At 35.1% G+C, this 144,179-nt stretch overlaps 9 protein-coding genes and 1 long non-coding RNA gene across 21 annotated transcripts; 2 read left to right on the top strand and 8 right to left on the bottom strand.

Annotated features, from left to right (window-relative positions):
* Nucleotides 1–538: 538 nt before the first annotated feature.
* LOC147501381 (arabinosyltransferase RRA3-like) lies at nucleotides 539–2,305 on the bottom strand. Of its 2 annotated transcripts, none has more exons than XM_086606429.1 (2): nucleotides 2,006–2,305; nucleotides 539–1,913 (listed from the first exon to the last, which is right to left on the bottom strand). In XM_086606429.1, exons 1-2 carry the CDS (start codon nucleotides 2,051–2,053, stop codon nucleotides 810–812), a joined length of 1,152 nt encoding a protein of 383 aa, XP_086462555.1. In that variant the 5' UTR covers nucleotides 2,054–2,305; the 3' UTR covers nucleotides 539–809. The 2 variants fall into 2 exon arrangements, with proteins under 2 accessions (XP_086462555.1, XP_086462554.1); XM_086606428.1 differs by having other exon boundaries at nucleotides 539–1,918; nucleotides 2,006–2,248.
* Nucleotides 2,306–2,376: 71 nt separating this feature from the next.
* Nucleotides 2,377–8,272, bottom strand: HVA22K (HVA22-like protein K). Its single transcript, XM_086606430.1, has 8 exons — nucleotides 7,924–8,272; nucleotides 7,788–7,846; nucleotides 7,616–7,713; nucleotides 6,604–6,655; nucleotides 5,898–5,961; nucleotides 4,802–4,897; nucleotides 2,955–3,027; nucleotides 2,377–2,856 (listed from the first exon to the last, which is right to left on the bottom strand). Exons 1-8 carry the CDS (start codon nucleotides 7,954–7,956, stop codon nucleotides 2,756–2,758), a joined length of 576 nt encoding a protein of 191 aa, XP_086462556.1. The 5' UTR covers nucleotides 7,957–8,272; the 3' UTR covers nucleotides 2,377–2,755.
* Nucleotides 8,273–43,017: 34,745 nt separating this feature from the next.
* On the bottom strand, nucleotides 43,018–45,149 carry HAM4 (GRAS family transcription factor). The gene has a single exon (XM_086606427.1). The coding sequence runs from the start codon at nucleotides 44,884–44,886 to the stop codon at nucleotides 43,327–43,329; it is 1,560 nt and encodes a 519-aa protein (XP_086462553.1). The 5' UTR covers nucleotides 44,887–45,149; the 3' UTR covers nucleotides 43,018–43,326.
* Nucleotides 45,150–61,404: 16,255 nt separating this feature from the next.
* Nucleotides 61,405–68,852, bottom strand: LOC147501378 (putative protein phosphatase 2C 55). Of its 2 annotated transcripts, XM_086606425.1 has the most exons (5): nucleotides 68,706–68,852; nucleotides 67,774–68,608; nucleotides 63,504–63,828; nucleotides 62,802–62,951; nucleotides 61,405–61,873 (listed from the first exon to the last, which is right to left on the bottom strand). In XM_086606425.1, the coding sequence occupies exons 2-5, from the start codon at nucleotides 68,496–68,498 to the stop codon at nucleotides 61,577–61,579; spliced, it is 1,497 nt and encodes a 498-aa protein (XP_086462551.1). In that variant the 5' UTR covers nucleotides 68,499–68,608; nucleotides 68,706–68,852; the 3' UTR covers nucleotides 61,405–61,576. The 2 variants fall into 2 exon arrangements, with proteins under 2 accessions (XP_086462551.1, XP_086462552.1); XM_086606426.1 differs by lacking the exon at nucleotides 68,706–68,852 and having other exon boundaries at nucleotides 67,774–68,693.
* Nucleotides 68,853–81,105: 12,253 nt separating this feature from the next.
* On the top strand, nucleotides 81,106–83,578 carry LOC147501377 (ankyrin repeat-containing protein BDA1-like). Its single transcript, XM_086606423.1, has 2 exons — nucleotides 81,106–81,801; nucleotides 82,856–83,578. Exons 1-2 carry the CDS (start codon nucleotides 81,223–81,225, stop codon nucleotides 83,567–83,569), a joined length of 1,293 nt encoding a protein of 430 aa, XP_086462549.1. The 5' UTR covers nucleotides 81,106–81,222; the 3' UTR covers nucleotides 83,570–83,578.
* A 4,676-nt stretch (nucleotides 83,579–88,254) lies between these two features.
* On the bottom strand, nucleotides 88,255–91,814 carry LOC147501376 (zinc finger protein GAI-ASSOCIATED FACTOR 1-like). 2 transcript variants are annotated; one of them, XR_015221373.1, is made up of 5 exons: nucleotides 91,387–91,814; nucleotides 90,912–91,308; nucleotides 90,611–90,834; nucleotides 89,235–90,031; nucleotides 88,255–88,878 (listed from the first exon to the last, which is right to left on the bottom strand). XR_015221373.1 is itself a non-coding variant. In XM_086606422.1 (4 exons), the coding sequence occupies exons 1-4, from the start codon at nucleotides 91,529–91,531 to the stop codon at nucleotides 89,298–89,300; spliced, it is 1,500 nt and encodes a 499-aa protein (XP_086462548.1). In that variant the 5' UTR covers nucleotides 91,532–91,808; the 3' UTR covers nucleotides 89,064–89,297. The 2 variants fall into 2 exon arrangements, 1 of the variants encoding a protein (XP_086462548.1); XM_086606422.1 differs by lacking the exon at nucleotides 88,255–88,878 and having other exon boundaries at nucleotides 89,064–90,031; nucleotides 91,387–91,808.
* An 8,250-nt stretch (nucleotides 91,815–100,064) lies between these two features.
* LOC147501375 (alpha-1,6-mannosyl-glycoprotein 2-beta-N-acetylglucosaminyltransferase) lies at nucleotides 100,065–110,044 on the bottom strand. 2 transcript variants are annotated; one of them, XM_086606420.1, is made up of 16 exons: nucleotides 109,886–110,044; nucleotides 109,590–109,807; nucleotides 109,378–109,514; nucleotides 109,170–109,280; nucleotides 108,972–109,073; nucleotides 108,682–108,790; nucleotides 108,367–108,567; nucleotides 107,415–107,583; nucleotides 107,176–107,257; nucleotides 106,994–107,087; nucleotides 106,583–106,679; nucleotides 105,682–105,775; nucleotides 104,385–104,457; nucleotides 101,881–102,054; nucleotides 101,647–101,766; nucleotides 100,065–100,416 (listed from the first exon to the last, which is right to left on the bottom strand). In XM_086606420.1, exons 1-16 carry the CDS (start codon nucleotides 109,896–109,898, stop codon nucleotides 100,255–100,257), a joined length of 1,956 nt encoding a protein of 651 aa, XP_086462546.1. In that variant the 5' UTR covers nucleotides 109,899–110,044; the 3' UTR covers nucleotides 100,065–100,254. The 2 variants fall into 2 exon arrangements, with proteins under 2 accessions (XP_086462546.1, XP_086462547.1); XM_086606421.1 differs by having other exon boundaries at nucleotides 109,590–109,804; nucleotides 109,886–110,021.
* A 245-nt stretch (nucleotides 110,045–110,289) lies between these two features.
* On the bottom strand, nucleotides 110,290–112,167 carry LOC147501374 (uncharacterized). Its single transcript, XR_015221372.1, has 3 exons — nucleotides 112,099–112,167; nucleotides 111,700–111,772; nucleotides 110,290–110,446 (listed from the first exon to the last, which is right to left on the bottom strand). It is a non-coding gene; the product is annotated as an uncharacterized LOC147501374 (long non-coding RNA).
* A 3,299-nt stretch (nucleotides 112,168–115,466) lies between these two features.
* Nucleotides 115,467–120,229, top strand: ATU2AF65A (U2 snRNP auxilliary factor, large subunit, splicing factor). Of its 3 annotated transcripts, none has more exons than XM_086606418.1 (12): nucleotides 115,467–115,795; nucleotides 115,929–116,131; nucleotides 116,216–116,332; nucleotides 117,378–117,457; nucleotides 118,037–118,107; nucleotides 118,193–118,234; nucleotides 118,328–118,387; nucleotides 118,485–118,545; nucleotides 118,647–118,759; nucleotides 118,931–119,377; nucleotides 119,471–119,621; nucleotides 119,749–120,229. In XM_086606418.1, exons 1-12 carry the CDS (start codon nucleotides 115,667–115,669, stop codon nucleotides 119,952–119,954), a joined length of 1,680 nt encoding a protein of 559 aa, XP_086462544.1. In that variant the 5' UTR covers nucleotides 115,467–115,666; the 3' UTR covers nucleotides 119,955–120,229. The 3 variants fall into 3 exon arrangements, with proteins under 3 accessions (XP_086462544.1, XP_086462543.1, XP_086462545.1); XM_086606417.1 differs by having other exon boundaries at nucleotides 115,528–115,795; nucleotides 118,190–118,234; XM_086606419.1 differs by lacking the exon at nucleotides 118,193–118,234 and having other exon boundaries at nucleotides 115,611–115,795.
* Nucleotides 120,230–121,354: 1,125 nt separating this feature from the next.
* Nucleotides 121,355–139,631, bottom strand: LOC147501372 (SIN-like family protein). 6 transcript variants are annotated; one of them, XR_015221368.1, is made up of 14 exons: nucleotides 139,133–139,631; nucleotides 138,876–139,049; nucleotides 138,711–138,776; nucleotides 134,600–134,716; nucleotides 134,268–134,315; nucleotides 131,740–131,855; nucleotides 131,596–131,664; nucleotides 128,929–128,980; nucleotides 126,452–127,020; nucleotides 124,135–124,269; nucleotides 123,922–124,042; nucleotides 122,626–122,733; nucleotides 121,753–121,947; nucleotides 121,355–121,646 (listed from the first exon to the last, which is right to left on the bottom strand). XR_015221368.1 is itself a non-coding variant. In XM_086606414.1 (14 exons), exons 1-13 carry the CDS (start codon nucleotides 139,457–139,459, stop codon nucleotides 121,792–121,794), a joined length of 1,920 nt encoding a protein of 639 aa, XP_086462540.1. In that variant the 5' UTR covers nucleotides 139,460–139,629; the 3' UTR covers nucleotides 121,355–121,646; nucleotides 121,753–121,791. The 6 variants fall into 6 exon arrangements, 3 of the variants coding, with proteins under 3 accessions (XP_086462540.1, XP_086462541.1, XP_086462542.1); XR_015221369.1 differs by having other exon boundaries at nucleotides 121,355–121,677; nucleotides 139,133–139,629; XM_086606414.1 differs by having other exon boundaries at nucleotides 121,753–121,809; nucleotides 139,133–139,629.
* Between the last annotated feature and the right edge of the window lie 4,548 nt (nucleotides 139,632–144,179).

The raw sequence follows: 144,179 nt of genomic DNA, 5'->3' as shown, positions 1-144,179 counted from the left end.
CTTTAATTATAGATCCACACAGAGGAGGTACAAGAACAAAAAAAATAGCTTCCATGTGTTGTTTTACATTAGCTATTTAGCTTCTAATGACAAAACAAGCTATGAAGATCAATAGATGATCCCTTCGGGTATTTCACTTACTGAAGAAAACACAACACGAGCATGAATCATTCGTAATATATAATAGACTAGTTCATCCTTAATAAATGTGGCCTCAACTAGATTGAATTTCTCTAGCAAATACCATTACATACACAGAAGACCAGAATCCAGAATCTCCTTTCCTTCCCCTCTAGATCAGTACATTACTAGAAACACCATAATAAGGATAAGGTTTCCATCGCAGAAGGTGCCATTTGAACATGCTTTCTCTTAAACAGAATGGACATGTTCGTGAGGCAACTTATATATAACACTATATAAACTGCTCAAGACACTATATAACATATCCGTTAACGAACAGTCCATTTAAGAGAAAGCTTGGCCATTTCAATGTCGACGTTCTTATAAAGTTGGATTCAACAAGAAGTAAATTGTACACCAGGAAAGTATATTTAAACTTGCACACGGAGAAAAGCATAACTTTTTGTATCAGAATACATAATTATCAGTAGGTATCTTTATACCTAAACACAAAAAACTCGTACATGTGTTGGTAAAAAAAGCAAAAAATTCCATAAGGGAACTCAATCAGGGTAGCAATGTACTTAATTTGTAAAGCTCCCAAAGGTAAATTCAAATGTATAATGTGCCCATGCCTCTATCGTCCACGGTAGAGTCCCTTAATAAATGTCAGCAAATACATGCCACTACCATTTAGAACCATCTGGAAAGGGTTTCAATGCATCTTGTTTGCCGTGAACATAGAACTCGACAACTGCTTTCATCCTAGGAAGTTTATCAGGATGGTAATTCACATGAATGATGACTGGCTTTAACTTGCTCAACTTAGCATCTTTCCGCACAGTCTTAAAGAGCACTTTGCTGTTCATAAAATTAAACATATCCATAGTTCGTTTGGAAGCATGAAGCCCATCGTAGCCAGGATGTGAAGGATAAAAGAGTTCCTCATTAAAGACTGCTTGGTCCCATGAGTTTGGCTCCCGAGAAAGCCTTCCAGCGACACGATCCAAAAGCTCAATTGCAGGAAGTGTGGGTCTAATGTAAAAGAAACCAGAATTATAAACCCATATCCGCATCGTATGTGCATATCTAGACCAACCCATTGCGGGCTCATCAAACACATCGTTATATCCATAAGCTGTCGAGTTATCATGCCCATCACTCATGGACTCCACATCTGAATCCCGATAAATATGATTAAACGGGTTTTGCAAATACACAATATCCACATCCGACAAAAGAACACTATACCCAAGCTGCAAGAACTCTCTCAGCACCCTAAACTTCAACCCCGACACAGCATGACTATCACCCATCCTAGCAATAGAGTCAATACCCTCATCAGGATCCCTTTTATAAACAGGAACACCTTTCGATTTACAAAAATTCTCAATCTCATCATCCAACGCAACAACAATATAATTCAATATACCCACATTCTTAATATTCGTAAACCAAACCTCCAACATTTCCTTCACACTAGCAGTAGCTAATCCAACTATAAGCTCTTTCCTAACAGCTACTTTCTCAAGTATCTTAGCTAGCCTAGGGTTTACCGACTCGTCAGGAAGAACAGTCGGGTTCGTCCTCAATCCCTTAACCGTACCAAATGGCCCCGCCTTATGATTCTCACCTAAGACTAAAAACTGCTTCTGTGCTTGGTCTCTCCCTTGGTCAGCTAATCTAAGCTTCTCATTTAATTCCCTGACTTGTTTTTTCAACTCTGAATTTTTCTCTGATACTGAAACTAACTCTGATTTTAACATGTTCACTCGTTCTGACGGTTCACACTGTGCTGAACGAATCTAGAAAGTCAAAATTAACGTAAAACATGTATAAAATAAAGTCAAAATTATAATGAAATTCATATCTAATTACAAACCTGGAGATTGGCTTTTGCGATTTGAATCGGAGCCGATGAAGAATCCATGTGGATAGAAAAAAGCGAAGACACAACCGAGGAAAACTCCAATACCAATCGCGATTGCAATTCTGGATCCACCTAATGATGAGTTTCCAATACCAATACCAATACCACTATCACTACTGTTTCTTCCAACCGTCATTTTTTTGAGTTTGAGACTTGAGAGAGAGAGAGAGAGAGTGGGAGATGAGAAATGAGGAAAGTGAAACTGAAATCGGTAATTATATTTTTCTTTTCTTTTATACACACGTATACCATATTTGACTTTGTATGTATCATTAACAGAGACAATCAGAGGAGATAAGCAACTGAATATATTCAACCTGTGATGGTGACAAAAAAAATTTGTATTCAAATTGTGCCCTGTTTAGAATGAATGGAGCTAATCAGAAGGAGAAAAGTAACTGAATCCCGCAATCCTTATTTTAACAAGAGGATTCCCCAACAAAAGTCAATTACAAACGAGACAGTGGACAGTGGTGAGATACAGCTTCCACCCCACAAGCCTGTCCACTCGAAGCCCTTTCTAACCTCTGAACTTGATCTAGACTGAGATATCTAATACTGATTGACGAAAAAACAAGAGCATCTTGCACCCAGTTTGCCAATACATATTCTAAACTATAGCCAATCTAGGAATGGGGATATTTACAGACTTGGTGGTACAGAACTAACTACTCTGGTGAAACACACAAGGAACTGCAGGTATCAGTCATCGTGGTCTGACTCAGAACTATGGATTTGCGTTGTCGGTGGAGCTTCAATGGCATTGTGACCTCGTGATGCCACTGGATGAATGATGTGGTTTGCTGATTTACATAAAAAGATAACAGATTTAGCCCAGAGATGCGATAACTAGCAGAATGAATTAGAACAGGTAGCAAATACACAACAAATAGATCACTACCTGAGGAGTAGATCTTCATGAACAATGCTTGCACAAACTGAATTTCTGTTTGGTGTGCATTTAAGAACTTCGCCTGAAACCAGAAATTGAATGAACATTTATCAGTTATTTCAGCACCAATAAGTTTGAAATACCAGCCGGAGTTTCATATGGACTCCCCCACTCCCATTTGAAAACACACAACAGGCTAAGAATAACTATCACCACTGTGTTAGGAAAAACAATAAGATAATGTTCAAATCCCCTTTGTCAATTTCATAGGGATAACCTCAATTCCATTGGAAAACACACATGCATAGACGGATTAGGAAATTCAATTTATTTCCAATTCAAACATGTATCACCGAAATTATTTTACTAAAGTAGGCTAAGAATAACTATCACAGTTGCATTACATTCTATACAAAATCCTATTAATATTTGTTCAACAGATCCTAAAAAGCAAAATTAATGGAAAGTCGGCCTCATCATAACACCACACGATAAACCAATACTGAAGTATGACAAACATATTTAAGTTTCTCGATGCTTCACAAACACCAGCATAGGAAGAACTTATCAAAGAATATCTTTTTCGATAGTCAGAACTTTATTCCCTAATCCGCTTTACTCCACGATCCCCCGGTGGTGGAAAATCAAACCTAAGATCTTGGACGCAACCTCCCAAATCTTAACCAGTAGGCTACTGGACAATTTCACAAGTTATCACGGGTTTACAAAGTGAATGTAGCTTCGCCTGGTAGCTCAATGTTGTGCAAGTGTCAATACACTAATACTGGTCTATACATTTGCTACTACTAGAATACTAATGTAATAGGCATCTCTAGTGGGCCTTTTCTTTATTTACTTAATTTTATTAGCCATGTCGGCCCAATGAATAAAACCCAGCTATAGTATTTTGTTAAGGAGGCAAGGTTATAATTAGGAGTGTGCACGGGTCGGGTTTGGGACTAAACCGACAACCTAACCGACCCTATCGGTTTATACATTACAGTAACTGAACCAATGTCCAGTCTAACCAATACCCAAACCGAACCGACTGGGTTATTAACCGACCCGAACAAACCAGTTTTCACATATTCTTATATTAAATCAAATTAAATATGTATATCCTAATAAATATTATGTATAGCAGGTCGGTTCGGTTCAGGTTTGGAATTAAACCGACCCTATCGATTTTCATATATTCATAACCAAACCGAACCGACTAATAAACATAACCGACCCAAACCGGCTAGTTCGGTTCTGTCAGTTTCGCTGGTTCTGTCGTGGACTCTTTGGTTTGTTCTTCTTTCTTTTCATTTTTTTTTTGGAGAAAGAATTTTCCAATGATTTACTTTTGATCATTGGATTATTGATAAACTTCAAGATTAGCATTTGATAGAAGACCACTAGATTGTGTACCCATGGGTAATTAATGATCTCCAAAATCTAGTGCATGGAGTGAAAAAAGATTTAGTTAGTTTCCATAAATGACATTTATATCTTTTGTTATTACTTGATTTAACACTTTGAAAAGAAACTTTGAGGCCTTCCCTAATTTGTGGCCTTATGCAACCGCCTAACTCACCTTATGGACGAGCCGGCACTATTTGGGTTGAAACCCTAGTTATTAATTGATTGTTTTATTATTCTGCTGCGTAATTCACATCAAATACTCTAGGCTTACAAATTATCATAGCCTCTGTATAAAGATAAAACTTCAAAGGATGATGCTCAAACATCACAGATGCCTTGTTTGATTAGTCGCTCATACTCGAGACTAATATTCTTTTTAATCAAGAATCATATAAAAATACAAACATTGGATTTTGTGCACCTTAAACAACAGTGACCATAGGAGTTACCGTTTCACTGTATGCGAAGCCTGCTATTTGGTCAAGCCTAGCTTGATGCCTCAAAAGGAAAGGACGAATATGCCTCATGTACAAATGCTTAGCCCCCTGATAAACAGCAACCAGAAGAACAACATCAAAATGAAACACCTACTAATCAAATACTACGCTATAAAGTATAAACCATTGATTCTGAAAATCATCTGCGGCTACAAGTAAAGGAAAATACTGGCAATAAGAAGCACAAAAAAATTGCCTATCAAAAAAAAAGAAGCACAAAATACTACGCTATAAAGTATAAACCATTGATTCTGAAAATCTTCTGCGGCTACAAGTAAAGGAAACAAGATATTTTTCTCCTTTCTGCAAAGCAGTTGCAAAAGTAGTATTTCAAAACAGCCACAAAAGTTGATATTAGCAAGCTCCCTGTATGTTCATTCTCATTCCAATGTCCCCAAACACAAGGACATCAATATCATCCAAAATCTTTGGTTTTTCTTTTTTGCACGATGGTTACAAGGGGGGCAAAGGTATCAATGTCCATATAGCATCATTAAGAAACATCATGTATCTGAAATAAAATTATTAGCTAAAAAATGACTACAGAGTGAAGAATGAGAGGCTTAAGAGTTAGTTTATGAACAGGTTCTGCTTTCCTATGCTATTATTCTCCCTACAATAGAGTTAATGTACTGACAACCTTATTAGCTATTTTAAAATGTGTTGAATGCTTTATCAATGTGCATCTTAACATGTCCGGCTTGAGGCTTTGAGGAAGGCTCTTTTCGAGTCAATAGTCAACTTTTTATTTTTATTTACTTCTTTCATATTTCTTTTGCTTTTGAGTGACTACTACTGGTTAAGAAACATCAGTTATCCATCTGAAGCTTGCAAATACAGAATTAAAGTACAATGAAAACATCCAGCTTAGAAAATATTACATCCCATGACTTGTCTTCAATGTCATTCACCTCTGTATTTTCTTTTCCCTTTTACTTAAGCCCTACATTTTGTGGACTTTTTCAAACCCCGCCAACCATTTATTTCTGAATACTATTAAAGTTTTGAGACCATGCTTTCGAAGTAAAGGGCTTTAATATAAGCTTACATCGGCTGATGGAAGTTGGAGCCAAACAAGAAATGCAAACTTCATGTGATAATAGAATGGAAACCTGCAACCAAACACACAAATTAGATAGGAGTAGTACCAGGGGCATCAATGCACCGAGTACATGCACAAACATACTCATTCAACCTATGGGTCGGAAAAGCAAGTATGAGATTTGTGCGTATCAACCTATGTATGAAAAGAAAGTAAAAATTGCTTAAACGCAGTAATCCGGAAAAACAAAATGGGGAAAAAAGGACAGATATCCAAATACACACACACGCACTCATTCAACCTATGGGTCGACAAAGTGATCATCAGATTTGCAAACAAGATACAATTCAAAACTTGAAAGAGAAGGTTAGAACAAGAATGTGTTTGGTCGTGTAAATAAAAAGAAAGACACTTACGGCAAATATTAGGAAGTTGGATCTCAAATAGGAGGGGAATTGTCGAGGAGAAAATCTACCAAGTGATAGAAATTTGTAAATAACAACCAATCTTTCTATACTATCACTACTTTCACAGATATGAAATTCTGATTGTTTGTTCTATTTTATATTTTTGATCGGGAACTCTGATTATTTTATGACAACACTTTGAAACAGCTATCTTATTTAACAAAACTCGTTGATTTTTTTATTTTTTTTTTTATTTTATTTTTTTGTAACAAAACTCGTTGATATTAAAGCCAAGAATTGTTTACCAATATAGTATTTTGTCTGTAAACACTTCCGCAATGCTGAAAGAACCATATGCTGCAAATATTGGAGGAAATAACATGTTTAATCAATAAGCAATGCTGGAAATTTAAGAAAAACATAAATAAGAGATAGTAAAACACAATAGGGTGCAGAGGAGTTCACTGATACAAAAGGCAGTATAAAATTTTCATTAGCTGTTTTGGTCAATTTTAACACATAAAAATTAAAAAACTTAAGCATGGTAGAGATTTATGGAAGCCTTAGTCCATATCCAATTTACACACTAAAAATGATGGAGACACAGTAAATGTGTTTCATAACTACAGATTATGGAAGCCTTAGTCCATATCCAAGGCTTCTGTTTACATATACTTGTTTAACATGCTGGTCAATACGTAAAACATCATTTGACCTCACTTGTCCCATATTGTCCCATATTGTCTCACACCTGATGGACCTAACCAGGAAACATGATGTTGTACACAGTATACACTTGATATGTCCAATGAAGAACATATGTTTCAATCTTTGGACGGATTTAGACTGCTAGATGGTTCTCAATATTTAGGAACATAAACTACTTAACTACTTTTATGGACAGATAACCAGGCAACATAAACTCTCAAAAATGATAAATTAATAACAATAGGAATCAGAAAGTTTCAAAGAGTTTTACAGAATGTAGCATGTAAGAATATCAATGTCTAAAGAGAGACTATTGAAGCTTCAGTTGCAAGCGTCAAGATCATGTATTAGAAGGGATCATTCACATTCCTTGCCCTTTTCTATTGCAACTAAAAACCTATCAAAACCTCTAAAAGCATTCAATATTCCAACGTTAAAACAATGCTCTCAGTGAATTGTAAACTCTGAAATCTCCATCCATCGTAGTTAGTAACCTCTCTAAGAGATACCAACCCGTTATTGGATACATAAACTCCTACACACTCTTCCACTTTCTTAAAGCCATTAAACACATAATACAAATAACGCGCTTAAAAGTGTGATACTAACCTGCCCAATACAAGAGCCATTTTTTTTGGTCGTCCTGATTGTTATTCTCAATTGCTTTGAAAGTATTGTAGACAGGAAAAACAATCCCCACGGAACAACTAATACAAAAAACATGTATTAACTAAGTTTGAGCAACCAAAAAATTGAAATACAATAAATAAACTTGGCTTACCAAGCCGTTCGAAGAACAACATTTGATCCTAACGGACAGAGTAGCAACCGCAACCCAACCTAAAACAAAAACTTGTCAATATTATAAAATAATGTTTTAATTCATATATATAGAGAGAGAGAGAGAGATCGGTTACCTCGCTTGAGACAGCGGGCCCCAGAAGAGCCATAGTACGAAACCCTGACTTAGAGTACGTGTGTGTGAGTGTTTCGGAGTGATTGAGGATTTAGAGGAGAGGAGAGAGAGAGAGAGAAGTAAAAATTTTACTTCGTCAACGCAAACAGAACACAACACCCTGAATCTCTCTCTTGTTCTAACTTTCAGGCGTGTGTTATGGTGCCCCTCAAGTAATGTTGTTTTCGTGCTTCGGTAAAACACGATGAAATGGAATTTTGTATATATAAGGGAAACTGGGAAAGTATCACCTGATCCTTAAGGACCATTTTTTCGTTTCGCTCAAGTCCTTGAGACCTTTGTTTTTTGTTTGGGTCTTTTTTTTAACACTTTAGTTTATGAATATTAAGTACCAAGTATTTTCATTTTCTTTTCTAAATAATACTTGTACTTTATTTCTCACCTATTAGTACAACAAACTCTTAATTTAGTTCAATTTAGTACCTCCGTCTATTTTACATTTCAATCCGTCAAATTTGTATAATGGGGACCTCACGTGTTTAACCACGTGACCTGAGTTTCTCTAATTAGCGCCAATAACCCAATTAGTTAGTTATGAACAGACCCAAAAAAAATCCAAAAAAAAATCCAAAAAAAACCCCAAAAAAATCGAAAAAAACAGAGATCAAAGAGAGTAAAGTGTTGAACAAAAAACAGAGAGTAAAGAGTTTCATCCCTCTTTTGTCTCAGTTAGTGTTTTTAGAATCAAAATTATTCCATTATCTTTTGTTTAGTTTATTTAGGTCGAAAATTTTGGAGATTCGTATTGTATATTGATTGTATATTGAAATTGTAATTGTATATTGGGTTAGATAGACTTACCCCATTTTCAAAAAATATTAGTGATACCCCCCATTTGTAAGATCCAACGGCCGATTTTCTTCATCCTAAAAAAAAATCATCTCAGAGCCGTTGGATCTTGCAATTGGGGTGTAAGTCTAACTAACCCTTGTATATTTAGGTCGAAAGTTATTGAAATTGTATATTGCGACCCAAGAATAGGAGAATGCCAGGCAGGCCAAAGAAGCTACGGATGAAGGACTTTCATGAATCACTAAGTAAGAAAGCAGATGTTGTTAGTAGAAAAGGTAGAAAAATGATTTGTCAAAAATGTAAGAAGGTTGGCCACAACAGGAAAGGATGTAAGAGACATTAAATGCACCTGTAAGTTACTTAATTGAATTAAATTTTAGTTACTTAATTACTTTGAGTACTCACTAACTTTCATTATAGGAAAACCAAGTGAATGATGACACTCCTATGAATGAAGAAATGATTGGTAATTACATAAATGTGGAAATGAATGATGTCATACATGAAATGGGTTTGGATGATCGGATTCGGTCAAAACCCCGTATATTCCCAAAGGAAAGCCAAAGCCAAAGATAATGCTGTTAAAGAAATACCCCTAAAACCTGTAAGTATTTATTTTTAAAATTTATTTTATGTTGTTTGAAGGTCTCTTAGGAAAACCAAAACATGTAAGCTATTTAATTTATTCATTTTAATAGGTGAGAAAGTACAAAGAATCCAATTGTACCAAGAGGTGTTTTAAACTTAGTTGGTCCAAATGGTGCCATATTCACAAAGGTAATTGTTTGTGTATGTTCTTTTGTGTCCATTTATATTCATAGCTAAGTTAACTTCTTCTTTATTTATCTTCATAGCTTCCTAATCAGAAAAGAGGTAGATGGAGTGCTCTACTTGATCCAGCTGCTTCAACAGATGTTGAGCAATCAACTCCTAGTAACACTGCATCTATGCCAATCCCAGTTGAAGAATCAGTTCTTAGTAACACTGCATCCATGCCAACAGTAGTTGATCCAATGCTTGAAGTGGATACCCGAACTAATGCATCATCAACAAGTTCTGTCAGAGTAACATCATCAACAAGTTCTATCAGAGGAGCATCATTAGCCCAACCTATAACTCATACAAGGTCAATGGCTAGACATACCAGAAATACCACAACTGCAAAGAAAATAACTCCAAAGAAGATGGGTGGTAGACCTGCAACTCAGACAAGGTCAATGGCTGGTGGGCCTGCAACTCAGACAAGAGGAAAGGCACCTAGTGGTAAAGGGAATGCCAAAAGATGGCGTATCTAGTTGAGTACTCGTATGTAGTTGTGTTAGTACTCAACTAGATCGATTAATTGAAGCAAGCAACTCAATTGTTTTTTGTGTATGAATTTTTGTGTTTTTTTTTTTGTCTTTAGAGAATATGGATTATGGATTCAGTTTATATAGATAATAAGGATTATGTAGAGTTTTTGGATTCAGTTTGGATTCATTTTAATAGTTTTTGGATTCAGTTTATGGATTCCATTTAATAGTTTTTGGATTTAGTTTAATAGTTTTTGCGTGGAGTCGAGTTTTGGTTTTGGTTTTGTCAGAGTCAAGTTATGTTTGATCAAGTTTGTGGTGAAACAAGTTATGTCAGAGTCGAGTTTTGGTTTGAGTTTTTGGTTATGTCAGAGTCGAGTTTTGGTTTGAGTTTTTGGTTTTGTCAGAGTCGAGTTTTGGTTTTGGATTCAATTTTTGGTTTTGGTTCTGTTAGAGTCTAGTTTTGGTTTGCATTTTTGGTTCTGTCAGAGTCGAGTTTTGGTTTTGGATGTACACACCAAAAAACTATGTGAATGTACGCACCAAAAAAACTCTCTACAAGTTAAAACTCTGTTGAGCCCCATTATCACTTGGTTCTCACCATTCTTACTGGAAGTTTTGGTCTGCCAAAGTAAGGATGATACATACTATGTGGCATACCGTTGTCTGGATGATACATACTATATATCATCCTGTTGAGCCCCATTATCACTTGGTTCTCACCATTCTTACTGGAAGTTTTGGTCTGCCAAAGTAAGGATGGTACATACTATGTGGCATACCGTTGTCTGGATGATACATACTATATAGCATCCTGTTGATCCCCATTATCACTTGATTCTCACCATTCTTACTGGAAGTTTTGGTCTGCCAAAGTAAGGATGATACATACTATGTAGCATACCGTTGTCTGGATGATACATACTATATAGCATCCTGTTGAGCCCCATTATCACTTGGTTCTCACCATTCTTACTGGAAGTTTTGGTCTGCCAAAGTAAGGATGATACATATTATGTAGCATACCGTTGTCTGGATGATACATACTATATATCATCCTGTTGATCCCCATTATCACTTGGTTCTCACCATTCTTACTGGAAGTTTTGGTCTGCCAAAGTAAAGATGATATATACTATGTAGCATACCGTTGCCTGGATGATAGTTCATCGTGTTTTTTATTTTGGTTATTTGAATTTTGGTTTTGGTTTTTGACCAGGCAATGTTAGTTACCACTGATAACAAACTTATGAATGGCTATGCTATGAAAGCATTGAAACCCACTGCAAGGGTCTTCATTTTTTTTGGTTTATGAGAGTGATAATTTATCATATCGTCCATACAAGATCCTCATGAAACCAATTATGAGTTATGACGGAATGACAATCAGTTGGAGTCACTACATTAATGTATGGAAGTTCAAAGAAGGTGACAATCTTCAACAAATTGGAAAAAATAGTAATTTGGAATTTGGTTTTCTTTGTTTTTTTGTTAGAGATTTTGATGTTTAGAAGGTAGGAAGGTGAGTTGGTTGATGGGTACGTTTGAGTGTGTTTTCATGTGTTTGGATGTTTAGAAGGTAGGAATATGAGTTTGGTTGATGGAAATGGGTGGAAGAGGAGAATAAATGGGTTTGTCTGTTCGTAACTAACTAATTTGGTTATTTGCGCTAATTAGAGAAACCCAAGTCACGTAGTTAAATACGTGAGGTCCCTGTTAGACAAATTGGACGGATTGGGATGAAAAATAGACGGAGGTACTAAATTGAACTAAATTAAGAGTTTGTGGTACTAATAGGCGAGAAACAAAGTACGTGGTACTAAATAGTCATAAACTCTTTTACACTTTAGGTTGACCTATTTAGTAGGGGTGTGCACAGGTCGGTTCGGGTCGGGTTTGAGTCTAAACTAACAACCAAACAGACCCTATCGGTTTATATTTTTTTGGAACCGAACCGAACTAATTTCCAGCTAAATCGATACCCGAACCGAACCGATTGGATTACGATTTAACCAATATTAACCAACCTAAACCGACCGGTTTTTATATATTTTTAAATTAAATCAATTAAATATATATATTCTAATATATATTATATATATCAGGTCGATTCGGGTCAGATTTGAGACTAACCAGATGACCGAATTGATCCTATCGGTTTTCAAATATACTTAACTGAACCAAACTGACTCATAAACATAACCAACCCAAAACCGACTGGTTCAGTTCGTTTCAGTCGGTTTTCTCGGTTCAACCGGTTTTATCCCTACTATTTACTACATTAGTTCAAAGACATGTCGTGGTAGTAAAAAACCCTCTTCTATAAACTACTTGAGTAAACAACAACAACTTCACAAATTTGACATCTGTTTTGTCATGGAAACCAAAACGAACATGCATGCAAGTAGGATCCGAACTTCTAGTCTTCCATTTAACGACAAATTTTTGATTCCTGCTAATGGGCTTAGTAGTGGAGTATGGCTCTTATGGACCTCTAATATTAACATGCAAATCATTTTTTCATCTCAAAACATCATCCATGCAGAAATCTCTTTCGAAAATAGGCAAAACCATATGTTACTCTCCTTTATTTATGCGCCCCCTCAACCAAATGATAGGTGGTTTTTCTGGAACCATCTCAAAAGACAATGGCCTCACATGATTAATGATGACTGGGTTATCATAGGTGATTTTAATGAAGTTCAAAACCCTTGGGAGAAATTTGGAAAACCCTTCCAACATAGCAAATCTTCAAAAGAGCTTTCTTTTTTTTATCAATGCCGCCAAATTAAATGATATAGGTCTTGCTGGTGTTACCTATACGTGGACTAATAACCAAAAACTTTTTTAACTCACAAAAGAACGTCTGGATAAGGCTCTCATAAACACTTCTGCCCTCACTAACTACCCCAATGCAACTCTTTTTACTATACCTATTGTTTCGGCAGTAAACTGCTTCAACACAACGAGAGCAATGGTAAATAACACACTAAGAAACAGAGGAATTTGATGTTGGGGAGATGAAACCGAACCAAATAATGGCTGCCCTACATTACCCAAGATCCGTTCTCTAGGGATCAAGTTTCCAATTTCCTTATGAAAAATGGTTTGGTATTTATATAGATAGAGTATAGAGTTTCAGTAGCTTAAGTAATCTTGTTGCTTGAGTAATTGTGATAGAATACAACCGTCAACCGATAATAAATGAATCGGACATAAATCAATGTACATTAGTGGCAAATAATGTGGCTAAGGTTCACCTTTAGACATATGAGTTAATGAGCCCATTACATTGATCCATAGTATTGTAAATTGGGCTTTAGCCCCGTTGATTAAATGAATAAAATAGAGACCCTACTAATGGGCGTTTGCCGTAGGTGGGGTTCATCGCCCTTTTGTCATGCGAACAAAGTTCACATGGCAAAGAAGAGAAGAAAAATTCAAGGAAAACGTGGAAGAAGAAAAAAGTAAGTGGAATGATAACAATGTTTCGTGTGAACGTAAACGATAGGAAAATGGACACTCGGAAAAAATGCGTGAATTAGCGGAAATGAAAAAATGTCAAATTAACATATACAGGACGCAATGACGTAGTTTAAATAAAAAATGGCTGAAAATGCACAGAGAAAATAAAAGATGCACATAAATAAAATTTCAAAAGAAATTGAGTGTCGAACATCAAGCAACGATTTAACAATGCGAAAAGTGATGTCGACGACGTTAAAGCGGAATTGCGAGACGAGGATTAGACCGTTGAAAACTGTTTGAAAAAATTGCGAATTATTGTGAACGAAATTCATATGGCAAGGAAGGTAAAAGAAAATCAATGAAAAAAGAATAAGCGAAATGAATGTCTTTAAACGAATAATTATATGGGAAAATGTAATATCGATAAATATGCGTGAATCAGTTGAATTATTGCCTCCATAGGATAATGATAAAAGAAAGTGTACTGGTATATAGAAATGAAAAAGAAAATGACGTAGAACCATGTATCTACACTAAATTAAGAGGTAATAGAAATTTAAAATGAATTGTACTTGCTTGGGAATAATGGGAGTTGGAAATAACCGAGGACTCTAGAAGAATTTGATGGTATTTGTGTGTTGACTTCGGTGTTATTATGACGCGCCTATTGATAAGGGAGCTGCTATTGCTAACAAGCAAATAGTGTAATAAAAGGACTTGGATATAATTGGTGAAAGAAAAGTCAACAAGGATAAAAAGGACTGAAAGTAGGAATTGAAATCGAACTTTAACAGTATCGTATCGGTGAGCACATGCACCTCAACTAAAAGTCTAAAACAAGTACACCTCTAGAACAAGGTTTGACTTGGACTACTAATAGGACTTCGATAGGCAGAATAGGAATTCGTTATGAATAAGTTCCAAAATGCATCCTGAACCACAAAAAACAAGAGCGAAAAAATAAATAAAAACAATTAGGAAGGAAGTTTCGAGAAAGTGACTGAACGATACACGAAGTACTGAAAAGAAACAAGTGAATGGGATGACAATCCTGGAATTTGTGAGACGGAAAGAAAGGGGCAGAAATAAGGAAAAACAACAGCATGGCATGATGTCGCTAAGAACGAGAAGTTTCAAATCGTTTTTTGAGAGGAACGAAAAATATGCTACGAGACAACGAGATGCAAGGTACGTTAACCACTATAAGATTCGTTGGGAATTAGCCTGATTAATTATATGGTACTGTTTGGATTTAGTATGGAGAAGTGCTATGAAATTTGAGGAAGTGATAGAAAGCAAGCAAAGTAAAGGTGTTGGTGGGATCAATCAGTTTCAAGTTGGATCTGTTAGGATATTAAGTTCAAATTGTTGGGTTTCGATTAAAATTGAATTTGAGTTGCCGAAGACTACGAAAAAGACGGAGAAAAGTGCGGAGAATATGACAAAGTGGTGTCGGAAACAGATATGTTAGTATTTTTTTATCAGTTATCGTAAAATTTTGGTTAAGTCTGAAAGACTAACGAAAAGATTTGTATCGCAGGTTGAAACGGCAGAATTACGAGCAAAAGATATTGACGAAGAGTTTCGAACGGAAAGATCACAATGCCGTAAGAAAAATAATAATAATAATAATAATAATAAAGCTGAATAAAGTTTTCACTTAGAAAGTTAACGTAATGTGAATTTTTGCCGCGACGGAGAAAGCGACAGGTTTATGCGAGCCCCCGGAAAGTTTCGTTCAGAAAGTTCGGCTTAATGCCTTAGAAAAAAAATAAATAAAATAAAGCTGTCAAAAAATTTCACTTGGTAAATTTCTCGTAGAAAGATCGGCAGAATGCCTTAAAAAAAATAAATAAATAATGATGCTGACGAAAATTTTCGCTCTTCGGAAAAATTTTCGAGAAAGATTGGCACAATGCCATAGAAAAATAATAATGACGCCGATGAAAATTTTCGCCGGAAATTTTTCAGAGAAAAGATCGGCACAATGCCTTAGAAAAATAATGAAGCTAAAAAAAAATTTCGGAAATTTTTTGGAGAAAGATCGCATAATGCCTTAGAAAAATAATGATATGAAAATTTTTCGCCGGAAAATTTTTCAGAGAAAAGATCGCAAAATGCCTTAGAAAAAAAATAACGACGTGAAAAAAATTTTCGGTTTTTTCGAGAAAAGATCGACACAATGCCTTAGAAAAATAATGAAATTTTGTAAAAATTTTCGCCGGAAAAATTTTCGAGAAAGATCGCACAATGCCTTAGAAAAATAATGAAGTTTGACGTTTTTTCGCCGGAAAATTTTTCGCAAAAGATCGGCACAATAGCTTAGATAAAATAACGACGCGTTACGAAAATTTTCGCTCGGAAAATTTTTCGTAGAAAGATCGGCACAATGCTTTAGAAAAAATAACGACGTTAACGAAAATTTTCGCTCGGAAAATTTTCAGGAAAGATCGACAAAATGCCTTAGAAAAAATAACGATTTTAAAAATTTTCGCCGGAAAATTTTTCAGAGAAAGATCGACAAAATGCCTTAGAAAAATAACGACCGAAAAAATTTTCGCTCGGAAAATTTTTCGGAGAAAGATCGACACAATGCCTTAGAAAAAATAATGAAGCTGACGAAAATTTTCACTCGGAAAAATTTTCGGAGAAAGATCGGCAAAATGCCTTAGGAAAAATAACGACGGCCGACGAAAATTTTAAACCGGAAATTTTTCGAGAAAGATCGACACAATGCCTTAGAAAAATAATGAAGGGAAAATTTTCGCCGGAAAAATTTTCGGAGAAAGATCGCACAATGCCTTAGAAAAATAATGAAATTTGACAAAATTTTTCGCCGGAAAATTTTTCGCAAAAGATCGAACGTTGAAAATTTTAAACGGAAAATTTTTCGTGAAAAGATCGGCACAATGCTTTAGAAAAATAACGACGTTGAATGCGAAAATTTTCGCCGGAAATTTTTCAGAAAAAGATCGGCACAATGCTTTAGAAAAAAATCGGAAGATAGTTAACCGAAAGCTAAGCGAAACAAATGCAGATTTCAAGAAGAAAAACGAAGATTTAATAGAACGACCGTAAGACAATTGACGAGACAATTGATTAGGTAATTGTGTGAATGTAATACCATAGAGCTAAAACTTCTTTTGATGAAAAATAAAAATAAAGATGGGTTTGCTATTGAATATTCTTTGTTGTGTTAACATACCCGGAAAACCGACAATGTTGTAGATTTATGTAATTGAAATGAAATAGAACGAGGCGCCCCATGTAAGAAAAACACCCCCCAATCGCGTACTTAACTTTGTAAAATTAGGTTAAAGCGAGCATAAAAGCGTTCGAACTTAGGTTTTTTAAAACGTGGTAACCTCGTTAGATTTTGTCCGAACGATAGTAATGGACTAAGCGGCGTAAAAGCGTTCAAACTTAGACCGACAAAGTTAAATCGATAACCGTCAGATTTTGTCGTAGCGATATTAACGAACTAAAAGCGGCGTAAAACGCGTTCAAACTTAGACTAGCGAAGTTAAACGTAGTAACCGTCCGGATTTTGTCGTAGCGATAGTAATGAGTAAGCGAGCGTAAAAGCGTTCAAACTTAGACTGACAAAGCTAAATGTGGTAACTTTGTCAGATTTTTTTCGTAATGATAGTAATGAATTAAGCGAGTGTAAAAACGTTCAAACTTAGACTGACGAAAAGATGACTGCAAAAGTGATGTGTCAAGCCCTTCGCTTCTAACGGCGGCGGGGAGATAAACCAATGAATCTGCATGACGTAAGTCATTTCGGGGTCTTTGAGTGATAGAGATGCAATCAAATTGTCGAGCAAGACTATGTATCAAACTAAGATAAGCCGCCATACGCTCATCTCTTGCTTCAAAAGACCCACCAAACTGATTGGCAACAAGGCGAGAATCCGTGTATAATTGGAGCTTTCGCGCCCCTATTGTCAAAACTGTTCTCAAGGCACAAATGGCAGCCTCATACTCGGCTTTGTTATTTGAAGCGACGAAGCCAAGTCGCACAGATTTTCCAATCTTTTCTCCACCGGGTTTGACAAAAACGCATTCAATTCCATACCCAGATTTACTATGGGAGCCATCTGAGTAAACAATCCATAGGTCAATGGGATTAGGAATTGCGTTTTCATGTTGGTCTTCGTCGCCCCCAATTAGTGGCGGCAGAATGTCTTCCATAGATTCTTCCTAGCGTAAAAAATCGTCAATAGGAGAATCATTAATCGGAAAATCAGCTACCAAAGAAGCCAGAGCATGTCTTTTTTCAGTAGTACGACTTTCAAAGACAATGTTATATGCATTAAGATAACTTTCCCATTCGCTAATCTGCTTGATTCTTGTGCATTCTAAAGATCTTGCGTAAGGGATACTCGATTTAACCTCCCCTGAAGTATGGTTTTAACCGACGAAGCGGCATGAACCAATGCAAGTGCAATTTTTTCCATCTTTGAATAACGAGACTCATTTCACGGTTAACGGCTTATCGATAAAAAGACGGGTCTACCATCATCGACGAAAAGAACAAAGACTAACAAAGTTGTTGTAGCTGCTAGGTATATGCCAATAGGTTGACCCGTTGAAGAACTTGTCAATATAGGAGGATGACCAAGTATTTCTTCGGTTGTTGCAATGCCATCTCACAATCAACGTTCCAAGTTGCATTTTTTAAAGTCCGGAAGAAGGGATGACAACGATCGGAATATTTAGAGATAAATCTATGAAGAAGCGGCAAGCCGACCCGTAAAATCGTTGAATTTCCTTCTTATTTTTAGGTGATGGCATATCAATAACGGCGCGTATCTGATCAAGATTAGCCTCAATACCTCTACGAGTCATGAGGTATCCCATAAATTTTCCAGAAGAGAGGCCCAAAAGAACATTTGGCGGGATTGAGTCTTATGTTATACTTGTTAAGCCTATCAAAAACAAGTTAAAGATCGGAAAGATGATCACCCGTATCCTTCGATTTAACGACTATATCATCGATATAAGCCTCCATTATTTTTCCCAGCAGATCGGAAAAAATTGTATTGAAGAGTGAAATTCATTTCACCCGGAAAGATTTAAAATGACGGACACCCCCGAGCTTATGTGGAAAATGACACCGCCATTACCTCTTACAAAGAGTTAGAGATTTTAAAAGCGGTACACACGTTCGGGTCCGACTGGAGATTGTCTTTTTCTTTGCGTGTAACCAACCTATCTAGGTCGGTAGTTTGTCTGGGATTGTGGTCTTCCCTCTAGTTGCTTCTGTAACACCTTCCTTCCCTATCTGGTCGGACCTATCTAGGATGGCGATTTTCCTCAAATTTGCGAGGTCGGCCTTCCCCTGTCCGTCGGTCGATGCGGGATGAAGGTTTTCCTTATACTTTCTTCAAACCCTGCCTGGTCGGACCTATCTAGGATGGCGATTTTCCTCAAATTTATGGTCGGCCTTCCTGTTAGGGTCGGTCGGTCACGGGATGAAGGTTTTTCTTATACTTTCTTCCGGCGCCTTCTTCGAGACCTTTGTACCACCGTTTGCGGTAGCGGCGGCGGGGTCTTCGCGGCCTCCTAACATAATAGTAAAAAAGTACATAACTTTTTATCACGTTGTTGCTTGATGTTCAAAAGTGAGTCGACATCCTTTGGCGTCTTGCAATTGTGGCGAAAACGATTAACAAACTGATTTTCTAGTTCATTGAATTGGTGAATTGATCTTGAAGGCAACTCACTAAACCAGCGTAATCTTTCTCCCTTTAGAGTTGATGGAAAGAGCTTACATATGAGCGGATCATCTCCACCCCATAACACCAACTTATTTTTGAACGATAGAACATGCAAGCCAGGATCTCCTTCCGACTCATCATAAAGTTCAAAATCATAAAGTTCTTTTGCAATCAACTCTTTCAACTGTTGTTCTGTTAGAGTTAAAGTATTGGCTCGAACAACTGGACGCCCCCGGTCATGCCCATGTGGAGAAGGATACCTTCCATTATCTCTTATTGGAGTTAGAGATCTTTGGCGGTATGCACGCGATCGGCTCCGACCGGTGATTGTCTTTGTCTATCCCCCTAACGAACTAAGCGGTAGTCACCCTTGGCTGGGTGGTCGGTATAATTATACCCACTTCTCCATGTTTGGTTGCTCTTGTGCAGGATGCCCGCCTTCCCATCATGTCGAACATATCTCGGACGGCAGTCTTCCCCGAAATTGCTTCTCAGAGGTAAATCTTCCCTTTGAGATCGGACATGACTAGGGTAGTAGTTATCCCTTCCAATCTGATTCTCCCCATAAGTATGGGTAATAGGGTCATTACTCTTAGAGCACGCACTGGTTGATTGTGCTTGAGAAATAACACATTGTTAAGGACGATGAAGTGGATCATCAAGACGGTCTCATACAACGGAATGGCTGCGTCCCCTCATGGTAAGCCTTTAATGTTGTTGAATTTGCGGCATCGTCCACCGGCCTTTGCCTCTTTGCCAACTTCCTCCTCAAGTTCCTATTTAAATTTTTGACTCGTCGTAACTCACGCTCAACCGTATTAGGGGTGAATTGGCTGTTACTATCACCTTTTCCGTTAGTTGGTGTGAGAGTAGTGTCCACGTCCATATCTATGTCAACTGAAGGATCGGCATAGACAGACGGCGGACCACAGGGAGGATTACTGACTTGTCGATTTTCTTGTTGCAAGGTTATTAGGGTTGGTGCCGGGCGGTTGTCCGGCCTTTTAATGGCGGAGGCGGTGGCGGTTCTTATTTCTACTGATCGGATGTTGAGAATTGATCTTACCACTAGGATCAACTTGATTGTTCAATGGTTCTTGCATTGGCCGATTTGAATTTCGAGGGTTGCGAGTATTATTAGCAGGAGGAATATGTCAACTATTTGGTCTGCTTCTTGTGCTTACCGTCTAGATTGTTTCACGTGATAATGAATTCTAAATTCCCCACAGGCGCCAATTATGTTTCGGCAATGAACCGCTTCACACAACGAGAGCAATGGTAAAGAACACACTAAGAAACAGAGGAATTTGATGTTGGGGGAGATGAAACTGAACCAAATAATGGCTGCCTACGTACCCAAGATCTGTTCTCTAGGGATCAAGTTTCCACGTAGTTCCTTATGAAAAATGGTTTGGTATTTATATAGATAGAGTATAGAGTCTCTGTAGCTTAAGTAATCTTGTTGCTTGAGTAATTGTGATAGAATACAACTGTCAACTGATAATAAATGAATCTGGACATAAATCAATGTACATTAGTGGCAAGCCATGTGGCTAAGGTTCAGCCTTAGACATATGAGTTAATGGGCCTGTACATTGATCCATAGTATTGTAAATTGGGCTTTAGCCCTGTTGATTAAATGAATAAAATAGAGACCCCTACTAATGGACGTTTGCCACGTAGGTGGGGGTCGAAACACCTATTATCCACTTTGATCATAGTCTTATTTACCTTGATTTAAATCCCCCTCAAATAAAAACATAAAAACCCTTTTTCTTCCAATCATCTTGGAATACTGGTCACACTTATAAGGATGTTATTGAATTGAACTGGAATAAGCATGACTCTAACATTTCCTCTTTCGTCACAAATATGTCAGCAGTTCAAAAAGGCCTTTATATTTGGAACAAAAACCATTTTCAAAAACTTGACTTTGAAGTTCAAGAGCTTCTTCAAACTCTCAGTAAAATACAAATTGCTAATCTTTCTTACAACACTATTGCTCTAGAAAATGAAATCAAAGATAAAATACATGATATTGATTTACGTCAAGAGGCATTCTGGAGAGACAAGTCTCGTTTTTTAAAATTATACTTAGGTGATAATAACACTAAATTTTTTCATAAAACCACTAATATCAGAAGACAACACAATAAAATTCTTTGTTTGAAAAATGATTGTGATAACTGGTTTTACTCTAGACATGACATTGGTAATCATATTATTGAATTGATTTTTATAGTTCTTTGTTTACTACTAGTTCCCATACTATACCTTCTGCTATTCCTTACATATCTCCTATTGTTAGTGATACACTCTTACTAGATCTGTCACCCTTGATGAGATTCATGATGCTCTTTTTTCCATGGAGCCTTGTAAGGCTCTTGGCCCTGATGGGTTTACCTCCTTATTCTACCAAGATAACTGGCCTTTTTCTCAAAGATGATTTATTTAAGGTTATATCTGATTTTTTTGAAAACAACTCTCTTTTCCAACCTTTTAATCATACTAATATTACTTTAATCCCTAAAGTTCCTCATCCTAATCAGGTTAAGAACTCTGGATCTATTAGTTTATATAATATTATTTATAAGCTTTGTGAGGGACTGATATACACAACCAACGTATATTATACACGTGTCTAGCACAACTCGTCCTTATATCAAGACCTGCCAGGTCGCTCATACCAAGACCTGCCAGGACGCTCATATCATGACCGCAACCAGGTCTCTTATACCAAGACCACAACTAGGTCTTGTAACGCTCAAAGGTGGAAAGGCAGACATTACAACAATTATGTAACAACAACCATGCACTTTATTGCAACCTCATTAAGGCTCATTCAAGACCACATTAGGTAGAGGGGCTATAAAATCGGGAGGGGAGATCATCTAAGGGGGACCTTCTCCACTCTAGAAGGGGATGGCTTCTTCTCCACAATCAATCCATTTTCCTGTTCAAAGGACCAATCAATAGGAACTACGTTAGACTTGATTCCAATTCACTGGAGAACTGGATACGTAGGCAGCTCACATCTATCGCGAGCTCAGTCAAATCCACAACTCAATCCCATTATCCTAAGTTATAAGACTAATTACGAAATCTAGTCTTTACATTGGATCCGTCTATGAGTCGAAATTCTTGAGAAAACTACACTTTTCACTTGTTATTCTCAAGCCCACGAAGCATGGTGTTGGTTGTTCTCAAACAATCAACCAAAGAGGATTGCTTGCCATGGAGTTAATATGTACATGAAAGATAAGTTTTTCCTTATTGATCTGCTTAATATTTCATAGTTTCATACTACATAGCCTTTTGAGTGGGTTTTGTTACAGTTCATGGGAAAGGCCAAAAGTTCAATTCATTTTTGAACAATCTTGTTTATGTTCAATTATTATATTCAGCATAGTCATGAATTTATACAATTATCGCCTATGTCGCATGAACAATAGTTTGAATATCATTTGCTTACCAGTACCTTTATTTTGCTTTCGAAGTCTTGCATGGTGGCATTCAAGAAAGATTAAATATTCCTGTGGTTATGGCAATGAGTCCATAACCTCGTTTGGAACTTACCAAATTTCGGGAGTCATGCATCAAAAATTTCGAACTGATGCTATTAGGTCGCTGGTGAATATCCAGATAGGATTCATTTAATTTCTTCTCATCAGTTACAGAAATCAGCACGACTCAACTCCTTAAATCACTAGGCCATTTGATTAGCTAAGCTGGCTTCCCGACTAAATAGCGACGACCTAAGAGATGCAATTTCTAATCATGTTCGAAGGTTACATTACATAGTTGGAGGCTTTCATTATTTTTGTTGGATCCTAGGTATTAAGGCTTATAATGACGCTTGGTTACCAACTCTTGTACGCACCAATGTACTCTTTTGGTATTGCATATAATTGATTTGTCTAATTATAACAATAACAGTTACAGAAATCAATGTGACTCAACTCATTTAATATGCCACTAGCCTAGGGGCTTAAACTCACTACCCTTGCGAATGGGTATTCATCTCCATGATTGCTCTAGATAGAAAGGTCACTAATTAACCATGACCAGCTACAAACAACAAATGATATTGCTCGACCTTATCAGGAGATCGCCTATACCACTGACAATCTTCTTGGTATAGCTAGAGCTATTGCAGGTACTATCATTGAATTGCTATGTCTGTTCGGCCGGCATGCGGCTTAATGGTGGCAAACTAAACAGAGACTTAACACGCTCGCTTCTTAAATTAAAGGAGCACTCCAGGACCTTCAAGGGAGAAACCTTTGAACTACTTGCAGCATTCTCCACTCAAAGTTGAAGTAACTTGGTTTATTTGGCTATTACCAGTCCTTCATTATTTGAACTAATTTTTTGTAGTGCAATTTTCTATATATACCTATAGATTGCAAAGACGAAGAAATCAATCATTTGTTCCCAGTTACATTTCTCGATACAAATAGTACGTCAGGTTGCTAGATAAAGAGTCAACTCAAGTTGAATATTGTCACCCAGAATAGCAAAGAATCAAGTTATTGCTGGACCACAAATGGATACAGATCCACACACTTGCATTTTTGAAAGTGTATCACTGCTGACCGATATGCTGGAGGTCGAACAAACTCTCAATCTGTTGGAGGTCGCTCAGATTGTAAAGTGGAGGCTCGTTCTCGCTCCCTGGCAGATTGATTTATTGTAGGATAATACAGCTATAACAGGTCATTGACTCTGGACGGGAGCTTGATCTATCATAGGTTGATTGCACTCTGAACGGGAGCTCGCAACAACCATATGCGCAATTCGATCTAGTGCAGGTCAATCAAGCTCCAAACTGGGGGCTAGTCACAGCCATCTCCGAATTGGGGCTAGTCAATTACCATATAAATATGTTCAATTCAGTTAGGGTTAGTTAGACTTACCCCTATTAATAGTTGCAATTAGTGTTACCCCCCATTTTCAAAATATTAGTGATACCCCCAATTGCAAGATCCAACGGCTATGAGATGATTTTTTTTTCGTGATGAAGAAATCGACCGTTGGATCTTACAAATGGGGGTATCACTAATATTTTTTGAAAATGGAAAATAACACTAATTGGTAACTAGTAATGGGGGGGTAAGTCTATCTAACCCATTCAGTTATTATACTCTATGCATCTCAAGAATTACTCCTGCATCTATGGTATTAGCTCACATTTTTTACAGGTCAATCAAGCTCCAAAACTGGGGCTAGCTATAGTCACGCCAATTCAAGACTAGCTATCAACTGCGACCTCCAAAATTAAAATGCTCACTCGAGCTCAAACGCTCACTAGAGCCACCCGATCACTCGAACTAAAACACTCTACAGAGCTTAAACGTTCTCCACATTAAAACGCTCACTCGAGCTCAAGGCTACATAGCTCATGCTACTTAGCCTTAACACTTCTCGCTAGTTGAAGACCTATATTTGTAAGGTTAACTAAGTACAGAACGTTCTCTAAGAGCAAAACATTCAAACGAACTCAAACGCTCTCTAAAGCTCAAACGTTCTGAATGACTAAATGCTCACTCGAGCTCAAACGCTACATAACGTCACCACTTCTCACTAGTTGGGGATCTATACTTCTAGGACCGACTCAGTGCAGAACGCTCTCTAAGAGCACCAGGCTCCCATGGGCCACATCACTCACTTGAGCAAAACACTCACTAGAGCTTGAATGCTACATAGCACTAACACTTCTCACCAATTGGGAACCTATACGTCAAGGGCCAGCCCAGCGCAGAATGCTCAATAAAGCAATAAGCTCACTCGAGCTCAAATGCTCCCTAGAGCAGAACGATCACATGAGCACTCCTCGTCCCTTGACCTATGCTCACTCGAGTAGAACGCTTACTTAAGCATTAAGGGTCCCTTGACCTACGCTTACTCGAGCATAATGCTTACATAAGTGCTAAAAGGGTCATTGACCTACTGGAGCAGAACACTTACTTAAGCACTAAAAGGTCCCTTGACCTATGCTCACTCGAGCAGAATACTTACTTAAGCACTAAGGGTCCCTCGACCTACGCTCACTTGAGCAGAACGCTTACTTAAGCACTAAGGGTCCCTAGACTTACGTTCACACGAACTCCAACACGCCTTAGAGTAGAACGCTCACTTGAGCTCCAATGCTCTCTTGAGCTACAATCATCTACTAATTAATGACCTAAACCTCTAAGATCAATTAAGTGCAGAAATCAGAACGCTCTCTTGAGCTACAATCTTCTTACTAATTGAGGGTCTACACTTCTAGGATTAATCTAGTACTTGTCAAAGCAGCATCATTCTCATATTCAATTATTACATAACCCATGTGCTTCCCTCGTGTGGAGTTAATTTCTCATTAGATCATCCTACGAAATAGGAACGGCCTAATGAGAGGGGGCTATGTGAGGGACTAATATACACAACCAATGTATATTATACACGTGTCCAGCATAACTCGTCACTATACCAAAACCTACTATGTCACTCATACCAAGACTTGCCAGGATGCTCATATCATGACCGCAACCTGGTCACTTATACCAAGACCATAACCAGGTCTTGTAATGCTCAAAGATGGAAAGGCAGACGTTACAACAATTATGTAACAACAACCATGCACTTTATTGCATCCTCATTAAAGCTCATTCAATACCACATTAAGTAGAGGGGCTATAAAATCAGGAGGGGAGATCATCTAAGGGGGACCTTCTCCACTCTGGAAGGGGATGACTTCTTCTCCACAATCAATCCATTTTCCTGTTCAAAGGACCAATTAATAGGAACTATGTCAGACTTGATTCTAGCTCACCAGAGAATTGGATACATAGGCAGCTCGCGTCTATCGCGAGCTCAGTCAAATCCATAATTCAATCCCATTATTCTAAGTTGTAAGACTAATTATGAAATCTAGTCTTTACAGGCTTATATCTAAAATCTTAGCTAATAAACGTAAACCTTTAATGCCCATTCTTATCTCCCCTTTTCAATAAGCTTTTGTTAAGAATCGACAAATTTCTGATAACACTATTATTCTTCAAGAGATTTTTCACAAACTCAAGACGAAATCTAGTGTGCAAGGTTGCATGGCTATTAAATTAGACATGAATAAAGCCTTTGATCAAATTGAATGGCCTTTCCTTTTCAAGATGTTACAACAATTTGGCTTTTGTCAAAAATGGATTGATTGGATTACTACTTGTAGAAAACAACAACCAATTAAAGAGACAAAACACAAGATTTATAGTGGTTTGGTGCCATTGCGGCAACCTATGTCCACTAGAGAAGAAAGAGGTTTATTGCTTGATTAATTTTTAGGGTTCTGTTACAAGGATTTATTTAGGCATAACACAAGTACACTATCGTCTGTGATGTTTCTAAAAGAGTTGAGTCTTCCCTTTACAGAAACACACAAATCTATCGAACTGACTAGGGGCGCTCACGTGCCTTCATCATGTGCAACTGAAAGGCGCACGCGCTTGTCTCTTTCTTCTCCCACACTCCCCCTCAAGTTGGTGCGAAGATATCCAGCGAGCCCAACTTAGAGAGTATATCATGGAACTTGGAAGCTGGAAGTCCCTTGGTAAAAATATCTGCAAGCTATTGATCACTGCGATGAAAGGAGGTAGCAACGATGTTGAACTGTACTTTTTCACGCACAAAATGACAACCAACTTCAATATGTTTTGTTCTCTCATGGAACACCGGATTTGCAGCAATGTGCATTGTAGTTTGATTATGCAAACCAAAAGTGTAGTTGGCATATGCAAACCAAACATAAATCCTTCAGAAGGGCTCATAGCCATATAATTTCACTGGTGGTGGAAGCCATAGCCCTATACTCAGCTTCAGCACTAGAACAAGCCACCACATTCTGTTTCTTGCTCTTCCAAGTGACCAAATTACCTCCCACAAAGGTACAATAACTAGAAGTAGACCACCGATCAACTAGACATCCTGCCCAATCAACATCTGTATAGGCAGTAATATATGTATGCCCATTTTTCTGCATCTAAATACCTCTACCTAGCGACCCTTTAAGATATTGCAGTATTCTAGAAACTGCATTCATATATTGAGTCCTTGGAGCGTGCATAAAGTGACTAACCAAGCTTACTGCATAAGAAATATTTGGTCGGGTAATAGTTAAATATATTAGTTTACCAACTAATCGCTGATACTGACCAATGTCAGTAAGAAGATCACCGGTGTTGTCCAACTTGGCTCCATTGTCAGTTGGAGAATCAGATGATTTTACCTCCAGCTTTCCTGCTTCACACAAAAGATCAAACACATACTTTCTTTGATTAAGAAATATACCCCTTTTTGAATAGGCAATTTCGATCCCAAGAAAGGACTTCATAATACCCAGATCCTTGATGGCAAATTTCTTGTGCAGTAGATCCTTGAGCTTAGAGATTTTGATATGGTTATTACCTGTGATAACTATGTCATCAACATAAATAAGAACAACAACTAAGCCTGATCTGCTAGATTTAACAAATAATGAAGGATCAGCATCACTCGGCTTAAGACCGGTTATGAGTAGAACAGAACTGAGCTTTGCATACCATGCTCGTGGAGATTGTTTAAGTCCATAGATAGCCTTTTTTAACTTGCATACTAATCCAACCATAGCCTCCTTTGGATGTCTAGGTGGGATGCTCATATACACTTCTTCTTTAAGATCTCCATGTAAGAATACATTTTTAACATTCATCTAAAATAATTTACAGTCTTAATTTATAGTTAGAGATACAAGAACTCTAAATGTGTTCATCTCTGCAACTTATGCAAAAGTCTCCTTGTAGTCCTGACCATATATTTGGGTGAATCCCCTTGCAACGAGTCGAGCTTTAGGCCTCTCTAAATAACCATCACTGTTAAACTTGTTTCTGAACACCCAACGACAATCAGCTGTCTTCTTTCCGTAAGGTAGCATAACAATCTCTCAAGTTTCATTCTCGTCTAGAGCACGAAGTTCTTCTTGCATTGCCTTTCTCCATACTGGACGAGAATTAGCTTCTCTAAAGTTCTTTTGTTTTTGCACATTATCGATTGTACTTAAGAAAGTATGATGAGATTAATTGATATTGGCATACGTTATATACTCATATATAGGATATGAAACGTCAAGCAATGAATAAAAATTTTGATGAGTCACTGGAGGATGCCGTTCTCTATCAGATTTATAGTAATCCTTGAGAGTTACTAGAGGTCGTCTCTCTCGTTCAGATTGTTGAGGAAATGGAGGGGCTTAAGAATCAGGTTGAACACACACACGCCTTAGTTCTTCAGTGGGTGAGGGCGCACACGCCTCTGTCTGAATAGGTCCAACTGTAATAGGCCCAACACGATAATCAGAATCACGAACTTCTGCAGTGAGGGGGCGCACGCGCCTCTTTCTGTGCAATGTATTCTTCAGTATAGGTGCCAATAAATTTTGCAGTAGGTTCAATAACTTCTGCGGCAGGAACCATACCTTCACCAACTACTGGGAGAGGTGCCAAATCTGCCAAATACTCTCCCTAAGACCGATTCCCAGGCACAGCTAAAGCTTGAAAGAAAGCTTCAGATTCTACAAATTGTACATCATGAGAGACAACCAGTTTTCTTGTCGCCGGATTGTAACATATGTAGCCTTTCTGTGTGGTAGAATAACAAAAAAAAATACATCGAGTAGCTCGAGCATCAAATTTATCTCGATGAATAGCTTGTTGATGTACATAACAAACACACCCGAAAACTTGCAGATGAGAGAGATCCAACGGCCTAGATTTGAGCACTTCCAATGGTGACTTAAAACCAAGAACCCGACTGGGAAGACGATTAATCAGATAGGCAGCAGTTAAGATGCCATAAGACTAGTATTGGTTAGGAACATTCATGCCTAACATAAGAGCACGAGTAGTCTCAAGAAGATGTCTATTTTTTCTTTCAACCACACCATTTTGCTGAGGTGTGCCAACACATCTAGTTTGATGAATTATCCCCTGGCTACGAAGGTACTCAGGTAACAGACCTTTGCAAAACTCAGTGCCATTGTCAGATTTAAACATCTTGAGTTTAGCACCAAATTGATTAGTAACTATATTATGAAAATCTATCGTCTGTGGTGTTTCTAAAAGAGTGGAGTCTTCCTTTTATAGAAACACACAAATCTATCGAACTGTCACGAACCAACTAGGGGCGCGCACGCACATTCATCATGTGCAACTGACAAGCACACACGCATGTCTCTTTCTTCTCCCACACTACTTGTATTACTACTACTTCCTTCTCTATTAACCTAAATGGCTCTCCTTATGGTAAATTTAATGCATCTAGGGGTCTTCGCCAAGGCGACCCCTTATCTCTTTTTCTTTTTATATTATGTTCTGAATTCTTTTCTCGGCACATTACTGAGCTATAGTCTACTAATCTAGTGTTAGAAAAATAGATTTGCACAAATCCATTGAGATATGAATGAGTAATTTGTCTTCCAAGTTACCCCACTTGAGATGAAATGGGTTTCTCTTGAAATAATACGTAAAGTGAGAAAAACATTTTCGAAAGGGTGCACTGGTTCGAAACAGTGCATTATGCCGAAAAGGGGCGACCTTTCAAAATGTGCACTGGTTCGAAACAGTGCATCATGTCGAAAAGGTGTGACCTTTCAAAACAGTGCATTATGCCGAAATGGTGTGTATTTTCGAAACATGTGACTTTTCAATGAGTTGCTTAGTTTTTCCCAAGAGTCACTGTGTTGTTTCGAAGAGGCACCACTCACCTATAAATAGTGGATGAATTTGGAGAGAAAGACACACCAGATCACACAGAGTTTTGATCTTTCTCTTCTCCCTCTATTCTTAGTCAAATACTATGTTGTATTCATTGATTCTATAGAATTAAAGTGCTAGCTTTCTATAGAAGGAAATCCGTTCTATCTTAAGAGTCAATTTCCCATCAACCTTCAAGCACCGTGAGGGGGAAAATCTGTCTTAAGGACATAGTGTATCTTAGTGTAGTCAAGGCGCGCGCCTAGGCACGCTTAAAGCGCAAGGCGCACTTTTAGTGCCTTGCCTTGACCAAAGCGCGAGAGGTAATATAAGGCATGCGTTTTTTTTGCTTTTGTCGTCGAGGCGCTTAAAAAAGCCTTATCAACTTTACAGTTTTTTTCATTTTTTTACAATTTTGCTATAATGTGACACATTTACACTCGATCCAATTGTTGTATGATATAAGAAATTGTACAAATTTAGTAAGTTTCATTGTGGAGTACACTTTAAACTTAATTTTGACTAGTTTTTGTTAAGTTGTATGGATTGAGAGAAGACACAAAGATGAATTAAATTTTAAATGAAGTTTTACGGGATTCTAAAATTGAATCACGTGTTCTATTTTATGAAGAACTCATTTGACTCAATTCTATCGGTTCATTATTTTAGTTTATTGAAGTTGAGCTAGATTGTATTGAGAGATATGAGTTTTATTTTGCTCTTTACTTATTGCTTAAGATTTTTCTTTTAAATGACTACAATGGTTTTATGTTTACAATCACATAAAATTAATTTTAAAGTTTGGCTAAGCAAATCAGTGATAATTCATGTCATATTTAATATTTATTTTATTTTTTATTTGATATATCTATTTTTTTTTATTACTACGTGCCTCACTTCAATCAGGCACGCGCCACACCTCGCGCCTTGCGCCTAAAGTCACAAGAGGGTGTTGCACCTTAGGTGCGCTTTAACGCCTTTACTACACTGGTGTCTACACACTAGGCTTGGATTTAACTAAGGAGTACAAGACACTTACAAAACAAAAGGTTTGTATAGTTTGGTAATTGGTAAAGAGTAAGTACAATTAAGTTGTATATTCTTAACAACTTAAGACATATATCTTTCCCTTCTTCTTCTTTACCGAACAGAATTTGTTTCTGTTTTCTTTTCTATTTTGGTTTAAAGGAATAACAAAGTGTAGTTGTATTTCAGAATATGACAACACCACCAGTTACTCCTGATGTTACTGTTCCTACTGTTGTTCCCCATTCTGTTCCTCATGGGGAGAAGCTTGAAAAGTTCAATGGAACTAATTTCAAGCACTGGTAACAGAAGATGCTCTTCTATCTAACCACCCTTAACTTTGCAAGGTTTCTGTGGGATAACGCTCCTGATGTAAGCCCTGATACAAGGAGAAGGTTTTGGCTAAGGATGCTTGGTTTCATGCTGATTTCTTGTGTATAAATTATGTTCTTAGCGGGTTGGCTGACTCATTATACAATGTGTATAGTGTGTTCAAGACTGCTAAGGAACTTAGGGATTTGTTGGACAAGAAATACAAGAGTGAAGATGTTGGCATGAAGAAATTCATAGTTGGCAGATTTCTTGATTTCAAAATGATGTATAGTAAGACCGTCATAAGCCAAGTTTAAGAACTTCAAGTAATCCTCCATGATGTCATTGCTGAAGGAATGACCCTAGGAGAATCTTTCCAAGTGGCTGCTGTGATTGAGAAATTAATTACCACCATCTTGGAAGGATTTTAAGAACTATCTTAAGCATAAATGCAAAGATATGAATCTTGAAGAACTGATTGTCCGTCTAAGGATAGAGGAAAATAACCGTCTATATGAGAAGAAGGGCAAGGATCCCATGGTGGCAAAGGCCAATGTTGTGGAAGGATTAAGTGCTAAGGGAAAGAGGAAGCACCAAGACAAAGCTCAAGGCGAAGATAGTAGTACGCCTACTAAGTTCAAGAGCAAGTGCTACAACTGTGGGAAAGCTGGACATAAGGCAAGTGAATGTCACAAGCCAAAGAAGTACAAGAAGCAAAAGACTGAAGCAAATGTGACAATGGACAAGCTTTCTGACAATGTTAATGACATGAACCTATCTACTGTGGTTTCTGAATGTCTCATGATTGGAAATGAAAGGGAATGGTGGGTGGATACTGGTGCTACTCGCCAAATATGCTCCAACAAGTTGATGTTCACCACTTATCATGTTGTGGAAAAGGAAGAACAACTCTTTATGGGAAACTCTTCTACGTCCAAAGTTGAAGGCAAAGGAAAGGTGGTGATGAGGTTGACTTCTGGGAAGGAACTATCTCTGAATGAGGTGCTCTATGTGCTTGACATTCGTAAGAACTTAGTTTCTGGGTCGCTGCTGAGCAGGAATGGCATTAAGTTAGTTTTTGTTTCTGATAAATTTGTACTAACTAAGAATGATGTATTCGTGGGTAAGAGCTATCTTTAGGATGGGCTCTTTAGGATGTCTTGTTTTACTATTGCGCCAAAGAGCGCCAATAAAGTTGAATCTTCTGTTTACTTGATTGAGTCTTCACATGTATGGCATGGTAGATTAGGACATGTTTATTATGATACTTTACATAAATTAGTTAATTTGGACTATATACCAAAGATAAAAATAGACCCACACCATAAATGTGAAACTTGTGTAGAATCCAAGTTAACCAGATCATCCTTTCATTCCATTGAAATAAGTACTGAATCTTTAGACTTAATACACACAGATATATGTGATCTTAAGTACGTGCAAACTAGAGGTGGTAAAAAGTATTTCATTACTTTTACTGACGATAACACTAGATATAGTTATGTTTACTTGTTGAGAAGTAAAGATGAGGCAATTGAAGTGTTCAAACACTATAAAAATGAAGTTGAAAATCAACTAAGCAAAAAGATTAAGGCTATAAGGAGTGATAGAGGAGGTGAATATGAATCACCTTTTGAAGGTTTCTGTTCTGAACATGGAATCATTCATCAAACTACGGCTCCTTATTCACCTCAATCAAACAGTATTACGGAACACAAAAACCGAACTCTAAAAGAGATGATGAATGCTATGTTGTTAAGTTATGGTTTACCCCAGAATTTGTAGGGGGAAGCTTTGCTTTCCGCCAATTGCATTCTCAACAAGATTCCTAATAAGAAGACGCTTAAAACACCATACGAATGGTGGAAAGGTCATCAGACTTCCTATAAATTCTTAAAAGTGTTTGGGTGTCTTGCTAAAGTGGAAGTCCCTAAACCTAAGAAGGTGAAGATATGACCCAAGACTATTGATTGTGTATTAATTGGATATGCAAACAATAGTAGTGCATATCGTTTTCTGGTTCATAAATCAGAGATTCAAGATATACATGTTAATACGATTATTAATTCAAGGAATGCTTCATTCTTTGAAAATACGTTTTCGTATAACATGTGTATAGAGCCAAGTTGAACAAAGAGAACTTTAGATGCTACAACTAGTAACCATCCTACACAAAGCGAAATTGAAGAGGGACCTAGACGTAGCGAAAGGTCAAGAACGTCAACGTCTTTTGGACCTGATTTTCTAACATACTTGTTAGAAAATAACCCTCAAACGTTCAAGGAAGCAATGTCATCTCCAGAAGCTACTTATTGGAAAGAAGCAATAAATAGCGAGATTGAATCCATAATGAAAAATCATACATGGGAATTGATAGATTTACCACCAAGTTCTAAGACTTCGGAATATAAGTGGATATTCACAAAGAAATTTAAGACTGATGGATCAATCAACAAGTATAAAGCTAGACTTGTGGTCAAAGACCTTAGACAAAAGGAAGAATTGGATTATTTTGACACTTATTCTCTAGTTACAAGACTAACTTCCATAAGGATGCTAATAGCAATAGCATCAATACATGGATTTGAAATACATCAAATTGATGTAAAGACGGCATTCTTGAATGGTGAGTTAGATGAATAAATATATATGGAACAACCCGAAGGGTTTATTGCTCCTGGACAAGAAAAGAAAGTTTGAAAGCTTGTTAAATTTTTATATGGATTGAAGCAAGCACCTAAGCAATGACATGAGAAATTTGACAATGCAATGTTGTCAAACGGTTTCAAAATAAACGAGTGTGACAAGTGTGTCTATGTCAAAGGTACTCAAAAGGGATGTGTCATTGTATGTCTCTATGTAGACGATATACTAATTTTGGATAGTAATATGGATGTCATAAAATCTACCAAACAAATGTTGTCTAGTAAGTTTGACATGAAAGATTTAGGTGTCGCTGATGTTATCCTAGGAATTAATATTTCTAGGACAGATGATGGACTTGTTCTATCCAATCTCATTACATTGAGACGATTCTTGAAAAGTTCAAGAAATATAACATCACACCAAAAAGGTCACCAGTTGACGTAAATCTTCATTTAGCAAAAAATACTAGAGATAGCATATCTCAACTAGAGTACTCTCGTATACTTGGTAGTTTAATGTATGTCATGAACTATACAAGGCCTGACATAGTATACTCTGTGAGCAAGCTAAGTCGATATACGAGTAATCCTGGCAGAGATCATTAGACTGTCATACTGAGAGTTTTGGGATACTTGAAGTATACTTAGAATTTTGGTCTGCACTCTACAAGATATCCTGCCATTCCAGAAAAGTACTGTGATGCTAATTGGATATCTGACACTAAAGACTCAAAGCCCACAAGTGGATATGTCTTTACACTTGGAGGTACAACTATTTCTTGGAAATCCTCAAAACAAACGTGCATAGCGAGGTCCACTATGGAATCATAATTCATAGCATTGGACAAGGCTGGAAAAGAAGCAAAGTGGCTTCAAAATTTCTTAAAGGATATTCCAAACTGGGCTAAACCTGTGCCAGCAGTGTGTATACAATGTGATAGCTAATCTGTTATTGGTAGAGCACAGAGTAGCATGTATAACAAGAAGTCTTGACACATACGTCGTAGACATAACACCATTAGACAATTGCTTTAAAATAGAGTTATCTCAATCGACTATGTAAGGTCAAAAGATAACATTGCGGATCTGCTTACAAAAGGTTTAACAAGAGAGCAAGTGGAAAGATCATCAAGGGGAATGAGCTTAAAGCCTTTGAGATAATCAACCAAGAGTTCTCATAATGGAAAAACCAACCTAGTTGACTGGAGATCCCAATATCTAGGTTCAAAGGGCCAACTGAATTATGTTTGTGACTCAGTTAGCATTGGAAAGTAATAATATACTCTAACCGATTCCTATATAAGACAGTGCATATCTGCCACGAGACCCAGGATAAGTCAAGCTTTTAATGATTTACTATATCTTGGAAAGTTATGTTTTCCAAATGGAGTATTACAGGATACTCTTTATATAAATCACCTAGGTGAGTGTGAAGTGGGGCTGCTTCTATGAGAATTTTAAGGCAAATGTCTCAAAAGCACTCTCTGAAATCAAGAAGTATTCAAGGCCAAAATGAACACAATCGTAAGAACCAACAGTATTCGATAAGGTACTGCGTGAAGATGATTGTCTAGGTTTATACAAACGGCTGACAGTTCAAGGACATTAATTGAAATCTACTGATCGTCCAATTAAATCCGAACATCTTTCACTAAGGCAAGTTCAAGCCCTCCCATACTACTTGACCTGATGCGATATCTTTTCATTTGTAAAAGAACATAAATCTGATGTTTATGATAGAAGAAGCCAAATTTTCATTCATGTGGGGGATTGTTAGAAAAATAGATTTGCACAAATCCATTAAGATATGAATGAGTAATTTGTCTCTCAAGTTACCCCACTTGAGATGAAATGGGTTTCTCTTGAAACAGTACGTAAAGTGAGAAAAACCTTTTCGAAATGGTGCACTTCAAAACAGTGCATTATGCCGAAAAGGTGCGACCTTTTGAAATGTGCACTGGTTCAAAACAGTGTATCATGCCAAAAAGGTGTGACCTTTCGAAATAGGCATTGGTTCGAAACAGTGTTTTATGCCGAAATGGTGTGTCCTTTTGAAACATGTGACTTTTCAAAGAGTTGCTTATTTTTTCTCAAGAGTCACTGTGTTATTTCGAAGAGGCACCACTCACCTATAAATAGTAGATGAATTTGGAGAGAAAAACACACCAGATCATACAGAGTTTTGATATTTCTCTTCTCCCTCTGTTCTTAGTCAAATACTATGTTGTGTTTGTTGATTCTATAGAATTGACATACTAGCTTTCTATAGAAGAAAATCCATTCTATCTTGGGAGACAGTTTCTCATCAACCTTCAAGCATCGTGAGGGGGAAAATCTGTCTTAAGGACATATTGTATCTACACTAGGCTCGGATTTAACTAAGAAGTACAAGATACTTACAAGACAAAAGGTTTGTATAGTTTAGTAATTGGTAAAGAGTAAGTACAATTAAGTTGTATATTCATAACATCTAGTTCATGGTATACGCATTGCTAGGAATTCTGCTCCCATTACTCATCTTATGTTTGCAGATGATTGTTTCATTTTTACTAGAGCTAATATCTCTGAAGCTCATAATATTCTTACTTGCATGAGTAAGTATTGTATGCTATATGGTCAACAAATTAATTTTAACAAAACTTCTCTTCTCTTCAGTCAAAATGTTCATCATATACACAAGAAATGCCTTTCCCGAATTCTTAAAATCCATTTGTCTAACTCCAACAATAGATACCTTGGTATTGAGTTCAACCCTGGTAAACCTAACTATGTTAGCACTAACAAGATTCTTAAGAGTGTCTCGTCTAAGATTATCTCTTGAAAAAAATAAGCTCATCTCTTTTGCGGGAAGATGTACTTTAATTAAAAGTGTTGATGCTTGCTATGCCGATATACACCATGCAAACTAACTTATTGTTTAAAGCTTTTTGTAATGATCTTGACATGCTTTGTGCTAATTATTGGTGGGGTGAGGATGATCAAAATAAGATCCATATGTTAAACTGGAAATAGTGTTGTGTTAAAAAAAGTTTTGGTGGTTATGGCTTTAAATACTCTTACTATGCCGATATACACCATGCAAACTAACTTATTGTTTAAAGCTTTTTGTAATGATCTTGACATGCTTTGTGCTAATTATTGGTGGGGTATTAACAAGGATGATCAAAATAAGATCCATATGTTAAACTGGAAACAGTGTTGTGTTAAAAAAAGTTTTTGTGGTTATGGCTTTAAACACTCTTACTTTTAAAATCAGGCTCTCATCTCGAAGGTTTGCTAGAAAATCCTCACTGAACCTAACCTTTTTTGAGTTCAACTACTTAAAACCAAGTATTTTAATGATGTACCTTTCCTCAAAGCAACAGCTAAAAAATCTGCTTCCAAATGGTGGAAGAATGTGATTAAAATTAAAAATGGTATAGCTCTTATTCCTTGTTGGTCTTGATAGGGTTATATACTAAAAGCATTACTTTTGTATTAACTCTAATTCTTTATATTTTGAATGAGAATCATATGGGCAAATGTTATGCATATTATATATGTTATTAGTTATATGCATGTGTTTAATACTTTATGTTGTAGATGATATGGTGTGAACACACAGAAGATCATATCATTAGTACCTTATAAAGTATAAGTAATCGTTCACAACCTAGATGGATTTGGACAAACCATTGGTACGGTTGTAGTATAATCTGGTATTAGTCTATCTTGACTATAGAATTACACTAGTACACTTTGTGTGTATTGAACAGGACCAAGTGAGGTTGTTTCTTCTTATATTGACTATATAAGCGAACAAACACCTCTGTTATTATGGATGTTTGTCCTTCTAATCCGGATATAATAACGGGCACTTATGTGCATTGTACATTACTTTAAATCATCAATGAGTGAGATTCATTTGTGAATCAACAAACTCGATGGATTGGGTAATGACATTGTATGTAAGGTGTGATGTTGATTATAGAAGGAATCCGTGTCCCGCAATAAGTCGGGTTGATGATGTCCCCTTGAGGAGCTCAAAAAGATTGTCATGTAAACCCTGCATGTGGATTTATTCCGACATGACAATGAGGTTGAGTGGTACTACTCTCAAGGACATAAGAATTTGATTAATGTAGTTGTCAATAACTTGACTTAATCAATGGACATTCGATATCTTAAACACGGGGAGATCAACAAGCATATAATATGGAGCCCATAAACGCTGACACGTAATTTGGGATTAGGGCGGTAGTGCAACAATGGCCTTTAGTGGAATAAGCCATTTGTTGACTTGGACTTTTGTGTGTTTCGGGCGAACATGGGAAGCCTAAGCCCGTCAGGAGGCCCAACCATAATTTCTCCTCATGGTCCCTGTTGTAGCCTATAAATAGAATACTCTTTCTCTCTGGCCAAAATTCACTATTCATTGTTCTGAAAAAGAGACAAGAAAAGTAGATCTGAATTCGTTTCTGATCTTGAGAGAAAGAAGGGGATTAGTAGATCGTTGCCCACACAACGTCCAATCTGTTCTAAAGGAATACAACAGAAGATCAAGAGATTGATTGTTGATTCGGATTCATAAAGCTTGGATTCTCAGAGTTATCAAAATCGGATTCAAATGTATGTTTTCCAATCACAAATCGTGGACACCCATTAATTCCGCTGCGCGTGGTGTTTGCGGTTTGAAGAAATATTGCATTCTAAATAACGGTTCCTACAGGTCTATCTCTAGTGGCCTCAATGTTAATATCTGGAAAGACAATTGGATTCCTACTCTTCATTATAAAAAACTTGTTGGGCCTCGACCTGCCCATGATAACATCTCATATGCATGGACCAAAATATCGCTGATATATCCGATATATCACCGATATATATCGGTATTTTGGTACACCGACATCGATATTTCCGATATATATCCACCGAATATAGAACCCTTTTTTCGCGATATATATTAATTTCCGATATAAAACTTTATATCGCCGAGATAATCGATATTTACGATATATATCGTTTGACTTTTTGACCATTTTTTAATATAAATCCGATATTTTCAATATATTTCCGATATTTTCGATATATCTGATATTTTAAATAGTTTGGACTGGTCACAAAAAAATGGATATATCCGATATATATATCGGTTTTTGGGTACACCGATATATTAACCGATATCGATATTTTGGTCCTTGCTCCTATGTGTATGAGCTTATTGACCACGACTGTCTTTCTTGGAATGTTGCTAAACTTTATTTGCTTTTTCTACTTGAAATTAAAGCTGAGATCTTAAAGATTAAGATCCATGGTAACTCTGCTCAACAACCTTTTTGGTCTCTTGAAAAGAATGGTATTTTTAGTGTGAAGTTTGCATATAAATGGTTCTTTCGAATGCTATCTCATCTGTCAATCCTATTGGTAATCCTCTTGGTTATTTGAAACGTGCTTGAACCTTAATTTGGCATATTCATTCACCTCTACGTATTAAAACTTTTTTGTGGAAAACTATGCGACATATTTTACCTACTAGGAAAATACTTTTTGATAGACATAGTTGTCCGTCTGATGCATGCCCTAGGTGTAATCTTTGTGTGGAAACTATTGAGCATGCTTTATTTACTTGTCCTCATATTATTAAAGTTTGGTTTGCTTCCCCTTTATCCATATGCTTTAATTCTTGGAATGCTCATATGTGTGTAAAAGATATTATTCATATGATTATTAGTAACTGTGTGACTAAGGATGATAGATACTCTTGCTTCCCTCACCATGTTTGCCAATGTTGCATATTTCATTTGGCTTGATCGGACCAATCTCACTTTTGATTTGACTTTTCACAGATTCTACAACAAGCTCTGAAATCCATAATCCCTGCTAAGCCTCCTCCTCCCATCAAATACTTAATACCTCAATCACTTGTGAAGGATCTCTTCTTGTTATGCACTGATGGTGGCTACGACCATACTAGTGCTACTACTGGTCTTGGCTTTACTATTAATCCTTGGCACAATAAAATCATTTTTGCAGGAAGTAGGCCCTTCAATGCTAGTTCAGCCGAAGAAGCCGAACTGCTCGCCCTAAAGCAAGGGCTTGATCAAGTTCTGCTCATGGGTGTTTCAAAGTTGATCGTTTGTTCAGACTGTCGTAACCTGGTGAATGATGTCAATGGTGTCAACTTTGATCTTCCCTGGTGTCTTCAGAGTCTTTTGCAAGAGACTATATCTCTTAAACAATCCTTAGAGTTTGTAAAGGTTGTCTTTTGTCTTAGGCAGCTTCTCCAACCGGCACATCTCTTGGCTGAAGAAGCAAACGTTAATCTGCAATCGGGTTGTAATAACTTAGTGCCTTCTTTTGTCCAAGTTTGTTTTAATCGAGGACTGAGTTGTATTCTCTATTTGCTTTATATTAATGAAAGTCCCTATGTTTCTTTTTTTTTTTAAATAGTATTGATATCAAAAGACGTAGAGTGATTCTAGGAAAGTAATATGTATATAACCACAATCACTTGGTTTGTCATACTGGAGTGGATTATTCTAGTTTACTTTGGCATCATTTTGGATCCTTATTAGGCTTTTACCTAATATAGATTATAGTCGGACCAGGGAGGTTTTGGGCCCAATACAATATGGGGGTAAATTGATTGTTTAGATGGGTATTTGGACTTGAAGGATTGAGGACATTCACTAAAGTTAAAATGGGTTATCTGGCGGGATAGACTTATAGGAGTAATCTGACCAGCTTGGATGGGGCCATATTTTGGGCAAAACGTTTGGAGGGGGGACGGCCGGCTGTGGACTGTCTCCAGGGCTGGCATTGAGAACTTATTAAGGAGAATGAAAAAGAGTTTGGGTGAAGAAGATAAGAGTATGAAAGAAGAAAAAGTGAGACAGATAGACCAAGGGGCCAAGTGACATTCTAGAACCCCACCCCCCCCCCCTAAACCCAAAATTGTTCACTCTGCTCACTCGATTAGATATTAGTTTGATTGTCTGAGCAATTCCCATATCAATAAAGTTGATTAAGTACAATTAGTTGCATATTCTTTCGTGTAATTTTTTTTTTCTCCTTTTTAATAATTAGGCAAAGAGATTTTTTTTTTTCGAAACAATTTGTGGATATAAACCACATCCATTTTGACAAAATATAGGATGAAATCATGAAAAATGAAATTTGTTAGGAGTGATAAAGTTTGCGTTGAGAGTATAAGAGTAATAACAGTGTTTCCTCGGGGAATCCCAACTAAAATCCCAATCTTTTTTCGCTGAATAGTTTGAGGGCATGAATTTTATCCTTCAGAAGTTCACAATCTACCAGCGCTCTAAAAACTCACACTTCATAAACCAATGTCCTAAAAAAAATATGGTAGTTCAAAACTCAAACGTCTGTTTACGTGTTCCCGAGTCGGTGAGTAATTCGCCACAAACAAACGGTTGCTTACTTCCTTATACAAGCGTCCACATACAGGTTTAAAAATTGGTCTCGTTGACTACTTCAGGAAATATATAATATTTGACTAACGGTCTAGAAATAATTTTAAGTTTTACAAGGCTAGAAATATTGGATTGAGCTAATTTTTTGTAGAGATATAATCCATGAAGAGTAGATTATATCTACAAAAAATCATACAATAATTCATTGTTAAAATGCATTTTTTGATAAGATGTACAATAAGAATGTCACCCGATTAGGATGTCACTACTTAAAACCGATATATATATGCGTCTTTAAAAGTGGCATTCTTATAATAACATCCTTATTAGTACATCCTATCAAAAAATACATTTCAACAATGAATTAGTAAATTGATTTTTGTAGATATATTATACCCACCACGATTATATCTCTACAAAAAATTAAAAATCCAATATAATGGAACTTTGTCAAAAATAGTATTTTAAGTTTGCAATTTTATCTAACGGTCTAGAAATAATTTTAAGTTTGACAAGGCTAGAAATATTGGATTGAGCTAATTTTTTGTAGAGATATAATCTATGAAGAGTAGATTATATCTACAAAAAATCATACAATAATTCATTGTTAAAATGCATTTTTTGATAAGATGTACAATAAGGATGTCACAGTTAGGATGTCACCCTAGCCAAACCGATATATACGTCTTGGCTAGAGTGACATTCTTATAATGACATCCTTATTGTACATCCTATCAAAAAGTACATTTCAACAATGAATTAGTAGCTGATTTTTTGTAGATATATTATACCCACTATGGATTATATCTCTACAAAAAATTAGCTCAATCCAATATGTGGAACTTTGTCAAAAATAGTGTTTTTAAATTTGCAATTTTATCTAACGGTCTAGAAATAATTTTAAGTTTAACAAAATTTTAGAAATATTGGATTGAGCTTTAATTTTTTGTAGAGATATAATCCATGAAGAGTAGATTATATCTACAAAAAATCATACAATAATTCATTGTTAAAATGCATTTTTTGATAAGATGTACAATAAGGATGGCACAGTTAGGATGTCACCCTAGCCAAACCGATTATAATATATATATATATATATATATATATATATATATATATATATATATATATATATATATATATATATATATATATATATATATATTATTTTATTATTATTTTTTCAAATATTGCAAATATTGCATACAAAATTTGAAATACAATATATATCTAGAGTACTCACATATCTATATCATTGGATATTATTCATTTTGCTGGATTCTGCGGTTCTGCCTAACCAGTCACTCTCTTAAGACTTACGTACAAAAAGTAGTACTACTTTAACTTCTAAACAATTGCAGTGTATGAAGTTAAATACCAATGACATTAGCAAAGAAAGTTAAATACTAATGAAAACGAAAGCTAGAAAGCCAAAAAACAAGTTGCATTCTTCGGAAATAAACAGGACATCCTATTCCGTTTAACTGTTTAAGAGAAACTGAGCAATTTCAAAGAAGTTCACCACATCTCATGTTTGTAATCACCTACATGCTCCAAAAATTCAAAATGAAACTAAAAGTACTAACAACGAACAGAAGATTAAGATCCACAGTTCCACACACCCCTTCATTTCTTGTTAGATTGAAAGGATAACTACATGCACTGGTGCACATGAGAATTGAGATTCCACAACACGTTAGGTATTTAGTTGCTCAAACATGTTGGTTGGAAACAAGACAAACTAATCTAAACCACCATTAAAAAAACGACATCTACTAAACAAAAACACCAATATAGCACCCCCCACAATTTTTTTTCCCCTTTTTTCTTAATTAGAAAATCCCCGAAATACAAAGCACCAAACATAAAAGAGATTGGAGAGAAAGCAAAGTTTAACAACTCTCTTCCTCAACACCTCCAAGCTGACGTGGAGACCAATTCTCTCTCATGCCAACAAAGCAACATCGAGCCATGTCGTTTCTCCACGTGGAAGCCTCTAACTTGAGCTCTTCTAACCAGCCACTCAGCCTGTGAATCAGTAAACTCACTGAATTGAACCGGGATCATTCCAACACTTGAAAACAGCTCTCTCCATGGCAAAATACAATTTCCGGCTGAAGAAACATTAGCAAAAATCTTTGGTTTTAGAAGAAACCTCTCAATTCTTCTAACCAATTCAACATCCCCATTGTTTGCAGCATCAAGCGCTTCAAACAAAGTCGAATAGAATTCAAGTCCATTAATGAAATTCTTCCTAAACGAAGTACCTCTGCTTTCCCTACACCCTTCACCATCAATAAAAACAGTTATCCTAGGCGAAATTCTTCGTAGAAAACGAAGAAACCCCGCGATAGATTCCGATGTTTTAAGACACCGGAAGATCGCAGGCGACAGATTTACAGCTATACTCTCACCATTAACAAACCTAATCGAGTTAAACATCAGATCATCAAACGAGTTAAACATAATAAACTCAAGCTGAAACTGAATTCCAACTTCTTGCGCAAATTGTTGAAGATTCTCTCTAATCAACCCAGCTTCCATACTCGATTCTTCAGGCACTACCGCAGTAATACGAAGAGACGACGCAAGAACGTTTCTTGATTTCGCTTTATTCGCAATCTCTTGCATGAAAGAAGCCCACTGTCCACCAATACCAATCTCAAAATCCACTACATGAATATATAAAGTCCCATCTAAAGCTTCAAGAAGGGCTTGATTTGCCGTGAAACTCGCGAACATAGTTATTGGAGAGATTTCAGAAAAGGATTTATATGATTTGATCTTTTGGACTACTTGTAAAGGCGAAAGGTGGTGGTGGTGATAATTATTGTCCCTGCTTTCATGAGTAAGGAAAAATTGAAGAGCTTCTTTGAAGTAAAAACAAGCACGTTGAAGTGGTTTACCAAATGGGCAATGTAAGTGTTGATTGAGCCGCGACAATATCACCTGCGCGGAATGTAAATCATTGGATTCGACAAACGTTGCAGCTCGGATTAATTGGTCTAGTTGTGAACAATCGAATTCCAGTTCCAGATTTTGGAAAGTTTCGGTACTGAAATTGTTGAAATTTTCGTTTAAGAGAAAAGGTGGTGGCAGTGGTGGTGGTGGATTGAAATGAAGAGGGGTAGAATCGTCTTTTTCTGATAAATTTAACATCATGGAGTCCCAATCTTCGGAGAGGAAGTTTTGAGGATGGAGATGATGAGGTGGTTGTGGAAGTGCCACGTGGTCGTCCCAAGGAAGAGAAGTGTCGTCTGATATGCCGGAAATTGCAGTGAAATTATTGACGGAGTCTGAATTGTTGTTACCGAGAACTGGGCTTGGACTTCGACGAAGGTCCAGAACTGAAGTGGGTTCGTACAGAAACTGAGCGGTGTGGTTATTGGTGTTTTGGAAAAGGGTGTTTGTTGGTTTTGGGTGTGGTAATTGATTTTGGCCTTGGGGTGTAGTGAAAGGAGATCTCATAGTGAAGAGAGAAGAGAAGCTGTTTGTTTCTGTTCTTCTCTTTTGAGTTTTTTAGCTTCTTCCTCTTTTTTGCTCGATCTCTTTGGGAAATGGAGTGAGGAGGAGGGACTTTTCGTCGTTATCATTGCCTGCTTTTTATCTTTGCGTGCATGAATGGTGGGTCGATGTATGCGTTTCAGAGTCATACATGCATCATGCATGAAAGACACGAGTCAGAAGCCTTCTTTGTCTTTTTAGAAACTTGTACTTGAATACTTATTTGCATCAAGGTTTCACTGTGCTTACTTTTCTTTTGGCTTTTAGCGTGTCGCTGGGTTTCAGCTTGTGAACGGCGTTTTAATTTAACTTTGACTTATTGCTCTTGGGCTAAAATCAGATAGGGGACACCCTCTTTGGTAAACTGTTCACCCCGTTAGGCCCATAAGTTGTCATGCTGTTCCGCTAACAATAAACTGAGTTTTGCTGTTCCAAAACAGTTACAACCGTTGATATTGTGCTTCGAGATTCAAATCGAGACAATAAAACGGGACTCGAAATGTTGGCTTCTGGTAGGTCAGGAACTTGGGCGGGGCGGATTAGATCTCTTAGGCACGAGGAGTTGGTCGGGCTCATATAACACCTCATCTTTTCTTTTATTTTTCTTAGTATAATACAAATACTAATAATAAGGGATAATAGATAATAAATAAAATAAAATAGTATAAGTATTAGTAGAAATAAGAGACGAAGGTTTATTCTTTTCTATTTTGGGGGTTTTTAAAAACAGAAAAACCCTTTTCGAAAAATCATTTAGAGTTTGTAAAACACAAATCACTTTTGGGCTGAGAAATATTTAAGAGAGTTTCACATATAGTAGGAAAAGAGAAGTTTCTTCCTTTAAAATGATAATATAATTATTTGCTCTTGTTGACAAAATATCTGGAAAACAAATAAGTTCTCAGTTTCTCGGTGAGTAGATATTTTACCTTTTACTAAACTATTGGATTTTAGATAAAATAAAATAGGTAAGGTGTACAACCTATTACACTATACTAGATTTTGTAAAACACAAAGTTTTAAAAAATACAAGTTTTATACTCTTGTCTTGTTTTGTTATTCTCAAACCATCTTTGCATATTGTTATCTTTTATACTCTGTCTTGAAAACCATATAAAAACTTTAGTGATAAAAGATTTCGAATCTGATTAATTAAACTAACCATTGTAGTATTAGTATATATTGTCAAGGTCCTCAGTATCAGTAGAATTGTTGATTCTTTGTTGGAGTGTTGGCGTGTTAGCAAATTTTGTCTTGACCGAACTGCGTTGTTTTGTTTTTGGGTTATGGTTGAACTGTGCATGGTGAACGTCGAGGTGATTGTTTGAGAGTGGTAGTGCTGTGAAGCTTTGAACAGCCATTAATGGTGTTCAAACATAAATCAAACCGTCCTGAGTTTGGGGTGGATTGAACCTTTGTTTGGTTAGATTTTGTTGTATTATTGGGTTTGGGTTTTGCTAGGGAGCGAAACCGAACTGTTGGGAGGTCAGTGGTGGTCTGGTGAGCTCTGCAGTGGAGGAAGATCGGTGGAAGAGATGACCTAGCAAGTTTTAGAAATCGCGATTTGTTGGTATGGTTATTTAGGGGTTTTCGCAAGTAACCAAACCGCTGGAGTGAGGGTGGCGGACTAGTGGTTGATTAGTGGAGGCTGGTGGTGGTTGACTGGTGGGAGAGGCGCTGTGAGGAGGAAGATGAACAGTGCAATTTTAGTTTTGGTTTGGGCTTGGGCCGAACTAAAAACGTGGGCTTGAATGTTTTATTTTTTGAAATTTCAATTTGGATTTTAGTTTTAGACTTTGGGCTTTTGGGTTAGAAGAGTTTGGGACTGGTTGACTTGGCTAGTTGACTGTTGTTGACCCTTGGCAGGTTGACTTTGACTTTGACTAGGGTTAACTTTGACCAGTTGATCCAATTTGACTTTTGACTTGACTAACATTAGGTCTATTAGGATAGGTCTAGGGCTATTAGCATACTTGTCTTTAGGCTAAGACCTTATATATAATGCGTAATGCGTTAACTATTATGTGATATTTCAGCTTTTATGATATATGACGCTATGACACTTAGACATCAATCTAATTAATAACGCATAAACAATAATACGATAAACAAATTACTCGTCCGTTTTCTGAAATAATATATGCAATAAAATTCAATAATGCGTAAACAAATTTACCGCACCCTTTTTGAACTCTCCACGCCTCAAGTTTTGGAAATGAGTTTTATGACTGATGATGTCATATGTTAAGTGGGCATTTATTGAATGTGTCATAAATGGCCCGTTAGCATTATAACTGGATATTCATTGAATGTGGCGGAAATGACTTAAGGTACGTATATACTAAAAGGTAGGTGTATAATAAAAGAAATTAATTAATGGATAAGAGAACTGTTGATGTGATTATGCGAGTGTGTTTGGGCTTACATTTGAATATCTATAAGATATCTACATGTGTTATATAAAATTTCTAACTTTCTTTTGCAGGAGGGTAGGACTTAATAATATTTTGTGTATGAATGCGGTCCTACCCTTATCCAGAAGTGGATATCAGTAAGTTTTAATTCAGCTATCTAGTTATTAAAACGAGTTATGATAATGAGTTAATAGAATGGAAGTCTTGCTTGGGAAGAAACTATGTCGGTTGAAATGACAGAACTACTTGTTTTCCAAGCTGAAAATAATTAAGTTATGGGAAAATATAAAGTGATTGTTTGGATAATTAAAGTATGATATTGTTTTATGTGATTAGTCTACTCATACCAGCAAATTTCATTTTACTGACCCATGTTTGTTTTGTTTTGCCAACGTGGGTGTAATCTTGGGAACATAGGTAGAAGGCAGTGGAACTTCGACGTTTGATTTGGATTTGTGTCTGGAGCAGTCCAGGAGGTTATTTTATTAGGTCTGATCTTTTTGGAAGTATGTAATAACGTAGTTTATATCCATATGACATGAGAATACGATGTTGAAGACCTATTATTTTTAGAGTTTTATATTGATGATTTTTGGATGGAAGATAGTCTTTTAATAAAGTGAAAGGGAGAGAAATTTTGGAGATTATTGTTGTTAAGTTAGTTCTTTATTATGTGGGTTTTCAGTTTTGGTATGTGTTGTATCCACCCCGTCATAGTCTAGGTTTTTAGACAATTGAACATAGCGATGTTTGATATATTTATATTTCAAATATTTACTTTGTAATTGTTTAAAAATTCAGGTTGTGAAATATCATGTCCTGATCACAATTTCCAAGATGATATAGCCATAAGCCAGTATACGGCATCCAATTTTTCTTCTGAGTTGGACATACCCATTATTTGATTAAACTGAAGAAATAAATTCATGTACAGTTGTCGAAGATTTATATTAACTTTTCCAGACAAGTATGTGATTGATTTGAACTTGTCCTTGATAGTTGTCTCAATCCCAACAGCTTCAGAATTCCCTCTCAAAATCTTCATGAAGGTTGTTCCAATAGTGCTATATGAGCCCAAAGAAGACGCCATGTCTGAATTGTGGCGGTTATTTAAACACATAATAATGAGAATAAAAATAGTGGAAGTGGTCCTAAATCCTAATTATTAAAGTGAGGTAGTGAATCAAGCAGGGAAAACGTACATAATAGGAAAATTCCACAAATATACCACTTGAATCCGCTTGCATGCAAAATCAAGGACCCTACAAACGTTTTCTTCCAAGATTGATACTGAACTTTAAACATGACGAAATGACCTCCACTACTCCAACCATGACTTTTGGGAGTGGGTGACTATGGTGATTTTCCTTTTATTGAAGATAGAAAATAGAATCTCTCATCCTTCTTTTGTGTATAAGAAGCTCTCTTTCTCCACCGCGTGAGCGCCGTGTACCTACAAATCTCAATCACTGTTAAGTACGATACCTAAATATGCTTAGACATTTTTCCGTACTTAGGATGACAAACATGTGCAAATCAGAAATATGTAGATTGTGTGTCCTTTTTTTATTTTTATTTTTATGATGAAAAAGATTGTGTTTCGGGCGCTCAGCTCTCACTGCCATAATGAGTTAATGACCAATAAGCTCTAAAGTGTTAGTTTAATTTTACATATGTTTTTAAGAGACTGATTTTCAATCTAAGAATTGACATTGTATATTAATTAGTGTGCACAATGGGGGTTTTTTTGTTGCGTACATCAATTACACAACTAGCTTTCGAACCCGTCCTACAAACGGTTGTCGTTATATTAAATTATTCTAAAAAATATTAACAACTATGCACAACTATGAGATATATAAATTATATTAATCACTCATTCAATTTTCTTCCGCCACTCTCTATAAAAAAAAACACCAAACCTTGATAAAACTCATCAACTTATTTTTGTTGTTAGGTTATTTAATAATAGAAGTTTGATTGAAATTTTGTGAGAATGTTCAATGTGGCGAAGATTATATTAAAATTACTTGAATAGCAAGATATTCTCAATCATAATAAAAGAATTATAATAAACACTACTTAAAATGTAAAACTATACTTGTCGAGACATTATATTCTCCCTACATATAATACAACTATATTTCATGATTAGTTCAATGCATTTGCATCAAGTTTATGATTTTACGTTAATTATTCTTTAATGCTAGTTCAATGTAGTTGCATTTAGTTTATAATTTCCTATTAATTATTCTTTGAGGTTAATTCAATGTAGTTGTATCAAGTTTCTGATTTTCCATTAATTATTCATTAAGGTTAATTCGGTGCAGTTGCATCTAGTTTTCAATATTTCGTTAATTACTATTTAAGATTAGTTAATTGCATTTGCATCTAGGTTTCAATTTTCCGTTAATTACTCTTTGAGGTTAGTTCAATACATATGCACCCCAATTTCTGATTTCCCGTTAATTATTTCTCAAGGTTAGTTCGCATCTAGCTTCCAATTTTTGGTTATTTATGCTTTGAGGGTAGTTCGATGCAGTTACATCCGGTTTTCGATTTCCAGTTAACTATTCTTTGAGGTTATTTCAATATATGCATTTGCATCCAGTTCCCGATTTTTCGTTAAATATTCATCAAGGATATTGTATCAAGTTTTCGATTTTCCATTAATTATTCTTTGATATTAGTTTAATGCAGTTGCATCCAATTTCCGATTTTCCGTTAATTGTTTTTTGAGGTTAGTTTAATACATTTGCAGCAAGTTTTCGATTTCCCATTAATTTATTTTTGAGGTTTATTTGTTCAATGCAGTTGTATCAAATTTATGATTTTCCATTAATTATTCATTGAGATTAGTTTAGTGCAGTTGCATCCATTTTTCGATATTTCGTTAATTAGTTTATAGATTAGTTTATTGCATTTGCATCCAGTTTCTGATTTTTCATTAATAACTCTTTGATGTTAGTTAAATACATCTGCATCTAGTTTATGATTTATTATTATTTATGCTTTGAGGTTAGTTCGATACAATTTTATCCGGTTTCTGATTTCCCGTTAACTATTCTTTGAGGTTATTTCAATGTATTTGTATCTAGTTTCTGATTTCCTGCCAATTATTCTATGAGGTTAGTTCAATGCAGTTGCATTCAGTTTTTGATTTTATGTTAATTATTTTTTGAGGTTAGTTCAATGCATTTACATCCAGTTTCCGATTCCCTGTTAATTATTATTTGAGGTTTGTTTGATGCATTTTTGCATACCATTTTCGATTTTCCGTTAAATATTTTTCAAGGATTTGCATCCAATTTCTAATTTCTCGTTAGTTCTCGTTAGTTATTCTCTGACGTTAGTTTAATGCAATTGGAGCCAGTTCCGATTTTTAGTTAATTACTTCTTGAGTTTAGTTTATTGTATTTGCATAAAGTTTCTAATTTTCCGTTAATTACTCTTTGAGCTCAGTTCAATGTATTTGAATCCAGTTTTCAATTTTCTTTTAATTATCTAATGTGGTGTGTAATACCAACTTTCTATTGATCCATCTGTAGTGTCTTTGCAAACATGACATAAAAAAAAAATTAGGTTTGATTTACTATATGGGATCATCAAAGATTATCCAGTTCCCGATTTCTCGTTAATTAATTATTCTTTAAATTATACCTGACTCACCATGTGAGATCTTCAAAGATTATCTATGAACGGGTCCTGTCACATTAATTATTCTGAAAACTATATGCAACTATATATGCATAACTATTATATACAAATATTGTATTGATCACTCATCCAAATTTCTTATAACATGAAAACCCCACGTACTCTCTAAAAAAAATAACTCGTCATTGATAAAACTTTTCAACTTCATTTTGTTATTTAATAATATTAATAAAAGTTTGATTAAAGTTTTGTGAGATTGTATAATAAGACGAAGTTCATATTGAAGCTACTCGAATAGCAAGGTGTTCCCAATCATAAGAAAAAAAAGATAAACATCATTTTAAATGCAAAATTATATATACTTATCGAGATATTCCCACAACATATAACACAACTATATTTTGAGGTTAGTTCAATGCATTTACATCCAATTTCTGATTTTTTGTTATTTATTTTTTGAGGTTAGTTCAATGCAGTTGCATCCAGTTTTTGATTTCTTGTTAATTATTTTTGCAGTTAGTTCAATGCATTTGCATCCAATTTCCAACTTTATGTTAATTGTTCTTTGAGGCCAGTTCAATGCATTTGCATCCAGTTCCGATTTCCTATTAATTATTTTTGAGATTAGTTTAATACATTTGCATCCAGTTTTCGATTTCTCGTTTATTATTTGATGAGATTGTATTTGCATCTAGTTTCTAATTTCCCGTTAATTATTGTTTGAGGTTAATTCAATGAATTTGTATCCAGTTTCTGATTTGCCGTTAATTATTTCTTGAGGTTAATTAAATGCATTTGCATCCAATTTATTTTTTGAAATTAGTTCAGTGTAGTTGCATCCGGTTTCCAATTTCCCATTAATTATTTTTTAAGATTAGTTTCACGCATTTGCATCCTATTTCCAATTTATAGTTAATTTTGTTTAGGTTAGTTCAATACAGTTGTATCTATTTTCCGATTTTTCATTAATTTAATCTCTGAGGGTTAGTTCAATGTATTTGCATCCAGTTTCTGATTCCCTGACAATTATTTCTTAATGTTAGTTTGATGTATTTACATCCAAATTTTGATTTCCCGTTAATTATTCTTTGAGGTTAGTTTAATACAGTTGTATCCATATTCCGATTATCCATTAATTATTTTTAAGATTAGTTTAATACTTGCATGTGCATCCAATTTCCAATTTTCCGTTAAATAATATTTTAGGTTAGTTCGATGCATTTGCATCTAGTTTTCTGTTTCATGTTAATTGTTATTTGATGTTAGTTTCATACAATATTATATATATTTTAAAATATTTATCATTATTGGTTTGTCGTTATTTTTTTTTCCATTTTCTATTATATATTTTGTGATGTTATTTTTTTGTATAATTTAGTTTTCCACATGTAATTTATTTTGGTTTGGTTTGGTATATAATTTATTTAATCCCAACGTCCACTTTAACTAATCAATAGTTATATAATTTATTTAAGCCAACGTCCACTTTAATTGAATCTCGTTATTCCACTAAAATTGGAAATTATAAAATTCATAAATTTAATTGAAATATTTCGTAATTATTGTTGTTGGAATTGTAATTTTTGAAATCTTTAACTATGACTAAATGTTTAAATCCCACAATGGATGACACATCAAATTGATCCAACTTTATTTGTTAGGCTCATATATATAGTGCATACAATACAATTTTATTTGTTTTGGGTGCACACCTGTACTGTTATTTATTTTATACTTAGTTTACCTTTTTTTTTTTTTTTTTTTTTCTTTTACATGTGTGGTTAACAAATGCATAAAGTAAATGTTCAAGCAACTCAATTTATTTTTTCATTTGTTATTTCATAGTTTCATTGTCATTTTCTAGAAAGAAATTTGTTATGTTAAATTTCACCTAAGATTAGTGTGAAAATTATTCCTTGTGGCGTAAGAGTTTTAGGAAAATCGTTTTTGGCTAAAACTATTGTTTTTAGCAATGGAAAAGTTGAAGACTCTGTGAAACTCTATATGGGATTGGTTCTTTATTTATATCCTACTTGTTCGTAATTAGTAATAGAGTTTAGAAAAAATTGGAGTCTCTGTGAGTGCTCCAAAAAATAGATTGGTGAGGGTATAGCTATAATATATATATAAGGATTTGGATATTTTTTTTCTTAATTAGTATTAGAGTTTATAATAAATTGGAGACTCTATGAAGCCTTGAAAATAGAGCCAAGAGGGTATAGCTATAATATATACTAGCTTTCGAACCCGTCTTACGAACAGGGGTCGTTATATTAAATTATTTTAAAAAATATTAACAACTATTCATAGCTATGAGATATGGAAATTATATTAATCACTTGTTCAAATTTCTTGCACCACTCTCTATAAAAAGAAAACACCAAACCTTGGTAAAACCCATCGATTTATTTTTGTTGTTATGTTTAATAATATAAGTTTGATTGAAATTTTGTGAGAATGCCTAATGTGGCGAAGATGATATTGAAACAACTTAAATAGCAAGGCATTCCCAATCATAATAAAATAATTATAATAAACACTACTTAAAATGCAAAACTATACTTGTCGAGATATTATATTCCCTCTATATATAATACAACTATGTTTCGAGGTTAGTTTAATGCATTTGCATCAAGTTTTCGATTTTACGTTAATTATTATTTTAGGCTAGTTCAATGTAGTCGGATCTAGTTTCCGATTTCACATTAATTATTCTTTGAGGTTAATTCAATGTAATTGTATCAAGTTTCTGATTTCCCGCTAATTATTCTTTGAGGTTAGTTCAGTGTAGTTGCACCAAATTTACGATTTCTCGTTAGTTATTCATTAAGGTTAATTCAGTGCAGTTCCATCTAGTTTTCAATGTTTTGTTAATTACTCTTTGAGATTAGTTAATTGCATTTGCATCAAGGTTCCAATTTCATGTTAATTACTCTTTGAGGTTAGTTTAATACATTTGCATCCATTTTCTGATTTTTCGTTAATTATTTTTCGAGGTTAGTTCGCATCTAACTCCCAATTTCCAGTTATTTATGCTTTGAGGGTAGTTTGATGTAGTTACATCCGGTTTCCGATTTCCAATTAACTATTATTTGAGGTTATTTCAATGCATTTGCATCAAATTTTTGATTTTTTGTTAAATATTCATCAAGGATATTACATCCAATTTCTGATTTCTCGGCCTGCTAGTTAATCTATAATTTTTGTTTAATGCAGTTGCATCCAGTTTCCAATTTTTCGTTAATTATTATTTGAGGTTAGTTCAATGCAGTTGCATCCAATTTCTGATTTTCCATTAATTGTGTTTTGAGGTTAGTTTAATGCATTTGCAGCAAGTTTTCAATTTCCCATTAATTATTTTTTGAGGTTTGTTCAATGCAGTTGCATAAATTTTATGATTTTCCGTTAATTATTCATTGAGGTTAGTTCAGTGCACTTGCATCCATTTTTTTATGTTTCTATATTCATTAATTAGTCTTTAGATTAGTTCATTGCATTTGTATCCAGTTTCTGATTTCTCATTAATAACTCTTTGAGGTTAGTTCAATACATTTGCATCTAGTTTATGATTTTTGATTATTTATGCTTTGAGATTAGTTCGATGCAATTTCATCCGGTTTCTGATTTCCCGTTAACTATTCTTTTAGGTTATTTCAATGCATTTGCATCTAGTTTTTGATTTCTCGTCAATTATTCTATGTGGTTAGTTCAATGCAGTTGTATTTGGTTTTGATTTTCTGTTAATTATATTTTGAGATTAGTTGAATACATTTGCATCCAATTTATGATTCACCATTAATTATTATTTGAGGTTTGTTTGATGCATTTTTGTATACCGTTTTTGATTTCCCGTTTAATATTTTTCAAAGATTTGCATCCAATTTCTAATTTCCTGTTAGTTATTATCTGACGTTAGTTTAATGCAGTTGTATCAAGTTTCCGATTTCTAGTTAATTAATTTTTGAGTTTAGTTTATTGCATTTGCATAAAGTTTTTGATTTCCCGTTAATTACTCTTTGAGCTCAGTTCAATGTATTTGAATCCAATTTTCGATTTCCTTTTAATTATCCAATGTGGTGTGTAATACCATCTTTATACTTATCCATCTGTAGTGTCCTTGCAAACATGACATAAAAATAAATTATGCTTGATTTACTATATGGGATCATCAAAGATTATCTAGTTTTCGATTTTCCGTTAATTATTCTTTAAATTATACTTTACTCACTATATGGGATCTTCAAAGATTATCTACGAACGGGTCCTGTCATATTAATTATTTTGAAAAATATATGCAACTATATATACATTGCTATTATATACAAATATTATATTGATCGCTCATCCAAATTTTTTAGAATATGAAAACTCCACGTACTCTCTAATAAAAAAAAAAACTCACCATTGATAAAACCCTTCAACTTCATTTGTTGTTTAACAATAGAAGTTTTGTGAGATTGTCTAATAAGACGAAGTTCATATTGAAGCTACTTGAATAGCAAAGTGTTCCCAATTATACGAAAAAAGATAAGATAAACACTGTTTTAAATACAAAACTATACTTATCGAGACATTCCCACAACATATAACACAACTATATTTTGAGGTTAGTTTAATGCATTTGCATCCAGTTCCTGATTTTCTGTTATTTATTTTTGGAGGTTAGTTCAATGCAGTTGCATCCAGTTTCGATTTCTTGTTAATTATTCTTTGCAGTTAGTTTAATGCATTTGCATCCAATTTCCAATTTCCTACTAATTGTTCTTCGAGCTCAGTTCAATGCATTTGCATCTAGTTTTCGATTTTCCGTTGATCATTTTTTGAGATTAGTTTAATATGTTTGCATCCAATTTCTGATTTCTCGTTTAATATTTGATAAGGTTGCATTTGCATCTAGTTTATGATTTATCATTAATTATTGTTTAAGGTTAGTTCAATGAATTTGCATCTAGTTTTCGATTTTTCGTTAATTATTTTTTTAGGTTAGTTCAATGCATTTACATCCAATTTATTTTTTGAAATTAGTTCAGTGTAGTTGCATCCGGTTTCCGATTTCCCGCTAATTATTTTTAAATATTAGTTTCACGAATTTGCATTTTGTTTCCAATTTATAGTTAATTTTTTAGGTTAATTCAATACAGCTGCATCCAGTTTCCGATTTTTCGTTAATTTAATCTCTGAAGGTTAGTTTAATGCATTTGCATCCAGTTTCTGATTTCCCGACAATTATTTTTTTGTGTTAATTCGATGTATTTGCATCCAAGTTTTGATTTTTCGTTAATTATTATTTGAGTTTAGTTTAATGCAGTTGTATCAATATTCCGATTGTCCATTAATTAATTTTTAAGATTAGTTTAATGCTTGCAAGTGCATCCAATTTCCGATTTTTCGATAAATATTATTTGAGGTTAGTTCGATGCATTTGCATCTAGTTTTAATTATGTTTCTCATTAATTGTTATTTGACGATAGTTTCATGCAGTATTATATATATTTATTAAAATATTGTCATTATTGGTTGTTTTTTTTTCTTTCATTTGCTATTATATATTTTGTGATGTTATTTTTTGTATAATTTAATTTTCTATATATAATTTGTTTTGGTTTGGTTTGATATATAATTTATTTAAGCCCAACTTCCACTTTAACTAAATCAATATTTATATAATTTATTTAAGCCAACGTCCGTTTTAACTGAATCTCGTTATTCTGCTAAAATTGGAAATTATAAAATTCATAAATTTAATTAGAATATGTCGTAATTATTGTGGCATATGGTTTTTGAAATCCTTAACTATGACTAAATGTCTAAATCCCACAGTGGATGACACCCCAAATTGATCCAACTTTATTTATTATGCTCATATATATAGTGCATACAATACAATTTTATTTGTTTAGGGTGTACACTATTACTTATTTTATGAGTAGTTTACTTTTTTTTTTTTTTTTTTTAGTTAATGACTATTTAGTACCACAAACTTTCACATTTTTTTCTAAATGGTACCCGAACTTTGTTTCTCGCCTATTCGTACCACGAAGTTTTAATTTGTTTCACCTCAGTTAATTTTCCATCCAATTTCGTCCAATTTCACTAATGGCGTTAGCATTATTCATGTAAACAATAAAAACTCTATTCACGTGAACATTGTTTTTTAAAAGAATATTTAAACAATCTTAAAAATTAATTCTTTAATAAAAATAATAAAAAAATTATTCATGTGAACAGTGTTTTTACTATTCACACGAACAGTGTTTTTTTTTTTTTTTTTAGTAATGGTGTAATAATATAATTTTTAAGATTATTACAAAAAAAAAAAAAAAACACACACACACACACACACACACACTTGTTCACATGAATAGTAACAACACCGTTAACGTGAATAGTGTTTTTTAAAATTATTTTTCATTAAAGAATTAATTTTTAAGATTGAGTACAAAAAAAATTGTTCATGTGAATAGTGTTTTTTGCTTATCAAAATCTGAATTTTTAAGAAAACACTATTTATGTGAATAGTGAAAACACTGTTCAAGAGAATAGTGTTGTGTGAATAGTACTAACGTGGATAATGTTGTGTGAATAGTGCTAATGTCGTTAGTGAAATTGAACGGAATTTGATGGAAAATTAATAGATGTACTAAATAAATTGAAATTGAATTGAAAAACTTCGTGGGTGCGAATAGGTGAGAAACAAAGTTAAACCATTTAAAAAAAGCGAAAGTTAGGTACTAAATAGTTATAAACTCTTTTTTTTTTTTCCCAATCATATGTGTGGATAACAAATGGATAAAGTAAATGTTTGGCAATGTGAATAGAAGTCCATATTCCTTTTGGTTCGTTCATATGTTTATCTTATATAACAAAACGTGGATACTCTAAGTAAGCCCCTTGAATTGCAAACACAAAAGTGTGGATAAGCAAATCCAAAGAAAAAGTCCAGATTCACTAAAATGTGTTTTCTATCCATGAAAAGAAAAAAATAAAAATAATAAAAACACATAAAGAATGTTTTTTGCTCTTTTCCTCCTCCTCTATCTTTTTTCATGGAAAATTATTAATGGAACTATAAATCTTATGTATTTTTTTTTTCCACCTTTTTTATTTTCTCACATTAAAACTTTTTTTTTCAAAAAAGTAGTGTTTAAATCTTCACATTATTAATCAAATTGGGATTTTTTTTTTTTTTTTTTTGGATGTTTTTGTATAAATCAATTGGGTGCTTATGTATTCAATATTTAATTAGAGTTTTTTTTCCTTTTATTTGTTTATTAGTTTTTATTTGTTTTAAGTTTTTATTTGCAAATTTTGTATATGATTTTTTTTTTTTAGTTTTTTTTGTATGATATAAAAAATGAGTATATAGGTGTGAATGTCAACCAAACAAGAGCTAAGTAAAACATGTGATAGGATAAGAGGCGATACAAAATTACTCCATCTCATGACTTGTATCACCTAATCATAGTTAAGTAAACAATATCTCTTGCACCAAAAAAGTAAATGTTCAAGCACCTCAATTTTTTTTCCTTTGTTCTTTCATAGTTTTTATTATTTATTTTTAAAAAGAAACTTTGTTATGTTAAACTTCATGAGATTAGTGTGGAAACTATTCTTTTGTGGCCTAAAGGTTGTAAAAATTGTTTTTGGGTGAAAATATTGTTTTTGTATTTTTTTTGTAATTAATTTATATTTTTAAAAAAGTTGCCCATTTTCAATATGAAACTCTAGATAGGATTGTTTATTTATTTATATCATGTTTTTTTTAATTAGTAATAGAGTTTTAAAAATTACTTTTAAGTTTTAAAAAAATAGATTGGTAAGGGTATAATTATAATAAATATCTAAAGATTTAAAGCATTTTTTTTTTAATAATTAATATTAGAGTTTACAAAAAGTTGGAATTACTTTTAAGTTTAAGTCTATTTTCAAATAGACATATAAGATATAACTATAATATATATCTAAGGATCTAAGGATAGAGTCTTGAACATATAAACACTCCTTTTGTACGACTTTAATTTAAATCGCGGGTTTACAATTTGTTGATATTGTAATCCCATATGAGTGCCTAAAGTCTAGCTAGTCAATAAATAATTCTTGGAGTCTTTTCACTTGTCACCAATTGGGTTTAAATTAGATGCCCATTTTCAATATGACATCAGAGCGGGTTATTTATATAGCCAAAGGGCTCATGTTATTTTTTCGCCACCCGTTTAAAAATTACGTGTTTAAGTTTAAGATTATGCTACATGTGAAAGAACGTGTTGAGATTATAATTCCACATCAAGTGTCTAAAGCCTAACTAATTAATATATAAATTTTAGGGCTTCTTCCTTTGTCACAAATTAGTTTTAAGTTTAATGTCTATTTTCAATACATATAAATTATGTGATTTTTATTGAATCGTTCAAATTAAGGTTCATTCTGATCTGATACTGTTCCATTATTTTGGTCTGATTTTATTAAGAATGAAAATTTCACCCACACTTTTCTTAACACAGTGGAAGCCTGGAAGGTGTCATACACTGTATCATTTGATTCATTATATAGATCTCTGGAAAATGACTAAAGTACTGTAAAATAAGTGTCTTAACTCTTAAGAAATGGTACCAAACAAAAAAACTCTTGAGAAAATCCACATTTAACATTAATAAACTAAACAAGAATGATAAGACATGAGTGATATAGAACAACTATATGAATTCAGACATGAGTAATATAGTTATAAATATAATTATTAGCAAGAAAAGCCATTCTTTTAGAATGCGACATGCTTTATGTTAAAGCTTATTAGAAAGGCTTTGGATATTTAACTTTCCTTTTGGTACGTAGATTATAAACAAATCAATGGATAGATACATGGATGGGGGACTTGATCACCATGAGAACATATTCTTTTTCTTACTATTCCCTTTCTATTATTTTTCTCTTTCTCTATTTTTTAATTTCTTCGCCGCCAAAACTTTTCGTCGTGTGCGTTATATCTACGCGCTTGATATGCATACATCCATGTAAGTGTACACCATGTAGCATAACCAACAAAACTTACTCATTGCCCTAACTGGAGTATTGGACCCAATCAATTAAATCGAGGTCGCTATCAAGCTAGTGGTCCTATTTGATCAAGTGGTCCCATTCTTGGTGGTCGACTCCCGTCAACGCTATCTGATGGAAGCTTTTCATTTCTTCAGGAGATTTCACATTGGACTCGAGATCTCTCTACAACCGGGTACCGAGATTCTCTGTAACCGTGTTATTTTGCCATTGATCCGAATTTGAAATGTATGTGTGTGTCTCGATATCTGTGTGTACTCCGAGATACGTGTGCACGCCGAGATACGAAATGTATATATGTGATATGATCTCTATACCCGGTTATAGAAGAACCAGTCTCATTTTATCAGGATTGTACCTATAATTCATGCAATTTGATTCAAACTATTTTTTTTGTTTTGATTTTAAAAGTTAGCGATCCAAAAAATTCATTGTGACCATATTTATTTTTGCTTTCTCTTTGTGTCTGGCTCAATCAATATCTTCCTAGTTGACTGGCTAGTGCAAGATGAGATTTCTTATTTCTACTAGTTCAGTACGTAACAAGTCCACAGTAGAAAAGCTCCTATTCATTCTGATCTGGCTTCCTTCATATTGAATGTGAAATAAATAAAAATTTGTAAACATGCAACTGTGCAAGTTGATTAAATTGGACGCTAGCTGCTAGCAGTGTCGTACTGTAATGTCTATATAATGCATGCTTAGTATACGACAGTAATTAGAAGAACTGAAGAATAATATGTGCCAAAAATTTAATATGTACAAGACTGCTAAATGACAAAGGCAATGGCGGGAAGAATTTTTTTTGAATAAATACACAGTATCTAGAACTTTGAAACTTAAAAACAGAAGATTCGCTCATCCAACCTAGGACATTTGACATAAGACATAACAAGGAAGATAATTTGGTTAGTCCTGAATTACTAGAAGTCTAGAACAAGCAAGTTGTACGCTTATTGTGTTCTTTTGTTCATAAAAATGTTGGACGGTTGATCGAGTTTTGTTTGTAGCTACGTCTACGACTTTTATAAATAACGAGTGGGGCATGACTTGATGACGATGATGATGAAAGCATGAAAACCTTGTCACACTTTGCTTTGACTTGTTTGTCGTTTACCCAAGGGTTGAGAAAATGAAGATAAGCAAATCACAGTCAGAACATGGAATCCAAAATCAACAAGGGAGAAAATCAAGCTAAAAATTTACCTGTAACTTTGGAAAATTATTCAATTTGGAATTTAAAACAAAAAGAAATGGATGCTGTTCTGCACCGTTAGTTCAATTTGGCAAGGTTAAAAAAGAGCTCTTCTAGTATGAAAATATTCATCATGTCAAAATCATCCTCGCCAAAGACCAGTTTTGTACCAAAATATTTCTTGAATATCATTATCTCTGGGTACACTACCCTCTGTGTGCATGGAAACTGCATATACAGTGCAACTTTTACTAGTAATTGAAAAAGGACAAAAAACCTTAGTCTATGCGGTATATACAAATGGAGATAACTGAAGATATATTTAATGCAGAAACTACACACTACTGGAACTTGTGATGAACGACACAACTACAGTAATGTCATCAAGCTTGCCACCATAATAGCGAAAACCAGCATCTTGGGCAGCAGTAGAAAATGGAGTCTGCCGGTCACTGTCCTGAGCTCGCTGGCGTGCCAAAGCTGCTATCTTCTGAGCTGTCACTTGCGGCCCCAAACCAGCTCTGACAGCATGGACGACTACAGCTGTTACCTCGTTGTTGTATAAATTGTCAAAAAGTCCATCTGTACCAGCAATGATGACATCCCCCGACACAGCAGGAACATTGAACACCTGAATAGACATTTTTACCAAAGAAGGGGTCACTCGGAAGGTCATTAATTTTTATTACGTATAATGCTGATTAAAGATACAAACTCAGACAAGCGTAACAGACTGGACAAATCTCAAGATAAAAGAGAATGGCATTACCTAAATCATCTTATGCTTAAAAGATTAGAAAAAGAGGGGGGTGTAAACATTCAGACACTTAAACTCCTGTAACGTCAGATGAGTACAAGTAAAAGCCGATTAGAATATAGCTCAGAAATGCAAATACAATATTAGGCTGGGCATGTTCCCATATTTTGCAGACCTTCAATTGCCAAGCCCAGGTTAAACTTTTTCCACTGACAGCCCTAATTATAATATAAAAACAGCAAGCTACAGACAGAACAATCAAGGACCATGTAATCTCTAATGCTGCATGATGAAGATGTGAATACACTGCACCGTGTCATACAAGTGATTAACGATTCAATCCTATCAGTCTACGATGCAATGAAGAGCAATTATCGAAGCACTATCATGCACTTCAATGGCATTTACAAGACAAAAGATATAACAAGTGCAGACAAGCATGACACATGAGAACATATTTAACTAGGTTATCCAATATAGCAACAGATTGACCAAATTTAGTTTATTAAAACAAGAAACAGGGTTGTTAGGTGTACCAAAGCATGCATCATATTTGGCCACATTCCCTTAATTACCAAAAGAAACATGTTGCATACCTTGATAAAGATGCAGCAAAGTTAGTTCGTGTTGTGAACACCAGTAGTTGGGATAATGAGAAAACGATGAAAATGGAACACGGACGAAAAACTGCTATCGATAAAATTACATGACTAGTTGAATCACGGCATGCAGTGGAATAACAAGCTAGCATACTAGGAAACATATGCCTTTAAATGTACAATATGATGGAAAAACAACTGACCTGACCAGAGCTTGGTAGGTCTCCGTCATTTCCGCATTCCAATTGATATGTAAAATTGAAACTGTGCTGCTGCGCAGGGGATCGAAAAACGGTGCATCCATCTCTAACAACTATAAATCCACTGTCACCTAAATTAATGGCATGGATGCCCTGCATTTAACAAAACACAACACACGCAAAAACATAACAAATAAGTACACTTCCATGTTGCATTTCCCTTTTCCTTTGTAAAATGGAAGACCGAACATCAAAGTTAGTAGGTTCAGGTTGGGAATAAAAAAAAAAAAAAAAACCAAATAACTTTTGGTACGACAAGTTTAATGTTTAATGTTTTTGGTCTTTTGGTATCGTAAAGAAAGATATAGTATGTTGACTGTACCTCAGGTACCGCTTATTAGAGGAGAAATTTACCTAAACTAGGGTGCCCTAATTTACTGATATTTTCCCTTAGTTTATATTTCTTTGCCCCCTCTCTCCCTTATGGCCCTAAGGCCACAGATGGGTGCAGGCGCCCTCTGCTCCGCACAGACACCCAGAAAAGGATTTCTAAAGTTTTGGGCGTACAACTCGGACATGATCACCCTTCAAAAACCACAGATGTAAATATGTGTGCGCTTATTGACATGCAGGATTAACCTACAGCCACACGATTGGGACCACAGAGGCAGACAATCTGAGGTATGTTAACAAGAAAAGGCTTACCTGTTCTGTCAGAGCTATGATGCATGCCGTGGAGGATCCTTTTGCTTTTGTGCATGAATGCGCTTTCTTCAGAACCCTAGCTGGGTCAATGGAACCTTTGGGCTCATCCTGAATCGCAGTCACAGAATTAGACATGAGTTCTCGAGCATATTGTCCAGCGTCAACACCCAGCTCTGCCCAGCCTCCAACACCATCTGCCACGCCTATTGCTTGCTCATCAACGCATATAAAATGTGCATCCTCTCCGCCAGTTTCTTCTTTATCAGGGTGTGGAAGATAACATGATCCTGATAGCAACTTTAGGGATCTGTCACCTACAATCTTCCTGTATCCATACCAAGCAACACAAGTTAGCCCAAAAGGTTTGGAAAGCACTTCATATTCTGATTCTTCAACTGTGCTCTTCATACTGAAACTGTAAACTGGGGACAAAAGTGTATACTATGATTGACAGAATTTCCAAAGGGGTGGTTGGGTTTCTTATTGCGTACAGACCATTTCAAAGTGTAGAACATCCTTCACACAATATGCATTTATTAACAATTATTAACTTGTCAACCTGTTAATGTATACTTGTATACTACCAAATAAAAAGCATCAATCACCAATTTCACTTAATTGAAACTCTTCAACAAGCTCACATCACCCTTAGGGCATTCCCAATGCAGGTAGCAATATTTTCCTGCCATGTAGGCGCCACATAGGACAATTTTCCCTTGTAATTACCCTCTTGGTGAGAAGCTACAAGGTGCTGCCCAATGCAAATGTGACTTTTGAATTTTGGATGGAATTATTTATTCCGTTTGGAAGTAAAAACATAACTCTTTTGCTTGAAATGTCGAAAACATGCGGGAAGGAATGAAACATCTTGTCCGAAAGAACAAAAATGAAAAAATATCAAAGAAACACGCGGGACGGAATAAAACATTCCGTCCGGAGTTCACAAGTTGGTCACTTTCGTAGGAACACTTCCTACCCTCAAAGTTACATGGTAAGTAGTCACCCTCAAAGTCACCATTGCAATGGGGCATTGTTTTGGAGGACTTTAGGAGTTTAGGGTGACTATGGTCTATTTCCCATCAAAGCTACCTGCATTGGGAATGCCCTTAGTAGTAAATGCCAACTTAAAACATTAAAGTCAAATGGCGCAGTAGCCAGTCAGAAAACGTAGCTCTCAAAATGGCATTTCAGTACAAGTACTTAAGTGCAAGTCTCAATGATATGAAGCAATGTTTAAAAAAGGCAGTGAAGCTTACACCATGACCTGCACCTCAAGCCTTTTGGGAGATTAGCACTCTGAGGCTTAAGCCTCAATGGCAGAGTAACCCAAGATCCTAAAACCTTTAATTTTTTCAAAAAATTATACTATTTCGTCTCGTGACCATCCTCAATCTTTGTTCATTGGATAAAATGACCATGTTCATATGGAAAATTGTTCAATTTCAAAAACTAAAATAAATATTAAGTATAATTTGTCATTAAGCCATGATTGAGGTTTATGCCTCAAGCGCCTTGAGCCTAAGATGCGTTGTTATAAACCTTGATAAGGAGAAACAAACACAATCATTGTGGGTAAGTCTGTGAGAGTTGTTACCACCGACCTGGGTTTCATAAACTTTCAACCCATGGTGGGAGTTGCGATCACCACGGACGCAATATTCTGACACAACAGAAAACCATTTGTCTGCATAAATTTTTGTTTGTCTCCCTAATTCTCTTTTTGTATGTACAAAAAACGCTATCACATTAGGGCTTAAACTTTCTTTGAAGGTTATGGTGATAAAAATAGTAGTCAGGGAGATATACAAGTTTATGTTTTAAGACAATAAGTTTATTTGTTATTAGTAATTATGAGTTTATTTAACTTTCTTTTAACCTCGTTCAGAATTTTCCAAGGCAATTAAGTTAACTTTCCATGGATTGGTTTAGTTGTGACTTGTCAATGTGTATTGTATGCCTTGTGATGTTTCTTATTATTAATATATATTCACTAGAGTATGTTTCTCAAATTGTTGATTTAAAATCATTGCACATCATTTTTTTTTTTAAGTTTATCTATTCTACTTATAAAGTGGCGTGGGGGAGCTAGCTGAATAAGCCATGCCAAATCTGTTCAGACCTCTATTTTTTTTTCCCTTTTTTTCTCCTTAAAAAGGGCCCACTAATCTAACTATACATGTTACACTAACATGAGAATATTTGCAAAATCAAATACACGTGCAAGAACCAAATTCATAATCGGCCCATATAACCTTTTGATTGTTAGAGAAATCAGGTATAATTTTTACATAACATGTGACTCACGTGCACACACACTAGTAAGTTTAAGAGCTATAGATTTATAGCTATGTTATGCTGAGTTAATTGCATTTAATGATCATATTCAATTTTCTTTCATGATACATAAATTTGTACCATTTTTAGCCCTTTTTTAGGACATTCGAATGTTTTTCTAGAAATATTATTAACTCTTTTTTTTCAAAAAAAAAATGTATTTCTTTGGGGCACACAGACTAAGGTACATGTCACTTTCGTGTCATACCCCACATGGCAATAGCACCAATTGCACCCAATGTGCACATGTCACTATGACAATCTTGCACCTAAAGAAAAAGTATAAAAAATGCCAAAACAATAGCATTGGGACGACATAATTCCACAGCCTTCAATATGCATCTTGACCAAATACACAAATGTATTAGAGTAAAATAATATATACAATAAATCTAAATGATTAATCAATAATAGGACCAAATGCTAAAATATGCAAAAGGGGGAAAATTAAAAAAATAACATACAATAAAAATTATAATCAAGTAAGCGGAGCAAACGTTCTTGGACCGGGTTGGGGTACGTGGCCCAAAATAATGTTTGGTAGGTTTATGTTGTCCTTAATCTTCTTCTCTTCTTCTTCGCCAAATACTCTTTCTCTCCAATATCTCTCTCTCCCCCGAACTCATCTCTCTCTCCTCATCTCTCTCTCCTTCTTCTTCACCCACCCAAATCCCTAACTCGCGCTCTCTCTCACTCAACAGCAAAAATATTGGATTCCTCCTAACGGGTTTTCTTCTTTCCCCATTTCGAGCTCTTCACTCTAAAAAGTTACTGGAAAAGAAATAAAGAAAGAACGACTCCGGAATTCTCTGCTACTTCAGGTTCATTCATATCCTTTTTTTTTAAAATAAATTATTTAATCGATAATGTAAATTTGCTTTGTCATGACTAGTATTTTTTTTTTTTTTTTCATTTTTCGTAAATATTTAATCTATAACTTTAATTTAGAGTGATTTAAATTTTATCCCATTGTTCTCAAATATTACTCAATAACTTTTTGGATTTTATTACTTTTACAGTTATGCCATACACGCAGTGGCTGTTTTAGCTTTAAAGCCAATGTTAGCTTTTGACTACGTCGTGGACTCTTCCTAGTAATGTAAAGGTCAGTATGCTGCAATAAATAATATTATCTGTTATGTTTGAGTTTGATGTAATAAATAATATTATCTAGAAAACATGGAGTTTGTATCCTAGGAACAATGAAGTTATCTTGTGGTTGCATTAAGACTGTAAGTTTGGTGTGGTTGGGGTGCTAGGCGAGGTGACTTGTCCTAAAGGCCTGGTAGGCATTATAAAGTTATTGTTTAGTTGTATATACATCTTGTCACCAGAAGTAATGCTGAAAGAAATGGAGAATTCAGTGAAAGGCCCACAATGGTCTCAACTTACATGATTTTAGTCAAACTAGAACGAATATTTTCAAGGCAGAATCTATTTATCCAAAATTGTACACACTATTAGATTCCAAAGTAATCAATTTGTTTTCCAACTGTATTTGTGCCTTTCTTAATAATTTTTTTATCTACGTCAGATATGCCTAGATTGTTTATCTTCCCTCACATGGTTTCTTCAAAGTTTAAACAGGAAATTGATTGGTTTTTTGCGTTGTTAATGTGCAGCCAAACCTTTTTGCAGCTCTTTTCCCTAGCCCTTTGGATTGCTCTATATCTACAGTGTCATCAGAATTCACAAAATCCTTGCTTCAGGTATGAAACAACCTCCACTAAGTGGATTTTCAGTCATGGTTGTGTGTTTTAAATGCTTATTTCCTGTGAAAGGTATTTAAAGGCACATAATTAACAAAATGCACTGTTCCGCTCACACCCCACTGCTATGCAGTTATACTAGTAATAATACGGTTTCAAAACTAACAAACAAACAACGGGGTTTAAAGTAAGACTATAGAAGAAAGAGATGAGAAGTGAGCACATACGGGTCAGCAGGAACTGCAGAACTTCTGAGCTGTTGTTCCTCACGTGCAGATCCATCAAGGGAAACATCAGGTGCAGCCCCAGCAGAATAAAAAACTGAAGCCGAGCAATGATAACCCTTGGCACACCAAAATGGATGGGAATTGCAAGTTTTCTTTGTCGAGTCGTAGAACAAACCCTGAAGCAGCTTATTGTTGGATGGTCCTCTATTTAACAAATTATCGCTTAATTTACTGCAACTTTGTATACTTTTACGGCTGTATGCAAGACAATCTTGATTTGAAAGTTGCAAATCTTTCAAACTCCAGTTCTCAACACAGAGATCACTCAATAAGGCTCTCGAATCACAGGCCACCGCCGAGGGTAGTCTCTGAAGTACGCTTTCAGGGGAAACTTGTGGAGGTCCTGATAGCAGGTGATCAATATGGTGTCCGCAGAGGCGTAAATGCGGAGCAGAAAACGTGCGAGAAAGTGCTTCAACGAAAGATAAATTCTTTTGTTGATTAAGCACATCAAAGTCCGATCTCGTACTGGGTCGCAAAAGTGACTGCACCTGAGCTAGAGTCGAAAACGGTACAGTTAAAGACAAACCAGAATCTCCAAACAAGAACTTCCCCTGCTCAAGAAGAGCCCCTAAAGAGTTGTTTAAACCTCCTTGTAACCCACTAATTGGTCTGCTGAACCCAGACCGAAATGCAAGCTTCAGCTTTGCAAAATTAGGTGGCATCTTCTTACCCTCTTAAATAAAACAGTTCAACTTCAATTTCTCTACTGCAAATAACACAAAACCTAGCACTATATGTAGATAAAATTCTCATAACTACCGGTGCATCAAACCTACAACAATTACATAAAGTTTTGTTGTGAGTCATCATAACCTACAATTACAAAACTTATGTACAAATATACAATCGATTAAGATTAGAATTGGTACCTTTAGAGATGAATTGGTCAAAATTCTGGAATGAACAGAAGAGAAAAAGAGAATTTTATTTTATTTATTAAGTTTTTTTTGCTTACTATTTCGAAACTTCGCGTGCGCTTCGTTACCTACTGTTTCTTTCTTTAATTTTTTTTGTGGAATTACGAAATGGGTAGAGGTTTGGGTTTTATTTACTTGTTTGGACAAATGTTTTTGCAACGTGAATCAGGTGGAAATTGGAATGAGAGGATGGTTTGGACGTTTTGGAGTTATTGGAATGACAGGTGTATGAACAATCTTTTAGCCGCACGAATGAAATGGTGGAATTTTTTAAATTTTGAATTTTTCAATGTCAAGTTTGAGAACGAATGGTCCTGTATTGAGCACTCGTCAAATTCGATTGGCAACCCCAAAAAAATATATATATTACAAATTTGTCATATTATAATTTTGCCATCAAAGTTTAGTCCCAACAACCAATCCAACCGGTCTCACTATAACAAAACTCTCGAATCGTTTGAGTGTACGGTCTCCCCATGTCGTTTGAGTATACACTCAAGCGATCTCGCCATGTAGTTTGAACTAGATTTTGGATCCACGCATACGCCTGGGATCTATTAAATATTTTGTGTCTAGAAAATATTTTCCAAAATGTCTCACACAAAATTTCGAATCAAAATATATTTTTATTAAAAATAAACCGAAATACGTTAATGAGCAGCGATTATGGTGCATAAATACTTGGAAACTAAGGGATCAGAGATAGTCTCTTCTCACTTTGTGGTTTAGGATATTAATCCATAATTTTCAAATGGAATTATCTTAAACTCGATCTAGCTTGTATAATAGTTTTTTTAGATTTATGGTGATTTAGCGCTAAATCATTACTGCTCGACTTACGTACTAATGTGTATAAATCACTAAAATATCTATCAAATCACTAAAACAGATTGATTGTTTCCATATCCTCAAATAATACATTACTCCCACTTGAAAAAATTTATCACATTAAGGTGTTCTACGATGAATTGATGAATACAAAAAAAATTCTTTTTCAAGAAAATACGTTCACCTACTTAGAATACTCCCCTAAGTATTTTCTCTTTTTCTAAGTAATTGTTTGTATACACACAAAATTGATAAGAGCCAAAAACTGTAGTTTTAACCCCTTTAACAATATCGCTTTTGACAAATTATGTGATTAATAAGTAAGAGTTAGTATTGTTATCGTGTTCTTGTGTATTTCGGGCATTGGAGTCGAATAATGCGCGAAAATCGTCCCTTTTTGCGAGATAAAGAAGCAAATATTGGTTGTTAAAAAGTTCTATGATAAAAGACCAAGATTCAAGGAGAAAAAGCCTTTTTAAATCCCGGTCAAAAAAAAAAAGTCAAAGTCAAAGCAAAAATAAATAGTCAAAAAAAGTCGTGAGAACTTCCGAAAACTGTATCTTTGAACTCAGACCTTGGAATTAGGCCTACCTTATCTCAAAATGACCGGCTCGGAACGAGCTTTCTAATGGTCTAAGCCTTTACCCAATCAGAGGAGCAAAATTGGACGAAAATATTGTTGAAGTCATTTCCAACTGAAAACCCCTTTGTAGACTGAAGTAATAAGGTTTTGGGCTCGATTTTCCGACCCAAAACATGGCTCCTCAGCCCATGCACAAATTTGTGGATCTTGTCTCCTCCATATGGGAGACAAAGACTTAGCTGTTAAGTATCTAATTTTTTACTTAGCAATTATCCAAGAACTTAGTTTAGATCTAGTTATTTTTTCATAGAATTAGTTTTCATTCCAATAGACTAGTTTTAGAACAAAGAATGAGTATTATTTAGAATCATATTTAGTTTTATAAATAAGAATTTGTTTTTCATTTCAATTTAGTTTATGATTCAATTCTTATTTAGCTTTAGTTGTCTTAAATTCATAATTAGTTTGTCTTAATTTGATAATTAGTTAATCGTAATTGTAATTCTAAATTAGTTTTAAATCCAGTTTTAATTCATTTTGAATCTTATACTATTGTTCAATTAGATTTATAAGTTTAATCATTTATTCAATAATGAGTTGTTCTATTTGTTCTTGTTTTAGAAGTGATAGTATAATGATTTAAGGCTAAAACCTCCATTAGAGGGGTTTTGAAGAAGTCTTGATGAAACTTGATTGTTGTTAGCGTAGAATAGTTCATAATATTCAATTCTATTCTAGAAAGTAATTAGTTCACCATGAGAATGGGTTTGATTGCTTCACATGCTAGTCGTTAGTTGGTAGAAATTACCATGAACAATTAGGGATTATAAACACTCAATTGTTATGCGAAAGCATTTAGATTCGGATTACGACATTTCTTCGTTAGTTTATTAAGTCGAATCAAGATGGAATCAAATTCCCCTAATTCATTATCATATTGTCAATTTAGTATTTCCGTAGTTTGAATTATCGTATCTTGATTAGTTGAATTAAACTGAAAGTGTTTCCTTTCACCCTAGCCGACAAGGTGGCATCTTGGTTTACCTTTTATCAAAAATATACTTATTCAATTCCAACATGAATAACATACAAGATCATGTCATTCTATGTCTTTCATCAATGTGAACATGTCAAAGTGTTAATGTAAGATTGGATGGGTAAAATGAGTAATGACTATTAATTTTCAGATTTGAACAACCTAATAATCAAATAGATGGAATAACAGTGTGTGTTTCAAATAATATTTCCTTTCCAAACTTGAAGCTTTTAAGATACATCTTGAACTTACAAAAAATGCTTAAATATTCTATCTTATTTCACCTTTTTCCTTGTTTCTTATATTTGATTTATATATTCTCAATGTTTATGTAAGCACATTGCAAAACAAAATTCGGATGAAGAAATAGTACCACAAAGTTATTCCAATATTGCACTAATGTTGGAAGGGTTAAGTTTGACGGTATCAATAAAGTGCTACAAAAATAAGTATAACAATATTTCACACAAACACTCTTCATTCTTTTGGACCAAAAAATTATCATCCATCAATTATCAGTAGACACACTCATAATAATTTTTAAACTTCGATATATTTTACTCCAAAATTATTAAAACTCCTACAACCAATTTTTTTTAGGTGGCTCTCTTTGCAACCAAAGTTTGTTGCGTATCAAATAAAAGTTGTTGAGCTATTATAAATTCAATTGTAGTTCCATCGCTTTGAAATGGTCATCACAATACAAATTTAATAATAGCTTTTTTATGCAATACCAAGAGTAGCTCATATAGGACATTATATTATTATACAACTTGGCAAGATCCTACTCCATGATGATATGAACATTTTATAAGCATCCACACCCATTTATTAAGTTAGATAGGTAAAACATACTTTGAAGGATCCTACTCCATGATATGGACATTCTATAAGCATCCTGACCCATATCTTTTAGTACTATCACATCTTCCTGTACTCATAATGATCACACATTTTGAAAATTTTATTTTTAGCACTATCCCATCTTCTTGTACTCGGGGAAAAAAATAACAAAACTTAGGAAACCAAAGACATCCGCCTCGATCAGTTAATTTAATCCTCGCTCTTGAATGAAGTGATTTTATTCACTGTATCTTGTATTTGTTATAAGAGTCAGTTCTAATTTCTGTTCAGGAGCTAAAATGAAATGTAAGAAGGTTGTATATATTCAGTTCAAATAAAATTAATGTATTGTTTATAAATGAAATTAGTTAAGTACATATACTTAAGGTTTTGCTTACCATTTTGAGTTTTTTGTGTTTTCCGATGATATCTTAATACAAAATCTATATTGTTATAATCAGCTCATTGTGATAGAAAAAAACTCTATGGATTCATATGTAAACGTACTTTATTGCTTTATATACATTAAATAGAAAAATAACATTACATGCATAAGTGCATAACCATGCATTACATCTATATGTCTTCCAAATATGACTATCGGTGATCGTCCGATCATTTCATAGTGTTCTTAAACCGATAGAAGCACAGTTCTCTATATTAATGAGAAAGAACTTGGGAGAGTTTGTACCTTGACATTTGATATTGTGTTAACTTTGACATTTTCTGAATTGAGTGTTCGAGTGTATATATGTGAGAGGTTGTGTTTAGATGATTATTAGATATATCATTAGATTGTCTAAAAAAACAATGTCATACAAAGAAACATAAATCAAATGTGTAAATAAAAGCACCCATTCATAATAAGCTGGTGTTCTATTTACAGGTTTAGACTTTCAATATGTATTATCATATTGTAGCCTGCATGTGTTTGAAAATCAGGATGAGATCCAAGAAAGAAAAACGAAAATGAATAAAAGTGCATATGTTAAAAATGTGAGAGTGCGTGATGGGTATTCAGATACTTACTCAGAAAGTATATTGGTCTATTTCTTAAGAAGTTAATAACTAACAACAAATGCAAATTCCAGGTGTATAAAAGGGTTATGTGAATAACATTTTGAGTGTTCTAATTTGGTATATCTCACATAATCCTTAGAGAATGTGGAGAACCTCCGAAAACTTATTTTACACCCCATAATAAGTTATTAACTAAAGAATATATATATGTAATGTTTTTGAGACCGCATTAAAGATATATTCGAAATAAGTTGGTGTTTTATCATAGACACTAAAAGTGTATGATTTGTAATAGGGAATTAGTTTATACAAATCACTTATTTTTTAGCAATTTTTTTAGTTGATAAAATATATAAAAATTGGAACAATAAAAGTGTTTGATTCGTAATAGGAAATTACCTTTTACAAATCACCTATTTTTTAGTAATTATTTTTTCTACAAATCACCTATTTTTTAGTAGTTTTTTTTATTTGATAAAATATATAAGAATTTGAATACTAAAAATGTTTGATTCGTAATAGAAAATTACCTTATACAAATCACCTATTTTTTAGCAATTATTTTTATTTGATCAAATATATAAAAATTGGAAATACACTCAAACTCTCAAAATATAAGAATTAAAATATATTATAACTCTCCAAAGAGGTTCCTAGAAAATATTATCTTTCATATTAGAGTGTCACATAGAGAGAGAAAATCTTTCACTATTTTAGTATATAGATAGTAGATGTACACTCAAGCGGTCTGCGTGTGTCGTTTGAGACAAAGCTCTTGGGTTTTTAGCTATACGATATGATGGGTCGTTTGGACTTAAAAAATTCAGTTTGTTTATCACGATGTTCATTTTAAAAATCAACTTCCACTTAATCAACCCAAACTTGAACTCAAACTCAAACTCGAAACGACTTTATCAAACTTGGGAAAACTCGAACTCAAGTTTAATCAACCTAATATTTCACCCAAACTCAAAAAAAACATCAAGTTTGAAATCATCAAGTTTAATCAACTCAATATTCTACCCTAATCAAGTTTAATCAACCCAATATTCCACCCAATCAAATTTAATCAACCTAATAAAGTTTAATCAACCCAACCAAATTTGAGTATATATTCAAACGGGACATGACTCGAATTGGGTGAAATCGTCAACTACAATTTCCATTGTTGATTCACAACTTAACACTCGAAATATGAATAGGACATAAAACTCGAAGTTTTTTTTTTTTTTTTTTTTTTGGGGTTCAGTCTTGCGAGAGAGATGATACCGGCTAAAAATATTTGAAAAAAATGGTAGCCGGTATGCGTTGAGGTGGGGGAGAGTGTATTGGGCTATTGTTGTTGGACTTAGTTGTAAACTTGGGCGGAGGCTGCCAAATGCAATTTGATGATTGCCCGATTAAATCACTATAGAATATTGCAAAAGATTCGGAGTTTGAAGTGGGACTTGGCAGTCTAGTCAGTTCGTCACTGTGTTTTGTTCGCTCTGAGCCAAGAAGGCACAATTTTCTGCACCAAATTGCTCCAATGTGCTTTTGTCCGAGTCGAATTTGAGCTGGAGCATTAAGGAAAGGAATTATGGCCCTGCCAAGATCACCATGATCCGAAATCGAATAAAGGCCAAGTTGATCCACTATTTTCGTGTGGAAAATAATGGTTTTTCCGGGAAATTACCATTTTCTCGTGTTTGAACTTTGAACTAGTAAGTAGCACTTGGGACTTAACAGTCTCGTCACTATGTTTTGTTCCCTGCTCTCACTGGCCAAGGCTCAGATTTTCTGGAGCATTAAGGAAAGGAATTATGACCTCCTCATGCATCATCTGAAAGAAGATATTATCTGATACAGCACATTCGTCCGTTCAAGATTTAAATGTGTAACACGAGGTAATATTTAGGTGAATTTAGATTATATTCCACGAGTGCATCTCCTTGACAAATCTACTATCTATATATTAAAGTAGAGACTTCTATGAGAGATTTTTCTCTTTCGTGGCATTCTAATATGAGAGATAACTCTTTTTCTCTCTCTCCTACGTGGTTTTTTACAATACTTTTTTACCATGCCACGTGGTTTTCTATTTTAGTACAACTCTCCCAATTTAAGTGCAATTCAAATTAGTCTCCATAAATTCAGAAATATAATTATGTTTAACTAGTAATTATTTTATCAAAAATAGGAAAGAAATTACCACACAAATTCCTCCCATTATAAAAAATATATCAATTATTTCCTAAAAAATAGGAAACACGATCTTATTATCCCCACAAATTATGTATTATATATTTTTCTTCAATGTTGGAATTAAATATCAACATAAGCCATTTAACAAGACGTACTCTTTTAGTACAACTCTCCCAACTTAAGTGCAATTCAAATTAGTATGTACAATTATTTTCTAAAACATAATTATTTTTAACTAGCTATTATTTTATCAAAAATAGAAAAAAAATTACCACACAAATTCCATAAAAATAATTATGTTTAACTCAGCAATTATTTTCTCAAAATACGTAAATCTGAAGCTCTCTCTTAAAAATCTTAAAAATAATTGGAAGTTTCGGAGAGAATAGATAATATGCAATGAAACCATGAAAACACAGTAGAAAAAAAAATACAAATTAATCGGAAACTAACATAACACGGTGATCATGGAAATAACAATGTTAAATATGCCTTGATTTCCATTCTCAACAACATAAATGGACTTCATATTATTATTATTCTAAGACTATCTATTTACAGCACAAACATGTCACATACGCATTATCTTACCCCCAATGGTATTAGCAATTTAGGTATAAGTAAAAACATAAAATCTGAGTGAGAGGATGTCGTTATAAAATTGTAGGCATTGACACCACCAAAATAAATGTGTATAATGGGACTTAAAATGAAACACACTCGATCATTAAATTCAAAGTTGTAAAAGAATGACCATTGCATTGAATTAAGCAAGACTTGGCACCAAGACATCTCCATCCGCCCCTGTGAATAGATTTTGATATTTCATGTTGGAATTAAATAAAAGAAGATCATTATTGTTGTGGGCTTGTGGCCAAATGACCTCATTGCCAGTTAAATAACCTTTTGATCGGAACAAATAATTAAGCAAATGGAGTTGTGCTGCCTAGTGTATGAGTCAATTAGATAAACTATATAATAGAAAAACACAAAATAGGACTCAATTAGAGAAATTGTGTGTTTGTCGAAAAATCATGAAAAAAATCTAGAAACTATGTTTTGTACAGTTCAAGGACAATAGCAAAACCACCAGAAGACACTGTGAAGATCAACTCAAATGGAGCGGTAAATGCAGAAGGAGCATGCTATGGTGGGGTACTAAGAGACTACAAGGGAGCCCCATTGATCATTTATATGGGAAATTCTAACCTCAGATCTTTCATTATTCAAGAACTCAAAGGCATTGAAACTGGTTTATTTGCAGCTCTATACATGAATTGTAAGAAAATCATGGTAGAATCTGACTCCAAAAGGACAGTATAAGTGATTAACAGGGTAGAGGAATGCCCTTGGTATTGTTTGGATATGGTAGCATCTATCAGGATGTGCATGAGGAAATTCGAATATGTGATAGTCTCTCACGTGTATAGAGAGAGGAATAGAATCGTTGATTGGTTGGCAAAGTCGAGTACTATTAAGGATTTAGGCCCCTTTTATAGCATTCCTCCTCTTCTGTATGAGCTAAATATAGTAGTGGAGGAAGATATGATGGGGGAATAATGTATCAAAGAGCTTGAGTTGAATATTAATACATGCAAACTATTTAAAAAAAAAAAAAAAAAACTATGTTCTGTACGTGTCTAGGTTCCATCTTAACATAGAATACATTTGACATAACATCACAAAAACCTTGACTGGAAATGGGAATTTTGCTTGGACTTCAAAGGGGTTTGGGGAATGAGACACATGGGATAGACTAATGATAGAAGCATTGGAGCATAGAACACACTTGGGCCAAATAAATACTTATTTTGAAATATTGATAGGTGGCCATCAGAATACCGCTGGTGATGAGATTGACCAACTGTAACTTGGAAAAATGCCATAATTTATTCAAAATCTATAAGAAGGATATAAAGAGGAAGATAAATTGAGTAGGGCAAATACACAAGGAGACTCTTAATTGTTGAGATGGCCAAAAAATTTCGAATTAAGCTATCAAGTTCAATATTAAGGGGACTGGGGGAGATAAAAGAACTTGAATATTTTGTAATTATAATTTATAAGTTCTTACTACTATAAGTGTTTGCTATAGTTTGTACCCACATAGATTAATTGTGATGTATTAGTTGGGGTGTTCACGTGTGGTGTCAGGAGTTGCTACCAAATGCGTAGTTAAAACCTTTTATATATTGAAGGGTTTAACTAAAACATCACATTTTGTGTTCATATTAGGAAACTCTCGATCTATAGGGGAAGTTTAAATCTTATTAGCCTAAGGGATAAGGCAAAAAAAAAAAATCGACCGTTCAAGTAATAAAAAATTATAGAGAAAAATGAGAGTAAGAGAGGCATATATATGTGGTATATATCGATCCATATTGAATTGCATATACATCAATGATAGAATCATTTTTTATTGGACTAAATACAAATATAGGTCCTCTAATATATGAAATGCAATAAAATAGAAAATAAATCAAACAAGGGAGACATATGACTAAGGATTCGAGCCCATAACACGGTTTCATAAAATCCACACAGTTTCATAAATTTCGTACGATTTTCCCGATCTAAATCGGGCAGGTTTTACATGAAGAAGATTTTCCTCAGCATGTTCTATTCGATATGGTAGGAGAAGAACCTGACTCGGTAGTCATACAAATTGGTTGATGATTTTGAAGAACTAGAAATTGAAGAAGAGTCAACCGAGGATCATGGTAGTCGTTCATGAAAAGCCAAACTTTTAATCATTTTTAATGATAACTAAGTTATAAAGTCGGTTGTTGAATTAGACTCTATATGGACATTACCTTGCATATCAATTTCCAAACCAATCTTTTGCAACACCTTCTCACTCAATGCATCAAAATATTGTCATGCAACCATTTGGTAAGTTTACAGTTACTTCGAAACAAAAAACAAAGTTAATATATAGTGTCTGACCACCACATCAAGACATAAATAGTATTACCTACTACGACATACGTAATTTTGATGTCTAGAAATTATAGATTAATTTTATGAGCAACACCACCAGAAGCATAACCGAACACATAGAAGACGAGTCAATAAGCACAAGTGAATAACTAACATGTTGGTTACCAACATACTATTCTCAAGAATACCAAACACACACAAAATATAACCAACTAGTATTGGAATGGTACATATCAAATCCAGTTCAACCCCTCGATCCTATTTTCTGAATAATAAGAAATAATAAATGACTTCATATGCATAAGTGGACAACATGCAATGATTGATTAAGTGTAGTCAGAGTACGCAAAGAACAAAATCTACCTACAATTCCATAAAAGTATTACAAGAGATCAGTTATTGCCTGTTCAATTTCAGAGAACTTCACAAAATTAAGAGTCCTCAGGAATTAACCAATCAAAGCAGTAAAGATTCTCTATCATCCATGCCTCTTAGGCAGCACACTGTTACCCATTTGGAGTCCCCAACTAAAAGCAATTTGTGCAGGAGTCTTCAACAATTTCTCTGATACCATACTTAATCTTAGATGCTTACGCCTAATAATCTTTACCCATGCTGAACTAGGGGAACCTAATGGTTAATATCCATGCAAAGTGAAGGCCAGATATAGAAAAAAGCTCTGCAAAGAGGGGTATAACATTAAGGTTAGAAGCTTAAGTTCCTTAAAACTTATAACTCACGGATAGGTGTACTCCGTTCAATTGGCAAAAGGCACGCAGTTGAGACTGTTGCCAAGCCGGGTGTCATTCCACCTGATTGACACTAGCAAAGACACTTGAAACTTCCAAAAGTTCTCCCAACTTTTTTGACAAAAAAATTCTAATACTAATAGCACAAGACTTGCCAAAATTATAAAAACCCTCCACTGCTTTCTAAGGTGCTAGGAAATTCAGGTTGGAAATTCATGTAAATCTATTATAGTTTTCACACATGGGCATTTTTATGTGGCGGTTTTAAGAACAACATCTAGACAGGGATTGAGATATATATCTAAATTATCTGGACAATGTAGTTGAATCATTAAAATGTGATAGTAAGACCTCATTAATAATTTGACCTTATTTTGGATGTAGAAACTGGAGCATGTATATTAATTATTCAAAGCAACATACAAACAAATATACAATGATATAATAAACTAATATAGTGATACAGTGATATACAACTACACATGATCAAGTACAATAAAGATTGAAAAACATTTTTTTTTCTCTAATATAATAGGTCCACACATGAACATAAACAATTTATCTGACCTATTAGTTTAAAAATCTCGACAAAAAAAGAATGGGCTTCTCAGAACATCTTATAGCATCGATCAGTGTTACTTAAACAAGTCAACAACTGAGCCGTTACCTATATCACATTACTGTGAACTAAAAATGTATTTAAAAACAAACAAATAGGGTTTTTTAGACATACCCCCCCACCAAAAAAAAAAAAAAAATTATAATCGAGAATTAGACATAATCCCCCTCTAATTTTCTTTACACATGCCCCCCCCCCTTTAACGTTTGATGCCGGTCAACTAGATTTGACTCTCATTGACCGTTAGTACATGTTTTCTATTTTCTTCCAATAAAAAAAAAAATAATCTAAAACTCCTATGATGAAATGCCGAATATGCCCTCAATAATTTCTATTCCATATGCAATAATAAAATATTATTATTATTTTATTGGAAGAAAATGGAAACCTGGACTAACGGTTAATGAGAGTCAAACCTAATTGACCGACATCAAACGTCAAAGTAGGGGGCATGTCTAAAGAAAAAACTGCAATTGGACCAATATATACGTGCAATGTTTTTGGGGTTTGGAGGGATAACATATCTGGCGGCAGACTATCTTTCCAAGCAATGCAAGTCACAATAATAAGCATAATGGGTTTGAAAGTTTTTTTTTGTAAACTCTTTTTCAACTTGGAAACGTCAAGTGATGATATTAAAATTAGTAGTGGGTTAGTGCCTCATTGGTTGGGTTAGTTGCTTATATTTTTAGGAGTTTTACGCGAAAGAGCCACACATTTTGTACTTGAATTAGACTATAAACTTTTTAAATATAAAAACTATTATAATAAAATATTTCTTTTACCTCCTGAAAGATATCTAAAAGATCCCGACGTATGTCCGGGTTCAAATCTAGTCAAATCTATATGAGTGTACATTTCACCTTAAGATTTCTTAACTTTAAGATGCACATCGAATGAACGTGTATTTTAATGCAATAGCACTAGTCTCAATGATACACCGTCGCATGTTTTTCCATGAGAAAATACCGTCTTTGAATCCTAATTCCTAAGTCCTAACCCATTCTAGGTTACTTGTTGCCTGCCCAAAAAAAAAAAAAAAAAAACTCCGCCAAAACCCTGAATTGGGCGATCAATCCCTTTCTCTGCCCCTTCATCATCACCTTTTCTTCCCTCTTTCTTCATCATCAACTTCTCTAAAGAAAGAAATCCCATTGTTCAACCTTGGTAGTCCTGCCTGTTGGAGAGATCTCTAGCTTATAGGTTTTTCTATATAAATCATGAGATTGAAAACTAGACAATCATCATTTGGAATTGCTCAAAGGTTTTCAATCTCCCATCTTCATGGAATTGAATTTTGGAAATGAGGAATGCTACTTTGTTCAAAGTCCAAGCCCTTAAAGATCACTTTCACGATACTCCCTTTCAGCTGGACCTACTTTAAGTTCCACCCTTACAGTGAGAACACCATTTTCTAAGCTTACGTTTACGTTTGACTAATAACACTTCAGAACTACAATGAAGTCAAGCAAATGTGGGCCTGTTTTCAATTAATGAACCATCCTTGATCCTTCAGTCTGGTGTAAAATACATAACCATCCGTCCAATCTCCAGCAACCTTTATTTACACTAGTTCTGAGATCATATATACATATTATATAGTACATACGACTCCACTTGTTTTTGTCATCAATTTTTTAGTACATACAATTCCACCTATCTCTCCAATGGGTGAGAGATTGAATGATGCTGCTCAAGCAGGAGATATAGACACCATGTACAAACTACTCTCTCTAGATCCTTTTCTTTTCGAGAATATCGATGGATTTCCATTTGTGCAAACTCCTCTCCATTTTGCTGCTTTAGCTGGGCAAACTAGTTTTGTTATGGAGTTACTGAATCTGAAGCCATCATTCATTAGAAAACTAAATACTGAGGGGTATAGCCCAGTTCACTTAGCTTGTTTAGAAGGGCACATAAAGATGGTAAGAGAGATTTTAGAATTTGATCATGAACTGGGTCTTATTAAAGGAAGAGAATGGAGAACACCGCTTCATTGTGCTGTTATCAATGGGAGAGTTGATGTTGTTGGCGAATTGTTATTAGCTTGTAGTCCAGATTGCTTAAGAGCTTTAACTGTTAGAAAAGAGACTGTTCTTCATTTGGCTTTGAAGTATGATCAGATAGAAGTGTTTGAGGTACTGGTGAAAAGGTTCAGAGCAGAGAATGGAGAGGAGATTGTGAATTGGGAGGATAATGAAGGGAATACTATATTACATCTTGCAACTTATAGAAAACAGTTCCAGGTAAATGCAATAATTCATATCTTCATTTTTCATTCTGTCTCTTTGTTTGATTGCTTGCTTAAAATTTACTCTCCAAGGATGGTCATATTTCGGGGGATACAGTTATTTTTTTCTCCAGCAAACAGATTTTCGGTTCATATTGTCCTATCAGTAACACAAGTCCCTGTAACATGTTATTGGAGTGAAAATTATTTTATATAACTGTTTAACTGCTTAAAAACATGTTTTCTCCATTAAAAAGATAAGCAAGCAATTGCACACTTGTGATGTGTTTGATTGCTTGCAGGAAGATTGAATTTACCGTAAATCATATTTCCAATGAGTACTAGTTTTTAATAAACTATATTTAACAGTGTCAATTCCCTTTTATAAAATCCATGGCAGTGATGGCACTTAGCCACTAAGGCAGTGTGGTCTGGGCAGTTGTGGCCTATTTCCCCTGTTTTAGTATAGAACACTCACTCCCTCGGCAGTAATATTGAACTTATACAGTAATGAAAGTAAAATGTCTTAAATGTCTAAATGCACTAACTGAACTATCTATATAGCAATTTTTAAGATGACAACACATAGCCGCCCTACTATGTATCGGCCTAACTAAGTTGAAGAAGCAATTGCAACTATGCTTCAAATGAGCTTCCTTCTCAAGTTCTCAGAGCATTCTTGTATTCAAAGACTTGCTTCCAATGGATGCAGCTTACTTATGCTCCATATTTTATATTGATTTGAGTAACACGTTTTTCTAAAGTTTGGCTACAGTAAATTAGTAATGTTCTCAATCTTGGTGTGGCAGTGGTTTCACTGAAGAAGGGTAAGAAGCACGAACATTTCACATTTAATCGTTTGTCATTTTTGTTAAGTGGAGTTACTTTGTCTTGTTAAGTTTTTCACTAGTCAAACACGTGTCTTCCTGATATCATGTACGCAATTTCACATTAGCTTTGCAGGTTTAGACTGTAAAACAACAATTTTCATGGAAAACATCCATGTACTTAAAATTGAGGATTGAGCGAAAAAAACCAAACTCTAAATAATTAGCACGTTTTCTTTACAGATCATAGAGTTATTGCTTAAAAGCAATGACTTCTGCGAAGTGGTGGATATAGATATGACGAACACAAGTGGTCTGACTGCATTGGATGTCCTGCGGCAACATTCTATCAACGAACACAACAATGTGGAGATTGAAAATCTTCTTCAACGCGTGGGTGCAGCAGGAGCTCATGATACAGTAATTTCCATAACAACTCCCCTTTCTCGGACTACTTCCAATAGTTCAATAGAACCAATGATTGTTTTAGAGGAATTGTTCCAAGGACTTCCTATGGAAAAATGGGCTAAAGAGATTGAGAATTCCCCAAGCGAGACCAGAAGTACACTCATGGTGGTGGCCGTACTAATCGCAACAGTTACCTTTCAAGTTGTACTTAGTCCTCCGGGTGGTTTCAGCGAGAACGGAAATAATGGTCTAATCAGCTCTGCTCTAAGTAAAGGCTATCTGGCATTTTTAATTTTATTGTCGATTATGAATTCAATAGGGTTCATGACTTCCATAGCCATGATCACTGTGCTTACAAGACGATCCCCTCTGAAGGCACCAATGCGCATTGCGGTTCTTTCAATGGTAGCTACTTACTTATGTTCCATAACTTATATCGATTCCGGTAGTCCTGTAATCGTAACAGTTGTAGCTTTATTGATGCTAACTTTACTACTGTTACAGTGGATTAACTTGAAACTACGATCGCTAATAAAGAAATTGTTGTAAGTTCAGTTACGAATCAGAATCCAGCTTTTAAAGTTGGATTAATTCTTCTTACAAAGTATTAATCCATGAAACAAAACAATTATACTTGACATCTAAGTTTGTATTCTTGCTAGATGCACATTGGCCAAGCCAAAAGCCTGTAGGTACAAGTATAAAGTGTACCTATATATGGCTCATCCCAAATGTGGATATATTATGTTATTTGTGCGGTTCAGAAATCTCATAACGTTGTAGTAGATCAAGATTCACAAAGAAAGGATTAAAGGTTCGTATTGACGCTGAAGTGTTGAACCTAAGAACATTCTGAGATAGATTAGTTGTGGGATAGTGGTTTCCAAGTGCCAACAATTTAACCACACAAATGTGTATCAGTGTATGCGTTTTCAGTTTACCTGGGCCGGGCTTGTACTCCCATATATCAAGGGGACTGGGACTGGGACTGGGACTGGGACTGGGGTTCTGGGGCTATGGACCTGTGGTTGTTAGACCAAACTGATCATAGAGTTATGGGCTGGAGCCCAAAGCAAAAAATATCTGAGTTTGGCTTCAGGACTGGTGGTAGTTAAACCAAACTGATCATAGAGTTATTATTTTAACAAGAAATTGGTCTAGTACCAATTTTGGGCCAAAATCACTCTCAAGAACACCTTTTTTTTTCGAAATCATTCACAAATCTAATTTTCGGGTGAAAATAACTCAGAAAACCAATTTTTATGTGAAAATAACCCTTAAAGATAAATAGCCCAAATTTGAAATTAATATATTTCAATTTTACTTTTTCTATCATTTTAGTATGAACAATCTGCTCATATATGAACAGTGTTTGTTCATACCCCAAATAAATGAACATACCTCATACATCGTGTTGAGGTATGAATATAGATTGTTCATAGTTTATGTTGAAGTAATTATTGTTCATACTCCAAATATGTATGAACAATGATTGTTCATATTCCAATAGGTGTTCGTACTGATCATACATTAAGTCGAGGTATGAACAACGACTGTTCATATCCCAATAGGTATTTTTAATGATCATACATTATGTTGAGATATGAAAAATAATTGTTCATACCCCAAATATGTATGAACAATATTCCAATAAGTGTTTTCTTACTGATCATACATTATGTTGAGATATAAATAATAATTGTTCATAGCTCATGTTGAGATATGAACAATGATCGTTCATACCCCAAATAGGTGATTGTTCATATTCCAATAGGTGTTCATACTACATATGTTGGGTCGTTTTGGTTGGGTCGAGTCGTTTTTTATTTCACGTCAGGAATAAACTTGACATTTTACTTTTTACCACCCGAGCTATTTTTAATTTCATATCAGGGGTATACTTGTCCTAAAATCTGCTTAGTCCTTTGAGCGATTATAAAAAAAAATGGGGTTGAAAGTGATTTTTTATTTTTATTTTGTTCTTGAGAGTTATTCTATGTTATTTTAAAGCAATGACTTGTTTTGCTTTTCCTTGATCTTTTCATTCAATATCCAATGTGATTGTACAATTAGATTCGCATGATAAGTGCAACTAGATCCCATAATCTATCTCTATATATACTTGTATATATAATAGCCAGACTTCTTGGAACAACCCCCTCACTATTGAATAGGTCTTTTTAACGGGTAAATTTCTGATTCGGTCATGATAATGTGAATGTGTTTTCAATTTGGTCACAAATTGCAACTCAACGCATTTTGTGAGCAACTAATGGGGTAATGTTAGCAACTTTTTGCACTAAGTTGCTGACAATGGCCGGATTAAGAACAAACTGACATTATCATGGTCAAATCAGAAATTTACCCTTTATGATTTCCCTGTTTGTACAATTTAAAAACACCTCCCTCACATCATTACAATTACACTCAGTTCTTCCTTTTATTTAATAGATTAGAAGAACCTCCCTCACACATTGCTAAAATTATAAAATTATTCATAATCCTCTAATAATAAAAGAAACTAACGCATAACACCATCTGCATACTTGCAGAAAAGAAATAGTTAGTACAAATTGATGGATATCATCAATTCAAATTTAATATTTTTAGAAAACGTATTGAACTATGGATCGGATATTTGTAACCAGCTGCATCCACAATCTAATAGATCCCATAAACTTAACGTGGAGATGCACACCAATATACATCATTAATTGGTTGTTTGTTTTTTCTTCATTCAACATTCAAAGCCTCTGAACTTAAGAGGTGCAAAAAAGTTGTTTGTGTTTTCAAATAGAGGTTTCAGTGTTCCCGCTAAATTTCCTATGAATGCTGAATTTTCATCTTGAGAACAAAGAATTCCACTATTTACCCTTTCTTCAATTGTTCCTTCCTAATATTCAACAAAGATCTCAAGAACCCATCTATCAACTTTTATGGCAGTATCAATTCTAAAAACCCACCTTCCTTTCTTAACACATGTTGAAATTCAATTTGGTATTGGTAGGGATCAGATTGATTTTCAACGTCGTTGCGAATTTTTATTTTTATTTTTATTTTTCTCTGATAAAAATAAGAAAGAGAGAGAAATGGTACTTGACATGATATCCTTATTTGATATATATATTATTTAAATAGAGCTAGAGAGCGAATTTGTGGACACAAACAGCATCTTCTCATTGGTTCAACCACTTTAAAAGGCTAGATAAATAATTTTTTTGGGCAGGTAAACAATTTTCCTAGACAGCCTCTCCACCGACATAAAGTCATGTAGACGACAAATAGTGGTATGTCCACAAACTTATTCTAATAGAGTTATCAATTTACAACAACATATACATTTGTTTTTAGTTAAAAGAAATTAAAATATGAAAATAAACCCTTAAAATATTTAATTACTGTATAAGTTAGAATAAATGTTAATTCTAACTAAATATTCTAACTAAATCGTGTATAAGTTAGTCAAATATTAAATAAGTCGACACTCATAATTTTTAATTAGAATATTAATTTTTTAAGTACTAATAAAGAAACAATATAACATAATAGAATGAATGAAATATATAAATTAGTTGTAATCATATATTGATGTTTTCAATTGTTTTGGTCTCTCTAGAAATTCATCTCACTTTTAATTGGAAATTTTTCATTTTGGATTTTTATTTTTTGACATTCTAACCCGAGCCCAATCCGAAACTAAGCCGGGTTTTGATTTTACAAGACCAAGCCCAAGCCCAGACCACAGATCTAAAATGTTAGTCCAAGACCAACAAAAATCGGGTTTTAACCCATCAAGCTTGGGCTAACCCGACCCAAATTCCACCCCTACATGCTCTAGATAGACAGGTAAATTTAGCCCAAATTCTATAGCCCAAACAAAATAAATAAGAAAAAAGGCTAACAAGTGCAATACAAATTAATACCCAACCCATCTGCTACTGAGTTTTCCCATTCAACAAGCCTCTAGCTATTGAGCTAACCACGGTGTTATTGACATAGTTTGGGATTTTGGAATTTTTGGAATTCTAAAAATGTGGAAAATCGAAATTGATAATATTTCGTTACGTCATATTTTGATATTTTGATTTTGACTAATTTTGGAATCATCAATATTTCAATCCTGTATTGTTTTTTTTTTTTTTTTTAAAAGCAAAATATTCAGCGACATTCTAACATTCCATTTGGAATCATGAACACTGGTTGCTGATTCCAAAATAAAATAAAAAATAAAATAAAATAGTAACAGTAAATAAATGAAAATCATATAAGAAAATGTTGCCCAGTAAAACTGTAAAAGTGAAGTGTGAACAACCCATACAGGCAGCAGACCGACAAGGGTGACGAGGCTGATATTGCGTTATTATAGAAAAGGACAAGAGAGTAGTCAGTTTGAAAACGACAAGACTGTGTTGGACTGTTTTGAGTAGAGAGTTTTGAAGCACTGTCTCTGTTAGTATACTTGCCTGCTCGCAACCACCACGTGCTTCCTCAACTAGATACTCATACAATTATATCCAATTAAGTGTGATTACGTATCTTTTAAAGATTGAGCTAAATTAAAGCAGATGCTGAAACATCAAACATGCCACATGCCCGCATTGGCATATGAAGTTCTGAAATCTCACTGAAAGGCTGAACAATTTTGGTGAGACCACGACACTACGAGAGTACTTCAGCTGCTGATGCCTGATGCTAAGGTTGAAGTGTTAAACGATGGAAGTGAAATTTTGAAGTACACCTGTGGCTGTAGATCTATAATCTTTTCGTGTACACACCATTGGTACATTTGGTCAAGAAACACTGAAACAGAAGACTTGGTCTGAACAATTGCATCCAAAATGATTTACCGCAACTAAATTCGAGTGTTTTTGATGATTTTAGTATGAAGAACTTGTGTTGACAAGTTCAAAATGACAAAACTATTTTCTCAAGTGGTTTTGATTTGTGTTGCCTCGCTGGTTTGTTCTAGGCAAGATAAATGATGAGGATGGGATCATCTCACAAATGCAAATGTAACAATATTATCAGTGAATGCATGGGATAATCGCAGAATATAATATCTGAGCATTCAAAGATACCAATAAATCCTTATGTTGGATTGTCTCCTTGAAGAACTACTTACAGTTAAAACTTGCAAATTCGCAATACATGTTGACTGTAAATCTTGACACACCATTCAAGCGCGAGCCCTAGGCCTGTTAATACAAGGTCTGGAAGTTGTTGAAAGCAAGGTGTCTTTGTCCCAAGGACCATAAATGATATATCATATCAAACAATCGAAGTCCACAAATGTGAATACTCCTAAAACCCACAAGGGGGAATATGAATTCCTCGTAAGTTATGAGAAGAGAAAATTCATTTATCCCTTATCAACAAAATATTACAGAATTTGACGTCCATCTTTATCCAAACTCCAAAGTTTGATTTGGGAGGGAGACTAACCTTTCATCACCGTGTGCGTGAAGAAAAGGGGAACTGTTTTAACTTTGAACAGAACACTAACTTAGAGACGAAAACGATGGGTAAAGATTCCTAAAAAAGCATGACCATTTGTTTCGTAGAAAATGAATAAATGGTCCCCCAATGAGCAATTCCACTATGAGCTGCAAAGCACTCCACCGTCCACCCACTTCATCTTCCAACTGGTAAATGGATTTTGGATAGGGCCTTGTTCAAAATAGCCAAGCCAACTCCATCTGCCTAATTTTTTTTGTAACATATGCGTGCACCTTTCCTTTCCGCATCTCCTCCTGGCTCCAGCTATACTCTCTCAAAGTATAAGAATTTGGTGTCTATGGGGATTGAAGTTTGCAATGCTCTCAGGAGTTGAGCCAATTCGGGTCCAATCTGTCCTGGTCCTGGACAAGTCTAAAACTTAAAATCATGAAGGCAACTAATTGATAATAACAGTACGGAAAATTACTACACGTCTACACCACTGGTAAACATATATGATATTCTTCCTTACGTCATTAAACATAGTTGAAGAACAAAATTTCACGGTAAACTACTGCAAGAACACTGTATCGTTGAGAGTTCTAACTTCCAAAATCTAGGTATTTTAGTATTTCTACATTTCAAGCAACCTCTCTCTAATCTGAACGAACAATACTAACATTATCTTCACTAAGAGTATTACTGTACATCTTCCCCCATATGTTAATAAGAACCCAAAAACAGCATAATTTAACTCGGAAAGTAAATATGCACAAACCACATCTTTGCAGAGATTACACTGGGTAACTAATGACTGGCAATGCAGAAGCATTGGCTTTCCTCATGCCTCGTCTCTGGATAAATTTCCCCCTCCAAATGATGCAGCCGCTGCAGTGATATCCAAACTACCATCAATTGATGTGATTAAGGCAGAAAGTCCGCCTTTGGAAGTTCCATTACCGCCCATTCCTAACCCAAGAAAATCAAGGGTTGTTGGTTCAGGGCCAAACAATGTTGAAGGACCCATCATCAATTCCGTAAACCTGGTGTTCCCATCAGATTGAAGTCCAATTCCACGTCCAGAAACTGCAGGGGAAGGCTCTCTCTCAATTTTCCCATTCCATTGTAAGCTACCTTGATTACCAGAAGGTGAACTTAACGATACTCCCAAACCTCTAAGAAATGATCCACTTGTAGCAGCAGCACCCATTTGAGCTGCTTTCTGAAGTAAAGCAGTTGCTGACATTGTCGGCGGTTGTGGTGGAGCAAAGTGACGATCATCAAGCGCAAAAAGAGTAGACCCACTATTAGAAGATAAACATAGTGATGTAGGCTCTGTCACGGATCCTTGTTCAAGTCCACTTGGGCGTTCTGAACGCGTCATTGCACAAATCAAATCAGAAAACGAAGAAGTTTGGGGCTGTAAGCTTCCTCCCATTGTCGAAGACGACGTAAATAGACTGGCAAACACACTGTTACTGCTAGTGCTAGTACTTGAGCCACCACTGCTTCCATTTATACATGTGGACGGAGGGATTTGGTGATGAAAAATTCCAGTAGTATTCTCCGGCAATTCTGTTGAACCCCAAATCATAAAATAAAAAAAACAGTAACTAAAAGAGAAGAAAAAAAAACACACACATAAGAAACTGAATCACTTATTAAATTAAGTTGGAAAGTTAGCTTTTCTGATTACTTTAACCCTTTTCTTCCTTTCACTAAAGAAAAAAGGATCACCAATCATGATTTCCTTTCTCTCATCAATCCCACCCTTCTCTCTTTACCCCTTTTCATTCTTTGTTGATTGCAGAGACTAAAAAATCTCTATTTCACATATCCTACAAGAACTTTATGCTTATTAAAACTTAAAAGACAGAGAAAGAGAACTACAGAGAGAGGGTGCTCAAACATCATCACATGAAGAACAAAAATATTTTAACTTGTTCTTTGAATGTTGTTGTTTCATTGAAGGGTGAAAGAAGAAGTGCATTAAGAACAAAGAACAACAACAGACAAAACAACCTAACAAAGAAAATCCAAAAAATCTGGACCCTCAAAACTTGTAATTATTTTAACAAAAACAGATCCGACAAAAACACAACTGAAACATCATAAACTTTCTTCTTTCAAACTACATAACAAACAAAAACTTACCTCTATTCTCACTCTGATTTATACCCTCATAACCAACAACAGTAGTTGCAGCAGCAGGAGGAAATGGTGATGCTGGCCGTTGAGGTGGAGGTGAAGAAGAAGAAGAACCAATACTCTGAAGCATTGGAACTAATTCTAATTCCTCATTCTGCACCGTTTGCCCCTTGGCACTCTCTTCAGCCAACGCATCGCAAAATGCTCTATGAGTAATAAAACTATCTCTCCTACAAAAACAAACAACACCATTTTCAACAAAAATCAAACAATCCCAGAGAACAAAATCATCACAAAAAGCCCAAACCTGGAGAAAAGCGTGCCGCAATCGCAACGATACTCTCTAGTCCCACAAGTTTTCAAATGAGCTTTCCAATCAGATTGAACAGCATACTTCTTAGAACATTTTTCACATTTCCATTTCTTCTCACCATGTTTTCTACAAAAATGTTTCTTGATTCCAGTTAAATCACCTAAAGCTCTACTTGGATCATGATGAACACAAGTAGTTTCAGGACAAACGTAAACTCTTTTTCTTATTTCAGTAGTTGATCTCTGTCTTAGTTTCCATGGTAAATTATGACCCCGTCTATGTAGTTGTAGATTTTGGTCTCTTTGAAATCCTTTGTTACAGATCTCACATACAAATCTGTTTGTTGCCATTAGTGTCTTTGGTGATAACGCTATCACTTCTGCTTCTGGATCTGCAAACAAATAAAAAACTGTTATTTATTTGATCATTGAATAACAAAGACTCATTATTTCAATGAAATTATTATTACCTGGCATTCCGGGTAGATTTCGTTTTCTTTTCGTTGCTGTTGCTGTTGCTGTTACTGTTACTGTTGATGTTGTTGGTAAGGAAAGTGTTGAAGATGAAACACTTTGTTCAGCTGAAACTGATGAATTCTCTAACTCTGTTGCCATTCTTCAATGTTTGCTTTGTAAAATATTGGTGTTTCAAGTTTCAAGTTTCAAGTTTCAACTACCAGTCTTGAATTTCCTTTTCTTTTTCTCTTCTAGCTACCTACCAGCTCATAAACTGAAACACATAACTCTGGGTTGACATTTTTGAGCCAGTTTTTGAGTTTTATTCAACGACACAAACTGTGGTGATTCCGAAACATTTCGGTTTTGATAAAGTTTTGGTATTTGAGTGAAACCGACACGAAATGATGGACACGGAGATAGAGAGAAAGAGGCCGGGTCTATGAAGGCGGCTTCTAAAAAAATTAATAATGGTTCAAAAACTCGTTTTTTGTTTTCAAGGAAACGATGAAATGAAAACGGCGGAAGATTATTGATTAACTGTGGTTAACTAATTATTTTGATTAACTAGAGAGTGTGGTTTTGGACATGTAAAGTGGTTGAGTAATGTTTTTGTCGTGTAGTGTGGGGGGATTATAACAGTGGAATCTCAGACTCCTCATGGGCGTCAGATTGAGTTGTTGGAGACTTTGACCACTGTTTGTTTACTTGGGTACCAAGTCAAAACTAGAATTAATAATATTCAGAGTTTAGGATTTATTAGACTACTACTATAAATAACGCGTGTGTGGCACTCTTGCAGGCATGAATTCCTCCACGTTTGCTCCGCCTCAATAGAGTTCTACAGAGTACAGACAATCAATTTTACAGTCAACAAAAAATTGCGTTATGGCATTAACTCCTTTTTGTTGATACTTATCCAGCTTAAACAGATGTACGGTATACCCAATTGATAAGTTGTGATAAAATATATACCACAGGAGTGATAGGACTTCATTTTATGTGAATTTATCTGCCATATTTCACACCTTATAAAATGCACCCATTATTCCTTTTTGATACTCACCTCTTTTCATCATTTTGTACCTAGAAAATATAGTATGAGCCAAGGACCAAAAAATATCGATATCGGTGAATATATTGGTGTACTCAAAAACCAATATATATTGATATATCTATTTTTTTGACTAATCCAAACTATTTAAAATATCATAAATATCAAATATATAATATCGGAAATATATTAAAAATTTTGTCAAAAAATCAAACGATATATATCATAAATATCAATTATATCGGCAACATACATTTTATATCGAAAATTTTGATATATATCGAAAAAAAATGTTCAATATTCGGTAGATATATATCAAAAATATCGATATCGGTGTACCAAAAAAATGATATATATCGACGATATGTTGGTCCTTGGTATGAGCAAATTTCTTCTTCTGCACTGCTCTCTCTCTCTCTTGTCTATCAGAAATATATTATGCGAAAAAATGACCATTCGTGGATCCCTAAAGAGCCTAAAGCCCTTCCTTCACTTTTGAGAGAGGGCATAGAAAATGCGCTCCAGGAAGAACTGAAAAAAAGTCACAAACTTTAGGGTTTTTTAAGTTTTAGTCTTCCTAAATAATTAGTATTTGGAGTTTGGTCCGTACCAATTAGTTTATTAGGTTTTGGTCCTCCTAAATAATTGGTTTAATAGTCAACTTGGTTGACTGTTTGTTAGTTGTTGGTATTTTGTAAATACCCATCATACCTTATGTGTGTGAGGTATGTGAATGTTAGTCAGGAGGACCAAAACTTAATAAGCCAATTAATGCGGACCAAACCACAAATACCAATTATTTAAGATAACCTAAAAAAGCTTTAAAAAAAAACACGTGTTAAGACTCCGTACTTCAAATTAACAGTTATTTATTTATGATGACCAAAACCTAAAAAAGCTTTTAAAAAAAACACGTGTCAAGATCTCCGTATTTCAAATTAACAATTATTTATTTATGATGACCAAAACCTAAATATTAATTATTTATGATGACCAAAACCCTAAAAATACCCGAAAGAAAGTGGAAGAGTTTAATTTAGTTTAGTTTTCCATTTTTTTTCCTGCCGTATTTTTTAGATTGTGATAATATTAGGTGTCTGTATAACAATGGTTTAGATCAAGTTAATTTATGCAATATGGCTGTCAGGTTCCACTATGTAAAAAAATCATGAAGTACAATTAATTTAAAAAAAAAATAATAACACAAATTTTTTTAACCCACACTCAAAAGCTTGTAAGAAATAATATTTACCGTCGATGTAGAGAGATAACTGCATAACCAGTATTTTTTTATTTTTTACAAAATACCTACAACACCGCCTGTGAGTCCTTGTAATAATTGATGGGTCTTTTAGATTTTGGTCATCATAAATAATTGGTATTTAGGGTTTGGTATACACTAATTGGCTTATTAGTATCACAATAACTGTTCATTTGAAGTAAGGAGGTCTTGACATGTGTTTTTTTTTGGGGTTTTTAAGTTTTGGTCCTCCTAATTAAATAATTGTTAATTTGAAGTAAGGAGATCTTGACACGTGTTTATTTTTTTTAGGTCTTTTAAGTTTTGGTTTTCATAAATAATTAGTATTTGTGGTTTAGTCCGCACTAATCAGTTTATTAGGTTTTCGTCCTCCTGACTAACAGTCACGTGCCTCACACGTCAGGGTATGATGGGTATTTACAAAATACCAACAGCCAACAAACAGTCAACTTGGTTGACTTTAGGCAGGAGGACCAAAACCTATTAAGCCGATTAATACGGACCAAATCTCAAATACTAATTATTTAGGTGGAGCAAAACCTAAAATACCCCAAACTTTAACTAAATGAAAAGATGACTAATCGAGTCTTTATGCATCATTCTATTATTATCCTTCTTTTTGACAATCAATGTAGGGTGACTTGTACCGAAGTATCAAACCTTCGAACCCAGGCCACAATACAGCAAACTTACAGATGCTGTGTCTTAATCATGCTTCAGGCACCAATTATTTGTACTTGCAAATCTCTGCTAGAATTATATATATGCAGGACAAAGATTAACTTTCTCTGTCGTCCTTCCTAGAAGCTTAAGAATAATTCTTAAAAATAATTACACTATATATGAGATATAAAATGAATAAGCTAGATCAGTGAAAGCAACAGAATAACAACTGAATAATATTACTTGATGATGATTATAAGCATTAAGCAAATATATCTTGGCCAAAAAAGTTGAGTCTAGCTTTAAAAAATAGATAATAAATAAATCTTTTTAATGGTGTTCAGTACTTTTGCTATCATGAAGACGACGGAGATCTGATGATTGTCAACTAGTGCTTCTCGTTAGTCTTTACCTAATTATTTTCCTTTTTTCCTTTTATCTTTTTCTCATTTGCTATTATGAATGGTATGTAGGGTCTGGGAAGTACCTTATGAACCTTATGGGTCAAAATGACTACTCATTCATTTGAAAATGATCGTCCCCCAACTTTATTAAAGAAGATAACTTCGAAAGTTTTGAGAGAATCTGAGATAAGGAAATGAGAGCGGGTAATCTCACAGGATCCAGTTGTTCACAATTCACATTACTACAAGTTTCAATTTTTAGTTGAGAAAAGTTGATTCCACGTCTTTTCATCCATATTGAAAAAAAATAATACCGACACAAAGAAAGTAACGTACTGAACTTTAATCTCAATTGTGAAGTTGAAACCCGGTTTAGTTTGTGAAATGTATCATGCACAATCACTGTAGTGTGTTTCTATTACGAAAATGCTAGCGAGATAACTACTGTTACGAATTTACATGACAGCCCACCATTTTTTTCGCCACGTTGTAATTGGGAAACTGGGTATAGGTAAACCAGTTCACACCTGCAACCCAATCAAGAATCATCCGAGAAAAAGAAAAAATAAATCCAAGAGAGTGACTGTTATGCTGTTTCTTCTTCTTGAGGCAAGAATCCATTGAAATATCAATTCATAGTTCCGACCTCTGACATCAAATTGTATTACAAGAATTGCACTTTAGGAAAGGGAAAACTCCAAAAATACTTTTTTTTTCATGGTTGATTGAAGAGAACAGTCAAATGCTGAAGTTTGTGAACTTCTTCACTATCATGGAAGATTCAAAAACTTAATCTTCTTTCAATCTTACTTTAGTCAAAATTTGGGTAGTGTAAAACTATAAATGTTTATTTCTAGTATAAACATTCATCCCAGGGCTTCATGCCTAGCTTGGAAAATCATGCACATGGCTATTCCTACTGATGACAAGGTACAGAAGAAAGGGGTGCACCTTGCGTCAAAGTGCAGAATGTGCAAACAACAAGAGAAAACGGCTAATCATATCTTCTGGAATTGCACTGTAGCTCGATCTCTTTGGGGTTGGCTTGCCGATTTATTTCAAGTGGCAAGATATGACTATAACTTCGGTAGCATGATGGAAGTATCTAAAACCAGAAGCTCATTGGTTCAAGATCTCTGGGTGGCTGCGGTGATTAACACACTAATCAAGATTTGGAAGGTCAGAAACAAATGCACTTTCGAGGATGCTAATGTCAGAATCCACCTGATGAAGAAGCTTATTCTGAGTAGTATTGGCCTAGCAGGTATGCTATCGAAAGGCTTCATGAAAAATGATTCAAATGAGCTGGTTCTTCTTCGTAAACTTAACGTTCGATGTCGAGTCAGACCAACTGAATGCATCAAACAAGTGTCTTGGATACCGCCAGATGAGTATACTGTGAAAGTTAACACTGATGGCTCTTCCTTGGGAAATCCTGGGAATGGGGGTAGTGGTCTGGTTTGTCGTAATAGTGAAAACATGGTTGTTGGAGTCTTATCTATGGGGCTGGGGGTGGTAACAAACTATGAGGCTGAGTATTTTGCGATAGTACTTGCTGTGGAAACTGCAGTGCGTCAAGGATGGCTGAAGATATGGATTGAATCAGATTCTAGTGCTGTTGTTCTTGCTTTCAATGGGAATCAAGGTCCTTGGCAATGGAGACAAAGATGGAGAAGGGCATACAAACAACTCCAAGAGGTGCGTATCACGCACACTTACAGAGAAGTGAACTTTGCAGCTGACGCAGCAGTAAAAAAAGGTGCACAATTGGCTAAAGATGCAATCCTCTGGAGTTGTACTAGCCCTGACTTTGTGAAATCTCTTGAATGTCCGTATAGAACTTACTTTAGGTTTACCTAAGTGTGACTGAATGATGTAAAAGGTTTTCCCTTTCTTTGTATCATTCTCTCTTTTCACTAATAAAATTACCTTACTTGAGTGCAAAAAAAAAAATTGTTTCTATTCTAAGGGATTAACAAGACATTACACCAAGTGTTTACGACTTAGTTATAATTTAAGTGGAGAAAGGAAAGTGTGTTAGTAGATAGAAATGGCTACTCTTTATGAGCAAGAAGGTGCCTATGAATCTAGTATCTTTGGGTGATATTGGAATCAAGCCAACATAGTTTAGATGTTGGTTTTTATAGATGTTGTGAGCATGTAGTTGGTAGGACACGTGTGGTGGTATAGACATGTGTGTTGTTAGGATGAGCAACATGTCCTCACAGACTATACATGCGGTGATTCTTGATATTATGTTGTTTGAGCTGATTTGATATAAAAAGAGAGTGGTTAAAGAAGTGATAATGACAATAATTTGAGTGTTGTCGTGGATAAATGCCTAATGTTAATAATAATAATGATGAGAGTGGAAGATGATGATGTCACGAGCTGAAATCAAGTGATAAATTATTAGTATTGAACTGATCTTGGCGAGTGTGCGAGTGCTCATGTGTTTGTGGTCGAATTGAGTTGGTAGAGTCGTCGTATATAGACTGTGTGCCTGTCACGTGATTGAGAGATAGGATGTCCCTTACAGGCAGTAATAACTTTTTGCCACTATCTAATATTTCATTGTATTTTTAATATTGTATGGCATTTTCACTTCCAATTTCAAACAATGGAGATAGTTATTTTCCAATTAGTGAGAAATGAGATAGCCGACTGGAGGAGAGAGAGAGAGAATTAGAGAAGAATATGAAGTAGAAGTTTACCCCTTGTTTTTTTTTCCGTGCCATCTATTTTATTTCCAGTAAAAACAACCATTTTAAAGGTACCACTTGCAACGTGGGGAAACACTGCTGGGCTGTCATGTATATTCACGACAGCAGCTGTCTCGCTAGCATTACTCTTTCTATTATCATATCTTCAAGTACCATCAATTTAGCTTGAGCCAGAAGGCGACACTACAGAGTAACGTACAAATATTATGTACGAGCATAGTATTACACTTACGCCTTACATTTACTTGATACCTTAATCATGCGAGTAAAATTTTATGTGGACACTGTCAGTAGTCAAAAACACTGTCGTCATCAAAAAATAAAATATTGTCTATGAAAATAAAATATTGTTCTGTGAAAAGTCAGCACCGCCCAAAGCAGGCCCTCAAGTCCAAACCGTTTCCTACATTTAGATAATACTATGTATTTAATTACTTATGTAGAGGGATGAAAAACCTTTCATGAATTTCCATCATAACAAAATACAGTAAAAGAGCAAGTGTAACAGTCCATGCATCTAATTTTATAAAAACTGATGCCTTACACATCACGGTATTACACTAAATATGACATGTTTTAGACTTTTAGTCACATAGGTCACATTATCGAGTTACTTCTTTTACAAATGATTCATGGATTGATGATGCTCTAGCAAAATGATCACTTTAGAATTATGAATCAAGAAGATAAATAAAGGAGGTTTTATGCACCTACGGACCTACCTGCTTTAGTTTCAATTTTCAAATATTAGATTAGATAATAGTGCATGCTTTAAACAGGAAATATATGTCACATCTTGTAGGCCACATACAGACTACAGAGTTATCGAGTGATATTTTCAATATTAGTCCTAAATATGATGCTGAATTCGACATATTGCAAGTGATGGCCAACTAACTATAGAATTCATTGGATTACCCAAAAAAAAAAAACTATAGAATTCATTGACTTTGGCGTTGTTTGGAATAGCAGGAAAAGATGTTGATTAGATGTTAATGATGAACAAGTTTCTATTAGAGATATAAAGTCAATAGTTTGGCTTTGGATAACCAAACACACTACGAGTAAAAACACCACTTTAGAGCCTAGTAAAGTACATTGATGTAAAGTAATAGCATTATCCAACCAACTCCACAATTAGAAAAATCATGTTTTGACAAAACCCAAGTCCGAAAATTTTGTACCCGAGGAACTTGTGATTCGTAATGTAACCTTTTAAACATACACAGACAATCTTGGAGGTGCTCCTAAAGTCGCTAAATCCACCCAAGATCAGCTGATAGTGTTCTTTGGTTTAATAGTGTACATGTACGAACTATTTTAGCCTTCTTGGTCTACAGATCCAGGATTTTTCTACCCAATTGCCTCAATCTCCCACCATCAACTCACAGGTTTATAGATTTATCTTCACCAAATAAAAACTCACCCAGGTTTATAGGAAGCCCAAATACAAATTATCACATTTCAATTCAATTCAACCGTTACTAGATTGAAAAAAAAAAAAAAGAAGAAAAAAGAAAAAAGAAAAAAAGAAAAAGTCAAGAGACTACGAAACTGCTGCCTAACCATTATAATGTCAGCTTATTAAGGAAATTAGGCCCTGCTTATAAATCTTCCTTCTCTGAAGAAGCTCTTCCATGTTTAAAAAAAAAATGCAACTCAGGATAACGTAATTTTTTGAATAGTAATTTACAGAGAAGAAAGACAACAAGTATAGTAATCTTTGTTTTGGTTTATTATTAGAACAAGCAAACAACAGGCATAGTAATCAATGAACCAACAGTGATACTATTTCTGTCACTGGGTACCCCATCAAAATCCCAATTCCCCTTCAGAGAAAATTCACTCATTTATCAGAAAAACAAAACAAAATTAGGCATGGGACTTCTTACGAGCGTGTGTATCTTTTCTACTGTCTTTTTTTTATTTTATAAGGCAGTTATATTTTGCAAGTAATCCACCAAAAAGCAATAATGCAATTAGAAATACAACCACAGATCAGTATTTGATCTCAGATCAAGAGTCATAACTAGACTCCAAAGAAAATGAATTTCACGATACAATGCCACTCCATTACAGTGGTCGAAGTGTCTAACTAGACATTAAAATCCAATACTAATTATTTTTTTACACAACTTTTGTGGTCGTGTATTAGTGGGTGTGTTTGTGTGTGTGGGACGCAGAGCAGTGGGAAAAAGAAAAGACCATCCAACTGTTTTTCAATACTTGAAAGCTTACTTATTCCTTTCATCAGATTGATATGAAAAGAAAAACTCGGGAGTAAGGATAAGTACTATCAGATGAGGCGCGACTAACTGAACAGAAACAACTTCTGAAACCAGTAAGTGCAACTACTTTGGGACATGGTGGCCCTCATCACGCTATAAATCCAAACTAACATTTTTGGTTCGCGAATTAATCACTACACAGAAGAGCTTCTACAAAGAGTTAATGACACTCCCAACAACTGCACGCAGGATTTCATTGAACAAACATGTACATTGGTTCATAAATATTAGCTTTCTATACAGCTACACCAGCATATACCCTGCATGCATCAGTTGGCTCCATGAACGAACAGGGCGTCTGCCTGAAGATCCCCTTTATATTGCTAAAGTTAAAATAAACAACGACCATTTTACTGGTTTCACCGCAAAATGTAAGTGAAAATACTTCAGTCTATCTCATTTCATTCAGATTTTTCCCCCACTAATCAAACTTAAACTTTTGTCTATATAATAACAAATTTACAAGGATTAAATAAATTTAAAAGTAGTTCATGATCGGCATGCACAAAAGATCTCACCACGCATTAAATCAACTGGTGTGTGGTCAAGGGTATAACGCTCTGGGCCCAAATAAACACCTGTCTTCTCCAAAAGAGCAAGGCTCTCGTCTCTACCATATCTTGATTCATAGAGCTTTAGATACTCAATGTCCTAAGAACATGGAGAAACGAAATAAATTACTTAAATCTTCATAATTGTTATGGAAGTAAGGACGAGAATAACGAGATACATATCCGAGCCCTTAATAAGAATCATTAAGGATTTAAATCTACACAGAGCCATAACAAGAGTAAAAAACAACAACGAAGAGAACTAAATCTGATAGCAGTAACAACAAGAAGACACAACATTCTCTTGATACATCAAACAAACACGAATAGTATTGACAACAATGAAAAGAATAAGGATCGCAAGGATTACTCCTTTCCGATGTCTCCCTTTGTCCAACCAAGTGACATCAAAATGTAATATCTAGAATCAAATAAAGTAAAATATATAATAAAGGGCCCCTATAATAAATGTTTCACAAAAAAATAAAAAGAAAAGAAAACACATTTTTCCATGAATTGCAATAAAAATACAAATTTAACAACTTCTAAACAGATATCCCGAGATATACTGCCAAACATTTAACTCTATGGTCAACAGTTCCCTATGGCTAAAGAATTCACAACTTCTAAACAGATATTGTGATGGTCCACACCATACTTTCATGTTAAAACTGGCGTAGTCAGGCCCAAGCCCACAAAGCATGGCCCATCAATGGGTGTGGGGCTTTTTCCAACGTCCTTGCATTAGTATGTGATACATAATTACCAGAAATCCAGTATCTCAAACAGCTTCCTACCCAAATGGGTCTAAAACTTTGGTGCTGCCATCAATTCTCAGGGGCACAGGCATTCAGCTCATGCGTATGTAGTCCCACCACCTTGGGAACGAGTTGTCTTTGGCTTTGATACTACTTTCTAAACGTTTACAACTTTACACCATACTACATTACTACCATGTCGAAAGTCCCCCCGGCCAAGCCCATAATCGACCTCATTAATAGGTACATGGTTTTCTCAAAAGAGCTTGATGCTAATATGTGATAGTACCCGATATCTAGTATCTTCGGCAGCTTCCTAACCAGTGTGGCACTAAAGCTCACACTAGGCTAGCGCCTTTCCTAAAACCACCCATGAGCATTATCCCTTTGGTTACCATTTGACAAATCCAACTTGTATTTGTGGAAATTCTTACTCATAACAACGACCAAATGCAGATTATTGCATCTCAACAAATTCCAAACAAATGGTCCAACACCAAGCATTGCACTACATTTACATTTCAATTTAAGACAGAAATCACATGAGCGAAAGGCTGTGGTAACAAGAGTACCTGCAATCCACTGAGAATGCGCTCCAACCTGACTGAAGCAACAAGTTGACTTGTAGAAAACACTTCACCAGGATAAAACAAGACGCCGTCACCAGGGGGGAGGCCACGGCGGAATCTGATCTGCACAATTCCACATGTTGTAAATTACGGACGGTATCTTTGTCCGGACAAAGTAATTTCCAAAACAAAAGGCCTTTCTAATTTAAAAGGTGAAGCCAAAATCCAGGCAAATACCTCTGCACTAGCAACCGTAGCCTTTTCATAACAGTTAGAACCCCAATACAAGAACCCTGTTCCACCTTCCTTCCACACCCTCCACATTACTGCACGGTGTTGTGTGCCCCTCATCCCAAGGTGCCAATTGGGGTGAGGATCAGAAGGCCCCATGCACACATAAGTCCACCATTCCTGCAGCAAAACGGAATTCAAACTTCATCGAATATGCCAACTATGGTGCACATTGAGCATGTGCACACATTTGTACACATCTACACCTACAATATACTTATGAAGATATCAAAATTCAATCATTGAAATGTCAGAAGCCTCCCTAAAAAGTAAAAATGGAAGCATTCCAGAGATTAGAGAAAAACTGATTTAAGTATTTAACAAAACTCTTCCTATATTATAAATGTGACACCATGTTCTGTATTAAAAAGTCTCCAGGAGATTGTCTCAATAAAAACAACTGTGAATGTCTCAGCAATGAGTAATATTGGCATCAAAGAAGCTAAAACTTCTTGCTTCCAGGAACAAAAAAGTAGAAAGTCAGTTCTCATCTTTGAAATTATATTAAAATCAGTTCAAAAAGTATCTACATGCAAAAATAAAAATAAACATTCCCACAAATGTACTCCTATCTACGCCATCAATTCAAACACACTTTGACTTTACAGGTGACAATTTAAATGTATACATTCTCCCACAGCTACCTTTAGCTTTTACTTTGTTTCAAATGTGTATAAATAGTCTACTAGTGGTCGCCGGTAGAGGAGGGTTGAGTCAGTTGGAAGCCAGTGTATAATTATTTAATCACTTACTATAAATTATATTCACATAGCATCCAATAGGTTCAGAGGGAACTGCAAAGACACTGAGGATGGAGTTGCAAAGAAATTTTCATTCCTCTAAAATTTGCAATAGAATCCCTAAGCTATCCTATAGACTAATTGACAACAAGGATGTGATCCCTTTGCATCACAGAGAATGAACTCAATGTTACTTGGAACAGCAGAATGACAGAATATATATTTACAGTTATTGCCCCAAGCCACCAAACCTCATCCAATAGGTTTAATAGGAACTGCAAAGACACTGAGGACAGAGTTGCAAAGCGATTTTCATTCCTCTAAAATTGGCAATAGAAGCTGTAAGCCGTAAGCTATCCTATATACTAATCGACAACAAGGGTGTGATCCCTTTACATCACAGAGCTTGAAATCGATATCTTTGGGACTTTTATTCATTGTTTGGGATGTTTCCCTCTCGTCACAAAAATTTGCAATAGAAGCCCTAAGCTATCCTATAGACACAACAAGGGTGCGATCCCTTTGCATCACAGAGCTTGAAATCAATTTTACTTGGGCAGTGAAATAACAGGGTATATGTTTAATATTATTGCACCAGGCCACCAAACCTTATTCTTATCCACGCAATGACGTCAAACTACCATATGTAATAACACTGTTTTCCATCAAGAAGAAAAAAGTAAACGCACGTGATTGATTGTTGATATTCAAAGGCATCACCTAATCTTATATATACTGAATCATTCAAACAATTCAACTTCGTCAAAAGTCGTGTTCAATTTGAGATTTATTGGACGATCCAAAATTTTCAAAATTGAAACCCTTTTCTGAAAAAATTAGAATGGCTCAAATTAACTGATTCTTGGTGAATGATATCCATGGTGTGGAGATAATGTTCAGTAAAATGATTTCAAAACTCTTATGATTATAATAACCTCATCCTATATAAGAAGAATGCGGGGCATTTTGGAGTCACTCATAGAAGTGCCAAAGGCATGATGTTTTGCACGAGGCACACTGACATGTACAGAGGCTTAACCGCTTGAAACAAATGACATCTTACTTTTCGCTTGATTTATAATTAATTATACTGTTTTCTGGTGTAAAAAGTATCTGTGGGTGGAGAGACACTGATATACTGGTAAATGTGAATGCTACATAAGAAACCAAAGCAACTAGTAAAATCTAAAATGACAAGATTTAGTGGGTGTTTGGTTCTCATTTTTTCTTAAAAAACATTTTTATGAAAAAGTATTTATTCTAAAAACAGTTTTTCAATAAACATGTTTGGTTGTGATTTTTCTTAAAAGCTATTTTATCAAATCAGATTTCGCACTATGTTTCTCGATCTATTTTGGTCTAAAACATCCGGGGAGTTCATTTGCCTTTAGCACCCAAAGTGTTTCCTTCAAATAAAAATAGTTTTTTAACTTGAAAAACAAGTTTTACCTAATTATCATAAAACAAGTTTTTGGGACCAAAAAGTGTTTTTTGGATGAAAAACTATTTTTTTTTTAAATAGAAACCAAACACATTTATTTTTTCAAAAAATGTTTTTTCACTAATAAACACTTTTTGGCAATAAATAAATAGGATCCAAACACCCCCTTAGAGATTACAAATTCATAAGTATATTAATGAAGAAAAATACAATCTAATCATTACAAGGAAAATAAAAATTTGCTGCAACAATTTCCATAAAAATATTACCTCACCGTTTTCTGGTTGTAATTCTGAGACTATATCTTTCACTAAATCCTCCCGATTTCCAAGAACCCATTCACTGTAAACAAGAAAGATGACACACATAATTCCCTTGAGCCTAGTGACTTCGAATTTCGAACATTTGCAAGGTTAAGTGTATTATTCACAAATTTCACTCAAAACAATTTTAAAGCAAGGAATACTAGAAAATTTCTTCTCTCTAGGCTCTTTCACCATATCGTAAAAAATAAATGACATTAGCATTGTCATAAAAATGATAGGAGAAAGACCAAATAATCAATTTAGTAAGTACAGTCCCTGATTTGCAGGCATTTATATAGTACTATTGTTACAGAATATTGCCTTTATCTGGTCGCAAACACTAGGAGGCCATGAAAAAATCATATTTAAAAAGGAAGATGACCACCTATCACTACCAGAATTTTGGCAAATTGGAACGGATGGGGACCGTTTCTGTTTGGTGTGTGCCAAAAATCAGTTAAAAATAAAAGTGCCAAATTAGTAAATTTGTTCATATCTTAGCGACGGACCTAACAGGAACGGCTCCAGTCCATTCCAAATAGGGAAAAATGGTGTAGTGTATTTATGTTCAAGTACGCATATACATACATGTTTGCACAATTTTGATATATGAATATATGATAGATAAAATGAAGGAAACAAAGGGGTCATCAACTCAAGGGAAAAGTGCTACTCCGGATACAAATAGGTGTATCTAGTGCCTTGAACAACCAAATAAATTGGAGGTGATAGGGGCTCGGACATAGTTTAGCATCAGTCCGTGGAAGCAATTACCTCCTCTTCAAGCTGGCTGAAAAAGAGAATATCTTTCAATTTAGCATCGCTCTGTGTGACAGCCTACAGATAGGGAAGCATGATAGCTCCCCATAGAGATACATCTGTCGTAATTTTCTTTTGGATACAACAAGGTTACAAACAAGAAGATTACTAGCCTAAGAGTTTTTGCTAGAACTCTTTCTTGTTCTCTGTAGTGATATTCTCCCTCGCAATTAAATTTGTTATCTCATTAATTTCAATGAAATTTCTGTTTTACCGAGAAAAGAAGTAATCAATATTCAGTAGTCAGTACAAATACTATGTGGTGCCATTCTCAATAGTGAATCAAAATTTACAATATGGAATAAAATGGGAAGTACATTAGTCAACTCTCTTTCTACATTTCACAGAGAACTTTTGCACCGATCCTTATCACGCAAGAAATATGGTTTAATGTAACAACAGTTGTTAACAAAAAAGCAGAAAAGTGAAACAAAATCAGTACCTTGTGCAATAAATTTGAGTATGAGGTCGAAGGAATTTCGGAACTTTCACAAATGCCTCAAAATTGTTAAGTGCAAGAGGTGCATCATTAGGTCCTACATGAAGGCAGTAGAAAAACGACAGAAGATAGTTTCATATATCAGACCACCAGTTCTGTGTTTATTAGAATTTAGAAAGTAATATGACTTGAGGATTTTGATATCTAGGAAAAGGAACTTGAACTTTATTCAAGTTCTCCACCGACTTTCCCTACGACATCAAAGCTTACATAAGCATCTTATAATACCCCTAAATCCATCACCACTTTCTTTTCAATCAGTAAAAGTCAACTCGTCCATTCTTCAAAGTTACAAACACTATTGGCCTCTCGTAGCAAGGTACTACTAGGCCAACCCACTTAAGGACAACCTTAAACTCATAAGAGAAGCTCTGGAAGTAGATACTATTACTACACTACACTATAAAAAAAGTATATAAAACTTACTTTTTCTAATAAGGGAACACATGTATCCAGTGTTCTCACACATGCAAACTAGTTCATTTTTTATGCTACTAAAGGGAAAAGCATGTTTGTGGCCCTGGAAGATATCTTTATCTTACTTATGCAGTCAAAATGATTCGGTTTAGCGCACAGCGAAGTTTTTTCACATTTATCATAGCCAATAATCTACAGTTTCCTACATACCATCTAAGTTCCCCAACCATTTTAACTGAAAAGTCTTACTAATTAGTTAACAGTCATGTGCTACAAGACGAAGACCTTAACTTCATTGTCATATAATGAAGATCAGAAGATGTCTTGGGGTCTAATAATTTTTCACCATCAATACATAGTAGTGTGGGAAATAGAAAGAACAGTATTTCTTCGGTGATAGATAAAGGAAGAAGACGGGAACTCATACCACTATAATAAGTTGTCAAAACACGGGCATCGGGCGCATAGTTTCGTATCTCGATAGACATGTTGCGTATTGAATCATATTGCTCCACATTTAGCGGCTGAAAGAAAGTATGGCATGTATTACAATACATCATATTACCGATTTTTTGCATGACAAAACCAAATCAAAGGGGAAATAATATGGGGGGGGAGACAAGAACAAGAGATAGAGGACAAGACTATAAAGGATGACATAATGTGCGAGAGAGGAGGAAAAAATACAAATATATATATATATATATATATATAATTTTTCTAAAGCAAACACTAACAATTAAAATATGTAACTTTCTGGTTGAGAGATGCATAATTTCACTAACATTTGGAACTTCTCACTCAACAATACAATAACATAATTGAACTTTCAAACTACCTCATCCCACAAATAAAAATAAGATTTCTTCCAATGAGTCTTTGACTTCAAGGTCTCTATCTCTTTCCGCAAGAATTCCTTCGCTGCATCACCACTGTTGCATGTCAACAAAGCCATGGTAGCTTATCAAGGTCAATCAAGAAACAATGCTAGACAACAGTAGTCTGCAGTCAAGCACATACCCGGAAAGTACTGGAGTGAATGGTACAGCATATGCTGCTAATCTTGGATCTGAATAATATTCCTCTGACTTTGGATTCTCAGCTACAAAATCAGAAGACAATTAATTACCCAAACCAAGTTCATACAGAAGGTGGTTTCATAACTTAAGAATGAGATTGGTTTACCATCCAATGCGGATCCTTCTATCATACAACAAGTACTACTAGGCCATTATCAAACAATATTTTTCAAAGGTTACCTGTCCACGGGCAGCTGTAAGCGAAGACCCGCATACCATCACCCCATCTGCAAAAAAATGGGCTAATCCTATAGTGCAGAAGCCACTTGAAGTGTTGTTCGAGTGCATCATACCAGCCCTCACTCCCATGTTCCACACCATAACGATCCTCAATGACTGTTTCTGATATCTAAATCTTAAAGTTAAAGAATCTAAAGGTGTAATATTTCATATTATATGTATGCAGGCTCTTTAATCCTTCCAGTTTACACGACAAACTACAGCCACACATTAATATTACGCTTCAGAAATTTGTCTAGTGCTTTAATGAGAACATAATACGTCAATAGCTTTTTGTTTATTTATGAAAATTAGGAAAAGCTTAAAGCGAAGGTACATTAAATTATTAGATGCAAATAAAAGTTGCTAGTTGAAGGTGGCAATTTAGTTACTTTAACTAAGAGTAAAAGACATATCACCGGAAGCAAATCAGACAATCACAAACATAAGTATTGGCAGGCCAGTATGTACTTCAAACCAACATTAACCGGGAAGGCTGCCATGATCATACCACTCACAATCATCTTGTGTCAACAAAACTATACTGTGTTGCAAAACAAGAACATAGGAAAAGTAAAGGTAAAAATTGAAACGTTATTATAAAATATGCTTCTTTAAAAAAAAAACTGCAACTGGAATTAAAATATAGATTCACCAAAAGTACTTAAATCCATCTTGACATAGTTAAATCACAACATGAACAAAATTTAAAATATAATGATAAAAACAAAATGAAATGGGTTGCATATCCTGTTCACTATAGTTCAAAACTATAGTCCACAGTTCTTCACAGGAAGGTGAATCAACAAAAAGTATGCATCATGCAAATTACACCTTCAATCGCCCAACCATGTCTCCCATTACATTTCTTTACTGATCCAATATATATATATAAATACTGTTGAAAGGATACACCAAATACAGCTGGAAGTGAAGGTGTCACTGGAAGAGTGAACTCCCACACTGTCACATTTAATTTCAGATGTAATGAAAGGCTTGTAAGCATATCTTCTTCCATTAGGTCAATGTGCCCATTCTCTGGGGAGCACTCAATAAATGTTGGGGACAGAAGAACTCTCCTTAAAGATGTAGTTGCAGATTTCACTCTTTCCGCCTACCAAAAGAAGGGGAAAAAGTCTAGAAAGAGGAGTTCATATAGACATTTGACAGATGCAAAATATTACTGCAATCTATCACTTTAGAACATTATCAGAAGACAGAAACTCACCACTTCGTCTGACGATTTTCCATTTATGGGCTCCACAACATCAAGACAGTTCCTAAGTTCTTTGTATATTTGATGCTTCTCACCTTTAGCAAAATATGGGGCTGAAGAACTGTAATTCAAATGATGAATAAATTGATGAGCTAATTAGCTCTAAGCACCAGATGTATAAACAACTAGTACTGACAACAAATAACCATACAAACTTCAAACAATAATGTCGAAGAGGAAAAAAACAACTGTCCCAATATGCTAACATCTAACAGGAGAAAGAAAAGGAACATAACACTCACTCTGTATCTCCCTTTATAGCAGTAATGAAGATCTCCCCTTCATACTGACCAGGAGGTTGTCCAGTAGGAACATCTATGGAAACCCAAACAGCTGTTGTTTCTCTGCAGTCGGGAAACTAACCCGATTAGTGACATGAGCACCTGAAGGTCCAAGAACTTTAATTTATTTATGGGGCCCTATATTCATATGAAAAATACCCAGGAAGTAGGTTAATTTGGGAGACTGGCAGATCCAGGGGTACAAGAGCATCAGGCACACCTAATATAGGCACCACACGCCGCAAAGTCAATGATTGTCCACTAACCAACCTGAAGCATTATTGGAAAAATCGCATTCAATGGAGTGAAGAAAACAGGAGAAATAAATAAACTGAACAGTTTTCATATATCTTCATTAAACACTAACCTATCACCAGAAGTGGAGCACAAGTCAGTGCATTGAACTTGTACAACACCTGCAATACCAGGAGCACCCCAAGAAACTTTGGGGCGCATAGCAATTTGAGCACTTTCCCTCTCATTTCTTGCAACCAGAAGAGTTATCTTCAAAGGAAAGATGTAGTTAGAATCCAGGTGAATTTATTATTATAATAAGAAACATAAACGAGAAAATATTACAGGCTCCAACGGTCGGGGCACGTCCTGCTGTCCAATATTTGCACTACTTGGCATGCACCACACATGAACTAAATCTGCAGATGGAACCTTTCTAGGATCAATATCAATATCAATAAGAGGATTTGAACACTGTTGCCCAACGTCACTCCATCCATAACCTGTACCACCACCTGCAACACCTTCCACTGGAGGCACCGTCACATTTTGATCATCTCCTCCTGATAAAATTAAAACCCATAAAACAAAACCCTAACACCAAACACACTAATTTAACCATCAATTAGACCAAAACTAACCTGAATTCTCCATTTTTATTTTGTTATCGCCAAATGTTAAAGTGTAACTGCTTTTTGAGACAAGTGGAAGAAGATTATTAGATTAATAAAATAAAAAAACAATTTGTACTCAGTGACATGGATATGATCTAGTGCGTTGGGAGTACGGGTGACTATTGGATCTGTCAGTGTAATTGAAAGACCCTTGTCATAATAATAACTTTGCAGCAATTTACCAAGCTTTTTAAGTGTGTAGTCATCTTTTAGAGAAAATTTTATTCTTCTAATGTCATTTTGCATTATGTGCAAATCGAACAAAACAAATATGGAATCTCAAATATTCTTTAGAATTCATGGAAAGTTTCACTTAGATACAAATAGCTTGGCCATGAACAAACTGGCCGATAAATTATAGATACAGATACACAAGGCAAAAATGTTGATACAACTCATACAAGATTATAAATGCCTTTTGGCAGACTAAAAGGGGTGATGCGATCTTCAGTGCAGAGTTGGCCTTCCGAAGTCAATTACCATCGACTTGTTATATTCCCACCAAAACCAAGCTTTACCTTAAGATGGCTGAAAACACACAAACAAACCAATAATCAATAGTTTAGGAGTTTGCTCTAAAACATTTACTGCAGTCAAACCATTAATTATGTGCTGCTTTGTTCTGTTGAAAGACAAACATTTGGTCCTTAAGAAGTTAATCATACGTAGATATCTACGAGCATCACGTCATATTGCCTTAGTTCCAACTCGCTGACATACATTTAGTTCTCAAAAAGTTTATCGTACATAGATCTCTACGAGCATCATGTCATATTGCTCCCTCAGACAGTGTCCTCTTCCCTGCACCATATATTTATTATCTAGTATTCTTATGAAGTCGGTTTATGAGTAAATACAAAAAGAAAAAGAAAACCCTGCTGATCAAGGTGTAAACAAATGACACTGAATTTCAGCAGACCTCTCTGAAGATCCAGTAAGACCTAACTAACTGTCAGTGAGACCTATGGGGAGATTGTTTTTTTTTTTCATTGGAAAGTGACTCGGATTAGGAAAAGGTGATGAAGGATCCAGTAGAGGAGTTCTTCAACAATCAACTTCCTAACGAGGAGAAAGAGAAAACACAAAGACAGTGACCTTTGCATTGAGATTTCTGTCTGATTTGATGAGGCCTATATTTTATATCCGATTTAACTCAGGTATCTTCAGGCCAAATTAGTGAAGTTGTATAAAAATAAAAAACGGTCCCTTATGCTTGTCTTCGAAAGCATGGCTACCTTTAAAATAACTATGAACTCTTCATGTCTTTTTTTTTTGCTTTCGGTGAACACTTCATGTCTTGGTATATGTAGTTCAACGAGATGATAAGTTGGTGTCTGGTTGACATGAAAAGCTAGACATAATTTATAATTTGTTCTTCAAAAGAGTATGGAATACTTCCTTCAACTTTAATAGCACAGGATCACGGTGATAATTCCTCATTATCTCAACGATCTTTCTTTATATAGATTTTGATTTTACAAAATCACAAAGTGGTCTGCACCCAACACATACAAAGAAAACCACTAAGTACCTACACCCAGTTTAGATCTCATTGGAACAATATACTAATTCTACCAATCAGAGGAAGAAGCTTTCTAGATTCAAAGGAAGTAAACCAGATAATAAAGTTCGATGATTTAGAATTAAGAGCTAAAAGATGGTGCCTATCAACATAGAAACAAAATCTTAAAGCAAAGGAACAGACATTATAGTACTTTAATTTTAATATCTGCCATTAAACAAATGTCTCAGAAAAGTGGAAACCATGACATATACATTACCTCCTGTAGAACTCAGTTGCAGATCGCGATCCATTGTAGCACACAAAATACAGCAAGACCAAAATCAATATGTCTACCATAGTTAAGAAACCTTCAAATTTACAAAGCTATATTGAAAACGGATATATATTTCACAGAGCACCGGAGAAAAAAAACAGCTTTATTCAACACTTCCAGTGTTCTCACACCAATGAAGTTTGCTCATTAAAGGGGAGGGGGATGACAGGTAATCTACAGAACTACAACACGTAAAGATGAGTTTGAAGACCTTTAAAGCACAATAAAATTAAGTTTCTAAACATATATGCCGAACTACAAATTATCCATTTAATGTTGGAAATTAGGGTTAACAGAACAGATACTAAAACACGTCAAATCCAATAATACATAAAAGGATACTAAAAATATAGCGCTCCCACCAATCCAACATGTAAAGCCCAAAAGTGACATTGTAAAGGTAGATCTTGCGCTGAACCCAGTTCATTGCTTTAAAGTTAAACAGAAAAATGAATAATCACTTGACCTGTCAAAGAAAAAGGTTTACATGAGTATTTGAGTTGGCATAGTAGCCGTGTGTGTGTGTGTGTGTGTGTGTGGAATATGTTTGTGACTGGGAAAAGAAAATCAGTCAAACTTAAAATAAATCATGAGACCAACAGATTAAATATGATAAGCACTAACAATGCACAACAGGGGTAGAATTTCACAACCAAACATTAGTTATTTTAAGATCACATTCACAGCTGATTGTATAAAGATCAAACTTGCAGCTGATTGATGAAATAATGGAAGGGATAAAACAATATCCCCCTAAATAAGCCAAGGAGTCAACTAAAACATTGTTATAGACTTAAAATGACCATTAGTTGGACATCCCGAGTAACCTCATAATTCCGCAAAACATCAATGTGTAGCAATTGTTGATACATACCGTCTTCGAGCCGCCCATCATCAAGAAACAGTGAAAGCTAGTACACTGGATATAAATTTCTTTGGAGGCATCTGATTAGACAATGGGCTAGCGTGCTCAATACTGCAGACCTAATTTTACAACCCAGTTTAAAGGATGACGTCATGAACTTGTCACCCGAATCAGTACCAATGATGAGAGGTGAACTTTAATTGGTGTCAAGTTCAGTTAAGAAAGGAAAATAAAATAAGGAAGAAGAACTGGGATTCATGAGAAGAAGAAGAAGAAGAAGAATCGTAACTGTGAAGGGAGAAGAAGTTGTGGGACAGAGAGAATGGAGACACACAGTAAAATACCTTATAGCCTCCTACCCAAAACTCCTAACGTTGGTCAACAAACATCACACAGGTGCTTATAAATTTTATCTTTTTGGCTCGGTAAAATTATTTCATTAGTAATATAAAGCAGGATAAGAAGGCCTACAAGAGAAACAGGAAAACAAGACAACCCTACGAATCCCAGAAATACAATCACAGTGCTTATAATCACTACGGTAACATACAACATAGAGCGAACAAGTAAGAGAGATGGGGGGGGACTAGTGAGGCAGTGGGGAAGGAAAAGGGCCAGGGCAAGGGAAGAGGAGAAAGACTGGAGGAGGTGTGGGCTGTGAAGAAGGGAGGAGAAGTGTGAGTGAACGGCGAGGAAATGATAACAGAGGCCTGATGCTTGAAAAGACAAACAGAGGCGACAGAGAACAAGAGAAGAATAAGGAAGATGGCGATAGAAGGGAGAGCAGCAAAATGGAGAAGTGTAAAAAGAAGACAGACGTGATGTGAACGATACAACTGAAAGTTTATTATTATGTGTCTATCAAAGATTTGTTGAGATCAAAACAAGACAGGACATCAACAAAGTAATCAAAGAATTAAGGACACGTACACTTCCTCCACACAATCTTCTCTAAGACATGTCTATATGTCTAACTCTCATGGTGGTTCATACTTGCGACACCAACCTATGGTCTGTAACCAGGAACAGAAGCAGAAACTACAAAGCATTTTAACAAGGGTTACTTGAACAAGAAAAACGAGGACTGTTTCTTTAAAGGTGACTAAGCTCGTCTTTTTTTAATATTTGAAACAATAAATGCGTGACTAGATTAAATCACTATACTAGCACACCGATATGCAGCGAGCAGATAGAACTGCCCATTGTTTGCAAATCTGAAGAACTAATCAGCACAAACATACTAAGTATACACCCACACATATTTTTCATTGTTACTGTTTATTATCTTTGACTTGTAAAGTTTAATTTTCTTTATAACTAAAAGATCACAGTAGAGTTATAACAAAAACTATTGAACCCCCAACACAAACACACACACACACACCAAACAAAATCTACAAAGAATAAATCCTTCATTCTTAGCAGCTTCACCTTAACATAAATGAATCAAATGCACTGAAAAAGTACAAACAACAAGCAGATAACAAATAGAACTGTTTGGCTCGTCTACGAATAACTCAAAACAAGACATTCAACAAAATATGAAGTGATTCAACCCAAAGAGAATAGCAGAAAACCCGCAAACCAGATTAAAATTATAAAGAGAAACTAAAAATATGAAAAAGAATAGTTAGGGGAGGACTTACGCGGCCCAATTCTTAATCGCCCTCTTGGGCCTCTTCTTAAATTTATTTCTTTCAAAGATAGTTATCTCAGCCTTGGGCTATTTTCGAACGGCGTGAAAAGGAGGATGACGGAACGGTAATACTAGTAGGTGAGTACCGATTTTAAGTCAAGCACCTGCAACAAAGTATGGACAACATATCCATAACAATATATCCGATCCGTCACTAAAAGCAAGTATATTTTAAGTCAAGCACCTGCATCAAAGTATGAACAATATATCCATAATGCTTTTACATTGATCCAGAACACTAAACAAAAAGTTTCAAATTATGGAATAGAAAGAAGAACTTTAATTAATAATACATTTAAAAAAATTGAAAAAGTACATATCAAATAACATTATTAATCAAAAATAAAAATAACATTCTTAATACATTTAAAAATCAAAAAAGTCGGAATCAAATAACATTATTAATTTTAAAAATAACACTTGGTTTTTTTTTTAATTTAAGAATCTTTTTTCAACTTTATTAGTTCGTGGAAACTGGTTTTTGAGACTTATTTAATTGTGGGCGGTTTTTTTTATTTTGACCCGACCTAGTATCCGAAAAAGCCCTCACAAACAAAAGCCCACGTATTTTGGAGATGGAAGATAGTTTAATTGATTTTGGACTTTTGGACAATAGAAATAGTAGAATGTAAGTGGGTGTTTCGATTGGAGTCCCAATTTGTGGACAGACATCAACATTCGCATTGGTTAAATCCATTTTCGGTCACTTACACAGTGTTTTTGGGCATTAACACAGTTGTTTTGGATTTATTTCACCAATCGTCGAGCTCAAATTTTGTTCGAACTTTTTGATTTCAGAAGTAGGCTCTCATGGAGCTAGTCGACACATCAAGTAAATTTTATTTCAGAAGCTAGCTCATTAATGAGTCTAGAGTTTTTATATTTCTAGACTACAAATTTGAATTTGATCATAAGCTCTAGAGTTTAATTTGACTTATATTATGTATAAGCTCGGCTTCAACCACAAGCTAGAGACATTTAAACACAAATAGACTCAAAATTTTATCTCGAGACCAAAATAACTTGCTAAACTCGTTTAAATCAAATACTAAAATACAATCAATATGTGTTGACCACAATAACCATTATCAAACAATTATTTCAAAGTATACACATTATAAATACAATCAATATGTGTTGAGTAATTATAATCCAACACACTAACATAAATAAATAATTATTGTGTTGTCTTCAAAACTCAGTAGAGCCCAGGAGCTGGTGCAATATATCGTATGTACAGCACAAGAGCAGCCGAACACAAATACATTGATACTCCCCTTCTATATAAATAGCAGAAACAGCCCTAAAAAACACCTCCCAGTGCACCCCTCAAAACAAATAAACACAAGATGGCCGATTACGACGAATCACACCAAGGCAACGGTGACGAAACTTACAACAGCTCTTCACCTCCAATAAAAAGAGGTAGTAGCTCTCACGGAAATTCAGACGGATTCAATAACGATTCCAAATCTCAGGTTTTCAACTTGTCATGTCTAATTACGTAATTTCAACACATTATATTATATATTATATATATATCGACCAGGCTAGTACTTTGAATTTATCGGTAAATAAATTAATTTTTGGTTGTTTGTAAATTAATTGCAGCGTGATTATGAAAGAGGTTCATCGAAAAGCAGAGAAAGAGATAGAGAAAAAGGAGGAAGAGATAGACACCGGGACCGCGGGGACAGGGACCGGGACCGTGAACGAGAAAGAGAGCGGCATTCGAGAGATAGGGATAGGGGAGGTGATAGAAGAGAGAGGGTACGTGAAAGAGATAGAGATGACCGTAGTCGTGATTACGACAGGTGATGATGATGATGATGATGAGACATTGTTGTGTTTGTGTTTGTGTTTAGTGTTATATGCTGATTGAAATTTTGTGTATACAGGCGTAAGGATTATAGCAGGGATAGAGATGGGCGGAATAGACGTAGATCTAGATCTCCTTCAAAGAGTAAATCTGAGCGTAGATCATCACGGTCTCGTTCTAGATCTCCATCTAAAAGGTATACCATTTTTACATGTGTTGTGGCTTTTATTTGCACTTGTCTTTACATGTCTATGCATTTGTTTTAATTGGTGTTTTAATTGGTTGTGCCCCCAGGCATTATACACTATCTTAGCATGACATCAGCTTATGTGGTCATTGCTCGAGAGTTTTAGCATACTTATTTATAACATGGAAGAGGAGTTGTGCTTTTGATATTGTTGAATAAATGTTATTTGATACAGCCAACTGTCTGTATGCAATGCACCATGGTTTCTATTTATTTGATTTTCATAGAGATTTTTGTTTGGTATGCATTATTTGAAACTGTTTCGATTTGTTAATGTAATTCTCTCTACAAAAGTGTGTGAAGCTGCATACTTTACTTATTAATTATATTGTGTGAGCTTGCATTTTGTGACTTTTTGAGTGGTTCAAGACGGCAAAAGTTGTTAAATACATGGACTACTCAAACCTTTTGAGGTCCTAACCTACTAGGATCATGGGATCAGTGAAAAGTGCAAGCTGTACACAAACTTTCTCCATGTCTTGTTCTTTTTATGCACCACCTTAGAAGTGTCATTACATTATTTCCAACTGCCTGACCAAAGTTCAAACAGTTTGTGATTCACATTTCACACTGGCCAAAGGTTAAAGATGTGAGTAACACATCTAAGCACGTTAAGACAAAAGTGACAAAATGTTATTCATTGTAACAAGAGTGTTTAACTGTAAGATGAGCAAATGTTATACATGGTCACTAAAGTTGGTCTAGAAAAACCTCCAAGGCTCTTTAGTGACAATATCTTTGGTTTCAAGGCACTAATGAACTGTGTAATTGGGTATGAATTGTGTAACATACACGGGATGGAATAGGTTTTATGGGATTTTCCTATGCCATCCTTGGTTTTCAGTTTGCCTTCCAATCATGATTTCTATTTTCCTTCGATTGCAAATGAAAATCCCATACTCTGCTCTCATTTACTTCTTTGTGCTTTCAGTACCCATTGTTTACATTTAAATTCTTCTCATATTTTAACATCTGCTACCTATTGCCTTTGCAGCAAAAGAATTAGTGGTTTCGACATGGCCCCTCCCGCTTCTGCCATGCTTGCTGGTGCTGCTGCCGCTGCTGTCGCTGCAGGTATATGTTCTTTTTTTTTTTTCTCTCTTAATACTTACTTTCCCTTGTATGAAATAGTGTGCTTTCATTTGGGTAAGCTATACTCTATATTCATTATTAATGATAGAGATCACAAATGCAATATCTGGATGGCTAGTTTCTTTATTGTTTCCTATATCAATTACTTCACAAACTGAGATCCTTTTTTGTTTTTGTTGTTTTTGGTGGTTGTTTCTTTGTTTGTTTGTCTATTTTTTGTTGTAAGAAGGCAATGTTGGGCTACTTGTCCCACTGTGCTGCCAATGGGTGTGAGCCGACTACTGTTTATGTGCAAGAGGGAATCAATGCACCGGTTTGTTGGATCTTGTTCGTCTTCAACTAGCACCTATTGCCTTGTTTTGGTAGTCTTACAAATATTTCCTTCATACTTAAAAATGATGTATTCATTTTTGTTGATAAATTTTTATTAGAAGAGGCTAAGACGTCTGTAGATCAGAGGGGTGTAGATGTGAAGACGAGGTTGTACACAGGGTTTGTTTCTAAATAAAATATATCAGGTACTTTTTTGGCTATTATTATAACTAATTCAGTGATTTGCAGGTCAAATGACGGGAATTCCTCCAGTTATTCCTGGAATGTTTCCAGCCATGTTTCCAGTAACAACTGGCCAGGTACTTCGTCTTTCTTTAATCCTGTGGTGTTTGTGTATTTGAATACTTTTGCTACTTAGATGTATTACTTTTGTGTGCGTAGCAGTTTGGACTCCCTGTGATGCCGGTTCAGGCTATGACACAGCAGGTTAGGTGGATCAAGCATATAATGAGGATAAACTTTACGTATTGTTATCTGTGTATTTTTTTTAAAATATCTGATGCAATTTATACTTCTCAGGCTACAAGACATGCACGACGAGTTTATGTTGGTGGACTTTCTCCAACAGCTAATGAACAGGTTTAGACACTATTTTGCCACAGATGTATTCTTATCATTTAATCTTGTATCTCTCTTCTCATATCATATTTAATTCTAATACCTTGTTCCTACACAGTCTGTGGCAACATACTTCAGTCAAGTCATGTCTGCAATTGGTGGAAACACTGCTGGTCCAGGTTGAGTTTTGGCCTCATTATTAAGCTCTTGTTTAGGCCTTGTGCTTTATAGTTCAAGCATATGCACTCTTGTCTTACTTGATGTTTGTCTATTTCTGCAGGGGATGCTGTTGTCAATGTATACATAAACCACGAAAAGAAATTTGCTTTTGTGGAAATGAGATCTGTTGAGGAAGCCAGTAATGCAATGGCTTTGGATGGTATAATTTTTGAGGTTTGTTATCTAAGACTTTTGACCCCTGTCATTATGAAGAGTTGATTTTATTTTGTTGGTTTTTAGTTTTGGTTGCTAATTGACTTAACCTAGTCTGAGCATCTTTTATTAAATGAACCATTCTGTTTTATTGATGCAATGTTTGATTCAATCCTTATTTTATTTATGCAGGGAGCACCCGTGAAGGTGAGGAGGCCTAGTGATTATAACCCTTCTCTTGCTGCAGCACTTGGCCCAAGTCAGCCCAATCCAAATCTGAACTTGGGAGCAGTTGGGTTGACACCTGGTTCTGCTGGCGGTCTTGAGGGTCCTGACCGAATTTTTGTGGGTGGCCTCCCATATTATTTCACCGAATCACAAATAAGAGAACTGCTAGAATCTTTTGGGCCTCTCCGGGGTTTTGATCTAGTTAAGGACCGGGAAACGGGCAACTCCAAAGGCTATGCCTTTTGTGTCTATCAGGATCTCTCAGTTACAGACATTGCCTGTGCAGCTTTAAATGGAATCAAAATGGGAGACAAGACGCTCACTGTTAGACGTGCAAACCAGGGCACTGTCCAACCCAAACCTGAGCAGGAGAGTGTGCTATTACAAGCGCAACAGCAGGTGGCTTTACAGGTACGGAATAAGCTTGTTAACTTGTTAAGTGTATTATTGAATCTTTGATTTTGTAGTTTACAAAGTGAGTTTTTTTTTCTTTGCCTTCTGCAGAGGCTTGTGTTCCAAGCTGGTGCTCTGCAAGCTGGTCCTCTGCCCACCAAGGTTGTATGCTTAACTCAGATGGTTAACGTTGATGAGCTAAAAGTTGACGAAGAATATGATGACATAATGGAAGATGTTAGAACTGAAGGTGAAAAATACGGTAAGTTTTGATATTGTTATTTCCCATGTGTTAGTAATAAGTTTGTATTACATGAATATCTATGCTGTACATACTTCAATAGATAATCAGGTCTAATTGTGCCTGTAATTTTTAATGTATTTTGCAGGTGATTTGGTTAGCGTAATCATTCCACGTCCAGGCCCAAATGGTGAGCTATCCCCAGGAGTTGGGAAAGTGTTCTTGGAGTATTCTGACACAGATGGAGCTGCAAAGGCGCGACAAGGACTGAATGGAAGGAAATTTGATGGTAATGTAGTTGTAGCTGTTTATTATCCCGAGGATAAATTCTCCGAGGGGGACTATGATGGTTAGCTTGTCGTCTGCTCCTGCTCCTCGAGCTATATTTGTTTGTCGTTTTTACTGTAACATATGATGGATTCTTACATTCTTGAATATGTGTGATCTTTGGCTTCTAAGACTTGTAGGGTCAACTTTGTAATCCAAATAGCAGTGCATGCTTGCGGTAGTCCAGACTAGAGTAGTGGTAACACTTTTTTCCTAAACTTCATCAACAAAAGCCATGAACTTTGTTATCTGTTCTGTTGATTTGAGAAAGCTATATACTATATATTATTTTGTAGCGGGCATATCTTGCGCCTTTCAGGGATTGACATTTTGATTTCGTGCTATTGAGAGATATGCTGTGATGATTTATTGTGTTAATGGTCGTGTAGCTTCTTACAACAATATGGTACAATATTTAGAACTTGTAAATTTGGAAAACCACATGAAGTGAATTGTATTTTGCAGATAACAGAATAAACTAGCTCATCTGGACATTACTGTGTCTGCTCCAAATGTTATTAGATTTATTGACCTGCAAATCAACAGTGTCCCAACAATTTGGAGACATATATAATTTTTTTTTGTTGACTTTTAGATCGGCTGTGATCTGTGTGTTTGACTTTAAAGGTGATTCCATCGGGCACTCATCAAATTGGATAGGACAACTTCTAAAAAAAAAGAAATTTTATAAATTTGTCATATCATAAGTTTACCATCGAAGTTCTAACTCAACCGGTCTTGCCAAAACGAACCTCTCGGGCCGTTTAGTTGTACACTCAAACGATCCGAATCAATAAAGGCCCAGCGTGCTTTTTTTAAGTCCACAAAGCAAGATGTTGGGATAAAGGCAGGGTTCGATAGATATTTTGTCCTGCAATAGTACAATCGCGAGATTCAGAGTTCCCGGTTACTCTGTTTTATGTCTCGTGATTTCGTATATGTAAGTGAGCCCCCAAAGTTCTGATCTTGGACTCTGGAATCTGGAGTACTGCTTTTGACTGGGTATGGACTATGGATTGGGCAATTGTTGTTGGACTTAGTTGAATGCAATGTGACGAGTGCCCGATTAAATCACCTTATTTTTTGATTGAACAATGCTTGCCATAAATAGGTATAAGTTACCAATTTACAAGCCAACTATTGATCACACGTGGAAGGATGAATTCATAGAGCTATAATCCTAAAAGCTTTACTTTCAGTTTCTAGTTTTGTTTTTGATTGATTTTGTATTAATTAAATATAGAAAACAATTGCAAAAACAAGATCTCGTCATTCTCTATTTCATTTTTCTCTTAGTAGCAGCTTACCTTCTATTCTAACAGTCACTGCTGGTTGCTCTAGGAAAAGAGAAAAAAGTACACCTTATCTTCAATTCTTCTAAGAACAGTCACTGCTAATTGCTCTGGGAAGAGAGAGTACACGGGGAATGAGAAATTATATGTTTTGATTGTTTTCAATCCCAACCTTTTAAATGGTATCATTTAAAAACCCAATGTCGCTCAATGTCAATTTTCATGGAAGTTCATAGTTTAGAATGCTCTCAATGAAATCAAGATTATAATTATTCTTGTTGAGATTCTAGGCATTGTTGATGTCCAGAGGTCCGCCGAGTTGTCTTGATTGCACCATAACAAGTGCCAACGAGCGGGACTCACCGCTTAGGCGCCTATACCTATATATTCTAGCATTGTTTTCTGTTTTCCTTGAGTTCTTGAAGAGCTGAAAGAGATTGGTCAAACATAACATCCATCTATATAAGAAAAGAGTTAAACGTGAAATTTACTTCCTCCAGAGAATAGAAATGGATCTTTGAAAAAAAAAGCACCTTGAGTGAAAGAAGGTCCCAATCAACAGGAAACGGGTCTCAATGCTTCACTTCCACCTTAAGAAAGAAGTCGGCATTTTCTGATTACTATCTAAGTGTAAGAAGAGATTCACTAAATGAACTGTAATGTACATATCAAAGATGGCGCCTTAGCATTGCTCGGACTTCAAGCTATCTTTTCAAACTGCCAGTTTACTGTCAAAGGTCGCCAATGAGAAACAGACGTGTTAACAAGTGGAACTTCAACATAAACAAAATATCACAAAACATATGGGCTGCTGACCCAAACCAACAAATTTGTTGGGAGTTGGAACATCTTATTTCACATACATGAGGCTTCTCTGATAACAAGAGTGTGCAGTGTTAATAACACCGGGGAAGACGTTTAGCCCACAATAGATAGGAAAATTCCTACTATTAGCAAAAAAATATATATATATAAATAAAACGAGAACATTTCCTTCTTTTCTTTTCATTTTTGTTTTTTTTTCCCCTTGAGAAAAATGGGTTTGCACTGAGTATTAGATTAAAATGATTATTACATGCCTACTTGTAACCATCAAATGGAACGCGAGTAGTCTATTTTGTCTTCTAGTATATGGTTACAATACCCATCACAAGCTCACTAGCATTCCTCTCTATTCAAGCAGAATCGTCAATGGTATGTTTTTTGACATTTAAAGAAAGTGAATGGGAAAATCTATCATACTAGCAACCCTATCGAGTACCGAAAAACTAGACTCAAGGCATCTTCTTAAAGCTTGACAGATGATGTAAGAGACCGAAATAGAGTATCACTTTTCACTTCAAAACATATCAGATACTATCACAGACAACAACATTGAGCATTCAAAAAACTTTGGAATGTATTACCTGGAAATTAGAATCATCTGGTATGTCAAGATTGTATAATTTAGGATCGCCATCACCTTTTCTCAAGACCCATGAGCCTCCTTTGGAAACACACAGCTGTTTCAAGACCTGAGAAATGAAAATAACACAAAACAAATTTGAGGAGTTTCAAAAGGTACATCGTAATTAACGTAAAAATAAATGCAAGTGGATGATTTTGGGTAGTGTGTATGCCATTGAATGACTTCACCAAAATACAAGTTCTTTTTTTCTTCTCCGATTTACCGTGGGCTTTTTAGGTTTGAGTTAAGGTTGTTCAGTTTAAGGATAACCAAACTTCTCTGCTGGGGGTACCGTCGTAGTCTTCTAGCTAATTGCTAGAGACGAATTCCAATTGTTTTCCTTTTCTTTTACTATAAAAACATTAAGAGAATCTATTCTCGTCTTCTGAAGAAAATTGTCATCTTTTAGAATCTTATACTGCAAAGCAAGAATCCCTCCGACGTGATATGTAGGATGTATACATTGTACATAATAAGGATGGCAAACATGAATTGATGGGAAGAGAACTAGTGTATGGATTACACAAAAACCCATGCTTCTTATTGGACTGGTGATTTTCATGAAACCATGCATTATTGGTATGTAAATACAAAAAATATGAAAAGTGCAGCATACCAAATTTGTTTACATTATTGGTGGGTATGGCTGAGAGAAAATTTGTTTTACTTTTCATTTATGAAATTCAAAATGCCAAAATTTATGACCACAAGCGTTATTCAGAAGTACTATATATTTTTAGAAAGCACTCCCGCAAAAACTTTTAAATGAGACAATTAATTAAATAACTGAAAACAAACCAACCTACTTTTAGCATCTATTCAGCATACATAAGATTTGCCAAAAGCACGATACTAAGTGCTTGACAATAAGTGTCAAAAAGAAGCAAACATGTGTTGAAAGCATGTAATGTGCAAAAAGCATGAGACATACCCAAGGTATACAAATAATATTAAAATTTGGGTTCACAAGTACATTTTGCAGGGGCCCCGGAGTGTTGTAGGTAGTGGCAATCACTAGCGTATAAAATGAGTAAATACACTTTTCTTTTTTCTCTTGATGTATACAGGATACCTCATCCTTAGGCTTTTCATATTATCAACATAACACATACTTTTACCGATAAAAACCATTATAAGAGAGACTTAGACGAGGAACATAGAATAGAAGCATTATATTATTTTCAATGCAATACAGTGGATACTTTAGGAAATATCTGAAATTACTATAGAACCAAAGACAAGCTAATCCACTCACCGGCTTTAACTCTTTATCATCAATAGTCCTTTTGAGTTGAATCTTGGCTGCTTCAACAATTTCTGCCTTCTTCAGCTTTGCATCAGGTTCCTTGGCACAAAATAAATCTATAACAACACCCCTGGCAAATTAAACACACCAGCTTAAGTACAAAGAAAATACATAATGGATTTGGGATGGACGAGGAAATGCATCATAATATATAAACTAGACCTTATCGGGTCTAGGTTTGCATTTCCTGATGACTTCGGAACAAAGACACCGTGGATGTTTACAGAAGCTTGACCACTATCAGCTCCCCGCACACCTCTACCACCTGCCTTTAAACCTGTCTGTTTCAGTTGCAAGCTGCCAGTGTACAAGAAGTAGGATGCCAACTCAGTCCACCACTAGAAGATACAAAAAGAGCCATGCATCAAAATATCTAAAAAGTTAAAAACTAAACGAGTTTGCACACTGAGGAATTTCCGGCCATACAGAATAATCAAAGTGTAAGGGGCTTGATAATCAGGGCTGTTTACAGTTTAGAATCATATTTGTGATGGAACATGGAGATCAAATACCTCTATGGACTTTTTTGTTTTTTTTTAAAATAACTTTAAGAACTAACTCGCTATGTAGAATTTATTTTTAAGTGCATGAATAAAATTTAAAATGTTGGAGCTGGTCACAAGCAAGGAACCTAACTGCAAGTAGTACATATAGGCAGTGGCTGAGCCAGATTCTCATCCAGGGTGAGCACATTTAATTCCATTAAACTCCTTATGTAAAGAGCCAAATCAACATTGCATGTACAGTCTCTCATACATGCCATTTTTCAAAAATTTAGGGGTTTGTCGCGATTGGCGAATAATGTTGTAATGACAAAAAAGAAAAGGGTCCGGTTGCAGGGAGTCAAGTTTTTTCTCACACAAGTTTCTTACCTTTAAATTAGTTCCTATCAAGGGTCTAGATTTTAAACAAAAAAACTCATTGACAGTGATGACGACATATAGCCCCACTTTATTAACTTCCTATATCTCCTCAAAATTTCTCTGTTCTTCACTCGTTTCTCCTTAGTGATACTAAAAAAACCAGAAACAATAAAGGAACCATGCTAAAACAAATTAGCGAGATATTCTTCTTCATTGGGGAAGAAAATTAATGGAGTGAAATCAGTGAGATCAATTATTAGACCAGGTGGTATCGGAGCAGCAGTATCCTTAGAAAAAGGTGATAGCTGATGGCACATTCAAGGTGGAAGGAGATATTAGAACACGACATTGACACTAAAATGAAGGAATTGAATGAGCGACAAGATGGAATGGAAGAGAAAGTTCAGATTGTGCAAGGTACTTTAGAATCTATTATGCCTAATATTACTAGTCAATTTATGAAATTAAATGAAAAACTTGAAAAACAGCCAGAAAAAATTGGTGATAGTAGAGATCAAAGGGGAATTTTGGGTAATCCAAATGGGATTCTTGGGACACCAATTGGAGTTGAATCTGATAAGAGACCATGTTCTAATGCTTTTATTGGAAATTACACGTTGCCAAGGGCAGACTTCTCAAGCAAGGGCGTGGGTGAAGAAATGTTGACGGTTCTTCACTGTCAATCCAATTGCAGAAGACCAGAAGGTACTTTTTGCTTCACTTTATTTCGAAGGTAAAGATGAAATTTGGTTCCAATCCTTTTATGAAACTTATGAAAGATTTAAGTGGGATGATTTTATTGAGTTATTATGTGTAAGGTTCTCTCTCTGATAAGGGTTATGAAAATGTGGTAGGGGAGTTTAACAAATTGCAACAGATGAGTACGGTGGCTTCATATCAGGAGAAGTTTGAAGAGTTGATGCCATTGATACTAGCTAAGAACCGAGGTTTGTCTGAAGAATATTTTGTATCGAGTTTCTGAGTGGTCTTAAAGAGGAAATTAGAAACCCGGTGTAGATGTTCAGTCCTGAGACGTTAGATCATACAATTCTTTTAGCTAAACTACAAGAATCCACCCTTGAATCATTAGCTAAGAAAAACTATTCCAGACCTTATTCCGTTAGTTCTAGTTCCCACTTAAACTCTAAAGTAAGCAACATCAAATTCAATCCTTACCAAGCTGCTCAAATCCAATCCAATTCCACGGATAAAGCCAATCCGCAAAATTCCCCAACAACATCAAATCCCAACACTAATTTCCAGCCAAATCCATTTTTCATTACCACCCATTAAGAAAATAACTCCTAAAGAAATGCAGTTACAGAGAGAAAAGGGGCTTTGCTGCTATTGTGATGAGCCTTACTCTTTCAGTCACAAATGTAAGAAAAAGAGCATTCAATGTTAGCTACCGAGGAAGAACATCATGAAGATGACAACGGTGTCAACAAAGAATCTCAACTAAAGGTGGAATCAGGAGAAATTTTTGAAGGAGTAGATATGGCTATATCCTTACATTCGATATCGGGTAAATATATGAAGAAGCAAAATGAAACAAATTGCGTAAGTACCATCATGTCTGAAATAAATCAAATAAAGATCAAGATGATGAGCTATACCTGCGAATGTTCTCCTGAGCTTCTTGAGTTGCATCTGGTACGGTCATTGGCCCAGAGCTGGGTATACTATTGACACCTGTCTTTACACCATGATCTCCAATAACAGAATTTTTAGGTATTTTGCTCTTGGCCAGCCTTGCAGTTTTTGTTGTGCGAGGTTTTATGTTGTCCAATATGGTTGGTTCCTGCTTTTCCCAAGCCTCTTTCTGCTGCTTCACTATATTTGGATAATGTTTTACAAATGTTGCATCTGCCGCCTCTTTGAGTTTCCAGTCCTCACAATGAGCTCTATGAACAGCAAAATGTTTCAAGTAACGACTAAAGGCTTCTTTAAAACGTTGGTAATAATCATCTAGCTGTTTAAATCTGATTACTATGTCGTTGTTAAATGAATAAAGTATGTAATCTCTAGCTATAGCGTCATCTCCTTTAAGCTCCAGTAGTGAACTTCTTGCCACCCACAGTCCTTGTACTACACAAGCATGGCGCTGGAGCACCTCCAGAACATCTTCATTGGAATCATCAGGAGCGAGGTGCTTAAGAGCATTGAAACGATTCAGAGGAGGTCCCTATCAGGACGAGAGCAATAAACAAAACAATATATCAAAACCAGGTCAGGCTTGGCACGCAGAGAAGATGCAATAGAGAATAACAAAGTTAAAACATTGTCAATCCCATACGAAAACAGTAGATAAAATTCATACCCAGAATACTAACTTACACCATACATTGATAATAATGAGAGCCAACCCAGAACGTACATTTTTTTTTTTTTTTGATCGGTAAAATGTGATGTGTCTATATATATAATCATAAGTCAACTTTGTAGGCTGAGATATCCCACTCAGATACAGCAAAGGGAAAGACAGATACAATATTGATACTAGAAAAAAGAAAACTAAAGCAAAGGGATGCAATCATGAATGGCTGAGCAAGGAACCCCATCTGATATCCCCAAAAGATGTATCTGTCCACTCCTCCCAAAACTTCGACCAGAGAAAAATGAATCCCTTGACTGCTACAATCATCATCGCACATCCAGAACGTACTTATAGCATATCATATGATATATACGAATGTTAATTTATGCAAAAGAAAGCCGAGATAGTACCAGTCACTATGGTTGATATACCATAGTACTGATAGTAATGTACTTATCGCAAAGACACTTGTATATACAGACGAACATATACGTGAATGTTTGTCTAACCTTTGCAGGGTGAAAATAAAATTTGCCCTCATACATAATTACTGTAACCAAACAAACTAAGTTGGGGTCTCTCCAACCAATTCTTACTCTTTTCATAGATAAAATTGACACTAATTGGCACAGGTATGCACTTGAGATAATTCAGGTAAAGGATAGAGAACATGTTTACCACCTCCCTATAAACGTCATTCATCATTATCAACCAACTTACAATCCACTCCCACATAGACCAAGCATTAGGCCATTAGCTGTGTCTAACATTCAAAATGCTATGGATGAACTTTTCTTAATGACCTTCTTTGTGCCACTTAACCCTTCCTCCAGAAGGATGATAGACTACATTATTTCTTAGTAGAATATGCACCAGTTCGAAGTAGATATTATCCATATTGGATACCTCATTACTTCCTTGTAAGTGTACATTCTGCGTCAAAACTCTATCCTTGCGTATCAAAATACTTGAAGCAGTAGTAATGCAAACACATTTATTTGTTCCTTCCTTTCTTTTTCTTTTTCTTCCCAGCAGTGAATGATATATTTCCACTTACGGATTAGACACTCTACACCATCAAACACAAGTAGTCTACTACTAAGAACTTCACTTCCAACAAGATTTTCTAGGAGATCATCTCATGCTTTTTTGTATCTTCGATAAGTTGAGCTGATCGCCTGATCCACATTACTATTGTTTTAACTGTTTTTTTTTAAAACAATTGTAATATATACATGTTGAACCTTAATAGGTAAAGTTCAATATGCATTTTTATTATTAATTAATTGTAATACACTAGTACATATATGTTATTTACAGGGGACGGGAAAATCTTATTCGGCAGAATCGGCCATTAATTCCCAATTTCTACTTCACTAGCACTAAGATTTCTGACTTAACCGCCCAGATGAAATGATATATATCTAAGTTTAAGAATCATTACAAAAATCTGTGAACCTTTTAAACTTAACGAACATGTGAAATGCAAATGGACACTAACCAGTCTAGTGGTATACTTTCTGCACGTCATTATGTCAGGTACACCATTTTGAAAAGGGCCTAACATATTTTATTTTTCAGGAATAGGGGACCATAGACGAACTACTTTAAAAAACTAGATTACCTTGTCAGCCCATTGATGAGAAAATGTTTTATAAAATCATTCTTTTTCAGAGACATTCGATTCAAGTACTCAAGTAAAATACGAATCAGAAAAAAAAATATGCACAAAATTTGAAAATTGTAATATATGATGCTTAGCTAGTGGAAACTAACCTCCAAAAACCATCTTTTAAATTTTTCCGCCAGTGGCAGTGAAAGCAAAGACCTGTAATGAAAGTTGCCCAGTTATAAATCATCTATCACAGCAAAGTTCAATAATGCTGAACAGATGACTATTTTAATGAGAATAACAATGAGACTGATAGGAACAAGTAAAGGATACAATAGTTTTAGGTCAGCAATAAGATGCTGGTTATCTGAAAAAAGGTAACCACACAAAAGATAAGTGCAGTAGTACTGTAGTTGTAGTAGACTAGTAGTAGTTGCAAACACACAAAGGTAAACCCAAGCAACAGTATGATTTTAGACTATCAATGAGGGGAGCCGTAATAAACCACCAATGCCTTAAAATAAGCGGGACAAATTGCAGTGACTGAGCAAAACATAACTTGCAAAAATGTATTTTACGTGCAGGAAATCAGAAGTAATGATTTTTAGGATCACGAGAGTAAGACATGTAGCAGCATAATCTCAATACATCTTTAAACTGACTAGCTATGCAACAATGCTGCTCCTAAGTGAACTAACATACCTGAGGATAAGATCGCTAAGAATAGCATCATCCACAACTTACCTAGCTATAGTGCACATAAACTAAACACGCGGACACACGCACTTACTTAGTTACCCATGTACAAAGTGGGAATTCTATAACAAGTTTAGATAACCACCTCTTCACAACAAAACATCACACCCTAATGACTTTACTAAGATCACTAAATTATATTGAGCCCACCCAAATGCTTTATACAGGATTTAATCAGGCTTTCACGACAACTAAGAAAAGAAAAGGAAGAGGCAATCACCATGGAATGTCTCCTTGAAGATCTTTTCTAATTTCGTCCATAACCACAGAAAACAAATATAGACTTAGTACCGATCCTTGGTGCAAACCTACTTCTATACCAAATTCACTAGTCTCCCCACATGTTGTACAAACTTTAGTCTCAGTGTTTCTATACATATCTTGAATGCTCTCAACTAGCTTTAACGAAATTTGTTTTCCTTTTAATGCCCACCAAATTACGTCTATTGGTACCTTATCATATGCTCTCTCTAAGTCAATGAAAATTATGTGCAAATCATTCTTCTACTAATTGTCTGAGTAAGTGAATGGATTCCTGCTGTGAGACCAGATAGGGATCGTCGACGCTGAACTATAGAAAAGAATGGGAAATTCTCAGCCAAGTCTTTCTACTTTTCTTTGTGTTCTCATCTACCGGTTAACACTCGAGGGGTTATGATTCCAGACTTTCCTAGTTCTTTTATTTGGTCAGCAAAGATTCCTTGTTTCGTTTCTTTTTTCATTTGGTGTGCGACCCATAATAAGATTTTGACCATAGACAATCTTATTAGGAGAAAGAAAATAATCATTAACTTTTGTCCCTTGTGTAAGGCTGATGGGGAGTCAGTGAGTCACACTCTCATTCATTGATCTTTCTCTTCGGATATATGGAGTTACTTTGTGGGCCACTCTGGGGTGTATTGGGTTGTTCCTCAGTCAGTGAAAGATCTATTGAGCTCTTGGGTGCTTAGTGCCCATTCCCCAAAGGGATGTAGAGTGTGGAGCATCTTACCTTTTGCTATCATGTGGGCTTTGTAGCTGGAAAGGAACAGGAGACACTTTAATGGATGTGTGATGACTAGGGCACAGGTGATTGTAGCAATCAAGGGATTCGTCTTTCTCTGGTCGAAGTTATGGGAAGAGTGGACAGATACATCGTTCAGGGACCTTATGTTCAGATGGGATTCCTTGCTTGGCCATGCATGATTGCATCCCTTTGTTTTAGTTTTCTCTAATAGTCGTAGTTTCTTTTTTCTAGTATCGATTTTGTATCTGTCTTTTCCTTTGTTGTATCTGAGTGGGATATCTCATCCTACGAACTTTGACTCTGATTATTATATATATATATATACACATCACATTTTACCGATCAAAAAAAAAAAAAGTGAATGGCTTCCATTGTCGCCCTTCCTGGCATAAAACTGAATTGGTTATCAGATACTGTTAATTCTTCCTTAGTCTTTGTTCAATCACTCTCTCCCCAAGTGTCATAGTATGACTTATTAGTTTAATACCTCTATAATTGCCACAATTTTGTATATCTCCTTTGTTATTGTATAAATGGGACAATCTTATCGAAATTGTGCTTGGAGATAGAGCTGGTAAATGAGTCGAGTTACTCAATCATGGCTAGGGCTGGACTGCTGGAGTCATTTTTTGACACCCCTAAATGACTATAAGTTACAAAGCACTGCAATACTGAACAATGGCTTACTCATAGCCATTATGATTTGCTTGTGAGTAATTGATGTACAACAAATTCTATGTATTTTGAACTATATATATTTTTTGGTGTCAACTTGAAAACCCTCACTAAAAGTCCTGGGTCCATCAGTTCAAGTAGTTGCCTTACATACTTATATTCATGTTAGTATATGTAAATGTACCAGATTGATTAATCGTGAATATAAACAAATGACATCAAGATGCTTGTAGTCGCTTCTAGTAGAAATATGAGTATTTGACGATATGTATCATGCACACATTCACCTCTAATTCCAACAAAAGAGAGAATGAGATTGTGCAACCAGTTCAAAGAACAATATAACACAAAAATATCTCTTCAAAATTGAAATCAAAGTTGCAGATAACAATACCTTTTCAAAATTCTGTATCTGTCGTTATCCGTAGTAGATCCAGGACACAATGAATTGACATATCCATATCTTCAAACAACAAAAAGAACTTCAGCATTTGCAACAATAAAATATATTGACTGGTCAAGACGTATAAAAGCTTACGAGCTCATAGAAAATTGTATTTCAAAACTTTCTTGAGATGTCATTTTCTGACGATATCTGGTCGAGAGACTGTTTGCATTGTTGTCCATGCCATAGTAGTCAAGAGGAATCCAAGACTGAAAGGAAAGGTAAATACAGAAGCAAACAAAATTCGGATCAATCCAGTATATGAGTCTTGAGTACGTGGATAAAAAGTTATATATAGATCAAGTCAAATAGGTCCACCATAGATCTATATAATACACAGGCATCTATATACATAGGGGAGGGATTGAGAGATTCCTTTGTTTACACTCCCATGGACATTTCCGTGTAAAAAGTGTACCTACAACATGAATGAAGAGCTGATTTTTGGTGGAGACGATCTCCCCACTATGAACAAATTACGTTGGTTCAGGAGGAAAATGTTGTGGGCTTAGTCAATGGTTGCATACAATTAGAGAAATCTAAAGTCAAAAACAAATTTGGGGATGTCAGGTTGATATCCAATGGAGAGGAAGAAATTTTCTGCAATAGTAGTTGATGTTAGATTAGGATGGGTATGGTAAGGTGTGTAAATATATAGGAATTTAAAAGGCAAAGCCAAAAAAGGTTGTTGAGATGTTTATTATAGTCCCATATGGGATGTGTGAAACCTTGCAGTACAGTATAAATGTTCCTAGGCCTCTCCACTTATGCCCGATTGGTTTTTAGTTGGACACCCATATATAACAAAGGTAAACATGAAAAGTCAAAACATTTCAGACATTAAGGTCCACATGTTGGGAGAGAGAAGATTCTTGCACTTCTTGAATTCTAAAGTTTAAAATGTCATAAATTTTCACCTGTAAGTTGGTTTTCGATGAAATACATATTTTCAGAACCGCCTCAATGATACCTTTCAAACGAGACCACAATACAAAAATCAAACAATAAAAACCTACATGTACTACACAGGCAAGTCGTATTGTGCCGAAGGTATTGCCTTCGCGAGTTTGTTAGAGGCGCATTGAAGGTTGCCAAAGGCACCCGTAATGTCATGGCGTCACCACAAGGACACAACGGAGTCTCACCAAAAGCACAAGTAATGCCTTGAGCCCTTGAGTGGCATAGCCATGGATTATTGCTAGTAATAGTATACTACCACAGTTGCAACGAATCTAAATAGAAATCTGGACCTAGAAAGATAAATGGTGTTTTGCTTGGCTAAAAATGTTGGTGGTTTGGGTTCACGCAGTATGGTAGCATTCAACCAAGCTCTTTTAGGTAAGTGGTTATTGCGTTTTGGGGAAGAGAGACAGAGCCTGTGGAGGAAAGTGATTGTCTCTCGTATTGGAGAGAGGCATTTTGGATGGGAGAATGGTCCGGTTTCTGTGGAGTGGACGACAATTCTTAATGTGTTCCATTTGTTCGTAAGAGGTATTAGATACAGTTTTGCGACCGAAAATAAGATTCATTTTAGGGAGGATCATTGGACAGGTGGTGGGGTTTTAGCCACTACTTTTCCTTTGTTGTTTGGTCTATCTAGTCGTAAAAAGAAATCAATTTTGGAATGTATGGTTAGATCTGAGGGAGGCATATCTTAGAATCTTGGACTGTGCAGGGCATTAAATGATTGGGAGATCAAACTTCACTGATGGTAAGGCTTGATGCGGCTACCCCAAAGATAAGAGAGTGTGGTGTCCCAGCAATAAAGGTACCTTTTCAATCAAGTCTTTTTATTTTTCTATCTTTTCTTGGTTGTCTAATTCTAATAGTCCTGTTCCTATCCATGATTTTCCTGGTCCTATTATTTGGAAATCCAAAATTCCTTCCAAGATTGCTTTCTTTTGTGTGGTGTGCATCTTTGGAATTCATCCTCACTATAGGCAATCTCAGGGGGCATAAACATAAAATGTGTTTGGTCAATTATTGTCAGTTGTATGGAAACGATGGTGAGTTTGTAAATCATGTCATTCTTTTTCGGTGCCCTTTTTCTTGGAAAATATGGTCTGTTTTTCTTCTAAAGTATGGAGTAACTTGGGTATGCCTGGGACGGGTATTGGATTTGTTTAAGAGTTGGGGTCATGGTCCATTACCTTTGGAGCTTATTGCCTTTTGCGATCATGTAAGGTATTTGGCTGGAGCGAAACCGTCATCACTTTGACAGCAACTCAGTTTCTTTTAAGAAAACGATTCTATAGATAAAAGCCTTATTATATCAGTGGTCTTTAGAGTTTAGAGGATGTTTCTTTGAGTCTTTTGTAGTTAGGTGGGATCGTCTTATGTTCTTAGACATGGGGTGATGGTAAAGTTCTTGATTTTTTCTTATGTAGTTTTTTTTATTGTAAATGTTTTTAGTTCTTGTTTCTTTCTTGTAATGTAGGCCTTCTCAGCCTACTTCTCCTTTATTAATGATATTTCACTTTACCGAAAAAAAAAATATAATATATATATATATATATATATATATATATATATATATATATATATATATATATATGGTGGTGCTCTTTTAGCTTCATAGATTAAATACAAGTGTTCAGAATTCCATGAAGACATGCCCTCACCTCCTCTACATCTGTAACTTGCTCAGTGGACGACTTAACCAACTTGCCCTGCATTTAATGAGAAAATTTCAAATGAACTGACAAAAATATAAAGAACAGCACTCAAGTCCTAACAGATAAAAAACACAAAAACAAAAGATTAATCAGTAAAACAACAAAACCTTCCATTGTATTGGAATATCTAGGTTGAGTACCAAAACTTAGATGCTTGCTATTTTAGAAAATAAAAATAAATCAACATAAACTCAAGGGTGTATACATAGATTCAAATCTGTCAACCGCACATAAGCACCATAAGCACAAACATTAAGGCTAGAACAAGTTAAACTCACATGTTGTTTAGATGAACCTATAGCTTTTACTTCAGTGATCTCATTTGATCCGCCAGACTTGAGATGTTCCATTGATGGCCGAAGCTGCACAACTGCATGAACAGGATTCAAGTGTAACTGCAAGATAAAGAAGAATAAAATAAAAATTCCCAGTGCGAGCAATTAAAACCATCAATACTCCCTCATTGTCTATCAAATCAAATGCATCAATAGTAAGACCAATATGTTAAATTACAGTAGCATCTGTAATTGTCATCAACAGAATAAGAAGATAGGATTTACAAGGAGCAAGAGAGAGAAAAGGAGAGAGATGTGGGATAAATGGTCTGATTTTGTAGAAAGTTTAACTAAAATAGACTGGAAGAATATGACCTATTCTGCCAACCCAACATTTGAAATATGCATTTTTTTTCTTATTTTAATAGAATAAACTTTTCTATGTTCTATAAAACTAGCACAATTATCACATCTGGCAATATATTTGGATTAGATGTATAACTTTATTAGTTTATTTTAATAACAAAAAAGCAAGCTTGCATCAGTTGCATGTGCATGTGTCTCTCTATCTACAACCAAACTCATTGAGCGAACAACCTATCAAACCACGTCATCACCACCAAACACAGCATTCAGCTATCAAATGAGGTAAAAGCCAAAGCATATCCATACTTTTGCAGTTCTACCACACTAATTTGATTAATCATCTCCTATTGTATGTAAACGAGATTAGAAGAGATTTACATAGAAGATTCAGAGCCCATTAAACATGGAAAATTCCAAAGTTCAGCAGGATAAAGTTGTTATTGTTATTATTTTTAATTAAGTATAATATAAATTTCGTTAATGAAAGAGCCAAATACAAACTTTGAAGAGAGGGGGTGCTATACGAATCTACATGAAAACTAAGACAGCCCAACTAGGTTGACACCACCCATTCATCCTTTTTCGTCAATACTCTTGCATCCTCAAGGCATTCAGGTAAGTGTTTGCATCCAGACACCAATTGAACACAAAGTCATGAAATCTTAGCCCTTTACTCGATGGAATCCCAGAAGCCCAATAAAAAAAAAGGTTAATTAAATTCTACAACAGACATGTGCATGTCACTCTCTTGATGTTCATAGAGCTCCTTTCCCTCCCACGATGCCCATTTGATAACTTTCGGAATGTGTACCACTAATTACCTAGACTTCACAGAGAGTAAATGGGCAAAAAGAGTGCTACTCATAGTTAAATGCTACAGGGAGGCCACAACAAGCAAAATGACAGAATAAAAAAGGTCTCAATACATACGCAGCGGAAAGACAAGAAACATATAGACAATTGTGATACTCCATAGGGTTTTAATCCCATAGGAATGGGAAGCCTTGGTCCTGGATAATTAATGCTCCACCTCTTACTTGTATCGAGGCCTTTTGAGAAAACCTCACACCAATGATGGGCAAGCTTTGGGCTTGGTCTTTTGGATAGCTAAGTGGGGACATTATCAGTTGTTGGTAAGTGGTGGGTCGTTACAATAATTTATCTCTTCTTCCTATGTACAAATAAACAGTTTTTTGGAATATCCAACAATTGATTGAATTCTTTTAAGACAAGTCAACCAACAAAAGAGTAAGGGGATACTTTTGCACTAAATCTTGTTCTTGGGGAACTTAGATTGAGTCCATTATCCTGGAGGACCACCCAAGCATGTTTCTTAGCCAAAGTTTCATAAAAAGATTAAACTATGAAGACTTTGTTTTGTTGTACATAACCAAGACCTCTAATCTCATTTATGAATTTTGACCTAACTTGATAGATGGAATCCATAAGTTCATAATAAATCTCTAGTTGCAAATCATTCAACACTCTATTTTTTAGTCAATAATAGGCATTTTATGGATATATTCACAAGAATTACATCAACTATTAGTCTAAAGAAGAGGCTAATGTCTTAAGCCCGTGTCTCCCATACAGAGGAAATTGCACCCTAGTAAAGGCAGCTAACAACTTTAAGTTACAATGAGCAAAGGAAAAAACCCTGGTAGCGAGACAAAGAACCTATGCCTTAAACCACACCCTGACCAAAACCCCTTCGTCCTGCCACTTCTCATGGTGTATGTGAAGCCAACATTGAGCATTCTTCTTAACATCATATTACAACCATCCTGGCGCTCCCCATCTTGGAGTAATCCACAATAAATGCATTCTTATTCATGTCAAAAGACCTAAATTTTTCTCTAAGAGGAGAGTTTCCAATCGAGACATTGATAGTTAAGTTACGCGATAATCCTCAGAAAAAGTTAGTCCTTAATGTAATTTATTGTTGATTAGAAACAAGGTTTATAAAGAGATGTCAATATATCCATTCTAAGATAATTACAAAGATATTTGTTCATTTAAGTCACGCCAAAAAGAGGAGCTTATTACTGAAGACATAAAAGATCCTTATCCTCTCTTAACTTGATTAATCGAAAAATAGTACGAGTTTCAGCAAAAAGTAAATAACACTTAATTATCCAAACAAGCAAAAGCAAGTTTATTGAAGTAGGGGATTATAACATACTTCCTCGCCATTGTCCGTCTGTACATCGTGGGTTTTCCCTCCAAGGTGACCCTTTTGTCCCTTGCACTAGCAGTCTCTTTCTCTCTCACATCTCTTCATCTCTAATTCCCTCGTCATCCTCGTTTCCCTCCTTTAAACTCCTCAAGAACAACAAGCGGACAACATCTGTCCTATCTTCAACCAAAAAATTCACTAAACTCTCTTTCTCTCGTCTCCACTCAATGCAAAAATGATGGAATCTCGTTCTTCTCTAAATAGGAATTTGATGAGAACAATATTGATCAGCTTAGAGCCTTGGTCACTCAAACGCGTGGTTTTTCAGAGCTCCAAGACTGGATTTCCCCTTGGAAGAACTCGAGTTCTTTTCAAATCTTCAGTTCTTCCCGTAGTTTTCTTCTTCTTTGTTTTGGAGTTACTTTTTCAGGTCAGTTTTGAGATTTCTATCTTATTCTAATACTAGCAGCACGTTTTAGGAAATTACCATTTTGTACCATTTATTTCCTTATCCATTAAAGGCAAATTAGCTGACTCAACCAATAAAAGATTACATCACTCCCGTAATACATAGCAAGAAGCTAACGACATGAGGCCCTAAACCCCCTGCACCCATCAGCACCCCTTCCTAAGAGTTATGATTCAAAAAAAGTATGTATTACAACTTACTATAGGGCAAGCACTGATGGAGAGCTAGTCCACAATAACTAGGTATCTCTCTCTGACAGTTAATCAACTTGGCTAATATCTGATTACTGCAAACATGCGAAGAACTTTGGTGGTTGATTTACCACCTGATACTCCTTGAAAGCCAGAGTTTCTAAGGAGCTAGGTTCATAAAATTTTCTTAGATAATTATACTGTTATGGTAGTGGTGTAGATGATTCCACCAAAGTGATATTAAATTTAGATAATTCGCATTCTTCTCTTTGTAAAATTGTATCACAATATCGGATTGAGAACTAGGAATTTCTTTTCTTTTTTGGTTGGAATGAAGAAATAGGTGGCTGTTGTCTGTTGCAACAAAGGAATGAGTTACTTTCTATTTCGTTCGTTTAATTTTATAGTAAAACACAATAGCAAATTGCATGCTTCGAATGTATTAACAGGTTTGAACATACACTAGTTCCCCAATTGTTGTAAATTAAAACCTAGCACTCCGAAGTATAGAATCTAAAAAAACATTGTATCTGACGCATAACTGGCATAAACATTAAGAACAGAGTTATTATGCAAAAATATTATTAAAACAACACTATCCCTCCCTAATATTTGTTGTCTCCAATTGTAACGAAGGCTAACAATATGTACTTAACCTTCCTAAATACAGTTTTGGTGGTGTACACTGACACATGGGTATAAAGTAATAAACAGACCGATTCTGTGATATCCCTAAGCGTAATCAAGAGAATTGAGCTACAGGTATTACTAATAAAACCGCAACACTCTCACCACCATTCATAAAATAAATAAGACTTATTCTTCCTATTGGGATGATAATAAACTTGGTATGCAAAAATTACATTTAATATGCAAGTCGAAAAGCCTAAAAGAATGCATATAGCTATGTACCTTATTTCCCATCAGGACTCCAACAGCATAGCTCGTTGTAAGAGGCGGCCTCGACGAAGACAAGGTCTACAGAGTAAACAATGAAGAGTAATAATATGTTATTTTACATACATGATACACAACACACAGTTATTTAATCCCATCATTCAAGTATCTAACTCTTACTTGCTTCGTTATCATTGGAACATCAACAGCAGCATCGTCATAGTTGCTATTATTGTCCACTGACAATTCAACTTCAACTTTCCCACTTTCAGGTTTAACACGAACCTTTTGACATTTCTCATTTAATTCGTACGGTCTCCAAGACGGTCTGAGAGGGTATTGCATAACATACAACTGCATACATATATTATTATTATTAATACATCAATTCAAAACACACAAAAAAATTTAAAAAAAAAAAAAAAAAAAAAAGTTACTTGAGTATTGTTATCAAGTGGAGAAGGAGTGAAATAAACATCGATTTCTCTAACAACTATATCCTCCTCCTCCTCCTCGTTATCTTTATCCATCATTTGAGTATCCAACTCCTCTTTTGTCGACACGTGTGGTTTGTTTTCGATTTCGATGAGTGGTTTAGTCGATGCGTGATCACTAGAAGAAGAAGAAGAAGGTGGAGTATCTAATTGTGGTTCGGGTTTTGGCATGAGTTTGACTGATTTGGGTTGGAACCTTGATTTGGGTCTCAATGTGGGTTTAGTAGTTTCAGTATCATTTAAACCGAGATCATCTAGATCTAACTCCATCACAATTCACAGATACAAATGTCTCACTGTTTTCTCAAGACTGAAGCGGCTAGAGGGAAGGAGGCTATCAAAATTGTAACCTTCTCTTTTTCATTCTATTTGTTTTCGGGGCGAACCGATGTCTTGACCCAAGCGAACGCCCAAGTTTAACCCGATAATAATTGGGCCACCCGACGGAATAAAACGTCTCGTCCGGAGTCATAACGGTTAGTTTATATCCAACAACAGTCTTAATGTCAGAACGGTCAAAATTAAAACTTTACAGATATATATATCCTGTCTTGTTTCATTTCAACTCACACTTCGGAATAATCAACATCTCTTTTTTTTTCAAAATCAATTGAATTTATATCCAAAACAGCGTGTCTAGCATCTCAAATATCCAACAACAAGTGTCATACCACTCAAAATTAAAACTTTAAATATAGACAACAGTTGTTTCATTTTAGCATGCCTGAAGATCAAACCATATGTGTTGTTTGGATAAAAATCAGTGAAGACTCCATTATTGGTGTTTTACTCTATTATTGGTGTTTTCCAAAATGCCAAAGGATTTTGGAATCATGTAACTAACGAGTTTAATGAAACACGTGAGCATGAGTCGAATAGGTTTCCCAATTCAATTTTCGATAAACGGAAGTATATTTCAAAAATAATGAACATGTTTGTTGCAATTATGAATAAAGTGGAGGCTCGAAATGTAAGTGGTAAAATACAAAGCGGGTAATTACAATTTGTCAATTTATAAATTTTGTTTATTATTATCTTTATCTAATTTTTTTTTTTTTTTTTAGTTGTATGAGGCAAGGATAACATCTAACTACAAGAAAAACAATATTTTGCATTTGATTATTGTTATGTTATACTTAAGAATAATCTAAAGTGGAGTAACATTTTTGAAACAAAGTCAAGTCACCCCACAAAATGAAAATGTCGCAAAAGTGATAGTAAAGATTCAACTTCTAATTCACCAAATGTTGATGGAATTGAAACGGCGAGTTCTAAAGAAATTGAGCGTCCTTTTGGATCGAATAATACCAAGTCCAAGATGAACCTAGAAAAATCAATTGGTATGTTGGAGGGTTTCTTTACACGTTTAGATGATAATTTTACAAATGACAAAAATGAAACACAAAATTTCATAGAACTTATGGAAATAGAGCTTGCAAACTAGTATAAGAGTTGTGGTGACGAGTGAAGAAAAAAATCGGCTTCAAAATATGCAATATGAAGCTAAGATTTTAGATATCGATATGAGTATCCTTCGTCTCGATACCACTTTTAGGATCGAGCAACAACATACTAAAATACGTACTGAATAGGGCAAGGGCTAGAAGTGGTTCTAGCTTTAACTAAGTTTATGTAATATCTAGTATATTTTTTTAATTAATGCACTGTGTATTTTCTTTTTAATATATATATAACTAATTAACTATATATGCACTGTGTTTAATTAAACAAACCTATTTGTTTCATAGAAATACAATTACCAATTAAATTAAAATGCATTGTAATATAGTTAAATACATATGAAATACATCACACTTTGGAACTTCATAGTTCACTTTTGGAATTACATAAAACACAACTCATATTAAAACATATAATTAATTAATTTAGTTCACTTTCATTTTCATTTTTCCCTACTTCTTCTTCTACATCCGACAAATTTAGATCATAAATTGGTGATGGTGCATTGGGAATGTTTTCTATATCAGTCCAAACAAAGCCACACAAATTGCATTTAACGACTTTAGTCTCAATTGCAAGGTCTAGCCAACGGTAAAGGTATGTCAAGATTGATTGGCCCCAGTCATAATCTCACATCCTCTCTACGTCTAAGACAACGACCATCATCCACCCGATACGTAAAAACTATAAGAGTTTCCAAATAGTACCGCAACAACAAAGTAAAAGAGGAAGACACGTACATATTATTCGATCGACTCAACGCCAATGTGATAGCCCACCGAATTTTCTTTTAAGCATGTTCAAGTATTAAACCAACTCATATTTATACCTCCTCCCTTAAAGTGTTTAGCCGATAATCTAAATAACACGTCTTACTCATCATCTTCTACAATATCAAAACCTTCAAATAAATTAAACTCACTGCATTAGTAAAAATCTCAAAATTTTCATCGAAATGAAACGACATCTCCATAACCAATAGGGATGCCTATGAGCATTACTGAAATCAAAATGGGTAATCTCAAGCTCACCCCATGGGAAATAGAATGTGTGGGTAGATTGTCACCATCGCTCAACTATCCCAAACAACAATGTTTGATCATTTTGTCCCAAATTTAAATCTAACAATTTTCAAATGGTGTGACAGCTATAATGTTAGTAAATGTGACAAAGTTAGGGTCCGTCTTTGATCTCAAATAGCGCCACCACGACACAACATTTGAAAGTGCACAACACATTTTCCATATGTGTATTGCCTACATTCATTTTACACACAATACAACAAACTATTCAACACGATATAATTCCAACTCAAATTTTTTTAACACAACACAACAAATAAACTAATTATACAACAACAAACTTGAAATAAACTAACAAAAATAATAATAATTAAAAAAAAATCCAAAACTTATTTGAGACGTCGTCACTCTATTTGCTACGTGTTGGACGGATGTTGACGTTAATGGTGGGTGTTGGTAGACTTCACAACATGGTGGAAAGTTAAAGTCAAGCTCAATTTTGTCATCCTCCTCATCACATTTCGAGTCATTGACGACTATCATTTTGCCTTTTTTTTATTGTTTTTTTTCAAACTATTTACTACGCTCTTGATGTGGTGAGACAGGTGGGGAATTATTGAGAGGTTGAGAAGGCATTAGGTGCGAGGTTTAATTGAATAAATTGCAACAAAATCGTAATAGAGGTGGAGAAGATGAAGTGATATTGTCTATTTTCGAGTCTGTTAAATTATACTTATGGGACGGGATGTTTCATTCCATCTAATTATAAAATACCATACGGGATGTTTCATTTCATCTCGGTCTAAAAATTCATTCATATAGAATGTTAAGGAATGAAACATTTCGTCCGAAATTTAATAAAATCACATCTGCATTGGGCAACCCCTAGTAGCTTTTCACAAGCAAAGTAGCTATGAGGGGAGATAGTTATATATGGAGGTAATAAGTTGTTGTTTGCATTGGGAATGCTTTTAGACAACCCCAAAATATAACCAACGGCAGACGACGCGATATATTTCAATGGGATGGGACAACTTTACTCGTCCCAACGAAAAACTACATCGGGTCAGATATTCAATGGATCTTCCAATATATATATTTATATTTGTTGGGCTTTTTCCTATAATGTATATAAATGCAAATTATTCACCTTCACTTTTAACAAAAAAAATCACCTATTTTCTCATTTCATTATTGAACTATGCACTAAATCCTAAAGATTTGAACTCTAATAATTCTAAAAGTTTTCTTAAATAACAACTTCTTATGATGTTGATATAACAATAATGTATAAGGTATTAAAACCCACAAATTGGTCAATCTTTTAAGCAATATATTTTTCATAAACTTAATTTTACGTAGTTAACTACTTTTGAACCTAAAAGCAGGTTTGCAAACTAACATAGCATAATTATTTTAATTACACATAATAGTTTAACTTATATAATTTTTACATAGTGGTAGAACCTATGAAAACTTATATTTCTATATGAAAATTTATAATTGCATAGTAATTGTTAAAACTAAATGAGAACGAATTTGTGGACATACTTGTTCACAAACATCACCTTTCTATTGGTCAAGTTCAACTTTTGGGCAGTTAAATAATATTTTCGAGCAGCTACTCCACCAATTAGCAGTTGATATCTTATTGACAACAAACAGTCGTCTGTCAACAAATTCATTTTCAAACTAAATACATTATACACCTGAAAATTCATAACAATACACACATTGTGCAACAAATAATAATCACTTTCCTTCCATCGTTTTCAATTTTGGATTCCAACTTATATCTGTCTTTAAGTATGCAATATATGTCACGTCACATTTTTGCCCTCAACCTTTTGCGTGTCTTCAAGTTCATTCAATTCATGTGGAAACCTTCCAAAGGTTATGTACTATATGAACTTGCCAAGTGATAATCATGAACCAAAACATTGTCTATTCAGTGAAATTTTACAAAACCATGAAAGTAAACCTTAAGAAAAAGTACTATAAAAGCACGATTACAAATCCAAAGTTAACTCAATTAAAATACTATTATCAATTAATACATAAAAAAATAAAAAAATAGTACGACTATCGATTACTATCGATGCCTATCATCAACAATGTTTTTTTGAATCTTCGTTGTATCCATAATACCGAACATATTCTAACCTATTTTAGTAGGCAAAGTTTAGTATGCATATATAGTGACCCATTTCTCACATTATACTGTTATTCTCTCTATTATTTTTTTTTATCTAACAACATTTTTGTTTCTATGTTGTTTTAGATGGCTTCATCAAGTGTTATGACTTGTCTCAAGTGTGGGACCACTTATTTCTACAAGGATTCAACAACTCATTGAGAAATATGTGCAAAACTTATTAAACAACATGAAAAGATTTTTTGCATAATGGAGTGTGGAAATGTGAATCTCATCCTAGGGGACTGCTCCCACCAAATGAAATGGGGATGACAGGTTGAGCCGGAGTATGTATGAGCTATTGCATGGAATA

This window comes from Coptis chinensis, chromosome 4 (assembly GCF_015680905.1).
Source record: "Coptis chinensis isolate HL-2020 chromosome 4, ASM1568090v1, whole genome shotgun sequence".
Classification (NCBI taxonomy): domain Eukaryota; kingdom Viridiplantae; phylum Streptophyta; class Magnoliopsida; order Ranunculales; family Ranunculaceae; genus Coptis; species Coptis chinensis.
Note: the sequence above shows the minus strand (reverse complement) of the source record. Positions and strands in the feature narration are given on the sequence as shown.

Excerpts from the sequence above, each read along its gene's own strand:
- LOC147501381 (XM_086606428.1), bottom strand. The coding sequence starts at position 2,189 with ATGACGGTTGGAAGAAACAGTAGTGATAGTGGTATTGGTATTGGTATT. Across the intron at positions 1,919-2,005 it reads TCGCAAAAGCCAATCTCCAG|CACAGTGTGAACCGTCAGAA; the intron begins GTTTGTAATTAG and ends AGATTCGTTCAG.
- HVA22K (XM_086606430.1), bottom strand. The coding sequence starts at position 7,956 with ATGGCTCTTCTGGGGCCCGCTGTCTCAAGCGAG. Across the intron at positions 7,847-7,923 it reads GGCCCGCTGTCTCAAGCGAG|GTTGGGTTGCGGTTGCTACT; the intron begins GTAACCGATCTC and ends TTTTTGTTTTAG. Across the intron at positions 5,962-6,603 it reads ACAGACAAAATACTATATTG|GTTTCCATTCTATTATCACA; the intron begins GTAAACAATTCT and ends GTTTGGTTGCAG.
- HAM4 (XM_086606427.1), bottom strand. The coding sequence starts at position 44,886 with ATGAGATCTCCTTTCACTACACCCCAAGGCCAAAATCAATTACCACAC.
- LOC147501378 (XM_086606425.1), bottom strand. The coding sequence starts at position 68,498 with ATGCCACCTAATTTTGCAAAGCTGAAGCTTGCATTTCGGTCTGGGTTC. Across the intron at positions 62,952-63,503 it reads TCATAGCTCTGACAGAACAG|GGCATCCATGCCATTAATTT; the intron begins GTAAGCCTTTTC and ends TGTTAAATGCAG. Across the intron at positions 61,874-62,801 it reads ACCTACCAAGCTCTGGTCAG|GTGTTCAATGTTCCTGCTGT; the intron begins GTCAGTTGTTTT and ends ATGTCTATTCAG.
- LOC147501377 (XM_086606423.1), top strand. The coding sequence starts at position 81,223 with ATGGGTGAGAGATTGAATGATGCTGCTCAAGCAGGAGATATAGACACC. Across the intron at positions 81,802-82,855 it reads CTTATAGAAAACAGTTCCAG|ATCATAGAGTTATTGCTTAA; the intron begins GTAAATGCAATA and ends TTTTCTTTACAG.
- LOC147501376 (XM_086606422.1), bottom strand. The coding sequence starts at position 91,531 with ATGGCAACAGAGTTAGAGAATTCATCAGTTTCAGCTGAACAAAGTGTT. Across the intron at positions 91,309-91,386 it reads AAATCTACCCGGAATGCCAG|ATCCAGAAGCAGAAGTGATA; the intron begins GTAATAATAATT and ends ATTTGTTTGCAG. Across the intron at positions 90,835-90,911 it reads TGCGGCACGCTTTTCTCCAG|GAGAGATAGTTTTATTACTC; the intron begins GTTTGGGCTTTT and ends TTGTTTTTGTAG.
- LOC147501375 (XM_086606420.1), bottom strand. Across the intron at positions 109,515-109,589 it reads TGCCCCGACCGTTGGAGCCT|ATAACTCTTCTGGTTGCAAG; the intron begins GTAATATTTTCT and ends TTTCCTTTGAAG. Across the intron at positions 108,568-108,681 it reads GAAAATCGTCAGACGAAGTG|GCGGAAAGAGTGAAATCTGC; the intron begins GTGAGTTTCTGT and ends TTCTTTTGGTAG.
- ATU2AF65A (XM_086606417.1), top strand. The coding sequence starts at position 115,667 with ATGGCCGATTACGACGAATCACACCAAGGCAACGGTGACGAAACTTAC. Across the intron at positions 116,132-116,215 it reads CGTAGTCGTGATTACGACAG|GCGTAAGGATTATAGCAGGG; the intron begins GTGATGATGATG and ends TTGTGTATACAG. Across the intron at positions 119,378-119,470 it reads AACAGCAGGTGGCTTTACAG|AGGCTTGTGTTCCAAGCTGG; the intron begins GTACGGAATAAG and ends TGCCTTCTGCAG.
- LOC147501372 (XM_086606414.1), bottom strand. The coding sequence starts at position 139,459 with ATGGAGTTAGATCTAGATGATCTCGGTTTAAATGATACTGAAACTACT. Across the intron at positions 131,856-134,267 it reads AAGTTACAGATGTAGAGGAG|TCTTGGATTCCTCTTGACTA; the intron begins GTGAGGGCATGT and ends CTTTCCTTTCAG. Across the intron at positions 122,734-123,921 it reads ATGATAAAGAGTTAAAGCCG|GTCTTGAAACAGCTGTGTGT; the intron begins GTGAGTGGATTA and ends TTCATTTCTCAG.